Source organism: Procambarus clarkii, chromosome 76, assembly GCF_040958095.1.
Source record: "Procambarus clarkii isolate CNS0578487 chromosome 76, FALCON_Pclarkii_2.0, whole genome shotgun sequence".
NCBI lineage: Eukaryota > Metazoa > Arthropoda > Malacostraca > Decapoda > Cambaridae > Procambarus > Procambarus clarkii.
This window is the reverse complement of record NC_091225.1, coordinates 5,785,167-5,929,345: the sequence shown is the minus strand read 5'-3', so window position 1 is coordinate 5,929,345 and position 144,179 is coordinate 5,785,167.

The window sequence follows — 144,179 nt, the reverse complement described above, 5'->3', positions numbered from 1 at the left end:
TTGATGTGTTTAAGTAAGATTGTGCAACTGTTTTAAGTTTAGGGGGGACTAAGTATTTTGCTTGAATGTGAAAGCGCCATATTTATTTGTGTAAGTTAAAATTGAGTTTTTGCATGTGTATAAGAGTTCTTTGTGAGTGTTTAAGTTTGTGCAAGCTAGTAACCTTGATGAGGATGGGAAGCTGGTGGCTTGTTATGAGGTCTCTCTCTATTTTTCCTTGATGTATTCAAGTAAAGTTTGTGTGAGTTTAAGTAAGATTGTGAAACTGTTTTAGGTTTGGGGAGGAACTAAGTATTTTGCATGAATGTGCAAACCCCATGTTTATCTGTGTAATTTAAAACAAAAACTTGAGTTTGATTGTGTATGAGAGTTTTTTGGGAAAGTATGTGAAAGCTAATGGCCTTGGTGAGGATTGGAAGCTGTGGCTTGTTTTGAGGCCTCTCTCTATTTTGCTTTGATGTGTTTAAGTAAGTTTGTGTGAGTTTAAGTAACATTGCGAAACTGTTTTAAGTTTAGGGGGACTAAGTGTTTTGCGCGAATGTGAAAGCCCTATGTTTATTTGTTTACGATAAAACAAAAAAATGAGTTTGTTTGTGTATGAGTTTTTGTGAGCGTGTTTGTTTAAGCACGTGCTGTCATTAAAACTTCCAGAGTAATGACAGGATTGCCAAAAATGAATTCATCTTCTCACTTTTTAAAAGGTGGAGGTCTAACATTTTCTAAAACCTTTTGCGCTTGACATAAGTCAAGTGCAATGGGTTTTAGCCTTGCATCAAAGGTGACTGATGGATTTGACTTTCAAGTTTTTAGGTATGACACCAAAATGCATGGTATGGCAACAGAAGTCGCTTTACAAGAGTTATTCGGGCCCCACCACATTAGCTTTGATCTAATGACATGTTTCAAATATACATTTTAATACAGAATATGCACAAATTCGTAATATGCGTTAAATCTTTGAGATCAAAAGCACTCAACTAGTTTGCCTTTATAGTGTATTTAAAATTTTTAAATTTAAGTACAGGGTGTCAGACCCAACACAACATAGCTAAACCCCTGATATTTAGCAATGTTTTTTGTATTCTATAAAATATCGCAGCTAATGTTTATTTTTTTTTTTAATTTTTATTACAAAAGATAGACATATATTTGATGCTATTTTCCATATTAAAAACTAATTTGAGGCCCCAACAAATATATATATAAGATCTATAAATATCTTGAACCATAAAAAAGCAAGCATGCCTTTTTCACCAGTACTCATCGGAATTTCAGAGAAAATGGAATCTTTACTTTGGCTACAGAAAATGGCGCAAAGCCGATGGGGGGTAACTGGAATAAACAGTTGCAACCTGACTCGCCCATCATATAAACATATCTTTTTTTACCTCATTTTTTTTTAATGTAAAGCGTACAGCAAGCTCATTTCTCTGGCAAATGCACTAAGGTACTAATTTTTTATGCTAGAACATAAGCCGAGGCCCTCATTTGCAATATATGCTCGAAAATTATTGATTGAACTCATTCCCTCATCAAAACACACTGAATCTTTGAAGATATTTAGACAAGTTTTAAACCCCTAATAAGATCTCCCTCATATGCAGACCCTGTTCCATGATTTGCCCGCCATGGACAAGAATACAACAGCGTCATGCAAATTCAAGAAAATATTTACTACACAGAAATATAAAAACTTGTTCTTTGTAAGCCTCCTTTGTCCCACCCCTACCCCATGTATGCTCGACCCCACTGGGTAACTCATAGGTAGGAGGGCCCCTATTGATGACGTTAGATCACATGACACCCCTCGACAAATAAGGAAAATTTCACCTGATTGGCCCATGACCCCGTGACGACGCAAAGATAATTTTTCTACTCGGCTCCTGATTGGTCAAAAACCGCGCCTCGATCTCTCAGCTCATCTCTGACCATTGCAGAAAATGGAGTTGTGTCAAGGGCCACCTATACTATTCAGTCATTGCATCATTAAAATACTCCAAAAACTTCTATATTCACTTTCATCTGTGTTTTTCTTGTTTTATTCTATTGAACATTCACGCTCTGAACCATTAAAAAGTAGGGATCCCCATATTGATGTCTTAGTACTCTTGTAACATCCCAGGCCAAATCAGAAATTTTTGCTCATGCTATTAAATACTCCAAAAACATTTATATTCCTTCACCAGTGTTTTTTTTTTGGTTTTAATCTATTGAACATTCAACCTCTGAACCATTCATAAGTAGGGAAATCCTATTGATACTCAGAACTCATTCTACATCTATGGGCCAAGTTGTAAAAAAAAAAAACAGTTAGTATTGGCACGATTCGCTCAGGCTCACCCTGGGTGGTAGGTAGGCGGACCCTTGGTTGGGGAACATAACAGCACTCCACCCCACCATATAGCCAGGTGCGCGCTGAGCGCGCCCTGACCCAACCACATTTGCTTGATTTGGCATCAGTAGTTGAGTCAGCATGGCAGTGCCCAATCGGATCTAAAAATCAATTCAAGATTTGTCTCGTTATTCACTACTCACAGTAATCCTTAACAACACCATCACAGTAACCCGTAACAACACCACCAGAGTAACCTTTAACAACACCACAGTAACCCTTAACAACACCACAGAAACCCTTAACAACAACACCACAGTATCCTTTAACAACACCAGCACAGTAACCCTTAACAACACCACCACAGTAACTCTTAACAACACCACCACAGTAACCTTTAACAACACCACAGTAAACCTTAACAACACCACAGTAACATTTAACAACACCACCATAGTAACCCTTAACAACACCACAGTAACCCTTAACAACACCACAGTAACCTTTAACACCACCAAAACAGTAATCTTTAACAACACCACCTCAGTAACCCTTAACAACACCACAGTTACCCTTAACAACACCACCACCAAAGTAACCCTTAACAACACAGCCACACTAACCCTTAACAACATCACAACAGTAACCCTTAACACCACCACAGTAACCCTTAACAACAACACCACAGTAATCCATAACAACACCACCGCAGTAACCCTTAACAACACGACCACGGTAACCCTTAACAATACCGCCCAAGTAACCTTTAACAACACCACCACAGTATCCCTTAACAAAAACACCACAGTAACCCTTAACAACACCACCACAGTAACCCTTAACAACACCACCACAGTAACCCTTAACAATACCATCAGAGTAACCTTTAAGAACACCACAGTAACCCTTAACAACAACAACACAGTAACCCTTAACAACAACACCACAGTAACCCTTAACAACACCACCACAGTAACCCTTAACAACACCACCACAGTAACCCTTAACAACACCACAGTAACCCTAAACAACAACAACACTGTAACCCTTAACAACATCGCCACAGTAACCCTAAACAACAACACCATAGTAACCCTTAACAACAACACCACAGTAACCCTTAACAACACCACAGTAACCCTTAACAACACCACAGTAACCCTTAACAACGCAACAACAGTAACCCTAAACAACACCACCACAGCAACCCTTAACATCACCACCACAGTAACCCTTAACACCACCACAGTAACCCTTAACAACACCACCACAGTAACCCTTAACAACACCACCACAGTAACCCTTAACAACACCACCACAGTAACCCTTAACAACACCACCACAGTAACCCTTAACAACACCACCACAGTAACCCTTAACAACACCACAGTAACCCTTAACAACACCACCACAGTAACCCTTAACAACACCACCACAGTAACCCTTAACATCACCACAGTAACCCTTAACAACACCACCACAGTAACCCTTAACAACACCACCACAGTAACCCTTAACAACACCACCACAGTAACCCTTCACAACACCACCACAGTAACCCTTAACAACACCACCACAGTAACCCTTAACAACACCACCACAGTAACCCTTAACAACACCACCACAGTAACCCTTAACAACACCATCACAGTAACCCTTAACAACACCACAGTGACCCTTAACAACACCACCACAGTAACCCTTAACAACACCACCACAGTAACCCTTAACAACACCACCACAGTAACCCTTAACAACACCACAGTAACCCTTAACAACACCACCACAGTAACCCTTAACAACACCACCACAGTAACCCTTAACATCACCACAGTAACCCTTAACAACACCACCACAGTAACCCTTAACAACACCACCACAGTAACCCTTAACAACACCACCACAGTAACCCTTAACAACAACACCACAGTAACCCTTAACAACACCACCAAAGTAACCCATAACCACACCACCAAAGTAACCCTTAACAACACCACAGTAACCCTTAACAACACCACCACAGTAATCTTTAACAACACCACTGCAGTAACCCTTAACAACACCACCACAGTAACCCTTAACAACAACACCACAGTAACCCTTAACAACACCACCACAGTAACCCTTAACAACACCACCACAGTAACCCTTAACATCACCACAGTAACCCTTAACAACACCACCACAGTAACCCTTAACAACACCACCACAGTAACCCTTAACAACACCACCACAGTAACCCTTAACAACACCACCAAAGTAACCCATAACCACACCACCAAAGTAACCCTTAACAACACCACAGTAACCCTTAACAACACCACCACAGTAACCCTTAACAACACCACAATAAACCTTAACAACACCACCACAGTAACCCTTAACAACACCACCACAGTAATTTTTAACAACAACACCACAGTAACCCTTAACATCACCACCACAGTAATCTTTAACAACACCACCACAGTAACCCTTAACAACACCACCACAGTAACCCTTAACAACACCACCACAGTAACCCTTAACAACACCATCACAGTAACCCTTAACAACACCACAATAAACCTTAACAACACCACCACAGTAACCCTTAACAACACCACCACAGTAATCTTTAACAATACCACCAAAGTAACCCTTAACAACAACACCACAATAACCCTTAACAACACCACCAAAGTAACCCTTAACAACACCACAATAACCCTTAACAACACCGCCACAATAACCCTTAACAACACCACAACAGTAACCCTTAACAACACCACCACAGTATCCCTTAACAACACCACCACAGTAACCCTTAACATCACCACAGTAACCCTTAACAACACAACCACAGTAATCTTTAACAACCCAACAACAGTAACCTTCAACAACAACACCACAGTAACCCTTAACAACACCACCACAGTAACCCTTAACAACACCACCAGAGTAACCTTTAACAACACCACAGTAACCCTTAACACCACCACAGTAACCCTTAACAACACCACCACAGTAATCTTTAACAACCTCACAACAGTAACCCTTAACAAAAACACCACAGTAACCCTTAACAACATCACCACAGTAACCCTTAACAACACCACCATAGTAACCCTTAACAAAAACACCACAGTAACCTTTAACAACAACACCACAGTAACTCTTAACAACACCATCACAGTAACTCTTAACAACACCATCACAGTAACTCTTAACAACACCACAGTAACCCTTAACAACAACACCACAGTAACCCTTAACAACAACACCACAGTAACCCTTAACAACATCACCACAGTAACCCTTAACAAAAACACCACAGTAACCTTTAACAACAACACCACAGTATCCCTTAAACAACACCACAGTAAGCCTTAACAACACCACCACAGTAACTCTTAACAACACCACAGTAACCCTTAACAACAACACCACAGTAACCCTTAACAATACCACCAAAGTAACCCTTAGCAACAACACCACAGTATCCTTTAACAACACCACCACAGTAACCTTTAACAACACCATCACAGTAACTCTTAACAACACCACCACAGTAACCTTTAACAACACCACCACAGTATCCCTTAAACAACACCACAGTAACCCTTAACAACACCACAGTAACCCTTAACAACACCGCAGTAACCCTTAACAACACCACAGTAACCCTTAACCCCACCACCACAGTAACCCTTAACAACACCACCACAGTATCCCTTAAACAACACCACAGTAAGCCTTAACAACACCACCACAGTAATCTTTAACAACACCACAGTAAGCCTTAACAACACCACCACAGTAATCTTTAGCAACACCACCACAGTAACCTTTAACAACAACACCACATTAACCCTTAACAACACCACCACATTAACTCTTAACAACACCACCACATTAACTCTTAACAACACCACAGTAACCTTTAACAACACCATAGTAACCTTTAACAACACCACAGTAACCCTTGACAACATCACCACAGTAACCTTTAACAACATCACAGTAACCCTTGACAACAACACCACAGTAACCTTTAACAACACCACAGGAAGCTTTAACAACACCACCACAGTAACCCTTAACAACACCACAGTAACCCTTAACAACACCACAGTAACCCTTAACAACACCGCAGTAACCCTTAACAACACCACAGTAACCCTTAACCCCACCACCACAGTAACCCTTAACAACACCACCACAGTAACCTTTAACAACACCACAGTATCCCTCAACAACACCACCAAAGTAACCCTTAACAACACCACCACAGTAACCTTTAACAACACCATCACAGTAACCTTTAACAACATCACAGTAACCCCTAACAACACCACAGTAACCATTAACAACACCACCACAGTAACCCTTAACAACACCACCACAGTAACCTTTAACAACACCATCACAGTAACCTTTAGCAACATCACAGTAACCTTTACAAAACCACAGTAACCTTTAACAACACCACCACAGTAACCCTTAACAACACCACAGTAACCCCTAACAACACCACAGTAACCATTAACAACACCACAGTAACCTTTAACAGCACCACCAAAGTAATTCTTAACACCACAGTAAAGCTTAACAACACCACAGTAACCTTTAACAACACCAACACAGTAACCCTTAACAACACCACAGTAACCCTTAACAACACCACAGTAACCTTTAACAACACCACCACAGTAACCTTTAACAACACCACCACAGTAACCCTTAACAACACCATAGTAACGTTTAACAACACCTCCTCAGTAACCCTTAACAACACCACAGTAACCCTTAACAACACTCCAGTATCCCTTAACACCACCACCAAAGTAACCCTTAACAAAACAACCACACTAACCCTTAACAACACCACCACAGTAACATAAAACAACACCACCACAGTAACCCTTAACAACACCACCACAGTAACCCTTAACAACAACACTACAGTAACCTTAACAACATCACCACAGTAACCCTTAACAACACCACCAAAGTAACCCTTAACAACATCACCACAGTAACACTTAACAACAACACCACAGTAACCCTTAGCAATATCACCACAGTAACCCTTAACAACAACACCACAGTAACCCTTAACAACACCACCACAGTAACCTTTAACAACACCATCACAGTAACCCTTAACAACACCACCACAATAACCCTTAACAACACCACAGTAACCCTTAACAACACCACCACAATAACCCTTAACAACACCACAGTAACCCTTAACAACAACACCACAGTAACCCTTTTGAACACCGCCCCAGTAACCTTTAACAACACCACCACAGTATCCCTTAACAACACCACCACAGTAACCCTTAACAACACCACAGTAAGCCTTAACAACACCACCACAGTAATCTTTAACAACACCACCACAGTAACCTTTAACAACAACACCACAGTAACCCTTAACAACACCACCACATTAACTCTTAACAACACCATCACAGTAACCCTTAACAACACCACCACAGTAACCCTTAACAACACCACAGTAAGCCTTAACAACACCACAGTAATCTTTAACAACACCACCACAGTAACCTTTAACAACAACACCACAGTAACCTTTAACAACACCATCACAGTAACCCTTAACAACACTAGCACAGTAACCTTTAACAACATCACAGTAAACCTTAACAACAACACCACAGTAACCTTTAACAACACCACAGTAACCTTTAGCAACACCACTATAACCCTTAACAACATCACAGTAACCTTTAACACCACCACAGTATCCCTTAACAACACCAAGACAGTAACCCTTAACAACACCACAGTAAGCCTTAACAACACCACCACAGTAATCTTTAACAACACCACCACAGTAACCTTTAACAACACTGTTACGGACCCGAGACCAGCGTCCGAGCATGGAGCAGTGACGAGCGCGCCATCTGTGGTTCAGCTTCCGAAACCCCCTCCAAATGGACGACGCCATCTAGTGAGGACGAGATATACTGGCCACAAGGGCTAGTTTCCCGTCCTGATCAGCTCATAACACAGTCGCTGCTGACCTCTGGTGAGGTGACGCTTGGACAGCAACGCCATCTATGGATTGGATAGGTGGGCGTTTGTGTCTAAGCCTGTAAGTGAGGTGCCCTAGAGTGTAACCGGTACTGATGACGTGTCTGATTACAGAGTCGACCTGGGACTGCTGTAATGAACGTTGAGTCAGTCTACCCAAGGCAGCCGTAGAACCTCCATGCTTTTGCTGCTGAAGCTGTGAGTCACTCCCCGGATGAACACTGTGGTGTTAGCCTGCCTGTGACGTGGCAGTTGAGGAATTGTCGTACCCGGGACTGACTGTTGGAGAAGACTAACCACTGGGGTGTTGTGGTGAGGAGAGTGATCTGTGAAATCACACGAGGCTCCTGCCTAGGGCTCACAACCCTAGTATCGGTCGTGGAGTGGCCTAACCTGCGGAACTGATTGGAACCTGCCAGCTACAGGCTGGATTTGTGGTTGAAGGCCTCCACGACGGTGGCCTAACCTGCGGAACTGATTGGAACCTGCCAGCTACAGGCTGGATTTGTGGTTGACGGCCTCCACGACTGCGCACCCAGTGGGACTGTGATTTGGCTGGCCTGTGGCCGGGGTAGACTCGCCGAGGGATTCAAAAGATTCATCGTGAGGCCACAATAGAACCAGGACCACTCGTCTTGAGCACCGTGAACATCTTGAGTCTTCGGAGGAAGACTAGTGATTGTAAATAAGTGTAGTAATAATAAGTGTGAGACTGTTTATATATTTATTTATAATGGTGGTTCTAATATATACTTAATAGAGAGCAGTTTTATCCCTTCCCCTTTAATTTACTTGCATTATGGAGCACACCCCTTGAAAGTCACTACTAGCTTGGGGCCGGATACCCAAGCTCTACTAACATCGGAGAAAGAACCCAGTTGCAACCCAAGAGGGCCGTAACAAACACCATCACAGTAACACTTAACAACACCACCACAGTATCCTTTAACACCACCACAGTAAATCTTAACAACACCACCACAGTAACCTTTAACAACACCACCACAGTAACCTTTAACAACACCAAAGTAACCCTTAACAACACCACAGTAACCTTTAACAGCACCACCAAAGTAACCCTTATCACCACAGTAACCCTTAACAACACCACAGTAACCTTTAACAACACCACCACAGTAACCCTTAACAATAACATCACAGTAACCTTTAACAACACCTCAGTAACCTTTAACAACTCCACTACAGTAACCCCTAACAACATCACAGTAACCATTAACAACACCACAGTAACCCTTAACAACACCAGAGTAATCTTTAACAACACCACCACAGTAACCCTTATCAACACCACCACAGTAACCTTTAACAACACCACCACTGTAACCCTTAAAAACACCACCACAGTAACTCTTAACAACACCACCAGAGTAACCTTTAATAACACCACAGTAACCCTTAACAACACCACAGTAACCTTTAACAACACCACCACAGTAACCCTTAACAACACCACAGTAACCCTTAACAACACCACAGTAACCTTTAACACCACCACCTCAGTAACCCTTAACAACACCACCACAGTAACCCTTAACAACACCAACACAGTAACCCTTAACAACACCACAGTAACCCTTAACAACACCACCACAGTAACCCTTATCAACACCACCACAGTGACCTTTTTCAACACCACCACAGTAACCCTTATCAACACCACCACAGTAACCTTTAACAACACCACCACAGTAACCTTTAACAACACCACCACAGTAACCCTTATCAACACCACCACAGTACCCTTTAACAACACCACCACAGTAACCCTTAACAACACCACAATAACCCTTAACACCACCACAGTAACAATTAACACCACCACCACAGTAACTCTTAACAACACAACCACAGTAACCCTTAACAACCCCACTACAGTATCCCTTAACAACACCACCGCAGTAACCCTTAACAACACCACCACTGTAACCTTTTACAACACCACCACAGTAACTTTTAACAACAACACCACAGTAACCCTAAACAACACCACCACAATAACCCTTAACAACACCACCACAGTATCCCTTAACAAAAATACAACAGTAACCCGTAATAACACCACCACATTAACTCTTAATAACACCACAGTAACTCTTGACAACCCCACCCAATAATGTTGGTGTCATCAAAATGTATTAGCACGTAGGTTCTCATATAAATGTAAATATTTGTATGTTTGGAGTTTGCATCAGTAGTGAAGTTGAGGACTACAGCGACGCGCAGCACCTGCCAGGTGGCACTCACGTGAGTGGCACCTGGCTGGTGGCACGCGTCGCTCTAGTCCTCAAGGGTTTTGGGGGGGGGGGAATTTCCCGGATGTTATGACATGTGTCGGAGGAAAGTGGTGCGCGTCGCTCTAGTCCTCGGGGTTTTGGGGTGGTTTTCTGTGTGTTGGGGTCAGGAAAGAGGGAAGCCATGTTGTTGTCGGGATGAAGGAGAGTATGTGGTAGGTGGCACCTGGCAGGTGGCGCGCATCGTCGTAGTCCTCAAGGGTTTTGGTGGGGAATTTCCCGGAAGTTTGGCGCGTGTCGGAGGTAATTGGAGCGCGCGGTTCTAGTCCTCTGGGTTTTGGGGAGCTTTTTCTGTGTGTTCTGGTCATGAAAGAGGGAAGCCATGTTGTTGGGATGTGTGAGAGTATGTGTTAGCGTAAGAAATAGAAGGATAAGAGTGGAATAAGAGGAAAGAGTAGTTAAATTACCTGGCAGGTGGCGCGCGTCGCTCTAGTCCTCGGGTTTTTGGGGAGCTTTTTCTGTGTGTTCAGGTCATGAAAGAGGGAAGCCACCCTCGTCGTGAGACTGCTCTGGGTCATTTTGCGGATAGACAAACCATTAACTCCCCATACAGGAAGCCCTAAGTGTGAGAGGATGAGAGAGTAGAGTCCAGCAGGAGGGATGTGTACCATTACCCTTAAGCGTTTTCCAATGTCCGTGGAGGGGTGTGCTTACTGGTCACGGGTCCGAGGGTAACTGAAAGACTTTTCCAAGTAGATGGGTTATATCTCCCACTCCCGGAGGGTAGGCAATGACGGCCATTACTTCCTCTGACACGGCGGAAGTGGTTGGGCATCCAGTACCCACTGCGTTTCGCTACGGCCCGCGACTCTCTCTCTCTCTCTCTCTCTCTCTCTCTCTCTCTCTCTCTCTCTCTCTCTCTCTCTCTCTCTCTCTCTCTCTCTCTCTCTCTCTGTCTCTCTCTCTCTCTCTCTCTCTCTCTCTCTCTCTCTCTCTCTCTCTCTCTCTCTCTCTCTCTCTCTCTCTCTCTCTCTCTCTCTCTCTCTCTCTCTCTCTCTCTCTCTCTCTCTCTCTCTCTCTCTCTCTCTCTCTCTCTCTCTCTCTCTCTCTCTCTCTCTCTCTCTCTCTCTGTCTCTCTGTCTCTCTGCCTCTCTCTCTCTCTCTCTCTCTCTCTCTCTCTCTCTCTCTCTCTCTCTCTCTCTCTCTCTCTCTCTCTCTCTCTCTCTCTCTCTCTCTCTCTCTCTCTCTCTCTCTCTCTCTCTCTCTCTCTCTCACCCTCTCTAAAGTCCACCACACGGCACTTCACTTAGTAAACTCAGTCAAAGTCAGTAGGTTAGCATTTACTAAAAGAGAGAAACATTTCACATCATCACGGAGACGCGATCTCTACCAACAAATTGTTCTTGTTAACTGTGATCACATCATCTGCTGGCTCAAATAAATATCATTGAAATGTATGCATGTTTACTCAATCTCCATCACCTCTTCGTCCTACATCCATTACTGCTGTGCAGAGGTTGTATCACACAACGGGCGTTATCATAGCAAGACTCCTGAATGAATGACCCGGCCGTACCCTCTCCCCTACCACCCCCTCCATGGCCGAACCATCACTGCTCCCTTCCAAGACCGGATGTTCTGTTCTAAGCCTTAGTATCACCATTCTTTGCTCAAATAGCATTTTTTTTAAGAATATCCAGTCATAAGCTGGTCTTCAATCTTATTATTATAACAAATCTTAATTTGATGTAAACACAACTGCGTGGGATATACATAACCTTGTAAGGTAACACGACCAACATGATGACATCGTTCTTTGCTCAAATATCATTAATGTAACGTGGACAATATACTAACTTCGTTCTTTGCCCAAATAACATTTTAAGAGTAACGAGCAACTTTCTGCCGATGTCTGAATAATGAAATGTAAAACCATGTTTAGCCATTACATCCAAACACAATAAAATATTTTTGTTCCACACATACAAATTCCAAGCAAAGTAAGCATATATACGATAATATGGAAAAACACAATCTTGTTACTATTATTAAATTGACTTGTTCATTATCCCGAGTTCAACACTCTCTCTCTCTTAAGACCTACATTATCCAATGTAAACAGTCTGGATGAGCTGATAGCTCTGGGTTAAGTCTGTTTTTCAGTTCTTATAACATTTGAAAATGTAAGCGTGGTTACTCATTCCGTCTCGTCGCATCTCGTTAGGGACTGACCTTGAGTCTTTCCATAGCGCGAGTTTTCACTCATCATCATCAACCATTAGCAATCGTTCGATCCAACAGAAAAAAACAGAGACTAGTGTTAGCATAATAGGTGAAAAAATAGTCGATCTTTCTCTTATTACGTTTTATTCAATAACTGGTAGACATAACTCGCATATTTATCTTGGTAAAACAAAACATAATAATTGTCAGACAGACAGACAGACTTACAGACGTAACACTCAGCATAATGCTGACATATGGTGTTAGCATAATAGGTGAAAAAATAGTTGATTTCAATAACTGGTAGACATAACTCGCATATTTATCTTGGTAAAACAAAACATAATAACTGTCAGACAGACAGACAGACTTACAGACATAACACTCAGCATAATGCTGACATATGGTGTCAGTATAATAGGTGAAAAAATAGTTGATTTCAATTCTTAGCTTGTTCTTCACATGTTCAGTGTTCATTCTTGTATTCCCTATGTTCCTTATCATGTCTTCATATTCTCTATAAGTTCATATTCCCTGCATGTTCACTCTATTCATCAACTTTTTCTTACATGTTTTCTGTGTTCACCGTATGTTCACTGTGTTCATTCCCCTACTTAACCTCAATTTTTTTTATGTTCTTTGTTTCTTTAAACCAATTTGTTTCTTCCATTCACTAACTAGTTCTTTGTCAAATAATATTATACTGCAATACAGTTCCCTCAACAATTTTAGTCACCAAGTTTTATTTACAAAACTATGTCAAAGTAATTCTCGTCGTCAACTTAATAGTTCTACCAACCCCGTTCTTAAACAAATCTACACTTTATTCAGTTCCAAATTTACAAAGACAAACCTTTCTTGTAACTTCTTAACTAAAAATCTTTCGCCAATCAACTAAAACATAGTCACTTTCCTCATTTCTCAACTAAACTTATTATCCAATCAACCAAAAAATAGTCAAAGGAATCTTTCCAACGCTGTTCATAACTAAACTTATTCCCTAGTCATCAGAAAAATAACCGTGTTCTTCATGTTTCATTGTCATTTCATAACTAAAATTATCCATCAATCAACAGAAAAAGTCATATTCATCATCATTGTTCCTAACTAAAATTATGTTTTGTCAAGTAAGAAAAAATAACCAAAGATATCTTTCATCGCTGTTCTTAACTGACATTATACTTTGGGGAGCACAAAAATAGTCTCCCTCGTCATGTTTTGTCTTTTTCCTTAACTACAAGTATTCATCAGTCAAATAAAAAATAGTTACTTCATCATGTTTCCCTGTCATTTCTTAACTGAAATATCACTTCTCTCATCTGAAATAGTCATGTGTAGCCTCTTTCCAACACTGTTCTTAACTAAAGTAGCCTTTCACTTTGCTAAAATAGTCATATTCATCATTGTTCCTAACTAAAATTATATGTCGTTAAGTAAGAAATATAGTCAAAGACACTCTTCGAGACATCAAGGACTTACTCAAAGACATCAAAGTTGCACTCAAAGACATCCTTTGAGACATCAAAGACATCCTTTAAGACTTCAAGGGGAACTCTTCGAGATATCAAAAGACACTCTCAAACACTCAAAAATTTACTCGCATCCTTAAAGTTATTCTCAGAGTCATCAAAAAGTTAATCTCAGTCATCAAAATGTTATTCTCTAAGTAACCTTTCGTTCATCAGAGAAACTTTCTAAGACATCTTCGTTCATTAAAGTTATTCTCGGAGCTATCAAAATTAATCTCTAAAACAACAAAAGTTAATCTCGGTCATCAAAGTTGATCTGCAAGATATCTTCGAGACATCAAAGTTACTCTTCATTACATCAAAGACTCATTCAAATACTACTCATGTTCTCAGAAGTCATTCTCAAAGTCATCACCGATTTTCTCAGAGTCACCAAAGTTATTCTCTGAGTTAACAAAATACTACTCATGTTCTCAAAAGACATTCTCAAAGTCATCAAAGTTATTCAAAGAGCTAACAAAAGTTATTCTCGGAGTCACCTTCGTTCTTCAGAGAAACTTTCCAAAACATCTTTGTTCATCAAAGTTATTCTCGGAGTCAACAAAAGGTATTCTCTAACTCACTTTTGGTCATTAAAGTTAATTTCTATGTTATAAAAGTTTGTCTCAGAGACATCTAAAGTTAATCTTAGAGTTATCAAATGTAATCTCTAACTCACTTTTGTTCATCAAAGTTGATCTCAGAGTTAACAAAGGTAATCTCTAACTCACTCTCGTTCATCAAAGTTGTTTCAAAGACATCAAAGTTAATCTCAGAGTTATCCAAAGATATTCTCATGTCCGCAAAAGTTATTCCAAGAGACGTCAAAGTTAATCTCAGACATCTTCGTTCATAAAAGTTATTCTCAGAGACATCTAAAGTTATTCTCTAAGACATCAAAGTTATTCTAAGAGCTATCAAAAGTTATTCTCAGTCATGATATGTTATTCTCTAAGTAACCTTCCGTTCATCAAAGACATTCTCTAAGCCCTCAAAGTTATTCTCTAAGACAACAAAGTCATTCTCAGAGTCATCAAAAAGTTATTCTCAGACTCACCTTCATTATTCAAAGAAGCCTTCTGAGACATCCTCGTTCAACAAAACTGTCCTCAGAGCCATCAAAAAAGTTAAATACAGTCATCAAAGTTGTTCTCTAAGACATCAATGTTGTTCTCTAAGACATCAATGTTGTTCTCTAAATCATAAAAGTTAATCTCTAAGTCACCTTCGTTTACTAGAGAAACTTTCCAATCCATCTTCGTTGATCAAAGTTATTCTCAGAATCATCAAAGAGATCTCTAATTCACCTTCGTTCACCAAAAAGTTGTTCTCTAAGACACCTTCGTTCATCAAAGAAACTCTCCTTCCATCATGTTATTCTTTAAGACATCTTCAGTCATAAAATTTCTCTCTAAAATGTAACTAGTTCAGCTTTTCATACCAAACCTGCACTTCTGTTAAAATATATTTTCTTAGTCACTTTACCCTAAAACTGTTCTCAGAACTACACTGCCCAAATCCTACGTAACCTATCCTCTCCACCCAATGTTACTTAGTTAACGTAACGTTCCTAAACCTAACTTTACCTATCCTAACTTAACTTACCTTACCTATCGTACCTTACCTAAAGAATGGTGATACTAAGGCTTAGAACAGAACATCCGGTCTGGGAAGGGAGCAGTGATGGTTCGGCCATGGAGGGGGTGGTAGGGGAGAGGGTACGGCCGGGTCATTCATTCAGGAGTCTTGCTATGATAATGCCCGTTGTGTGATACAACCTCTGCACAGCAGTAATGGATGTAGGACGAAGAGGTGATGGAGATTGAGTAAACATGCATACATTTCAATAATATTTATTTGAGCCAGCAGATGATGTGATCACAGTTAACAAGAACAATTTGTAGATAGAGATCGCGTCTCCGTGACGATGTGAAATGTTTCTCTCTTTTAGTAAATGCTAACCTACTGACTTTGACTGAGTTTACTAAGTGAAGTGCCGTGTGGTGGACTTTAGAGAGGGTGAGAGAGAGAGAGAGAGAGAGAGAGAGAGAGAGAGAGAGAGAGAGAGAGAGAGAGAGAGAGAGAGAGAGAGAGAGAGAGAGAGAGAGAGAGAGAGGCAGAGAGACAGAGAGACAGAGAGACAGAGAGACAGAGAGAGAGAGAGAGAGAGAGAGACAGAGAGAGAGAGAGAGAGAGAGAGAGAGTGAGAGAGAGAGAGAGAGAGAGAGAGAGAGAGAGAGAGAGAGAGAGAGAGAGAGAGAGAGAGAGAGAGAGAGAGAGAGAGAGAGAGAGAGAGAGAGAGAGAGAGAGAGAGAGAGAGTCGCGGGCCGTAGCGAAACGTAGTGGGTACTGGATGCCCAACCACAACCTCCGGCTTGTCGGAGGAAGTAATGGCCGTCAATGCCTACCCTCCGGGAGGGGGAGATATAACCCATCTACTTGGAAAAGTCTTTCAGTTACCCTCGGACCCGTGACCAGTAAGCACACCCCTCCACGGACATTGGAAAACGCTTAAGGGTAATGGTACACATCCCTCCTGCTGGACTCTACTCTCTCATCCTCTCACACTTAGGGCTTCCTGTATGGGGAGTTAATGGTTTGTCTAACCGCAAAATGACCCTGAGCAGTCTCACGACGAGGGTGGCTTCCCTCTTTCATGACCCGAACACACAGAAAAAGCTCCCCAAAACCCCGAGGACTAGAGCGACGCGCGCCACCTGCCAGGTAATTTAACTACTCTTTCCTCTTATTCCACTCTTATCCTTCTATTTCTTACGCTAATACATACTCTCACACATCCCAAACAACATGGCTTCCCTCTTTCATGACCAGAACACACAGAAAAAGCTCCCCAAAACCCCGAGGACTAGAACCGCGCGCTCCAATTTCCTCCGACACGCGCCAAACTTCCGGGAAATTCCCCCCCAAAACCCTTGAGGACTACGACGACGCGCGCCACCTGCCAGGTGCCACCTACCACATACTCTCCTACATCCCAACAACAACATGGCTTCCCTCTTTCCTGAACCCAACACACAGAAAACCACCCCAAAACTCCGAGGACTAGAGCGACGCGCACCACTTTCCTCAGACACATGTCATAACATCCGGGAAATTCCCCCCCCCCCAAAAACCCTTGAGGACTAGAGCGACGCGTGCCACCTGCCAGGTGCCACTCACGTGAGTGCCACCTGGCAGGTGGTGCGCGTCGCTGTAGTTCTCAACTTCACTACTTGCATCAACCCTTCTGAACACCGCCTCACTAAACCATTTGTGATGATGGCACAACAAACCTGCTCCAAAGTTCAATGCTATTTAGGCCCAACACAGATTCATTTTGATGTAGAGAATCCTGAGAGAAGAACTCTGTATTGCATTCTCGAGCTTTGCAGGACTTTCACGACCAATATGATTAAGGAGAAAGGTGAAGTTTATTGATGAAAATTTCCCCAAAGCTAGGCCCTTAATCGATATAGTGCACCCTCTTCACGGATGCTTTACTTGTACGGTATTACTGAGTCTGAGTCCGTGGTTGCATTGGTTAAGCCGTCTGCAATTGAAAAATGGTGATTTTGCAAACAATTGCAACACAGAGTAAAAATCCACAGGAAAGTTGTGTAAGTAAATGTTGGAGATATAAGTGCATGGAAATGAATAATTTCTACATTTACACTTAAGTTTGTTAAAAGTTATTGCAATCTGTTGTAAGACAATGCAAGCGTGTCTTACTCATTGTCTCTCTACCTGTCTGTTTATTTGTCTCTATGTCTCACAGTCCAACAGTTTGTATGTGTGTCTGACCATCTTTGACTGTGTTCTGATGATAGTGGGAAAATGTATTAGTTAACTAGGAAATACAGTACTTGTATGTATAGTGAGCTAAAATTACGTTCATTACTTGAGATTAATATGAAAAACAAGTTTACTCTTAAGGATGTGGATGTTGTGAAATATGAAGGAGCGATGTAGGTGAGATGTTTAGCTCAAACGTGGTTTCTGTGATAAGAAATTAATACAGGTGTGAGTGGTTATTACATGCCAGCTGCTGAATATAGAGGCTTCCCTGATTAAATATTGGTAAAATAAAGAGGAAAATGGAATGGTAAACCTAACTGCAGTGTGGTATTGGAGTTAATTTCCTTGTGGGCTGATTTATACCGGTGCCAGATGTACGATTCCTGCCTTTGACAATGCGTTCCAGCGTCATTTGTTTTCTACACTTAACAAAAATATTTGCCCATACCTACTCTGTTAGTTTCTAATAACAAAAATATTATTATGAGGCTATTATATTGTTCTAAAATATGAGAGACGTTGATGGTTGAAAGGGAAAGTGGTGGCCCTGACGAGAGGGAAGACAGGAGCGGGTGAGTAAAGAGAAGGAACAGATTATACTGAGAATTTTATGGGAGGGGTCTGACGATAAGGGAAGGCATTTGGTGGTGAATGACGGATACACTGGTTAGAGATGTGATGGGGGCAGTATGTAGAGGAGTGATGGGGCAGTGGGTAGAGGGTAGGCTGCAAGGGTGGTAGAGGTTTCTTTGGGTGGAAGGGTGAGGCTGTAAATGGGAGAGGTGACATATTGGTGGAAGGGGTAGTTGCAAGGGGGCTGTGTATGGAGGAGACTGGAGGTGGAGGTGTAAAGGGGCTATGGGTGGAGGAGACTGGAGGTATAAGGGGAGGCTGTGGGTGGAGGTAAGAGTATGACATACACACGTGTGTTGTCTCACCTCTACAGAAAGGTTAGGTCAGTCAGATGAGCAGAAAGCTCACTGACTCACCGTAATTGAAACAGTTGCAGAATAAGTGCCATTTTCCCTTACATGATGCTTGTAAGCGTCATATAGGGAAAACACATGGGCGTCTGGTAACGAAACTAAAAACGAGAACCGAGGCCCGAGACTTGGAAGAGAGTTAAAGACCTTATGTTGGAAAGTTCCAACACTGATACATCCCTATTGTATCATTATACATCACTATTGTATATTAAGCATAGTATCTATTAACCCTACTAACTGTAGAACTAACATAAATTAATATTTTTCTATCTGCGCGTCATTTACTAAAATTCTCACCACATCGAGAGGTAGTATTGCATCACATAATATCCAGCAAGACATAATTATTGTCAACACGCTAGAGAATTGAATAATATTCTCAACTTTTATCAGTATTCTTTACAAGAATTAATATCTGATAATATAACAACTAGTGATTCAATAACCACGATTTATCAACTAAAACATCACTATATAACAAGTTTATCTGTTATATTCAAACGTCATGGATGAAATAGAAATTCTCTCCATTTCTCATTTAATAAGAACACTGTTCATAATTATTATCATCCAGCGAGAATATAAACAATATTTAATTCCCTACAATTGTGACCCTATTCTCACTAACGTATTAAGTAGAGTAATTACAAGGAAAAGAATTTTCTGTTTCTACTAAAATATGTTGCGAATGCGTCAGAGAGGGGTTGAGGGAGACGGAGGCGTAGCGACGCCATCAGTAGTGACGCGACTGGCAAGAGAGTCGGACACGAGACAACGTGGCGTCCATTAGACCAGGGAGAGGCGAAGTTTCCAACAATTCTACGACAGGCCCTTGCTATTAATAATCGGCCTTGGAGTGTGCAACTACTCCATTACCGATCCAAGGATTGCATCGGTGGGCAACCAGCAGGTTAAGTGTTCTAGTATCGTTAATGGAGCTCACTATAATTTTTACTGTACACTTGTCCATCGTTACCCCGTAATACCTCCCCAAACACCAAGTACGTCTGCAAGGAATTTGATTTACCCTTCCATTGAATAGTAATGACACAATTTAATTTATGTAGACAAATTTTACATTCCATTGGATTTTCAACGTGTGTCGGAGCTACCGTGATCACAACATTTTCCCACACTACGCTAGTGGATCACGTGTTTAAGCAAGTTTCAGATGACGCCATCTCGACACCGCATCTCCGTTCACTGTCACAGCTAAGCAGCTGAACTTGTTTTAATTTTTTTCCAATTTACTAATGAACGTAATTGACTCACCTATTTACTAATGAACGGTTGAAATGTAATAATAATTTGAGAATATATTTCACTTACGTGATTTAGAAAATCAAGTATAATTCGATAGCCTCATGTACTTTAGATGAGAATAATTTTCTTGTTTAACCATTATCCAATATATTCTTGCTACTAACCAAATTATCAAATGTCTCTTTTATTTATATCTTAGTAAGAGTTACTAATTTTATTCGAGGAAGAACCAGCCTCGATGAAGTGTACTGGGAGTACTTTACTTCTGATATTAACCTCCCATTTGTGAAGGAGGGAAAGTTTATTCCTTGAATAGTAATTTAATTTACAGTCCATTAATATTCAAGGAGTAACTCTTAATAGTTAGATTATCCACAGGCACTGGTATTTCAGTCCTTTTCTATTGTTCATTTATCTGTTTTCCTTTCCAGTAAAAAAAGGGTGGTCCTTCGATTAATTTAAATCAGTTATTTAAATAATAATATATTGAGAGTAACCGTTCTCTCACGACACCTTACCCCTATCATTAGGGTCCATCTCAAGTGAAAAAGGTTCAAATTTCATAAGTACAGGATGAATGGTTATGAAACGAGACAGGTCTACGACTAATGGTGGTTCCAGAAACTAACGCCCGACCCCGAAGAAATCATATTTGCAAACAGTAGAGCAGGACAAAAACTGTCTCTAAATCCTGTGTACTCAGTTGCACTCAAATACCCTGAACCCATTGAAAGATATTGGCCAAAAACAATGTTTGTCCCTCAATCCAGAAGAGGATCACTTTTGCACCAGACCCGAAGTAACTCTGAACCCAGATGAGGACCATTTTGGTGTATTTAGATACAGGCTAATGATGTATTGAGGTTTTAGGTACAGGCCAATGATTTACAGTGATATTTCGATACAGACCCAGGATGAACAGCACTCTTTGGATACAGAGCAAATGTGATACTGCGGTATTTGGATACATTCACCTGAAATACTGCAGTATTTGAATTCAGTCCAATAAGATACTGCAGTATTTTACCGCAGAAAGTAGAGCGATAGTGAATGGGATGATGAGTTGACTTAGTAAGAATGGAGGAACAGTAGAGTTGCCACCATCCATAGATATAATTTAAGACAAGAAATGGAACTGACTCTGCTTCGGGTTATCTCTACTTGATGATAACATTAAGTCACAGCAAGATCTTACTCTTTAATAGTTTATTCAACAAGGAGTACCCTTCACTCTATCTTTTTAAATGGCATGACTTAAGAAATAAATCCAAGATATTAGGATAACCTATTTAAAGACAATTAAAAATTACTTAAGATATTATTAATATATTATTATATATGTTCATCATAGTTCAATAATATGAATGGACAATTATTGACCCATGAGTTAATCTTATCAACACGAGTAAAGAATCAGTCACTGACCAAGAATTTGAAACCAATACTGTGCCTGATAATTTCCCAGTATATAATTTAGGAACACAAAATACATCGTCTCATACGCAAACTCACTAGAGGCCTCTTGAGTATAAATTGGTTAGAGTAGGGAAGGATATGAGTAGCCTGTTTCAGGGCTTCTACTGGAACGCCTTCAAGATACAACAGACTTCCTGAATAAGATAGCTAGCATCAGAGGTCCAGTTCCAAGCAGAGCCTGGCTTTTTTCATTGGATGTGATATCGCTCTACCTGAGTATACCACAGAGAGAGGAAGCCAAAGTAGTAGCAACTTTTTTTCATGAAAACAAACATAAAATTACACAACTACGAGAAGCAGGAGTATGGAGGACGTCTCACAGACAGTTATTGGAGGAAGCAATACCCCATGTTATGTTGGATATCCTCATTCAATTTGATGGTAAGGCATATAGACAGACGAAGGACAATGCCATAGGAGCGTCCAGTAGCGTAACTATTGCTGACATCTTTATGCAAGTAGTTTTTAAAAGGGAGAGATCCCACAGAGTAGACGCCCCGTCAGTGTACTTCAGATATATAGACGATATCTTTTGAGACATGATAGGCGGACTCCCACGTTTAGAGGTTTCTTTGCTTGGGCAAACACAGTCTACGGAAATATACAATTTACCCTAGAACATGACGAAACCACAATAAATTTCCTGGACACAACAGTGTACGTGGACGAAACTACCCGACACCTGAACACGAAAGCTTATTACAAACCTTCACACATACTTGAAGTTGGACTCATGCCATCCGCTAGCCCCAAGGAAATCATTACCCTTCTCTCTAGGATTATGCCTTAAAAGAATAAACAGTAAGAACGAGACCCTCTACCCTCAGCTAGACGACCTATGGGAGATATTTAGGCACAGAGGTTAACCTGAGGAAACGCTGAACCACGCCCAAGAGAAACTATGTGGATAGACCAGAGAACAATTTCTCGGGGCCCCCGGCCCCACGGTTGGAGGATTGGAGATGGATCCTCCCTTCCCTGTTCTTTCCTGGTTTTGCTGGGAAATTCAAACAGAAATTCTCAGACGTATGGACCTGGATGAGGGGAGTCATACAGTGACCACCCTTCATGGGAGAATTTCCCGCAAAATCCACCAATGATTGAGTGGAGGCGAGGTAAGGCTATCAAGAAACACCTCGTGCGAGCAGGTCTACAACCTGGCACCCATGACACGACAAGGAAGTAGGACAACCGTACCGAAGGAACCCGTCAAAACCCATCAGCGCAGACCTAACCTGACACAGGAGCCTGCCCAACACACCAAGGTAACTGAGGTATGTGGAGTGGTTAGGAGGGGCTTACATGCAAACAATTATTGACCCATTAGTAAATCATATCAACACTAATAAAGAATCAGTCACTGACAAAGAATTTGAAACTAATACAGTGCCTATTAATTTCCCAGTATATAATTTAGGAACACAACATATATCGTCTCATTCACAAACTCACTGAGAACTCTTGAGTATAAATTGGTTAGAGTAAGGGGAGATACAAGTAGCCTGTTATGGGGCGTAAGTAGCATGTAGCCTCCTGAGCTACAATTCACAAAGTTGAGTGAGGATCCTCTATCTTCTTGTCCATATTCAAACGCTCACCTTATAAAGGAAATCCAATAGCTAAACGCCACCTTACAGAGTAGGACACTGGTTGTGTTTCTATCACACCAGACTGCGGGATGTTTGACGGATAGAACACAGCCACCATCTACAATTATCATCTTAACACAGGGCAAGGTCACCTGACACGACCTGACCTCGCCCAACCTGTGAACATTAACGCCCTTGAGATATTACTTTTTCCTGTGTGAAATCACCACTCTATTTGTATTAGTGAATAAATCATTTGAGGAATTACATGCCCATGAGATAATGTGGTATTTGGATGTTGACCCCATGATGTTCTGAACCAATTGGATTGAGCCTACTGAGATAACACAGTATTTGGAAACAGACTGACTAGTACTAGGGTGTTTAGAAACAGACCCACAAGAACTAGAGTGTTCAGATACAGACCTACAAGTACAAGGGTATTTGGATACAGACCCATGAGATACTGTAGTATTCGGATTCAGATCCACGAGACACTAGTGTGAAGGTACAGTTTAAAACACTTTAGCTGCCTGCGGACCTAAATATCCGTCTGATATTGTTCTCTTGAGTTCGCACGAGTGACATAAATTTACGTCCGATTAAATAATATTTGTATAAAACCGAATTCTTATCCGATCGACTTGGGGATAGTATGTACATGTTTGCCATGAAATTTTCGTTTTCTCTAATAGCCACATGGCCTATTTGGGAGAACGGCATTGTATTGTATCTTCGTGGTAAGACTATTGTATTGTTGACACGACGATTGTAATCGACGTAGCTTTTTTATTTGGTGCCTGTTTAACACATCCTTGTGTGACATTTTATATATATGTTCTTCAAGAACATTCTATTGCAAACACATTGCTACAAAAATTAAATATGTACATCGAAAATTAAGGTCAGGACAGCGACAAGAATATACACTTTTCAATACTGGTTTCGATGATGTGTGGTAACGGGTAACACTTCACCACTTCACACACTCTTGAGGGTGGGCCGCGATCATGATTCTACATTTATATGCATATGTCCGTGTAGGGAATTTTATTGCGATCTCAGTGATACCAAATTTAACGCTGTAGGACATGTGTGGAGTTGACAACCCTGAAAAGAATAGAAACATTTCGTCGCTGTTTGGAGCTCACGGCTCGTGATCGATGTAGTTCTTTATTTGGTGGTGATTTAACTCATGCTTTGGTGACAGTTTATACATATGTTCTTATAGAACAGCATAGCTATTACGAACACATTGGTACAAAAATGAAATATGTATATCGAAAATTAAGGTCAGGACAGTGAAAAGAGTATGCACTTTTCAGTGTTGCCGGTCGATCTCTTGAAATGCCGCTCGCACTTGGGGCAAGTTTTTTTTTTTTACTGTGGGGAGTGCGAAAGTGATATATAACCTATCATGTCCATTGTTTTTTCTCCTGAGTCATAGCTTTGGACAGGACTCGCGTCCACTACAAAAATGTTTATATAAAATTCATTTTTTATGCAATCGACTTCGGGATAGATTCAAATTAAGCGCCTTTAGAATGCACACAATTTGATACCAAAATTAATGATGTAATATGAAACTTGATGTCCGAACACATATGATTATAAATATATTATAACTATAATAAAATGAATACAAAAAATGATTATATATATAATATGATTATAAATTATTTCACACAGATAGATATATTAGACGGAGAGGGGGAGTAGCAATGTATGTTAGGGAAAGTTTTAAATGTAGTCCTCAAAGAGGGAATCGAAACTGAGCCAAACACAGAAAGTATCTGGCTAAAATTAAACGAAAAAGCTAAAAATCTTGTAATAGGAGTTATATACAGGGCACCAAACTTAGAATGGAAGCATAGCATCTATGGGATGAAATATCTAGAGCACCTAAGTCAAACAGTATTTGTGTCATGGGTGACTTTAATTTTAGTGGAACAAACTGAATTAACAGAACTAGGTATAACGAAGCAGAAGATTTTCTAGAATTAATTAACGATTGCTTTCTTAAGCAACACATTAAGGACCCAACAAGGGTAAATAATATTTTAGACTTAGTGTTAACAAACAGGGAAACACAAATTAATGAAATCGAAATAGTGAATGAGCTAGGGAACAGTGATCACAAAGAAATCAGATTTAGCATAGAATGGAATAGATTTGTAGGGGAAAATTCTGTTAAAGTGCCAAATTTTCGAAAAGCTGATTTTAATGGCATAAGAAATTTTCTGGGTGAAATAGAAAGTTGTGGGAATGGGGGATAGGTCTGTCTTGGAGCAAAACGAGAACCCAGCAATGTGTGATGCAAAAGGGGATTTTGATGTGGATTCAAAATATAACTTGTTAAAAATATTCTAAGCAAAGCACAGGAACGTAGTATATCAAACAAATTAAATACATCGAATAATAATGACCCGAAATGGATAACAAAGAATTTGAAAAACCTTATAGGTAGAAAGAGAGCTTGGTTCAAACGGATTAAGAATAGCGGAATCAGTTTAAAACAAGAATTCGTCCAAATGGTTAGAAATGCTAAAAACTATATAAGGATGGCAAAAAGAAACTATGAAGTTCGCATAGCAAGGTGTTACGAACCCGGACCCAACGTCCGAGCCCGGAGCAGTGACGACCGCGCCATCTGTGGGTCAGCTCCCGAAACCCCCTCCAAACGGACGACGACACCTGGTGAGGACGGCGTGTACTGGCCTCGAGGGCCAGTTTCCAGTCCGGTTCAGCGCTCAACACAGCCGCTGCTGACCTCTGGTGAGGTGGTGCTCAGACTACAACGCCATCTAGGGAGTGGATACGTCGGGCGTTTGTGTCTGAGCCTGTAAGTGAGGTGCCTTAGTGTGTCCCAGTTATTGATGACGTGTCTGCTTACAGAGTCGACCTGGGACTGCTGTGATGGAGGGTGAATCAGTCTACCCGAGGCAGCCGTCTCCATACCTTGTACTTTGCTGCAGCAGTTGTGAAGTCGTCCCCCCCGGAAGAACACTGTGGTGTGTTACCCTGCCAGTGGAGTGGTAGTAGAAGGATTACCCGGGACCGACTGTTGGAAACGATCATCCACTGGGGTATTGAGGACAGGAGAGTGATTTGTGGTGTCACACGAGGCTCCTGTCTAGGGCGTTCCCCTTATATCGTTCGTGGAGTGGCCTGACCAGCCTTGCTGATCCGGAACCTGCCAGCAGACCAGCTGGACGTGTGGTTGACGGCCTCCACGGCGGTGCCCCCAGTGGACCTGTGTTTTGGCTGACCTGTGGCCAGGGTAGGCTCAGCTTCCTAGAGGATTCGTTGTGAGGCCACGAAGAAGCACCGAGGATTTAGCACCGAGAGCGAGGATCCATAGTCTTCAGCAGAAGACTACAGTGTATTTCCCCTGTAAATAAGTGTTTATACCCCTCCCCCTGTGCACTCTTTTATATCTTATTTATTTATTTGGTAATGGTGAATTATAATCTTAAGTTCTTAACTTTCTTTCCCTTCCCCCTTTAAGTTACTTGCGTCACGGATCACATCCCTTGATAGCCACTACTGGCTTGGGAACGGATATATATCTTCCTCTAACAACATCAGAGTAAGAACCCCGTTGCGTCCCGAGAGGGCCGTAACACAAGGCAAGCAAAGAGAAATCCTAAAGGGTTTTTCTGGTTATATCAAACAGAGATTATGGAAAGTATAGGTCCATTAAAAACTGAGTCAAGTCAGATAACTATTAATGACGCAGAGATGAGTAGTATTTTTAATAAATATTTTATCTCTGTATTTACTAAAGTGGAACTTGCATTATTCCTTCATCCGAAGAATTCTATGTGGGTGGGGAAAAGGGCAGGCTGACTAGTTTAGCAGTTACCAGGGAGGATGTTATTAGAGGGACAGAGGGACAAATAGTGAAACTCAAGCCAAACAAATCCCCAGGGCCAGACGAAGTGTGTGCCAGGGTGCTTATGGAATGCAAAGAGGAGCTTTGCGAGCCATTGTCTACCATATTTAATTAATTATTAGAGTCAGGCAGAGTACCAGAGTCGTGGAAGGTTGCTAATGTGGTACCAATTTTCAAGAAAGGAGATGGATCATTTGCGTCAAACTATCGGCAATTAGTTAACGTCTATTGTGAGAAAGTTACATGAATCGATAATTTGCAAATGCCATTCGTCATCATCTTGAAAAACACAAATTAATAAAGGATTCACAACATGGTTTTACAAATGGCCGTTCATGTTTAACAAATTTGCTATCATTTTATTCCAGTACTAGCAGTACTGGAATAAAAGTACTGGAATAAAAGTACTGAGCCACGCATTGCTGTGGCTCAGCAATGTATGTGCGTAGCTGAGCAACAGCAACCTTCCCTGTCCCCCAGTCCTCCCCCACCATTCTCTCCTTACCCATATCCTTGACCTCCCTACCATTCTCGACTCCCACATCTCGTCCTCCCCACTCCACCATCCCCTCTTCCTTCCCACTATGCCCCACACCCCTATCCCTTTCTCCTCCCCACCCAACCCTTCCTCTTAAAAATAACGTCACTTTTGGCTCGTATGTGCACTATGGCCAAATTTGGACGTAATTTGAAATGAAATCGACTCACAAAAGGGACGTACTGTTCCGTTTTCTGTTTGAGTCGTCCAGCCCTCCTTGGACAGCTTAGAAGAGGAACTTTCAATTAACGTTTTGCATAACGTTTCGAAACATTATGAGAATCTCCTGCCCACCTAACCTATAAGAGGACCATTAACTTACTGTTGTTGAAAAAAAAATCCCAAATTTATTTTCAATTTATTTTCACTTTCAAATTACGTCCATATTCGGCCATACGGGCAAACGGCCAAAAGCGACATTCTTTTTAAGAGGACAGGTTGCCCCACCATTCTCCATTCCACCATCCCCTCTTCCCCAACATCACAAACTTCCCCCACCCCCTTGTCTTTCCCAGCTATTACCCCCCTCCCTTGTCCCCTTGTCCTCCCTACCACCTCTCACTTCCGTCCCCTCGTCGTCCCCATCATTCCCTACTCTCTCGTCCGATGCCTTCCCAAATGGTCTGATGTTCCTATCAGAAAATTGGGAACATCGAGTGATCTGATGTTCCCATCACTGAAATATAAGAAAAAAAGTTAAAAAATTAAATGAAAATATGAAAAAAAACTATACTCACGAAATGAACAATATGGTAAACAACACAGCTCAATTCCAATGCAATTCACGTAAAATAATTAAACCAAAATGAAAATAAATCAAAATCTATGAAAATTCAATTTATCAATGCAATCAGAAACATTGAAATAGAATTGTAACATATTTATTAAAGAATGTGTGTTGCTCTTACGTGCAACAGATGGCGCTGTTTGTCAAGAAAAGCATAGTTTTACCTGTCACAGGTATGGCATCTATACTTATAGTTACGAAATGAATGGTATGGGAAACAACACCGCTAAATTCCAACACATTGTCACACAAAATAATTAAAAAAAAATTAAATTAATCGAAATGTATGAAAATATAATTTATCAAAGCAATCGGAAACACTGAAATGGAATTCGTGACAAATTTAGTATAACGTGAATGTTGCTATTATGTGCAACAGATGGCAATGATTTTCAAAAACGCATGTTTTTGATTGTCACAAGGGGAGACATCCATATAGTAGCTATATAAAAAGTCACATCTATTCGAATGCAATGTAGTGTCAAAATTTCAACGCATTCGTTGAAGAACTTTCAGAGATTACAGCGTGTGTTGCTCTCATGTCCAACAGATGGCTTTTTGTTTTTCAAAAAAAACATGTTTTTTCTGTCACAGGTGAGGCATGTATATAGTAGATATATAAAAAGACGAGCCTATTCGAATGCAACGTTGTGTCAGAAATTCAAAGCAATCGGTAAAGAGGGTTCGAAGATTTCCCCCACATGAAAAGCACAGTTTTTCAGAAAAAGCATGTTTTTTTACCGTCATAGACGTGACATGTATATATTATGTATATATAAACCTGGCCGGATGCGATTGAAACATTATGTGAAAATTTCAAAGCAATCGGTGAAGAACTTTCGGAGATTAGGGATTTTGAACAAGCGAACATTTCCATTTATATTTATATAGATAGTTGAGGCAGTTGATTGTGGAAAAGTTCGTAATGTTGTGTACCTTAATTTTAGGAAAGCTATTGACACATGAAAGACTGATTAAAAAGTTAGAGGCTCACGGAATTGGGGGTACTATATTAAGTTGGATTAGGGCATGGGTATACCAAAGGAAACAAAGAGTGTGTATAAATGGGGTTAAATCAGAGTGGGAAAATGTTGTAAGTGGAGTGCCTCATGGCTCTGACCTGGAACCTCTGTTATTCATATATATAAATTATTTAGATATAGATTTGAGTTGTCGGAAAATCCGACTCCATTTAATAATATTAATGCAGGCAGATAATACTGCTGCCATTGTATACACAAGTTACCCATAGAAAATGTAACTTGTAGTGGAATTTTCCGTCTATAGAAAACGGGATATCATTGCCATATACTATTATAAATTCACCAGCTATTCTGCTGGGAATTATTCTTAAATACATTAGTCTTTTGGACTTTACCATCATAAAAACATCTCATATAAATTAACTTAATTATCAATATTAAAATAGAGTAAATGTGACCATTCAATCAGTTACTGACACCTCTACAAAGTGAGGGTAGCGTCAGTTGTGAGGGAGTGGTCAGCCATTGTTATTCTTTAAGACCAGAGTCGTTGGAGCTAGTAACTGCTCCTATATATTCTCTTGGACGAAGTGTGACGAAGATCAGAGTAGTGGTCTTTCATCATCAACACGCTGTCAGCAAATACAAGGGAGGTGTCTTTCCGAAACCTGTTTATCTTTCATTTATGGTCATTTATGTCAGGTGCATAAGGGCTAGCCGGCTAGATCACAAATGATCGACTCAAACAAGGTAATTAAGCCTTGGTCTTTATGGTTCAATGTACAGTGTTTTCTCTGATATAGCTGTCATATATTAGGATTCTGGCTTCATAGCTAGCGCCCTTTTGACAGGTTAAGACGAGGAAGCATGCTTGGTGCATCAGTTACCAGGGTGATGGAAGCTACCTCACACGAGGAAAAGTTGGTGTCTACATCCTGGTTTTACCTGGTGGACTAAGGCCTGCTGTACAAATAAGATAAGGAACCTCTTCAATGTATGTAGTCTAATACTGTAGTTTGATTGGCTGCATATATATAAATTCAATATAAACCCCCCCTAATGTGCAGTGGATCGATTTGTGAGATTATTGCAGAAATACAGTCCACTTATCATCATAGCAATTGCTATCGAAGTATACAAATCAACGTAAATATAAATTCTATATAAATTCATATAATTAAATATAAATCTCACAGGTTGGTTCCCACATGAGTAGCAATATTGTGAAATTTGCAGATGACACAAAAATTGAGAGATAAATAAACATTGAAAACTACTCTCTATCACTTCAAGACGATCTAAATAGTGTTTTGAAATGGTCAAAATAATGGCAGATATAGTTTAATGCTGACAAATGTTAGGTTTTGAGGCTAGGTAATGATGATATACCTACATGATACGAGCTAGATAGTGTTGAGATTGCGAAAGGGATATCGAAGTTATGATTTGAAAGAATTTAAAAACAAAAAATTAATGCATAAATGTTTGTAATAAGGCAAATAACACACTGGGATTTATTAATCAAAGCATTACTAATAAGACACCTTGTGTTGTTCTTCATCTAAATCTTGCTCTGGTTAGGCCCCCCTTTAAATTATGCACTTCAGTTTTTGTCACCGTACTATAAAATGGATATAAATTCACTAGAACTCGTCCAGTGTAGGATAGCAAAGTTAATCCTGCAAATTAGAAACCTGTCATATGAAGCAAGATTGACAAAGCTTAAATTACATTTTTTGTAAAACAAATAGTTAGGGGTGACATTATAGAGGTGTACAAGTGGATGAACGTACATAACCAAGGGGGATATTAACAAAGTATCAACACAGGACAGAACACGAAACAGTTGGTATAATTTGGATAACTTTAGATTTAAGAAACACCTGGGAAATACGGGATCGGTAACAAGGTAGATGATTTGTGGAACCAATTACCATGTAACGTGGTGAAGGTGGGTTCTCTTGATTGTTTCAAGCATGAGTTGGACATGTATATTAGTGGGATTGGGTGGTTATAAAAAAGGAGCTGCCTCGTATGAGCCTATAGACCTTCTGCAAATACCTTTATTCGTATATTCTTATGCTTCCATTGCTCTCTCTTCCCTCATCATGTTACTTGGGAGGAATACTTTCTTGTATCCTTTCACATTTAGCAGGTGGCTCTCCCTTGCAAGAATTTCGTCCATCTTGATGTAAACACTATCTTTTACAGGCGATCTCTGTCCTTGTTGTACTAGCCTAGCGTGAAAACCTTCGTTATGCTTCTCTAACCTAGATGTAATAGGACTCACAGAAATAAAATTTTCTGGCATCATAACAAATGCAATGTTTCTGCACGACTACTGTAAAGTAAGGAAAGAGCGGGAAGGGAGAGGAAGTGGTGCTGATAAGGAAGGACTGGAGTTTTGAAGAGATGCAAATTCCGGGCTGTGAAGGATTCAGCGACTTTATAACAGGAAATATGACAAGGGTGGACCTAAGATAATAGTTGCAGTCATTTACAACCCTTCATTAATTAACAGAAAACCCAGATTAGTGTTCGATAGGAACAACATAGCAACCCTTAATACAATAGAGAGAGCAGCTTCGGTTGCCTGCAGGAATTGATCCAGACACTTAATCATGGGCTGCTTCAACCACGGAAAGATAGAACTGGGATTCTAACCACATGGAGCTGCAGATACACGGAGACCTGAACTCTTGAACTTGTCAACAAGTAACTTTCTGAGCCAACATGTCAAGGGACCTACAAGAATGAGAGGCAATGACGAACCAGCTAGACTCGACCTGATATTCACCATGAATGAGTCAGAAATAAGGGAAATCAAATTTGAAGCCCCCCTCCCCCTGGGAATGAGCGACCACAGCTTATTGACAGTTGAGTATCTGGTGGAGTTAGGGATAACATATCCAAGGAAGGAATCTGAAAGGAAAAGGCTAAAATACCGAAGATGAAAATATGACGAGATGAAGAACTTCCTAATGGGAACACCATGGTACACAGAACTCAAGAGTAAGACTGTACAGGATATGATGGTCTACGTCACCCAGAAGAACCAGGAAACTGGTGACAGGTTTATCCAGGCTCAAAAAGAGAAAAATGAAAAGCAACAAAAGAATCTATGGTTCAATCAGAAATGTAAGGTAGGGAAGCAATTGAAAACAACAACATGAAGAAACTCTAGGAATAACAGAACACCAGAGAGCAGAGAGAGTTACCAGAGGTCCAGGAATGAGTACATCAGAGCAAGGAGAGAAGCAGAGAAATGGTATGAAAATGACATTGCGAGTAAAACCGTGACCCAACCAAAACTGCTCTACAGCCAAATTTGTTGGAAAACAGCTATGAAGGAATTAGTGATGAAACTGAGAAAAGGAGAGAACTGAAGACAAAAATGTTCATCTGAAAATGACAAGGAGGTGTGTGAAGAACTCAACAAGAGATTCGAGGAGGTGTTCAAAATAGAGCAAGGAGAAGCCCATGTGCTAAGAGAGGAGGTGGCAAACAAAGCAACCTTGAAGAAATTTGAGATCACCAGTAGTTACGAGGTTATAAGGAATCTATTGAAGGTAAATATGACAAAAGCTGTTGGGCCTGACAGAATCTCACCATGGAAACTAAAAGGGAGTACAGAAGCAGTAAGTGCCACACTCTCTGGTGTATAACGGGTCACTGAAAACAGGAGACCTACCAGAAAGTTGGAAGACAGCTAATGTATACAAAATATACAAAAAGCAAAAAAGGTTACTGGCACGAGGCACTGAACTACAGGCCAATTTCCCTAGCTAGTATACTATGCAAGGTGATGGAGAAGATCGCGGGGAAAAGGCTCGTAGAACACATGGAGGAAAGGAACTTTATAACACCACCAGTATGAGCTCAGGGACGGTAAATCGTTCCTCATAGGCTTAATAGAATTCTGTGTCCAGGCGACAAACATTTGGCACCTTTGACACGGTACTCCATAAAATGCTGTTAAAAAGTTGCAGAAAACAGGCAGGAGTAGAAGGTAATGTGCTCCCGAGGATGAGGAAGTATCTAAGCAACAGGAGACAGCGAGTATCTGTGAAAGGGGAGACATCAGTGTGGAGAAATGTCACCAGCGGAGTCTCACAGGTCTCTGTTCGTAGACCCATCCTGTTTCTGATGTATACAGACTATCTTCAAGAGGGTATGTAGACTCATTCATTCAATGTTTGCTGATGATGCAAAAATTGTAAGAAGAATCAAGAAAGATGAAAATAGACAGAGACCACAGGACGACCTGGATAAACTGGAGGTTTTGTCCAGAAAATGGGTACTAAAGGCTAATTCAGGAAAGTGTAAAATAATGAAATTAGACGAAAGGAGCAGGAGGCTGAACACAAGGTACCATCCGGTAGGTGAAATCCTGCAAAAGACAAATAGAGAGAAAGATCTGTGGATTGTTGTCACACCACACTGTTCCCAGAAGCCCCACACATCAAAAGAATATCATCAGCAGTATATGCTAGATTCGCCTACACAAGAAGTGTCTTTAGAATCTTGTGTAAGAAATCGTTCAAGACCTTCTATTCTACTTATGTCAGACCAATCCTGAAGTATTAAGCTCTATCCTGGAGTCCATATCTAGTTAAACACAAGACAAAGTTCGAGAAGTTTCAGAGGTATGCCACCCGACTAGTCCCAGAACTGAGTGGTATGAACTATGAGGAAAGACAATAGGAGCTAAATCTCACGTCCTTGGAACACAGAGAAGTAAAGGGAGACATGATACCCACTTTCAAAATTCTCAGGGAGTTGACAAGGGTGGAAAAAAACAAACTATTTAGCATGGGTGGAACACAAACAAGGGGACACATGTGGAAACTTACTTCCCAAATGAGCCACAGAGATATTAGAATGAATTTTTCAGTGTTAGAGTAGTTAGCAAATGGAATGCATTAAGCAGTAATGTGATAGAGGCAGAGTTCATACACAGTTTCAAAAGTAGAATTGATTGAGCCCAATAGGCTTCAGAATCTGTATACCTGTTGATTGACAATTGAGATGAGAAACGAAAGAGCCAAAGCTCAACCCACCGCAAGCAGAACTAGCTGAGTACACACACGCACACGCACACACACACCAGAGGGTAATGGTAAGGGAGCCAGAGGTTAATGGTAAGGGGCGAGAAGTCGGACTGGCGAACAGTAACGAGTGGAGTCCCTCAAGGATCAGTGCTAGGCCCAATCCTCTTTCTAATTTACGTAAATGATATGCTTGCAGGAGTGGAATCATACATGTCATTGTTTGCGGATGCGCAAAATTAATGAGAATTGTGGCAGATGAAGATTGTTGGATTCTCCAAGAGGACTTAAATAGGTTGCAGAGATCGTCAGGGAAATGGCTACTGGAGTTCAGCACCAGTAAATGTAAAGTTATGGAAATGGGATCAGGTGATAGACGACCAAAGGGACAGTACATAATGAAGGGGAACTGCCTACCTGTAACGATTCGAGAAAGAGACCTAGGAGTGGATGTGACACCTAATCTAACTCCTGAGGCACATATAAATAGGATATGGCGGAAAATGGCGAAAATTAGAACTTCATTCAGAAACCTAAGTGAGGAGGCTTTTAGGGCGCTTTACACTGCCTACGTGAGACCAGTCTTAGAGTATGCCGCGCTATCATGGAGCCCCCACCTGAAGAAACACATAAGGAAACTGGAGAAGGTTCAGAGGTTTGCGACGAGGCTTGTCCCAGAGTTACGAAGGATGGGATATGAAGAGCATCTGAGGGAACTGAACCTTACGACACTAGAGAAAAGAAAGGAGAGAGGAGATATGATAGGAACATATAAAATACTCAGAGCAATTGACAAAGTGGAAATAGATGAAATGTTCACACGTAATAATAACAGAACGAGGGGACATGGTGGAAAAACTGGAAACTCACATGAGTCACAGAGATATTAGGAAGTTTTCTTTTAGTGTGAGAGTAGTGTAAAAATGGAATGCACTTGGGGAACAGGTTGTGGAAGCAAACTCTATTCATACTTATAAAACTAGGTATGATAGGGAAATGGGACAGGAGTTATTGCTGTAAACAACCGATGGATAGAAAGGGGGATCCAAGAGTCAATGCTCGATCCTGCAAGCACAAATAGGTGAGTACACACACACACACACACACACACACACACACACACCTTACGACATTGGAAGACAGAAGAGTAAGGGGATACATGATCACTACCTACAAAATCCTCAGGGGTATTGACAGGGTAGACAAGGATAAACTATTCAACAATGGTGGTATGCAAACAAGGGGACACAGGTGGAAACTAAGTACCCAAATGAGCCACGGGAACGTTAGAAAGCACTTTTTCAGTGTCAGAGTAGTTAACAGGTGGAATCCATTGGGCAGTGATGTGGTGGAGGCTGACTCCATACACAGTTTTAAACGTAGATATGATAGAGCCCAATAGGCTCAGGAATCTGTACCCCAGTTGATTGACGGTTGAGAGGAGGGAACAAAGAACCAAAGTTCAACCCCCGCAAGCACAATTAGGTGAGTACACACACACACACACACACACACACACACACACACACACACACACACACACACACACACACAGGGGGCTTTGTGACTGTGGACAGCTCTCGGGGGGGGGGGGGACCATAGTCCTAGGGGCTGGATTCGATTCCCGGCTGAAGCAGAATTAAATTTGCAGTTTCTTTCACCATAATGCTTCTTTTCACCTAGCAATAAATTGGTACCTAGGAGTTAGACAGCTGCTGCGGCCTGCTTTCTGGAGATATGTGTGTGTGTGTGTGTGTGTGTGTTATAGAGAAATATATGTAGTAGACTTAATAGAGGAAAAATAAATTGCTTATAAAGGTAGGGTCCAAGAGCTAATAGCTCGATTCTGCAGGCACAAATAGTAAATACACAAACATGCACACACACACACACAGCGCTAGATATGATAGACACAGGATAGACAGGAGGCACTGATATACAGGCCAGTGTCCCTAACCTGCATACCATACAAGCAGATGGAGAAGATTGTATGAAGAAAGCTAGTTGAACATCTGGAGCGAAGAAACTTTGTAACTCAGCATCAACATGGGTTCAGGGATGGCATGTCCTGCCTCATAGGGTTATTTTAATTCTAGGACCAGGCAACACAAATCAGGCAAGAAAGAGAAGGGAGGGCAGACTGCATATTTTTGGATTGCCAGAAAGCCTTTGATACAGTACCACACAAGAGGCTAGTGAAAAACCTGGAGATGCAGGCTGGAGTGAAAGGGAAGGTACTCCATTGGATAAAGGAGTACCTAAGCAACAGAAGACAACAAGTCAATGTGAGGGGTGAGGTCTCAGATTGGTGAGACGTTACAAGTGGAGTCCCGCAGTGGTCAGTCTTTGGAACTATACTGTTTCTGATATATGTAAATGATCTTCCAGAGGGTACAGACTCGTTCCTCTCAATGTTTGCTGATGATGCAAAAATTATGAGGAGGATTGAAACAGAGGATGATAGTAGGAGACCACAAGGTGACCTTGACAGACTAAATGAATGGTCCAACAAATAGCTTCTAAACTTTAATCCGTGTAAATGCAAAGTTATGAAACTAGGCAGTGGAAACAGGAGGCCAGACACAGGATAAAGAACAGGAGATGAAGTACTTAATGAAACGGACAGAGAGAGAAAGATCTAGGAGTTGATATCACACCAAACCTGTATCCTGAAGCCCACATAAAAAGAATTACGTTTGCAGCATATGCGAGGCTGGCTAACATCAGAACAGTCTTCAGGAACCTGTGTAAGGAATCGTTCAGAATCTTGTATACCACATATGTAAGACCAATCCTGGAGTATGCGGCCCCAGCATGGAGCCCGTACCTTGTCAAGCACAAGACGAAGCTGGAAACAGTTCAAAGATATGCCACTAGACTAGTCCCAGAACTAAGAGGCATGAGTTACGAGGAAAGGCTGCGGGAAATACACCTGACAACACTGAAAGACGGAAGAGTAAGGGGAGACATGATCACTACCTACAAAATCCTCAAGGGAATCGACTGGGTAGACAAGGATAAACTATTCAACACTGGTGGTACGCGAACAAGGGGAAACAGGTGGAAACTGAGTACCCACATCATCCACAGGGACGTTAGAAAGTACTTTTTCAGTGTCAGAGTAGTTAACAGATGGAATGCATTAGGTGTCAGGGGACATATTTTCCCTGCTCTCTCGTGCACTGAATTGAGTACGAAATTGCACAGTGCACCAGTGATGTGCACCGTGATTCAACTTTCTGTATATAACTTTTCCACAGTCGTGTTGGGTGTCGTTGGACAGCCCGGGACATTTGCTAGCCATTGGTGTCATTCTGATCGCTGTATCAGGTCTGTGAAGGAAATTACAGGAGGGAGTTGATTTCAGAGAAATTTTTGTACAAGTGTCGAGAGGGAGGTATGGGGGGTTAACGGCCGTAGACCACCTCCCCTATCACGTGTCCACCTCGTGTGTGAGTGGGGATGGCGTCATGGAGCAGGTGCGCGATTGGCTGAGGGCCTGGGCCTCAGAAAATGCTGAACCGTGATTGGCCAAGACGCTGAGGGGTACTGCATGGTACCCCAGGCATGGTATTGGCGGGAAACGACATTCTTACCTTGGACGTTGCACCCTGTCGACGTATTTCCCGTGCTAGGCCAAGCATCGGGAAATATCCGCCTACAACGTTCCTAAAGTCACGCCAACATCTTGCTATATTTCCGTGTACCGTGCGTAAGAATCCGGTAGAGCGGAAAGGGGCCTGTATCGAGCCGTGTGAACTTGTCATCTAGCCACGTAATTGTGGGACGCCATCTTAGAGGAGCTGGACTGAGTGAGGCGTTAATTATCGGGCTATAAAAGTGACATCCGCCGTCGATCGTATCTGTGCTTGAAGATACTGCTGTGAGACGTGCTAGAAAGGGTTTCAGTGAGAGAGAGAAACCTTAAATGTTATAATTCTGAGGAACAGTGAAGGACTCCATCTCGTGTACCGTCGTAACACCGGGTACCGTCGTATCCTGGGGTACCGTGTCAAGAGGGAGGGCGTGGTACCGCATCCCTGCTGTTGTGTGCAACCCTGACTCGCCTGAGCCGGTGTATCTGCGCCATCCTGGTCTCTGTGTGTGTGTAGAGCTAACACCCCGTGGTCTGGGACCCTGTGCTCCACCTTGACCACGTGTAGGAAGTGAGGACGCCTACGTCATCATCCAGCAGCAGCAGTGGGAGTGTGATTGACGTGTATGTGTGAGTGAAAGAGGGGCCCCACACCATTAATGTAAGTACACTGTTTCCGTTTGGGTAATAAAACTCTGAAGCTGGGTTCGCCCCCAGTGTTCCGTCTGTCCTCTGTCCCTGGGACCATCTGGGGAGGTGAATGGGAATTGGAGACATGTGAGTCTACCCTGTTTGTCATCAAGTTGAGGATTGGGCCCAACTGTGATTTATGACGTGTGTGAAGACACCTAGTGACACATTCAGAGGTAGAGTAACGTGAGTTATTTACTTCCATGTTAATTTTCTATGTGTCGTGTATGTATTCGCTGTAATTTGATTACCTTTTTCAGCAGTGAAAAGTGGTAACAGGGAGATTTCCCTTGGTTATATATTTTACTGTTGTGTTGTGGTAAAGTGTGAATTATTGGGGGATAATTTACTGGGGGAAGTCATTTACAAGTTTTGCCGTGAGTGGCAAGGGTGTACTGTGTTGTACTGTGATGTACTGTGTTGTACCGTGTGTAAACCGTAGACAAGTTTGACCTTGGTGGAAGGCGTTGTGTACTGTGAAGGATTCCGTGAGAATTAAAGTCAGTTAACGTCACCGGGGGTCACGATTTACTTAACGAGGTCACTTGTTCGTTGAACATTGTTGTGATTAACGTAGGGACGTGTAAAGGCAACAGTCACAGTGAAGTTCACGCAGTGGAGGAATTGTCAAGTGAAGACTAACGTAGTGTTAACGAGTTAACGAGCTGTCGTTAATTGAGTAATTAACGTAAGGAGTTGACGGTCTGCTATGATCGGAGTCAATTGCGCTGTAATTAAGCTGTTGTAATTCGTTGGACTGATCAGATCTGTCGGCGGACAGGGTGATTAAGCACTCGTAGCTAATTAAAGATAATTAGTAATTGCCACTTAGTGAATTCACCAGGTGTTGATGTTGTTGTTTACACGGAGTATTGGAACATTGTGTGTGGTACAGTAGTCTACCCTCGTTAAGGTAATCTTGTCGTAAGACCGGAAGAGAACTGTCAGTTGAGAGACAGTAGGCTTTGTCAATACTCGTCTAAATTAATAGGCTGTTGTATTCAGTAATTAATTGGGAATTACTCACCGAATGCTTGACTTTCAAGTTGATGTAATTAATTGATTTACGAGTTATTGATGCCATTTAAGTGTCGTTGTGACACGTGTGTGTTAACGTAATTGTTTAAATTCAATTAGAGTAACTTTGTTTGTCCTGAGAGACAAGTGTTAACGTAAGATTTTTTTTATAAGGGGTTATCATTCTTGGATTAACCGCCTTGTTACTTGGTATCTCGTTGTGGGCAGCGAGCGCCAGTCAAGTTTTTGTGATTATAGTATTGGTCACCGTGAAGCCGTGACAATATTGATTGCAAGCTTGCGTCACCAGTGGGCACCACTTTGTTCATTTAGTGTCATTGTTCAGTCAGCGCCGACGGGATAAGGAGACCGTGGGTCCATCAGGCTGTTGATTAGCTGTACTTTAATGTGCCACTGGAGTGACAGTAAAGTAACGTAAATTCACTGTGTAGTAGTTTTAGTTCTTGTTTTGTGAATAAATTGTTTTGTTATAGAAACGGTCGTTTACGTCAAACCTTCCAATATTACTGCCCCACATTTCATGTTCTGCAACGCTTTGCCTGCTTATGTTCATATTAAGTCTGTATCTAAAGCTCGAGTCCATTGCACAGCACCACACTTCTATAAATAAGAAGTGAGAATCCGTCGGCTACCCTTTATTAGTTTGTTAACTAGAAGGAGCCAGCGACCTAAGTGACAGGTGTTACCCGTGTGGTTTCGCCTGGCGGTTTGCTCCCGCAGTCCTATGATCTTAGGCTTTAAGATTAAATATCTGCCACTGGCAAAGATTAAATATCTGCCACTGGCAGCTCTTGCTGTTTAAGGTCTGCCTCTCTTGCGAGGTAGTTGCGATTAACGTAACATCCATAGGACTCAATTTCTTTGATAACCTGTCAAGAAAATAAAAATCTCACATTAGGCAGTGATGTGGTGGTAGCTGACTCCCTACACTGTTTCAAATGTAGATATGACAGAGCCCAGTAGGCTCAGGAATCTGTACACAAGTTGATTGACAGTTGAGAGGCGGGACCAAGGAGCCAAAACTCAACCCCTGCAAGCACAAATAGGTGAGTACAAATAGGTGAGTACACACACAGGAGAAGGGATGGGAATGGGGGGAGCCACAAATCTAAGCTCAGTGCCTTCAATAACCTCAGCCAGGAGTGGGAAATTCTCACCAGCAGGTCAGCATTCCCAGAGGAATGATATAGAAGTCACCCACCGTCCATGGGAAACAGGCCCTTCCAGCACAACCTTCTCAAACCGCCCCCAGCCCCAACATCCCAGACCCTCCCCGCCCAACATCCCAGACCCTACCAATCCCACAATCCAATGCACTCCCACCTCAGGCCCTCCCAGCCCTATCTCCTCAGATTCCCTCAGCCTCACCATCCCACACACTCCAAGCCCCCTCCTCCAATCCCAAATAATCTAGTCACTCATCATAGACCCTACACGCACCCCATCCCAGACCATCCCTCCCCTTCAATCCGAGAACCTTCCTCTTCTCCTATTTTAGGGGCATCAAATGAAACTGAGACTGTACAGAAGTCCACCAAATGTCAGCTTCAAACTTATGTACTCAAAGAATGGGATCCAAAGGAAAGGAACTTAGGGAAAGAGAACAAGAGTAAAACCCGGATGTAATAAGATTCATGGTAACAAAACTGTAAGGAAGCATAACGAAGGCAGTGTTTCCCAGGACTACACTGTAATAAGGAAAGAGAGAGAAGGAAGGGGAGAAAGAGTGGCTCTACTGATGAGAAAGGAATGAAGTTTTGAGTAGATAGTTATCCCAGGCTGCAAGGGGTTCAGAGACTACATAACCGCACCATGAAGATGGGAGGACCAAATGTAGTAGTAGCAGTGATATATAACCCTCCATCAAATGCCAGAAGACCCGGGCAAGAATATGAAAGAAACATCATGGAAGTTAATACCATAATTGAGAGAACAGCCTTTAAATCGCATGTAGCAATCGATCCCGTCTGCTGATCATGGATTAATTGAATTCCATGACCAGGCGACAAAACTTAGGCAAGAAACAGAAGGGTGGGCAAAATACATATTTTTGGATTTCCAGAATGCCTTTGACAGAGTACCCCATTGGAGACTAGTGCATAAGCTGGAGATGCAGGTAGCAATAAAAAAGAAGGTGCTCCAATATATATATATAAAGGAACACTTAAGCAACAGAAGACAGCGAGTCACTGTGAGAGGTGAGGTCTCAGAGTGGCGAAAGGTCTCCAGTGCAGTCCCACACGGTTCAGCTCTTGGACCTTTCCGGTTTCTAATATATGTAAATGATCTCATAGAGATAACAGACTCGTTCCTCTTAATGCTTGCTGATGAAATCAATGATCCAACAAATGATGTTGGAGCATGGATTACTACAACGAATAATGTTGGAGCATGGATTACTCCAACATCATGGAGTACCCAGGATGTTTTGAGATACTTGAAAATAAACCCATTCTGTTCTAAAGTACTTGGATGCCAACCCAATATGTCCTGCGGTGATGGGATACTGATCCACGATGCTCTACACCACTTGGTTACATACCCCTGATGTTTTGTGATACTTTAAATAGAGATCGTTGATGTTCTTCGGTAGTACGATGCGGCCCCACGGTGTTCTGCCCACTTGGATACGGACCTTTATGTTCTACAGACTTGGTTATAGACCTTTATGTTCTACAGACTTGGTTACAGACTTTTATGTTCTGCAGACTTGATTACAGAACCCTGATGTTATACAGTATTTGGTTACAAAACCTTGATGTTCTGCAGACTTCGTTACAGAACCTTGATGTTCTGCAGTACTTGGTTACAGAACCTTGATGTTCTGCAGTACTTGGTTACAGAACCTTGATGTTCTGCAGTACTTGGTTGCAGAACCTTAGTGTTCTGCAGTAATTGGTTACAGAACCTTGATGCTCTGCGATTCTTGGATGGAGATCAATGATTTTCCATTCCATTCACCTGGGCTTTAGGAGACTCGAATCGGGGACCCCACGCGTGTGAGGCCGAAGCTCTATCATCCAAGCTTGAGTAGTCAATTGCTACTCCATTAAGGTTGCTATAACGTAGGCGCGGATCACTAATTTATCTGACCTTTAGTTGTAGTTAAGGAAAGTCGAAAATTCCAGTTTAGAATTGTAATGTAAACCCTCCTTTTAAGACTACTCAATAGCTCGGTCGATAGAGCTTTGGCCTCGCACGTGTGGGATCCACAGTTCGAGTCTCTTAGAGCTCAGGTAAATGGAATATTTATTTCCACAGAAGTGTGTATTACAATTTACGTGACCCGTGATGTTCTGTGATAAATTGATACAGACCCATTATGTTTTTCGGTAATTGTTTACAGACCAATAATGTTCTGTGGAACTTGGACACAGATCCACGATGTTCTGGGGAACTTCGTTCATGATGTTAAGCAGTTTTAAAGAGACGTCCCACAAACGGACCATGGCCGTAAATGGGTGCTCTGCTGTACTTAGATACAGACCCATTATATACTGTGGCACTAGGAGCCAGACCAATGTTGTCCTGCGATTTTAGGTACAGCAACCGTTTGAAAGATGCATCAGATATTTTATACAGTTAGGACAGTGTGAAATGTTTGGTACTTTATCGAAGCATCTATGTGCCCCATCAATAATAATTGTTTAACATTCATTAATTAGATAGTTCTCAATTTACTCTGGACAAATCGCTGCACATTCTTAATTATTCACCTTACCGCTGCAACTACAAGCTTATTGAACATTTGCCTTGAAATTATTTTTAACACTGTATATACTATATTGTCTATGTATAAAACAAAAAAAAGTAAATAAAAAAAATGAATATTAATAATTATTTATTATTTATTTTCTCTGTTTCATTTCAGTATTCAGCACAGAAAGGCATTTATATAACAGACATTTTATTTATACGATATTTGATTGTTGGTGAAGAAATTCGCACAATTTAAAAACTAAATTAACATGCAACGAAGTAATTTGCAGGTGATAATGCAGCTGTATGAGGAGAATCAGTCCCTAATAATTTTTGTTTTCAACCAATTACCCATTAAATATCAATTCTACTAATGATGTTTCCAGCTTCAGCAGTAATCTTTCAAAACTTTATGGGCCACAAGATAAAAGTAGTAATAGCACCGGTTGTTTCTCCGTACCTTGACTACAAGCGGGCCAGCGAAATTCCTGGACCGGCCGTTGTGTTGACAGACTGTGTTGACGCCCGGCTCATCCACACCTTCGCTGCCAAACTCAACTTCACGTAATGTTCCATTTCCTCCATAAGTTTGTAGTAATTAATAAATTATTACTCACCTAGTATTCATTCACACACACACATACAAACAAATGCACATACACTAACACATCGCAGTGGGACAGCCAAGAAACGGCACTAGTAACGATTATTGAGCTACTTATTGCGCCCCCCCCCCCCCCGCCAAGTTCATGGCTGGACATGTGTTTGACTTCTCCGGTCCATTGTTGGCCTGAAGTTTACAATTGGCGGTGTAGCACTGCTGGCCAAATGGGGTCGTCCTCGCCCGCGCTGACTAGTTTGAAGTTCTTGTACAAGGTGGGTTTAGGAACGTTTAGTGCTACGATTTTCGACGTTTTGAGAGAAAACAGTGAGGACCTGGTCGGGTTTAAAGTATTTCGTGAAGACCGTGCTGTGATGAAATTCACGTCTGATACGACCTTCCTGGAGATTATGGTGCATTACAAGAGACAAGTGATGCAACTGCAGAATGGCCATGACATTGTGTGTGAGGTTGACATGAGTCAGAATTTTTCGTTCATATCAATGGAACGTGCGCCTTTTGAAGTACCGGATGCCCTCATCCTAAGTGATCTGGGTATGATACAGTGGTATCATTCTTCAGAATGCTTGTTCAAAAGATATTCTTCTGAACAAGCATTCCTCTGGTAGAGCAAAGGGTCTACTGAATGGCACCTGGACCGTCAAGATGCTTTTCCAAATGCATACCACTTCTGTGATGCTTGTGAAGAGGGAACAACAGCAGAGGACGTAGTACCTTGTACAAGGTGCGAGGTGGATCTTGCATGTGTTAAGGCGTGCCATGGAGTAGGAGTGCTAAGTCCCGATTCTCCAGGAGGTAGTGGTTTCACAGATAGCAAGTGGTGGTAGATGTAGAGGTCCCACTTCCTGCGGGTGGGGTGGTAGATGGTTGCCCTTACCGAGCCTTTGTGGCGGAGTTGGAGTCGTCGTCGTCGTCGAGCATTCATAGTGGTCGTCGGCTCCAAGACAAAGGACCTGCTGAATAGAATAAAAGGAGTGAAGAAGCACGAAGAATGAAGAATGACGTTGACAGCTGAGGTAATGACGTCATAGAGGACGCGTTCGACGCAGTTCCGATCGGGCATGATATGGAATTGGTGACATGATTAGGGATGGAGGTGTGGCACTGTGATATTGAAGGTATTCAATATGCTTTCACAGAGGACGTTTGGTGCTATATAGCCTTCCCGGCTTGGTACCTTCTAATGAGACTTACTTACTTCCACTGAGGACGTTGAAGGTGTGATGGAGTTTGATGGTGCCCCAGTGTCAGATGATAAGGTGGGTAATCCAGTGGGCTGGTCGATGGATGTGATTCAAAACACAACTCGTGTGGTACGTGGGAGTATTGAGTGTCGCAGCTTTCCACCGCAGAGTACTCACCTAATTGTGCTTGCGGGGGTTGAGCTTTGGCTCTTTGGTCCCGCCTCTCAACTGGGGGGGGGGAGCCTCCCAGAGTGGGGGGCTTTTGGGTGAGGAGGCCTCGGGGCAGTGGAAAGTGGTAGAGAGAGAGGGAGACTGGCAGTGTCGAGCCTGGGCGCTGAAGAGGACGTTCTGGGGTGTTGAGTTTTCAATTGCATACTGGCTTGGGGACCATTCAAGCTTGTTCGCATTTGTGTTGCTCACGTGGCCCCGCAAAGTGAAGTGATTCGATGAAATATCTATGTTTAAGCATACCACCAAGTGCTGTCGGGACGTTTGGGAAGTAGCCTCGGCTACTAATGTCTTTTGTACAGTCACGGTTGGTCGAGTGGTTAAAGAACCAGGTACGCCATGGTGCATAGTGCTCCTGGCTGGCTGGGTTCGAATCCTTCTGGGGTGTGGAGTTTTCAGTTGAATATTGGTTTGGGGACCATTTAAGCTGGTTCACATTTGTGTTGCTCACATGGCCCCACAAAATGAAGTGATTCGATGAAATATCTATGCCCAAGCTTACCACCAAATGCTGTTGGGAAGTTGGGGAAATTGCCTCGACTACTAATGTCTTTTGTACAGTCATGGTTGGTCGAGTGGTTAGAGAACCGGGTATGCCATGGTGCATAGTGCTCCTAGCTGTCTGGGTTTGAAATCTTCCTGGGTGTGCAGTTTTCAGTTGCATATTGGGTTGTTGGAAAAAAACAACAGTTTCATACACCTCTTGTATTTTAATACAACATTTGTATTAACCACAAGTAGTTACTAAAATTACTAACTTGTAGAATTAATCATCAACATGATTTATAATTCCATATTGCCAGATTCTTCCTAGTCAGAGCGACGATGTGATGAACGACAGGCTGAAACATGAATTCTTTCCACATGTAGTTGGATTTATAACAGAGTCCAATTTAACATTTCCTTTACTAAGGATAATTACTTACTAATAAGTTTATGTTCGTAGCATACTACTGCTTACTGGAACTCCCTTATTTAGTTGATATTAAACATTCCAGTAGAAATTATTTAAATGTAAAAATAATTCCACTTTATCCTCATTTATTTACGTAGCTTTAATAAATCGACTTATGCTATGAGAAGTTATATTATAACATGAAAGATTTAAACGTGAAATAAATACTCGTCACGTTCTCTCCCTTCCTTAGTTAATTCCGATATATATATAAATCCATTTACGCTCGAGATGCCTATCCAGAGTAGCGCATGCGCAATCGGGTCGAGGAAGAAGACACCACTTGGTGTGGGCGACGCCATACTTACCAACGTGCTTGCAGAGAGAGACGCCATAACAAAGTATTTGCTCAGTTTCTATTCGTTCTTACATTTATAAGAACGTTGCTACGTTAAATTGGCAATCAACAGCCGTGTCCCAGAACTAGTATAACTGCAATTTAATAGTCAACGCCTTTCACGCAGCAGCTGGAGGAAAATGATTGTACAGTTCTCTCCATCAACGGACACGCGGCCCGGCAACTGTTAAACCTATATTATTTAGGCTAGTTGTTATTAGGCTGTGTAATTACCATCAAAATCTCGTACGTTTCTCCTCTTTAAATTTTTTTATAACTTAGGAGATTATATTCATTATTTCTGTAGAAGAAATTTACAGTGCTTGATATACATATAAATTAATTATACAGTGCGGAAGAACTCTTTAAACTAGGATGTAACTGTAGTTCATTACGTAGACGATTTCGACAATGTAATTGTGTTCCAGCTACCGAATGCACGTCAACAGCGGTGTTAGGCTTCCCCACCTACACGTGCAGTAATTTACCTGATGCAACACGTCGTCGGTGGAGCGTGGCAACCGATTATACCTCACTAGATTTACAGCTAAGCTGTTCATGTTTATCCCTAGAAATAACTCTGTAGTTATATTAATGATTTCCCAACGAGATCAACTATACTAACCCATTGATTTACCATATACTATTCAATATTATAGTAGTATATTAAGGTACATTTACCTCTAATTATTATTTTATAATCAACCTTTTTTTCTTTCATATTATGAGTACTCTGGCACAGAACTAGCACCAGAATAATGCTAGGGATGCACTAATCTTTTAGCATGTAACCCCCCAATTTGGATGAGTGAATTTTACTCATAATACAGTCCCTTTAATATTCTATGTAATATTTATTTAAACATCCATAGGACACTAGTTCATAGAGTAAAATATTTAATCACTTGCTCTACCCTTGTTTTCAACTTTTTCTCAAAAAGTGGTGGTCCTTCGTAGCTATCGAAACAGTATCAATTTAAATGATTTACACGAGTCAAGTTTTCCCACATGGGTAACCATTCAAGCTTGTTCGCATTTGTGATGCTCACGTGGCTTCACCAAGTGAGGTGATTTGATCAAATATCTAAATCCAAGCTTACCACCATGTGCTGTCTTCGATTGCATTGACATATTAAATTTTCATATATTTCGATTTAATTTGATTTAATTATTTTGTGTGACATTGCATTGAAACTGAGCTATATTGTTTACTGTTCAAAAAACATTGGTAGCTGAGGCTATTTCCCTAACATTCCGAAACAATCACCTCACAAAGTTAGGTGATTCGATGAAATATCAATGCCCAAGCTAACCACTAAATGCTGTATGGATGTTGAGGAAATTGCCTCAGAAACATATGTCTTTTGAACATCATGTTTTTACCTGTCATTGTTTGGCATCGATGCTTATACTTATGAAATGAACAGTATGGTAAAGAAAATAGCTCAGTTTCAATGCAATGTCACACAAAAGAATTAAATCAAAATCAAATTAAATCGAAATGTATGAAAATTTAATTTTTCAATGCAGTCGAAGACATTGAAATGGAATCGTAACATATTTCGTATAGTGTTTGTGGCTCTTACGTGCAACAGATGGTGCTATTTATTAAAAAACAAAATTCCTGTCACAGGTGTGGCATTTATACTTATGAAATGAACGGTATGGTAAACAACAGAGCTCAATTCCAACACAATGTCACACAAAATAATTCAATAAAAATTTAAATAAATCGAAATCTATGAAAATTTAATTTATCAATGCAATCGGAAACATTGAATTGGAAATCGTAACATATTTAGTATTGCGTGTGTGCTGCCATTACTTGCAACAGACGGCGTTGTTTTGGGGAAAAAAAACATGTTTTTATCTGTCACAGGTGTGGCATCAATACAGTAGCTATTTAAAAACATTTGCAGATTGGAATGAAACGTTGTGTCAGAATTTCAAAACAATTGGTGAAGAACTTTGGCAAATTACAGCATTTTTTGCTCTTACATCCAACAGATGGCGCTGTTATAAAAAAAAAACATATTTTATCCTTTCACAGGTAAGGCATTTATATAGTAGGTATATAAAAACACGCGCCAATTCGAATGCAACATCATGTTAAAATTTCAAAGCAATCGGTAAAGAGGTTTCGAAGATTTCTCTCACATGAAAAACACAGTTTTTCAAAAGAAGCAAGTTTTTTTCCATAACAGACGTGACATCAATATAGTATGAATATAAAAACATGCTCGGATGTGAATGGAACATTGTGTGAAAATGTCAAAGCAATCAGTGTATAACTTTTGGAGATTAGCGATTTTGAACAAACGAACATATATATATATATATATATATATATATATATATATATATATATATATATATATATATATATATATATATATATATATATGTCGTACCTAGTAGCCAGAACGCACTTCTCAACGTACTATGCAAGGCCAGATTTGCCTAATAAGCCAAGTTTTCCTGAATTAATATATTTTCTCGAATTTTTTTCTTATGAAATGATAAAGCTACCCATTTCATTATGTACGAGGTCAATTTTTTTTTATTGGAGTTAAAATTAACGTAGATATATGACCGAACCTAACCAACCCTACCTAACCTAACCTAACCTATCTTTACAGGTTAGGTTAGGTTAGGTAGCCGAAAAAGTTAGGTTAGGTTAGGTAGGTTAGGTCGTCGAAAAACAATTAATTCATGAAAACTTGGCTTATTAGGCAAATCGGGCCTTGCATAGTAGGCTGAGAAGTGAGTTCTGGCTACTAGGTACGACATATATATATATATATATTTATGAGTAGTTATAAATATAGTAGTAGTACTACTAATATTTATAGTAGTTATAAATTTCATCTTGTAGTTTAATGGATTTTAAATTAGTTTTAATATATGTGACAGTTAATAAGTTTTATTTGTATTGATCACTTTAAGTGCGCTTAAGTGTTTTGTTTTTTAAGCTTTTTCCTTTCTTTGATAGGCAATTATATTCAGTATGAGTTCTTTGTTTACCAGCTATTTGATTGTGATTTCTGTTTTTTCTTTTAGATCTGATGATGAATACGAGAAGTATTCGAAACGTTATGTTTTTTAAAGTAAAGATTCTGATACAAGATGTTCAGTATATCCCTGGTTTTCCTATTCATCTTAAATATATATATATATATATATATATATATATATATATATATATATATATATATATATATATATATATATATATATATATATATATATATATATGTCGTACCTAGTAGCCAGAACGCACTTCTCGGCCTACTATGCAAGGCCCGATTTGCCTAACAGGCCGAGTGATTTTCTTTATTTTCAATATATTGTTTCCAATTGGTTAATTTGAAATATTATTATTATATTATATTAAGTACATAAATTATTGATTTATTTATGTTAGTTTAGGTTAGGTTAAGATAGGTTAGGTTAGGTTAGGTAAGGTTGATTAGGTTCGGTCATATACCTAAGTTAGTTTTAACTAAAATTTAAAAAAAAATTAGCTGATTGTTATGATCCCAGGCAGCCGAAAAACGAGTCTCCCCTTTGAGAATTAATCTATCAAGCCTGACCTCACTAGGAGGCCTGAAATACAGACATGAAGATTCATATGTAAAAATAATTGGGTAAATTTTACGCGGAGTTTAAGATTATGGGCAGTGAATAAGAAAATAGATAAATGACTGGTTAGGAGATGTAGATAATTTGCTGGAGGTGTGAGGCTAGCTTCTGGAGGGCTTTGAGCTCACTTGAGTGCCAGACATTGCAGGGGGAAGCCGTGCTCTGTTTGAGCTCCCGTCAGAAAGGAACCCCTAGTGATATATCTCCAAGAGAAGAGAAGTGTGCAGACGTGCCAGCTGTGGAATCGAGCTGGGAGCGTTGTGGTCTCAAGTCCTGGACGGCGAGGAGAGTTTATTAAGCCGCCCAGAGACATTATCGTGGGCTGTCGGAGCGCCCTGGCCAGACGCCGTCAGAGGGATAGCGCCCTCGACTATACAATCTGTGGTAAGCACGATTTAAGCCAGCTCATAGTGATTGCTTGTAGTTGGTCGTGTGCCCAGCGACAGTAGCAATGTTTATTCATAAGTTAGACATGTTTTGATAAGGCAGAAGGCCTAAAATAAGAGAGTGGAGAGGGAGGAACACGAAGCGACGTCCGTCCCCACTGAGCGCAGGCATGTGACTGAGGCGGAGGACCCTCCAAGAGTGAGTGAGGAACGCCGGGCAAGGTGGAGCATGGACCAGCCCAAAACGGGGGAGTCCACTCTCACAGTATGTAGAGAGCACATAGATGTTGGAGGCAAACATACTATGTAGTTATTTTTGTTTGTGTTTAAGGGGAAACATTTTTATTGGAGTGTCAATGGGTTGCAGGTTTGTCTTTGGGGAAGAAGTTGCTGAGAACTTCGAAGCCAGCACAGAGGGAGTAGTTTATGAGACTCCAAGGTAGTGGAGGAGAGGACCTCGAGCTGTGAGGAGAAGCAGTGAAGAGGAGTTTCACGTGCTTCTGTAGAGGTGGTGAAGCACCATAGTTGCTCAAGGAAGACTTCATGGTGTAGCAGCCAAGAAGTGCTGAAGAGGATCCTGGTAGTTAAGCCCGGAAGAATCTGAAGATATCAGGGTAGTGAACTTCCAGATGTGGAAGGGGAGTTCTAAATGATTACTTGTAGGGAAGTGATAGAGTGTTTGTCATTAGCATGCAAGACGCAGTGAGAGGTGAGTGATTGTTTGCCATTTTTGTACCAAGGAGTGTTTATACTGAAGCATGGAGTTACAGTCGTAGGCTGGATTACCTACAGATGTATGTGTTCTAGGATTGATAGGGTGATCGATTGATCATTGTTGTGTATCAAGGAACATTTATACTTATATATATGCTATTGCATTCATACGTTGATTTTCCTTGTACATGTTTATAGATATATATTCTCTTGCTGATAATGCAACATTTATTATTTATTTATTTATTTATTTATTTATATATATACAAGAAGGTACATTGGGTTTGTGAGAATACATTGAATAGTACAGTATTTACAATCTTGTAAAGCCACTAGTACGCGCAGCGTTTCGGGCTGGTCCTTAATCTAACAGATAATTTTAAGTAGGTATTTTCTATCAGAATTGATAAATGATAACAAATACATTGCAAGAGAAAAATGAGATGAGAGAGCTTAGTAAGTATATTAAAGCACATTGTTATATTAAAGCTCTGATTGATTACATTGACAGCTTGATTGGTAATTTAAACAAGATTAATAGACACCATACAGCAGATTGACAGCACATATAAGACAGCAATGATCACAATGGTAAAGATGCTCAGATTGGGTGCATAAAGATTGGGAGACTGGGTAGCAATAGATACAGATAAACAAGATTAATAAACACCATACAGCAGATTGGCAGCACATATAAGAAGACAGCAATGATCACAATGGTAAAGATGTTAAACAATAATAAACACCATACAGCAGATTGGCAGCACATATAAGAAGACAGCAATGATCACAATGGTAAAGATGTTTAAATTGGGAACATAAAGGTTAGGAGATTGGGTAGCAATAGATACAGTGCAATTTTAAGGCAAAAGGTGAAAAACTATGAAGATGAAATTAAGTACTTTTTAGTATTGATTTTGAATGATGAAAAAGTTGGACAGCTTTTCAATTCAATAGGGAGTGAGTTCCATAAACTGGGTCCCTTTATTTGCATAGAGTGTTTACACAGATTAAATTTAACTCTGGGGATATCAAAGAGATATTTGTTTCTGGTGTGGTGATAATGGGTCCTATTACATCTGTCCAGGAAGAGTTTCAGAGCAGGATTTGCATTTAAGAATAGGGTTTTGTAAATGTAGTTAACACAAGAAAATTTATGGAGTTAGATTATGTTTAGCATATTTAGGGAGTTAAACAAGGGGGCTGAGTGTTGTCTGAAAGCATAATTTGATATTATTCTGATAGCAGATTTTTGCTGGGTGATGATGGACTTGAGGTGGTTTGCAGTGGTTGAACCCCCATGCACAGATACCATAGTTGAGATAGGGATAGATTAGTGCATAATATAGAGAGATGAGAGCAGAGTTAGGTACATTGTATTATAAGACTTGACGTACTTGAGGAGGTTGCTAATATTAGGTGGTAAATAAGGAGATGGAATACCACTTGATAAGCAGATGATGGAGTTCTGATGGTGTTGGAGTGCAACCTGACTGAAATTTTATAGAGGGTAGGATTCCTTATTATTATTATTATATGTGCATGTATTGTATATGTGCTTTGTCCAGTAAATGTATTAAAAATTGTTGGTGTTTGCCCTTGTCCTAGTGAGGCTTCCCAGGAAATAGTAAAGAAAGAGAGAGAGAGAAAGAACCAAGAACCACCGCTGTGGACAGGGTAGGACAGAGAACTAGTAAGTCAAAGGGGATTGAGGCGATCATATCCCATAAGGAGAGCGTGGGGAGTCACAGCAGCTCGAGTGGGTGTGTGCACGTGACAACAAGGCTGAGTGTTGGAGCCGCATCCCCTAAACGTGTGACGTTGAGCCCCTCTCCAAGAGCCAGAAGCGCCCAGGGTGATCTCCTAGTGAAGTATAAGCACTCTACCGAGTTGTGGGTTGGGTTATCGGTAAAGAAGGATCAACAACACGACGACAACACCACCAACCCACACTATAAGACTGATACATATTGAAATTAATAGCTTTATCATTTCACAAAAAAGGAGAAAAATATTGAAATCCTGGAAAACTTGGCTTATTATGCAAATCGGGCCTTGCATAGTAGGCCAAGAACTGCGTTCTGGCTATTAGGTACAACATATATATGTAGAGAGGGAGAGAGAGAGAGATAGGGCACCCAGCAGTACCTGGATGTCTGTTTCTGTCTGTCTCTCTCTTTCTCTCTCTCTCTCTCTCTGTCTCTGTCTCTGTCTCTCTCTCTCTCTCTCTCTCTCTCTCTCTCTCTCTCTCTCTCTCTCTCTCTCTCTCTCTCTCTCTCTCTCTCTCTCTCTCTCTCTCTCTCTCTCTCTCTCTCTCTCTCTCTCTCTCTCTCATTCTTTCTTTCTTTATGATTCAAGAATGCAATCTGGGTAGAGTGTGATTTCATTATGTATTTGAAAGGTTTGCAAGGTTGATGAACTCCTTTACCTACACCAGAGTGCATGGAACTGATCTTCAAATTACTTCAATAGGGGCCTGCAGAGGACAGGTGGAATCACCGCAATAATTGAATAACGTTTAACTTATCGTGTTATAGAGCTAAGGTGCGCTACTAGGGGTACTCCAGATCACTGGTTCGATTCACCACATTGCTCCAATTGATTTCCTCATAAATATTACTTTAGTGCGATTTCTTTGTATATTATTTGGTATTCTTACTCTAATGTAACGTTTAACAACATAACTATGGTAAAAAAATACCATGTATTTAAGTTTTGAGAGTAAGATATATTATGAGCGGCTAAAATCTTAAAAAAACACTCTTAAGGAACCATTCGTTTCCTTTTGAATATTTGTTAAATTTCAATCAAACTTTATTGGCAAGTTGTATGTGAAAAGTGATCTTACTGATGCGAGTTTAATTATCGCAGCCTGAATTGAGATCGAGAAAAAACAAAAACCTATTTATCAAAGAATTGGCACCAATTTCAAACAGTAACATCAAACACAAGTGTAAACTTAAACCATTTATATTACACTCAGCTATTACAATAGCATCTAACAAAGGATTTATTTTCTTAATTTTATCCAAAATAGGTTTTGTTTTACTAATACAAATATTTTTGTTACCTGAAAATTTTTACAACAAAAATCATGTTTAAATAATTATTTATGAATAAATAAATAGAATTATGAAATAAATGTTGAAAACATGTTGTAGAGGTAGAAAAACTTTATGTAAGATGTACGTTTCATGAAAACTGATTAATAAATGAAAGAGTACATACAACTTTTAGCTGTAACTTACATGACCAACATGATGTCAAAGTTTCTGCCACTGTGGCTGAGGTTGACTTCGACTGATTGCCTTCACATTTGGCACCCTTACAGATTATCATACATTTAGTAAGATGTATAGGTTTCATGCAAATTGCCCGATAAAAAATATTGAGAAAAAATAAGGAAAAAATTATATTTGGATGAAACTAAGAGGTTTAGTTCTTTATTAGGTGCTATTGTGATACTTGAGTGTCATAGACCTGATTTCAGTTGACACTTGTGTTTGATAATAATTTTTGAACATTTTCGACTAGCAGAGAGGCTCGCCGGACCAGATACAGAACTTAAAATCCTGTACGTTGGCAACGGCCTAGACCCATCATCGCCCCTGAAGCCAGTCTCACTGCCTCTCCTACTACCACGGGAACTATCACAAGGACGACCTCAGCCCAGACTCCAGCACTCAGGCTGCACAAACAGAAACATTTTCCAATTCATCCCAGCGCCTCTACCATCACCATCTCCGCCGATGCACTCGCCGACGAACTGTCTACACCTGCTATCAATATCTCGTGTGATAACTGCAACTAGCAATCCACTACACTAGAGCCCATTGCAGGCTTTGCGACCGAAGACAATACCACCAGTTTCAGACGACGCTTCGGAATCATTAGACAAGGAAATCTCAGTAGGAGCACCATTACCACACAACCAGTTCAAAACCAACTCTGTACACAACTTCCTCATGGAGGCCTCCTCACCAAACTGCAACAGCACGGCCATGGTAACTCAAAGCAAGTCTCAGTCGAAGAAAAAACAAAAGATCCATAAGTGCCACAAGACTTAAAAAAGACATGGGAACATCCGCACGCAGCTGAAGAACGAAACATGAAGAGAAGTCAGATGAAGAACGAAGACTGAGGCGTCTCCACCCAAAGCCTACACACTGTGCTATTAATCACCTCACCTGAAGCTCTGGCACAGACACTTCAAACCCATCCACCCTATCACGCCGCCTCCCGGCCCCCAAGGACATGTCGGAACAACACAACCAAGAGCAATAACCAAAAAACTCCCGACGCTATCCCACGGTGGATAGGCCACCGAACTTTTTAGCCTCCATGTTCTTTATACACATCAAATTAAAGAATTTCAACTCCCCATCCTTCCAACTTCAACCTCCTTCCCCCCAGCTTCTCCAAGGTCTTTGGACATTAAAGTAAAGTAACTCGGAATACAACCAAGACAATTCCTTAAGTTTCTCGCTCCTGCTTTGAAATTTTGCCTTAAAAAATTAAAACTGAACCTTTTGAAAAAAGGATGAGAAAACGAAACATCCCAATGTAACGAAAAGGCAAACCAGAGAGGATTGATGACAACTAGATTGACAGCCGTAAACAGAATGAACAAATAGGTCATGTTCAAATTGAACATGATTTCAAGACACCACAGGTGGAAACTATTGACACAGATAAACAAAACAGATATCAGGAAGAACTTATTTATCATTAAAGTTGGCATCATTTGTAGCTTATTGCGAGAAGAGATTGTAAAACGAAAAGTAGGTGTAGTACACACTCAAAATTTATTATTTGCAGAAAAAGATGTAAGATAAATTCACCATAAAAACACCAACATTTCTAGTTAAAACATTGAGGTAATGTTTTGTTTCCTCATACTGAGCATTCTTAACTTAACCGTTTTGACCCACAGTTTTGATGTCCACGAGGCCCCTGACCACTCCTGGGGAGTGGAAACGAATGGTACCTTCACGGGGATGACTGGTTTGCTCCAGCGTGAGGAAATGGACATGAGCACTCTTTCAGTACCGACGGCAAAGCGCCTCAGAGTTGTAGAATTTGTTGCTGCTTATCCTTCCGACGCATTTACAATAGTCTCTCTGAAGCCAACTCTGCTCCCTAAATACTTATCTATCATACATCCATTTGAAGGTATAATTAACTGTAATTTATTTTAAATTAAACGTTTTGTGGCGTCATTGGAGTACGTGAAGAGTGTGATCAAAACTCTAAACAGTATGTTATTAATATCCTGACTACATATGAAACTTCTAGCAAATTTTTCTTTACTACATATAATTTTCCACAAGTAAAATGAGGTAAGAGAGAAATGTTTGATAAGCTGATGCGTGGTAACAGCTCTTAACTTGCAGTGTCATCATGGATATCAGGTTGTTCCAAATGCACCTGCCTTAGATTGTAATAATAACATAGATAGAGACAGAGAGGGAGGTGGGGAGAATGGAGAAAGAGGTGGTTAGAGATGTTATGAAATTGTTAGCTTGGAGCTAACGACAGTATTAATTAAAGAAATAGAAAGACAGTATTAAGAAAGACAGTATTAATTAAATAATATATATTTGACTAGCTGCTTTCCATAAGACGAGAAGAGGGAAATAATTACAATCGGTAACAATTCGTTAAAGAATTGTTACTATTTGTTAAAGAATTATAAAAGAAAATGTTTTAAATTCTTTAATAAATCATATTAATTAAAACATAATAATTATTATATTTTAAAATTCTTTTATTCTTAACTTTATTCTCGGTTAACTTTTTAACTCAGTTAAAGAATTATAAAAAAAAGTTGAATTTAGTTTTATTCTAATATGGCAGCCCAAATCTCATTTTCAATCTGAAAGAACGAATGTGTAATGATGTACCAGAAGCTTCATATATAAGTCAACATTCCCCACTAATCATGTAGCTTGGGCATATAATTAGTTTACAGGTGGCACTCTTATATTTTACTTATACTCGTCAAATAATATTCTAGGTATTTTAGACATTGTTACTGCATCAGATGAAAACACCCACTAGTAGTGAAGTTGAGGACTAGAACCGCGCGCGCCATCTGCCCAGGTGGCTATATAGAGCCAGATGGGCAGGTGGCACGCAGGTGTCTAGTCACAAAGGGTTTGGGGGGATTTTCCCGGAAGTTTGGCGAGTGTCGGACGCGTGTGAGCGTCGGGTGTTTGGGTATGTGGTCAGGAAAGATGGGAGGTCATGTTGTTGGGAGTGTAGGAGAGTATGTGGGCTATGTGGTAGAGTAAGAAATACAAGGATAAGAGTGGAATATATGGAAAGAGTAGTTAAATATGTATGTGTGTTTGCCGTAGACTTAATCCTGTGTGTAGATAATAGTTTTGATGATAGTAAGTAAGCTATGTAGAGGCCGTGTGTAGGTGTGAGGGGATCCAACATAGACGGATATGTTGTTTGGCGTGGGGGAGGGGGTGAGGGAGGGGTGTTGGAAGAGTGAGGGGAGCTTCCCCTCGGCGTGAGAGTGGTTAGGCCCATTTGTGGTTTTGACATCCATTATTTTCTTGGAGCTATGCTCACAGCCGGAAGTGGGAGAGGAGGGTAGGAGAGAGCAGAGTCCAGGAGGAGGGATGTGGTTCATTTGCCTTAATGGCTTTTCGATGTCTTCAGAGTAGTCTTGGAGATGTTCACCCCAGCATGGCTCTACTCCCACTAGCAGGGCCCTCACCAGCAGGCCCTCACCTGTCATCGTCAATCACTCCCACCCCTCATCCCCCTCCTCTCCCATACCATCAGGGGTCCCCTCTCCATCCCCGCCATTACCTTCTAGAGTGGGGCACCCCTCTCCCCCTTACCTTCTAGAGTGGTACGGACCAGGATCACATACCGTCACATCGACCTGAGAAGTGTCACCACATGGCACATCACTCAGTAAACTCAGTTAAAGTCAGTAGGTTAGCGTTTACTAAAAGAGGGAAACATTTCACATCGTCACGGAGACGCGATCTCTACCTACAAATTGTTCTTGTTAACTGTGATCATTGAAATGTATGCATGTTTACTCAATCTCCATCACCTCTTCTTCCTACACCCATTACTGCTGTGCAGAGCTTGTATCACACAACGGCGTTATCATAGCAAGACAATGTCACAGAATGTTCATGACTCCTGAATGAATGAAACGGCAATCCGTCTCGTTAAGGTCTAACCTTCGCGGCGGTTTGAAACGTTGTGAGATGGACGAGGTAGTGGGATGGCCTGACCGTCCCCCCATCCACCCCCACCAAACCCCTATCCCCCTCCCACCCCCTTCCAAGCCCAAACCACCAAGCATCACTACACCCTTCCCAGACCGGATGTTCTGAGCAAAGCCTTTAGTATTATTTCTGATCATATGTGTAACCTTGTATCGCAATGTGACCAACATGGTATCATCATTCTTTTCTCAAATAGCATTTTTTAAGATTATCCAGTCATAAGCTAATCTTCAATCTTATTATTATAACAAATCATAATTTGTTGTAAACACAACTGCATGGGATATACATAGCAGTCAGTGGTTTCTCTCTCTCTCTCTCTCCAGATCATTTAATAGTTGGGGAAAGTAACATCAATTCCTTTCTCCTGCCGCCGCTGTTCACGTATCTTTTTTCATTTCATTTAGACTGACAGCGCACCAGAGGATGGATGACTAATGTCAATTTTCGAGCCCCCATCACCCTCACCCTTATAACCTTGTAAGGTAACACGACCAACATGATGACATCGTTCTTTGCCCAAATATCATTAATGTAACGTGACCAATATGGTAACTTCGTTCTTTGCCCAAATATCATTTTAAGAGTAACGAGCAACTTTCTGTCCGATGTCTGAATAATGAAATGTAAACCATTTTTAGCCATTACATCCAAACACAATAAAAGATTACCACAAGGTTGTTTAGTTCTTGTATCACATAACGTAACGTAACGTTTATTCAACAACTGGTAGACATAACATGATGTAGCTTCATATACACTGTGCTAAAACAAACAAACATGCACATCACGGTCAGTCCTCGCTATACCTCAAACGCGCCGTTCATTCTCACTCCCTTAGGTGAGAAATGTTCCCCACATACAAATTCCAAGCAAAGTAAACATATATAAGACAATGCGGAAAAACATAGTTTTGAGACTATTATTAAATTGACTTGTTCATTATCCTCGAGTTCAACACTCACACACTCTCTCTCTCTCTCTCTCTCTTTCCCTTAGACGAGCAATCCCGCCAAACACACACCGAAACTACGACGTTGGTACAACGTTCGAACAAGTTTTAACACCTCCTAACCAGTTATAACAACCAATATAGCAAGTTGTAACAAAGTTCTAATACGTCATAAACACGTTAAGCCAAGATGTAACAACTTTATTACAAGTTGTAAGAAGCGGAAAATAGAGACAGTTTCGGTTTGTGTTTCCAGGGATGTTCCCCACATACAAAGTAAACATATATAAGACAATGCGGAAAAACATACTTTTGAGACTATTATTAAATTGACTTGTTCATTATCCTCGAGTTCAACACTCACACACTCTCTCTCTCTCTCTCTCTCTCTCTCTCTCTATCCCTTAGACGAGCAATGTTCCCCACATACAAAGTAAACATATATAAGACAATGCGGAAAAACATAGTTTTGATACTATTATTAAATTGACTTGTTCATTATCCTCGAGTTCAACACACACTCTCTTTCTCTCTAAGACCTACATTATCTAATGTAAACAGACCGGATGAGACGATAGTGAAATAGCTCTGGGTTATGTCTGTTTTCAGTTCTTATAACATTTGAAAATGTATGCGTGGTTACTCATTCCGTCTCGTTAGGGTCTGACCTTGTGTCTTTCCATAGCGCGAGTTTTCACTCACCATCAGCCATTAGTGATCGTTCGATCCAGCAGAAAAAAAAACAGAGACTGCTGACTGTGTGACAGTTTTAGACCTCTGTAACACATTGTAACGAAACGCAAATCAAATTTCTACAGACCAAAATAATATTTTTAAATGAAAGTGAGACTTAGTCCATCTCCATTACATCTCCTACCATATAAATATTACTGTGTGACAGTTTTAGCCCTCTGTAACATATTGTAACGTGACGCATATCAACTTTCGGCAGTCTAAAATGTCATTTTGAAACGAAAAGTGAGGCTTAGTACATCTCCATTACATCTCTTACCATATAAATATTGGTGTCTACCAGTTTTAGACCCTGTAACACATTGTAACGTAACGTGGAAAATCATCTTTGTCTGATGACCAAATAACATTATTGAAAATGTCAACCATGTTTAGCCATTACATCCAAACACAAAGAAAAATATTACCGCTTTTCTTTGAGAAACTTATATGTGGTGATCATATTTCCAGAGTCCACACAATAAGCCACACATCAAACTCCTTTTAGTCATCAAAACAAGCAGAAGTGCCGCATAAACCACTAAAGATTTGATGTATGCAAGGTACATCATTTTGACAATTCTGTCACCGACCTACCTTAGCGAGATGACTGCGCGCAACAGTACCCTAGCACTCTTAATAATTTTATTCAAGCACTGTTAACATAGCATAATGTAAGATTTTTTCACATTTCATATCGCGTGTGTAGATTTAGTTTTAACAAAAGTGAAACACGAGAGCATGAACTAATAGGGTTGAGATAAGGGGAAAGGCTTTGTGGAAGATAAAAGAACCGAGGAGACATGTTCCCTACCTACATTACTATTATTTCTTGCAGACCTGTCCAGAAAAGCAGTCAGTCACTCAGTCAAACATTTTTATAGTTAAAAGTTTTTCAACTTAAAAAACAGGGACTACTAGTCTTCATTTTTTTCTTCTATCAAATCAAATAGACACGAGGGCCACTACCAAATGTTGCTGTCTGTCTGTCTGTCTGTCTATCGCTTGACTTGGTTAAGGACCGCAATATCCCACACTATACATGCTACGGGCTCTCACTAGTCAATAAATACAATTTTGTATCATTTCTCTACTAAATAGCACTCCGAATCATCTTTGCACATTTTAATTTTACATTGTCACGTGCACAGCCATCAAAGGGGAATCTCACTACTGCATGGATGTGTGTGTGTGTGTTAAATAAAAGGTCCTTACATAGCTTATCATTTTCTTTGAGAAACTTATAAGTAGTGATCATATCTCCCGAGTCCACACAAATAACCCACTTCCATATTGAGAAAGAGAGAGAAGGCAAACATAGCTTGCAGCTAGTCAAAACTTAACATAACAGATATGATTTCACAGAGTTTTTTACCTTTGCCAGTTTTTCAATGTTTTCTCTTCACTTGTGCTAAGTGAGTCAGACAAAATGTGACATTTCATTATTAGCCAGGCAATACGCTATTAGCTAGATAGTCAAAACATATAACAAGCATTATTTCACAGGAATTTTTTCTAGCAAATATGCTTCCTTTAAGCAGTTCAACACATCAAACACCAGCAGTCCGCGAAATTCCCTTTAGTCAATAATCATCCTTTACAGTATTTCTTGGCTAAAATAGCACTCCAAAACATAAGTGGTCATTTTTATTCTCACTGACGCACTTATAGTCAATAATTTGTTTCGCAGAGTGACAAGTTATGCCTAGTGACGAGATTTCACGGTGAGCATAGTTTAAGAGAGTTCACACTGTATTAGTTACGGTCATGGATATGTTATGTTATGTTTATGAAGATCATTACTTCTTATTTTTAACATTTTTCATGCCTCCAGCTTTTCAGTCTTCTCATATTCTTTTTCAAATAAAGTTTGCTTACTGTTTTCCAGTACATTGGCTTCACATTACATATATTAATCAATTTTCAAATTCAGTTTAGTTTCTTTTCAATATCACAGCTTTGTTGTCTCCCTGCCAGTATCTAGTTCAAGACCTCTTATTATCAATGTCATTAATACTGCTATCATCAACCATGTATTGGATGTCTCAGACATTCAGTTAACAACTTAGTAAGTGTTTAATGAACGTGAGAATCACTTCATGTGCGCTCATTTTAGTTTAGTTTAAAGTTTTCCGTCTTGAATTAATACAACTATCACCAACTATGTATTGGATAGTCAGGCATTCAGTTAACAACTCAGTAAGTGAAAATCACTTCATGTGAACACATTTTTAGTTTAGGATAAGGTTTTTCCATCGTGAAATACTATTATCATTAACCAGGTGGCTCTACCATTCAGTTTACAACTCAGTAACTGTTTACTGAACATAGATATCCTTCCATGCGACCTCATTTTTTAGTTTAAAGTTTCTCCATCGTAAAAAAAAAAAATATTACTATCACAAACCATGTATTGGGTGGCTCAACCATTCAGTTTACAACTCAGTAACAGTTTACTGAACATAGATATCCCTCCATGTGACCTCATTTTTTAGTTTAAAGTTTCTCCATCGTAAATAATAAATAAAATATTACTATCACAAACCTTGTATTGGCCGGCTCCGGCATTCCGTTTACAACTCAGTAAGTGTTTACTGAATGTAAAATCGCTACATGTGTGGTCATTTAGTTTAAAGTTTCTCAATCTTAAAATATTTCTATCATCATCAACCATGCATTGGCTGACTGTCAGGACCTTGGGTCCCGACTCGGACCGCAGGTCCGGTTTGGAGTGGAGACGGGTTCAAGTAAAAAATGGGCACACAGGAAATGATATCGACGTTCAGTAAACACTTACCGAGTGGATAACTGAATGCCCGACAGCCCAATACGGGGTTGATGATAGTATTTAATTTAAGATTGTGAAACTTAAAACTAAACTAAATGCTCACACATGTGATAATTTCCACGTTCAGTTAACACTCACTGAACTGAAAGACTAAGCCAGCCAATGCATGGTTGATGATGATAGTAATATTTTAAGATTTAGAAACTTTAAACTAAATGACTACACATGTAGCGATTTTGCATTCAGTAAACACTTACTGAGTTGTAAACCGAATGCGGAGCCGGCCAATACAAGGTTTGTGATAGTAATATTTTATTTTTTATTTACGATGGAGAAACTTTAAACTAAAAAATGAGGTCACATGGAGGGATATCTATGTTCAGTAAACTGTTACTGAGTTGTAAACTGAATGGTTGAGCCACCCAATACATGGTTTTTTGATAGTAATATTTTATTTGTTTTACGATGGAGAAACTTTAAACTAAAAAATGAGGTCGCATGGAGGGATATCTATGTTCAGTAAACAGTTACTGAGTTGTAAACTGAATGGTTGAGCCATCCAATACATGGTTTGTGATAGTAATATTTTATTTTTTACGATGGAGAAACTTTAAACTAAAAAATGAGGTCGCATGGAGGGATAACAATGTTCAGTAAACAGTTACTGAGTTGTAAACTGAATGGTAGAGCCACCTGGTTAATGATAATAGTATTTCACGATGGAAAAACCTTATCCTAAACTAAAAATGAGTTCACATGAAGTGATTTTCACTTACTGAGTTGTTAACTGAATGTCTGAGACATCCAATACATGGTTGATGATAGCAGTATTAATGACATTTATAATAAGAGTTCTTGAACTAGATACTGGCAGGGAGACAACAAAGCTGTGATATTGAAAAGAAACTGAACTGAATTTGAAAATTGATTAATATATGTAATGTGAAGCCAATCTACTGGAAAACAGTAAGCAAACTTTATTTGAAAAAGAATATGAGAAGACTGAAAAGCTGGAGGCATGAAAAATGTTAAAAATAAGAAGTAATCATCTTCATAAACATAACATAACATATCCATGACCATAATTAATACAGTGTGAACTCTCTTAAACTATGCTCACCGTGAAATCTCGTCACTAGGCATAACTTGTCACTCTGCGAAACAAATTATTGACTATAAGTGCAACAGTGAGAATAAAAATGACCACTTATGTTTTGGAGTGCTATTTTAGCCAAGAAATACTGTAAAGGATGATTATTGACTAAAGGGAATTTCGCGGACTGCTGGTGTTTGATGTGTTGAACTGCTTAAAGGAAGCATATTTGCTAGAAAAAAATCCTGTGAAATAATGCTTGTTATATGTTTTGACTATCTAGCTAATAGCGTATTGCCTGGCTAATAATGAAATGTCACATTTTGTCTGACTCACTTAGCACAAGTGAAGAGAAAACATTGAAAAACTGGCAAAGGTAAAAAACTCTGTGAAATCATCTGTTATGTTAAGTTTTGACTAGCTGCAAGCTATGTTTGCCTTCTCTCTCTTTCTCAATATGGAAGTGGGTTATTTGTGTGGACTCGGGAGATATGATCACTACTTATAAGTTTCTCAAAGAAAATGATACGCTATGTAAGGACCTTTTATTTAACACACACACACACATCCATGCAGTAGTGAGATTCCCCTTTGATGGCTGTGCACGTGACAATGTAAATTTAAAATGTGCAAAGATGATTCGGAGTGCTATTTAGTAGAGAAATGATACAAAATTGTATTTATTGACTAGTGAGAGCCCGTAGCATGTATAGTGTGGGATATTGCGGTCCTTAACCTAGTCAAGCGATAGACAGACAGACAGACAGACAGCAACATTTGGTAGTGGCCCTCGTGTCTATTTGATTTGATAGAAGAAAAAAATGAAGACTAGTAGTCCCTGTTTTTTAAGTTGAAAAACTTTTAACTATAAAAATGTTTGACTGAGTGACTGACTGCTTTTCTGGACAGGTCTGCAAGAAATAATAGTAATGTAGGTAGGGAACATGTCTCCTCAGTTCTTTTATCTTCCACAAAGCCTTTCCCCTTATCTCAACCCTATTAGTTCATGCTCTCGTGTTTCACTTTTGTTAAAACTAAATCTACACACGCGATATGAAATGTGAAAAAATCTTACATTATGCTATGTTAACAGTGCTTGAATAAAATTATTAAGAGTGCTAGGGTACTGTTGCGCGCAGTCATCTCGCTAAGGCAGGTCGGTGACAGAATTGTCAAAATGATGTACCTTGCATACATCAAATCTTTAGTGGTTTATGCGCCACTTCTGCTTGTTTTGATGACTAAAAGGAGTTTGATGTGTGGCTTATTGTGTGGACTCTGGAGATATGATCACCACATATAAGTTTCTCAAAGAAAAGCGGTAATATTTTTCTTTGTGTTTGGATGTAATGGCTAAACATGGTTGACATTTTCAATAATGTTATTTGGTCATCAGACAAAGATGATTTTCCACGTTACGTTACAATGTGTTACAGGGTCTAAAACTGGTAGACACCAATATTTATATGGTAAGAGATGTAATGGAGATGTACTAAGCCTCACTTTTCGTTTCAAAATGACATTTTAGACAGCAGAAAGTTGATATGCGTTACGTTACAATATGTTACAGAGGGCTAAAACTGTCACACAGTAATATTTATATGGTAGGAGATGTAATGGAGATGGACTAAGTCTCACTTTCATTTAAAAATATTATTTTGGTCTGTAGAAATTTGATTTGCGTTTCGTTACAATGTGTTACAGAGGTCTAAAACTGTCACAGTCAGCAGTCTCTGTTTTTTTTTCTGCTGGATCGAACGATCACTAATGGCTGATGGTGAGTGAAAACTCGCGCTATGGAAAGACACAAGGTCAGACCCTAACGAGACGGAATGAGTAACCACGCATACATTTTCAAATGTTATAAGAACTGAAAACAGACATAACCCAGAGCTATTTCACTATCGTCTCATCCGGTCTGTTTACATTGGATAATGTAGGTCTTAGAGAGAAAGAGAGTGTGTGTTGAACTCGAGGATAGTGAACAAGTCAATTTAATAATAGTCTCAAAACTATGTTTTTCCGCATTGTCTTATATATGTTTACTTTGTATGTGGGGAACATTGCTCGTCTAAGGGATAGAGAGAGAGAGTGTGTGTGTTGAACTCGAGGATAATGAACAAGTCAATTTAATAATAGTCTCAAAACTATGTTTTTCCGCATTGTCTTATATATGTTTACTTTGCTTGGAATTTGTATGTGGGGAACATTTCTCACCTAAGGGAGAGAGAATGAACGGCGCGTTTGAGGTATAGCGAGGACTGACCGTGATGTGTATGTTTGTTTGTTTTAGCACAGTGTATATGACGCTACATCATGTTATGTCTATCAGTTGTTGAATAAACGTTACATTACGTTATGTGATACAAGAACTAAACAACCTTGTGGTAATCTTTTATTGTGTTTGGATGTAATGGCTAAACATGGTTTACATTTCATTATTCAGACATCGGACAGAAAGTTGCTCGTTACTCTTAAGGGGGCATATTACGGGTTTCGTAAAAATTGTTCAATTTGTTTATAAATTTATTTATGAAATGGTTATAGAAAGAGCTGCAACTGGTCCAAGTTTCAGCATCACACCCTAAACAGAAAAGGAGAAAAAAATACACAACGTATTATGCAACGAATTTTCAACATTTTCAAATAATTTCAGGGAACACATATGTCAACTAAAATCATTTCTTTAACACTCAGATATTAAACTAACACATAATAATAGATTGTATTGATCAGTTTTATCAAAGAAAGTGTTTAGTGCAATAATATAATTTTTCAAAGTTACCCTTCCAAAAATATGCAATATATGATGTTTATAAATTTTTATAAAATCAACAAATGGACTTTGGAATGAAATGTCTTTAAAATGTCTCAATAGGTTTGTAGAAGCACAAACTCTACATATAAGGTGTAATTTGCATGTAAATTGATTAATAAATGAAAGCTGAGAAACGACTTGAAATTGTAAATTACTTTCCAGAGTAAAATAAAGATCCAAGTTCGGCCACCTGTAGCTGAGCTTGACTTCGACAGATTTCGTTCATAATTGGCACCCTTGCAGATAGGCATCCATTGAGCAAGGTGTGCAAGTTTCATGCAAATCTCTTGATAACAAACGAGAAAAAAAATTGGCCAAAAAAAAAAAGAAAAAAAAAAAAAGAAAAAAAAAAAAAATTACATATAAATATATTGCACATACATATAACAATTATTACAAGAGTTTGTGCTTCTACAGCACATAGTAGACATTTTAGTTGACACATGTGTTTCCTGAGATTATTTGAGAATGTTGAACATTCGTTGCATTATACGTTGTGTATTTTTTTTCTCCTTTTCTGTTTAGGGTGTGATGGTGAAACTTGGACCAGTTGCAGCCCTTTCTATAACCATTTCATAAAAAAATTTATAAGCAAATTGAACAACTTTTAATTTAGTGTGATAAGCCCCCTTAAAATGATATTTGGGCAAAGAACGAAGTTACCATATTGGTCACGTTACATTAATGATATTTGGACAAAGAACGATGTCATCATGTTGGTCGTGTTACCTTACAAGGTTATAAGGGTGAGAGTGATGGGGGCTCGAAAATTGACATTAGTTGTCCATCCTCTGGTGCTCTGTCAGTCTAAAAGAAATGAAAAAAAGATACGTGAACAGCGGCGGCAGGAGAAAAGAATTGATGTTACTTTCCCCAACTATTAAATGATCAGGAGAGAGAGAGAAAAAAACCACTGACTGCTATGTATATTCCATGCAGTTGTGTTTACAACAAATTATGATTTGTTATAATAATAAGATTGAAGACCAGCTTATGACTGGATAATCTTAAAAAATGCTATTTGAGCAAAGAATGATGATACCATGTTGGTCACATTGCGATACAAGGTTACACATATGATCAGAAATAATACTAAAGGCTTTGCTCAGAACATCCGGTCTAGGAAGGGTGTAGTGATGCTTGATGGTTTGGGCTTGGAAGGGGGTGCGAGGGGGGTAGGGGTTTGGTGGGGGTGGATGGGGAGAGGATAAGGCCATCCCACTACCTCGTCCATCTCACAACGTCTCAAACCGCCGCGAAGGTTAGACCTTAACGAGACGGATTGCCGTTTCATTCATTCAGGAGTCATGAACATTCTGTGACATTGTCTTGCTATGATAACGCCGTTGTGTGATACAAGCTCTGCACAGCAGTAATGGGTGTAGGAAGAAGAGGTTATGGAGATTGAGTAAACATGCATACATTTCAATGATCACAGTTAACAAGAACAATTTGTAGGTAGAGATCGCATCTCTGTGACTATGAGAAATGTTTCCCTCTTTTAGTAAACGCTAACCTACTGACTTTGACTGAGTTTACTGAGTGATGTGCCATGTGGTGACACTTCTCAGGTCGATGTGACGGTATGTGATCCTGGTCCGTACCACTCTAGAAGGTAAGGGGGAGAGGGGTGCCCCACTCTAGAAGGTAATGGAGGGGATGGAGAGGGGGCCCCTGATGGTATGGGAGAGGAGGGGGATGAGGGGTGGGAGTGATTGACGATGACAGGTGAGGGCCTGCTGGTGAGGGCCCTGCTAGTGGGAGTAGAGCCATGCTGGGGTAAACATCTCCAAGACTACTCTGAAGACATCGAAAAGCCATTAAGGCAAATGGACCACATCCCTCCTCCTGGACTCTGCTCTCTCCTACCCTCCTCTCCCACTTCCGGCTGTGAGCATAGCTCCAAGAAAATAATGGATGTCAAAACCACAAATGGGTCTAACCACTCTCACGCCGAGGGGAAGCTCCCCTCACTCTTCCAACACCCCTCCCCAACCCCTCCCCCACCCCAAACAACATATCCGTTTATGTTGGATCCCCTCACACCTACACACGGCCTCTACATAGCTTACTTACTATCATCAAAACTATTATCTACACACAGGATTAAGTCTACGGCAAACACACATACATATTTAACTACTCTTTCCACATATTCCACTCTTATCCTTGTATTTCTTACTCTACCACATAGCCCACATACTCTCCTACACCCCCAACAACATGACCTCCCATCTTTCCTGACCACATACCCAAACACCCGACGCTCACACGCGTCCGACACTCGCCAAACTTCCGGGAAAATCCCCCCAAACCCTTTGTGACTAGACACCTGCACGCCACCTGCCCAGCTGGCTCTATAGAGCCACCTGGGCAGATGGCGCGCGCGGTTCTAGTCCTCAACTTCACTACTCCCACTTTACCTGACTATCTACTACATAGACATGCAACACAAATTAATACTTACATGCATAAATAACTGCATCAGCAGCTTAAAACCATATTAAGGGAAATTAATATGATCAATAATCCTGAAAGAAATCATATAAAAGTGATCAAAATTTATTAAAGAAACTATGGAGTTATTAAAATCATAGATGACTGAGACAATACATCACTTGAGAACACTTCTTGACTATTACAATTACTTAAAAGACCAATAAATACTTAAGTGCATAAATAGCTGGAACTGCAGCCCACATCCAGCCCTCACAAGATCCACGGCTCCACTCCACTAATAACTGATTCAGCAAAACAAGCCATTTACGTTCCTTAGTATAACGAAAGATGTAAGAAATATTAATATATAAGACCTTACATATAAAACTCGACACTTAACTGAAATGAAGGTTACAAAACTGTTCCTTAAAACTCACCCAGAAACCTGGTCATGCAGCACCAGCAGCTTGTGTTTGCAACAAAGTGTGTCTCATGGATTTCATCGATGACAGATATAGGTTTAAGAAAGGTGTAACACTTTAACCTAATTATTTACTATCCAACTCTTTCTTAAATACCATTACTTATATTTGCACATCACAACCCAACTCAAAAGGTTCTTAGAACTTATGCTAATGGAGAAACGTATTATATGCCAACTGATTTTTATAGGGAAAAGTGAAGCAGGCAGGAGAGAGGCAAACAAGATCGGGCAATGCCTGGAACAACTCTTGTACATGTACAAATTATAGACTAGTTATGCACAATCATTACAAAATCCATGAACATATATTTATAAATGTAAAACCTATATAGCAGATTAGAAAAGCTCTGAAATAACTCTAAAATTAATTAAATACAACTATTAGGGGAAAATTAAGTTAGAGGAAGACTTCTATTTATTTGCTTAAAATTTGCGTTGACAAGGTAGGTAACAAATAAGAACTGTTAAATGTATTATTAATTTTATTTTCTCAGTTAAATGTTCTTATAGATTTATCTAGACAAGCGTTCCTCTCGATGCAGACGGCGGGCAATTTTTATAAGAAGTGGTTTGAAGATTTAGCTGTAAGTGTTGGGTTATCACAAGAAAATCCTTAAAAAATATACAGATCATTGTTTTATACTTAAAAACATGTTTTTTATCCATTCCAGTCAGACCAAGTAAATTGATACAAAAAATATATGATATCTTCATATCATTTAATACCACATATTAAAATCATATCTTGATTTATTAATACGATGACGTTCATTGATGGAAAAAAATACAGGTTAATTCCTTCCTTCAGGACAGGTATGGATGGCGCTGGCAGTGAGTGTGTTGGTGTGGGGTGTAACCCTCTGGTGTCTTGAGAGAGCCTGGCAGTGCGTGACTGGAGGGCGTCAGGTGGAGCTCATCACCACCATTCTATACGCCTGGGGCGCGCTCCTGCAGAACATGCCCTCAAAACCCTCCATCAACTTATCAAGCAGGGTAGGCAGTTGTTGCTGCTATTCCATCAATAACATCAACATCTCCACAGTCCACCTATTCTTTTCCCCGCTCCCCATATCTCCCTTCTTCCCTCCAATTCTCCCATTTTCTTCCATCTTCCACCCCACCCTTTCATGATCCCATATAGCCTCGAGAAGTCAGGCATATCTCTTCTCTTCTCTTCTCCCATCTTCCCTTGGACCTCTCATCCCCATCCTACTGGTCCCCAACTTCAATCTTCCCTTCGTTGTCTCCAAACCCTTCCCCTACCACCCTTTATCTAAACTTATCCTCCTGCTTCCCCCCCCCCCCCATCTCCCACTTGCCCCACCCTAGTTAACATTGTCTCTCTCTTTTCCCATTCAATCTGTATGTATCTCTCAGCCTGGCTTTCTGTTCTCCTCTTCCTTTTCTCAGATTGCTGTTCTGCTCTTCCTTCCTCATCTCTCTCTCTTGACCCCCCTAGGTCCATCCCCTTCCCCCTTGTTTCACATATCTCCTCATTTTCATCCCATTGGTCCCTCCATTTTCCCCACATAAGAATCCTGAATTAGTGTCTATAAGATTGTTGTCTTCTTACTTTCAGAATGTGGAGAGAGAGCAAACTGCCAGTGTTAAACTATACATTTATCACACAACTTATTTTACACTTGACTTTACGAAAATGACCTAGGGGTGTTTATAATTGTTTGAATTTCTTAAAGTATCCCAGCAAATATTTCTAATTTTTAATACATTTTATTACGTTTTGCTTAACATTATATAAAAGATCTTTTGAGAATTTGTAAAAGCGTTAATAAAAAGTGAGGACTTTAACGTTTTAATAAAACTTTTTTTAATGTTAGTACATAATACTTTAGATCAGAAAGACAGATACAGACAGACAGACAGATAAACAGACAGACAGACAGACAGACAGAGATGGGGAGTTTGAGAAGGAGACAGGGAGATGGATGTTGCTTGTACTAACAAAAGATCAAACAATAAAAAACACAAAAACGAACAAACAAACACGCATACGAACACAAATACTCACACATACACACAAATTTACACAAACCAACAAGCACACACCCGCAAACACACTCACAAACACACATAAAAACGAACTAAATGCACAATTGCACACACAAACATACTCATACGCACACGCACACACACAAAAGGAAAAAGCCGAGAAGCAAAAGAAGAATTCGTGTTTTAATAGGGCATGTATGGAAGCCAAGGAACTGAACAAAAGGGCGTGGAGGAACTTCCGAAGTAACAGAACACCAGAAAGCAGAGAGATATACCAGAGAACCTGGCATGAGTATGATAGTGTGAGAAGAGAAGCAGAAAAAAAGTATGAAAATCATATAGCAAATAAAGCCAAGACCGAACTGAACCAAACACAGTCACATCAGGAAGAAAACAACAGTGAAAGAACAGGTGATGAAACTTAGAACGAGCGAGGACAGGTATACAGAGAATGACAAAGAGAGTAGTGTAAAGTACGACTAGAACCGCGCGCACCAGCTGCCAGCTGGTACTCCATGGAGTGCCAGCCGACAGGTGGAGCGCAGGTGTCTAGTCGCACAGGTTTTTGGGGGAATTTCCCGGAAGTTTTGGCGTGTTTCGGACGCGTGTGAGCGTGTTGTGTTTGGGTATGTGGTCATGAAAGAGGGGAGGTCATGTTGATGAGTGCCAGGTGGTGCGCGCGGTTCTAGTCGCACAGGTTTTGGGGGAATTTCCCGGAAGTTTGACGCGTGTCGGTCTTGAGTGGTGGGCGAGCAGGTGCGGTCCCCCACCCCGCGCGCGCGCGCGGGTCTAGTCCTCGGGGGTTAAGGTAAGTGGTCAGGAAAGATTGGAGATCTTGTTGTGTGAGAGTAAGTGGTGGAGTAAGAGGAAGGAGTGAAATGAATATGTGTGTGTTTAGCAAGTGATAGAGTAAGAAAATAGAAGGAAGATGGAGGAAGGAGTAAAAGAGTTGATCGTGAGTTAGTGTGTAGATGAGAGGAGAAGGCAGCACGGTCTGTTATGTTGTTTTGGGAGCTGGATGGAGTTTCCCCTTCGTCTGGAGAGAGTGCTCTGGGCCATTATGTGGTTAGACAAACCCACTGACTCCCCTACAGGAAGGTCTTAAGTGATGTTTGTAAGAAATGCATGGAAAAGACACGGGGCTGCACCTGGCTTTTTCTGTGTTCGGGTCAAGAAAGAGAGAAGTCACTCTCGTTGTGAGACTGCAGCGGGCCATTATGTGGTTAGACAAACCATTAACGTCCCCTACAGGAAGAGCTAAGTGTGTGTGAGGATGAGGGCAAAGTCTCCTGCAGGAGGGGAGTGTACCATTACCTAAAGCGTTTTTCAATGTCGCGACGGGGTAAGCGTACTGGTCGCAGGTTGGAGCCTGACTGGTCATCTTTCCAACTAGTCTGGGTATTTCTCCTACGTCACCGGAAGTGGTGGGACACCCATTACCATTGCGTTTCGCCAGGGTCTGCGACTCTCTCTCTATCTGTCTCTGTCTCCCTGTCTCTCTCTCTCTCTCTCTCTATCTGTCTCAGTCTCTCTGTCCCCATGTCTCTCTCTCTCTCTCTATCACTCGCTCTGTCTCTGTCTCTGTCTCTGTCTCTCTCTCTCTCTCTCTCTCTCTCTCTCTCTCTCTCTCTCTCTCTCTCTCTCTCTCTCTCTCTCTCTCTCTCTCTCTCTCTCTCTCTCTCTCTCTCTCTCTCTCTCTCTCTCTCTCTCTCTCTCTCTCTCTCTCTCTCTCTCTCTCTCTCTTCAGATCATTTAATAGTTGGGGAAAGTAACATCATTTTCCTTTCTCCTGCTGCCGCTGTTCACATATCTTTCTCCATTTCACTTAGACTGACAACGCATCAGAGGATGATCACCATGTCAATTTTCAAGCCCGCCTTCACTCTCACCCTTACATCCTTGTAAGGTAACACGACCAATATGCTAACTTCGTTCTTTACCCAATATCATTAATGTAACGTGGAGAATATACCAACTTCGTTCGTTCTTTGCCCAAATTTCATTTTAAGAGTAACGATCTGTCTCTCTGTCTGTCTCTGTCTCGGTCTCTCTCTCTCTCTCTCTCTCTCTCTCTCTCTCTCTCTCTCTCTCTCTCTCTGTCTCTGCGCCTCTCTCTCGGTCTCTGTCTCTCTCTCTCTCTCTCTCTCTCTCTGTCTCTCTCTCTCTCTCTCTCTATCTCTCACTCTGTCTCTGTCTCTGTCTCTGTCTCTCTCCCTCTCTAAAGTCCACCACACGACACTTCACTTAGTAAACTCAGTCAAAGTCAGTAGGTTAGCATTTACTAAAAGAGAGAAACATTTCACATCGTCACGGAGATGCGATCTCTACCTACAAATTGTTCTTGTTAACTGTGATCACAACATCTGCTGGCCAAATAAATATCATTGAAATGTATGCATGTTTACTCAATCTCCATCACCTCTCCGTCCTACATCCATAGCAAGACTCCTGAATGAATGAACCGGCAGCCCCTCTCGCTGCAGTCTCACCTTCGTGATGGTTTGAGGTGTATTGAGATGGAGGATGTAATGGCTCGACCTTACCCTCTCCCCGTCCACCCCCACTTACCCTTACCCCTACCACCCCCTCCATGGCCGAACCATCACTACCCCCTTCCCAGACCGGATGTTCAACTAAGCTTTAGTATCACCATTCTTTGCTGAAATAGCATTTTTTTAAGAATATCCAGTCATAAGCAGGTCTTCAATCTTATTATTATAACAAATCATAATTTGCTGTTCTCTCTCTCTGTCTCTCTGTCTCTCAGTCTCTCTCTCTCTCTCTCTCTCTCTCTCTCTCTCTCTCTCTCTCTCTCTCTCTCTCTCTCTCTCTCTCTCTCTCTCTCTCTCTCTCTCTCTCTCTCTCTCTCTCTCTCTCTCTCTCTCTCTCTCTGTCTCTGTCTCTCTATCTATCTGTCTCTCTATCTCTCTATCTCTCTGTCTCTCTGTCGCTCTGTCTCTCTGTCTCTCTGTCTCTCAATCTCTCAGTCTCGGTCTCTCAGTCTCTCAGTCTCTCTCTCTCTCCAGATCATTTAGTAGTTGGGGAAAGTAACATCAGTTCCTTTCTCCTGCTGCCGCTGTTCACGTATCTTTCTCCATCAAGGCTGTCTCTCTTAAGACCTACATCATCCAATGTAAAACACCAATCGACGAGAATAAGACCGGTGAGTCGATAGTGAAATAGCTCTGGGTTAAGTCTGTTTTTCAGTTCTTGTAACACAGTCAATGTAGCGTAATGGGAAACCAGTCTTTCTACTGCCTACATAAATAGCGTTTGAAAATGTATGCAAGTCTAGACAAACTCCTATAGCCCTTACATTCTAACACAAATAAAATATTAGCACATGATTGCATCGCATTATATCATCATTAAGTAACGTGGAGATCAACTTTCTGGCTGTTGTCCGAATATCATTATTGAAATGTGAACTCCATTTAGCCAAACACTATATCTCCATTACATCTCATAGCATATGAATATTACGGTATACCAGTTTTAACCCTCTATAACACAATGTAACATAACTTTCTACAGACCAAATATCGTTTTTAAATGAAAGTATGACTTAGTCCTTATTCATTACATCTCGCACCATATAAAATATTGGCGTCTACCCCTTTTAGCCCTCTGTAACACAGTGTAACGTAACGCAAATCAACTTTTTGCAGTCCAAAATGTCATTTTGAAACGGAAAGTGAGGGTTAGACCATCTCCATTACATCTCTTACCATATAAATAATTGATGGCCACCCCTTTTAGCCCTCTGTAACACAATGTAACACAACGTAACGTATCGCAAATCGACTTTTTGCAAACCAAAATGTCATTTTTAAATGAAAGTATGACTTAGTCCATCTTCATTACATCTCTCACCATATAAAATATTGGCGTCTACCCCTTTTAGCCCTCAGTAACACATTGTAACGCTACGTCGCGTAACGCAAATCAACTTTTTGCAGTCCAAAAGGTCATTTTGAAACGGAAAGTGAGGGTTAGCCCATCTCCATTACATCTCTACCATATAATTAATTGTTGACTACCCCTTTTAGCCCTCTGTAACACAATGTAACACACCGTAACGTATCGCAAATCAACTTTTTGCAGTCCAAAATGTCATTTTTTAAATGAAAGTATGACTTAGCACATCTCTTACCATATAATATTGTCCTCTACCAGTTTTAGCCCTCTAACACAATGTAACGTAACGCAATCAACTTTTACAGCCCAAAATGACATTTTTAAATAAAGTAGGACTTAGTCCATCTCCATTACATCTCCTTCCATAAGAATATTACGGTCTACCAGTTTTAGCCCTCTGTAACACAATGTAACGTAACGGGGAAAATCATCTTTGTCGGATGAGCAAATAACATTATTGAAAATGACATCCGTGTTTAGCCATTACATCCAAAACACAAGAAAAATATTACCGTTTTCTTGAGAAACTTATATGTGGAGATCATATCTCCAGAGTCCACACAATAAGCCACACATCACACATCTTCTGTTTTCAAATCGCAGCTCGCATCTAATTTAATGTTATTTTTTTTTTTTTTGCAGAAACTATGTTTTGAGATTAAGCTCAATGTCGGCAATTACTATTCGTATCATCAAACTCCTTTCAGTCAACAAAATTCACATTTCATATCGCGTGTGTAGATTAGAGAGAGAAGGCAAACATAGCGTGCAGCTAGTCAAAACTTATCATAACAGATATGATTTCACAGAGTTTTTCAACCTTTGCAAGTTTTTTTTCATTGTTATCTCTTCACTCGTGCTAAGTGAGTCAGACAAAATGTGACATTTCATTTCATTATTAGCCATGCAATATGCTATTAGCTAGGTAGTCAAAACATATAACAAGCGTTATTTCACAGGAATTTTTTCTAGCAAATATGCTTCCTTTAAGCAGTTCAACACATCAAACACCTCCAGTCTGCGAAATTCCCTTTAGTCAATAATCATCCTTTACAGCATTTCTTGACTAGAATACCACTCCAAAACATAAGTGGTCATTTTTATTCTCACTGTCGCACTATAGTCAATAATTTGTTTCGCAGAGTGAGAAGTTATGCTTAGTGACGAGATTTCACGGTGAGCATAGTTTAAGAGAGTTCACACTGTATTAATTACGGTCATGGATATCTTATGTTATGTTTATGAAGACCATCTCTTCTTATTTTTTTATCATTTTCACGCCCCACAGCTTTACAGTCTTCTCATATTCTTTTTCAAATAAAGTTTGTTTACTGTTTTCCAGTAGATCGGCCTCACATTACATATATCAATCAATTTTCAAATTCAGTTCAGTTTCTTTTCAATATCGCAGCTTTGTTGCCCCCCACAGCCCGTATCTAGTTCAAGACCTCTTATTATCAATGTCATTAATACGGTTATCATCAACCACGTATTGGATGTCTCTGTCATTCAGTCATCAACGTAGTATGTGTTTAATGAACGTGAGAATCACTTCATGTGCGCTCATTTTAGTTTAGTTTAAAGTTTTACATCTTGAATTAATACCGCTATTGGATAGCTCAGACATTCAGTTAACATCTCAGTAAGTGAAAATCTTTTCATGTGAGCTCATTTTTAGTTTAGGATAAGGTTTTTCCATCGTGAAATGCTATTATCAGTAACCAGGTATTGGATGAAACTACCATTCAGTTTACATCTCAGTAACTGTTTACTGAACATTGTTATCCATCCATGCAACCTCATTTTAGTTTTAAGTTTCTACATCGTAAAAATAAAATATTACTATCACCAGCCGTGTATCGGATAGCTCAACCATTCAGTTAACATCTCAGTAAGTGAAAATCTTTTCATGTGAGCTCATTTTTAGTTTAGGATAAGGTTTTCCATCGTGAAATGCTATTATCAGTAGCCAGGTATTGGGTGGGTGGACCATCCAGTTTACATCTCAGTAACAGTTTACTGAACATAGATATCCCTCCATGGGACCTCATTTTTAGTTTAAGTTTCTCCATCGTAAATAAAAATAAAATATTACTATCACAATCCTTGTATTGGCCCTGCTCCGGCATTCAGTTTACATCTCAGTAAGTGTTTACTGAATGCAAAATCGCTACATGTGTGGTCATAAGGTTTTCTCATCGTGAAATGCTATTATCAGTAACCAGGTATTGGATGACACTACCATTCAGTTTACATCTCAGTAACTGTTTACTGATCATTGTTATCCATCCATGCAACCTCATTTTTTTAGTTTTAAGCTTCTACATCGTAAAAAATAAAATATTACTATCACCAGCCATGTATCGGTAGCTCAACCATTCAGTTTACAGCTCAGTAACTGTTTACTGAACATAGACATCCCTCCATGCGAGCTCATTTTTTAGTTTAAAGTTTCTCCATCGTAAAAAATAAAAATATTACTATCACAAACCATGTATTGGGTGGGTCAACCATCCAGTTTACATCTCAGTAATAGTTTACTGAACATAGATATCCCTCCATGTGACCTCATTTTTAGTTTAAAGTTTCTCCATCCTAAATAAAAAATAAAATATTACTATCACAAACTTTGTATTGACCAGCTCCGGCATTCAGTTTACAACTCAGTAAGTGTTTACTGAATGCAAAATCGCTACATGTGTGGTCATTTAGTTTAAAGTTTCTCAATCTTAAAATATTACTATCAACATCAACCATGCATTGGCCGGCTTAGTCTTTCAGTTCACATCTCAGTAAGTGTTTACTGAATGCAAAATCGCTACATGTGTGGTCATTTAGTTTAAAGTTTCTCAATCTTTAAATATTACTATCATCAACCATGCATTGCCTGGCTAGTCTTTCAGTTTACATCTCAGTGAGTGTTAACTGAATGTGGAAATTATCACGTGTTAGCATTTAGTTTAGTTTCAAGTTTCAATTAAATACTAACATCATCCCCGTATTGGGCTGTCGGCATTCAGTTACCCACTCGGAGAGTGTTTACTGAACGTCGAAATCATTTCCTGTAGACACATTTTTTACTTGAACCCGTCTCCACTCCAAACCGGACCTCCGGTCCGAGTCAGGACCGCCGGTCCTGACTGGTTTGGAGTGGAGACATCCAATACATGGTTGATGATAGCAGTATTAATGACATTTATAATAAGAGGTCTTGAACTAGATACTGGCAGGGAGACAACAAAGCTGTGATATTGAAAAGAAACTGAACTGAATTTGAAAATTGATTAATATATGTAATGTGAAGCCAATCTACTGGAAAACAGTAAGCAAACTTTATTTGAAAAAGAATATGAGAAGACTGAAAAGCTGGAGGCATGAAAAATGTTAAAAATAAGAAGTAATCATCTTCATAAACATAACATAACATATCCATGACCATAATTAATACAGTGTGAACTCTCTTAAACTATGCTCACCGTGAAATCTCGTCACTAGGCATAACTTGTCACTCTGCGAAACAAATTATTGACTATAAGTGCAACAGTGAGAATAAAAATGACCACTTATGTTTTGGAGTGCTATTTTAGCCAAGAAATACTGTAAAGGATGATTATTGACTAAAGGGAATTTCGCGGACTGCTGGTGTTTGATGTGTTGAACTGCTTAAAGGAAGCATATTTGCTAGAAAAAAATCCTGTGAAATAATGCTTGTTATATGTTTTGACTATCTAGCTAATAGCGTATTGCCTGGCTAATAATGAAATGTCACATTTTGTCTGACTCACTTAGCACAAGTGAAGAGAAAACATTGAAAAACTGGCAAAGGTAAAAAACTCTGTGAAATCATCTGTTATGTTAAGTTTTGACTAGCTGCAAGCTATGTTTGCCTTCTCTCTCTTTCTCAATATGGAAGTGGGTTATTTGTGTGGACTCGGGAGATATGATCACTACTTATAAGTTTCTCAAAGAAAATGATACGCTATGTAAGGACCTTTTATTTAACACACACACACACATCCATGCAGTAGTGAGATTCCCCTTTGATGGCTGTGCACGTGACAATGTAAATTTAAAATGTGCAAAGATGATTCGGAGTGCTATTTAGTAGAGAAATGATACAAAATTGTATTTATTGACTAGTGAGAGCCCGTAGCATGTATAGTGTGGGATATTGCGGTCCTTAACCTAGTCAAGCGATAGACAGACAGACAGACAGACAGCAACATTTGGTAGTGGCCCTCGTGTCTATTTGATTTGATAGAAGAAAAAAATGAAGACTAGTAGTCCCTGTTTTTTAAGTTGAAAAACTTTTAACTATAAAAATGTTTGACTGAGTGACTGACTGCTTTTCTGGACAGGTCTGCAAGAAATAATAGTAATGTAGGTAGGGAACATGTCTCCTCAGTTCTTTTATCTTCCACAAAGCCTTTCCCCTTATCTCAACCCTATTAGTTCATGCTCTCGTGTTTCACTTTTGTTAAAACTAAATCTACACACGCGATATGAAATGTGAAAAAATCTTACATTATGCTATGTTAACAGTGCTTGAATAAAATTATTAAGAGTGCTAGGGTACTGTTGCGCGCAGTCATCTCGCTAAGGCAGGTCGGTGACAGAATTGTCAAAATGATGTACCTTGCATACATCAAATCTTTAGTGGTTTATGCGCCACTTCTGCTTGTTTTGATGACTAAAAGGAGTTTGATGTGTGGCTTATTGTGTGGACTCTGGAGATATGATCACCACATATAAGTTTCTCAAAGAAAAGCGGTAATATTTTTCTTTGTGTTTGGATGTAATGGCTAAACATGGTTGACATTTTCAATAATGTTATTTGGTCATCAGACAAAGATGATTTTCCACGTTACGTTACAATGTGTTACAGGGTCTAAAACTGGTAGACACCAATATTTATATGGTAAGAGATGTAATGGAGATGTACTAAGCCTCACTTTTCGTTTCAAAATGACATTTTAGACAGCAGAAAGTTGATATGCGTTACGTTACAATATGTTACAGAGGGCTAAAACTGTCACACAGTAATATTTATATGGTAGGAGATGTAATGGAGATGGACTAAGTCTCACTTTCATTTAAAAATATTATTTTGGTCTGTAGAAATTTGATTTGCGTTTCGTTACAATGTGTTACAGAGGTCTAAAACTGTCACAGTCAGCAGTCTCTGTTTTTTTTTCTGCTGGATCGAACGATCACTAATGGCTGATGGTGAGTGAAAACTCGCGCTATGGAAAGACACAAGGTCAGACCCTAACGAGACGGAATGAGTAACCACGCATACATTTTCAAATGTTATAAGAACTGAAAACAGACATAACCCAGAGCTATTTCACTATCGTCTCATCCGGTCTGTTTACATTGGATAATGTAGGTCTTAGAGAGAAAGAGAGTGTGTGTTGAACTCGAGGATAGTGAACAAGTCAATTTAATAATAGTCTCAAAACTATGTTTTTCCGCATTGTCTTATATATGTTTACTTTGTATGTGGGGAACATTGCTCGTCTAAGGGATAGAGAGAGAGAGTGTGTGTGTTGAACTCGAGGATAATGAACAAGTCAATTTAATAATAGTCTCAAAACTATGTTTTTCCGCATTGTCTTATATATGTTTACTTTGCTTGGAATTTGTATGTGGGGAACATTTCTCACCTAAGGGAGAGAGAATGAACGGCGCGTTTGAGGTATAGCGAGGACTGACCGTGATGTGTATGTTTGTTTGTTTTAGCACAGTGTATATGACGCTACATCATGTTATGTCTATCAGTTGTTGAATAAACGTTACATTACGTTATGTGATACAAGAACTAAACAACCTTGTGGTAATCTTTTATTGTGTTTGGATGTAATGGCTAAACATGGTTTACATTTCATTATTCAGACATCGGACAGAAAGTTGCTCGTTACTCTTAAGGGGGCATATTACGGGTTTCGTAAAAATTGTTCAATTTGTTTATAAATTTATTTATGAAATGGTTATAGAAAGAGCTGCAACTGGTCCAAGTTTCAGCATCACACCCTAAACAGAAAAGGAGAAAAAAATACACAACGTATTATGCAACGAATTTTCAACATTTTCAAATAATTTCAGGGAACACATATGTCAACTAAAATCATTTCTTTAACACTCAGATATTAAACTAACACATAATAATAGATTGTATTGATCAGTTTTATCAAAGAAAGTGTTTAGTGCAATAATATAATTTTTCAAAGTTACCCTTCCAAAAATATGCAATATATGATGTTTATAAATTTTTATAAAATCAACAAATGGACTTTGGAATGAAATGTCTTTAAAATGTCTCAATAGGTTTGTAGAAGCACAAACTCTACATATAAGGTGTAATTTGCATGTAAATTGATTAATAAATGAAAGCTGAGAAACGACTTGAAGTTGTAAATTACTTTCCAGAGTAAAATAAAGATCCAAGTTCGGCCACCTGTAGCTGAGCTTGACTTCGACAGATTTCGTTCATAATTGGCACCCTTGCAGATAGGCATCCATTGAGCAAGGTGTGGAAGTTTCATGCAAATCCCTTGATAACAAACGAGAAAAAAAATTGGCCAAAAAAAAAAGAAAAAAAAAAAAAGAAAAAAAAAAAAAATTACATATAAATATATTGCACATACATATAACAATTATTACAAGAGTTTGTGCTTCTACAGCACATAGTAGACATTTTAGTTGACACATGTGTTTCCTGAGATTATTTGAGAATGTTGAACATTCGTTGCATTATACGTTGTGTATTTTTTTTCTCCTTTTCTGTTTAGGGTGTGATGGTGAAACTTGGACCAGTTGCAGCCCTTTCTATAACCATTTCATAAAAAAATTTATAAGCAAATTGAACAACTTTTAATTTAGTGTGATAAGCCCCCTTAAAATGATATTTGGGCAAAGAACGAAGTTACCATATTGGTCACGTTACATTAATGATATTTGGACAAAGAACGATGTCATCATGTTGGTCGTGTTACCTTACAAGGTTATAAGGGTGAGAGTGATGGGGGCTCGAAAATTGACATTAGTTGTCCATCCTCTGGTGCTCTGTCAGTCTAAAAGAAATGAAAAAAAGATACGTGAACAGCGGCGGCAGGAGAAAAGAATTGATGTTACTTTCCCCAACTATTAAATGATCAGGAGAGAGAGAGAAAAAAACCACTGACTGCTATGTATATTCCATGCAGTTGTGTTTACAACAAATTATGATTTGTTATAATAATAAGATTGAAGACCAGCTTATGACTGGATAATCTTAAAAAATGCTATTTGAGCAAAGAATGATGATACCATGTTGGTCACATTGCGATACAAGGTTACACATATGATCAGAAATAATACTAAAGGCTTTGCTCAGAACATCCGGTCTAGGAAGGGTGTAGTGATGCTTGATGGTTTGGGCTTGGAAGGGGGTGCGAGGGGGGTAGGGGTTTGGTGGGGGTGGATGGGGAGAGGATAAGGCCATCCCACTACCTCGTCCATCTCACAACGTCTCAAACCGCCGCGAAGGTTAGACCTTAACGAGACGGATTGCCGTTTCATTCATTCAGGAGTCATGAACATTCTGTGACATTGTCTTGCTATGATAACGCCGTTGTGTGATACAAGCTCTGCACAGCAGTAATGGGTGTAGGAAGAAGAGGTTATGGAGATTGAGTAAACATGCATACATTTCAATGATCACAGTTAACAAGAACAATTTGTAGGTAGAGATCGCATCTCTGTGACTATGAGAAATGTTTCCCTCTTTTAGTAAACGCTAACCTACTGACTTTGACTGAGTTTACTGAGTGATGTGCCATGTGGTGACACTTCTCAGGTCGATGTGACGGTATGTGATCCTGGTCCGTACCACTCTAGAAGGTAAGGGGGAGAGGGGTGCCCCACTCTAGAAGGTAATGGAGGGGATGGAGAGGGGGCCCCTGATGGTATGGGAGAGGAGGGGGATGAGGGGTGGGAGTGATTGACGATGACAGGTGAGGGCCTGCTGGTGAGGGCCCTGCTAGTGGGAGTAGAGCCATGCTGGGGTAAACATCTCCAAGACTACTCTGAAGACATCGAAAAGCCATTAAGGCAAATGGACCACATCCCTCCTCCTGGACTCTGCTCTCTCCTACCCTCCTCTCCCACTTCCGGCTGTGAGCATAGCTCCAAGAAAATAATGGATGTCAAAACCACAAATGGGTCTAACCACTCTCACGCCGAGGGGAAGCTCCCCTCACTCTTCCAACACCCCTCCCCAACCCCTCCCCCACCCCAAACAACATATCCGTTTATGTTGGATCCCCTCACACCTACACACGGCCTCTACATAGCTTACTTACTATCATCAAAACTATTATCTACACACAGGATTAAGTCTACGGCAAACACACATACATATTTAACTACTCTTTCCACATATTCCACTCTTATCCTTGTATTTCTTACTCTACCACATAGCCCACATACTCTCCTACACCCCCAACAACATGACCTCCCATCTTTCCTGACCACATACCCAAACACCCGACGCTCACACGCGTCCGACACTCGCCAAACTTCCGGGAAAATCCCCCCAAACCCTTTGTGACTAGACACCTGCACGCCACCTGCCCAGCTGGCTCTATAGAGCCACCTGGGCAGATGGCGCGCGCGGTTCTAGTCCTCAACTTCACTACTCCCACTTTACCTGACTATCTACTACATAGACATGCAACACAAATTAATACTTACATGCATAAATAACTGCATCAGCAGCTTAAAACCATATTAAGGGAAATTAATATGATCAATAATCCTGAAAGAAATCATATAAAAGTGATCAAAATTTATTAAAGAAACTATGGAGTTATTAAAATCATAGATGACTGAGACAATACATCACTTGAGAACACTTCTTGACTATTACAATTACTTAAAAGACCAATAAATACTTAAGTGCATAAATAGCTGGAACTGCAGCCCACATCCAGCCCTCACAAGATCCACGGCTCCACTCCACTAATAACTGATTCAGCAAAACAAGCCATTTACGTTCCTTAGTATAACGAAAGATGTAAGAAATATTAATATATAAGACCTTACATATAAAACTCGACACTTAACTGAAATGAAGGTTACAAAACTGTTCCTTAAAACTCACCCAGAAACCTGGTCATGCAGCACCAGCAGCTTGTGTTTGCAACAAAGTGTGTCTCATGGATTTCATCGATGACAGATATAGGTTTAAGAAAGGTGTAACACTTTAACCTAATTATTTACTATCCAACTCTTTCTTAAATACCATTACTTATATTTGCACATCACAACCCAACTCAAAAGGTTCTTAGAACTTATGCTAATGGAGAAACGTATTATATGCCAACTGATTTTTATAGGGAAAAGTGAAGCAGGCAGGAGAGAGGCAAACAAGATCGGGCAATGCCTGGAACAACTCTTGTACATGTACAAATTATAGACTAGTTATGCACAATCATTACAAAATCCATGAACATATATTTATAAATGTAAAACCTATATAGCAGATTAGAAAAGCTCTGAAATAACTCTAAAATTAATTAAATACAACTATTAGGGGAAAATTAAGTTAGAGGAAGACTTCTATTTATTTGCTTAAAATTTGCGTTGACAAGGTAGGTAACAAATAAGAACTGTTAAATGTATTATTAATTTTATTTTCTCAGTTAAATGTTCTTATAGATTTATCTAGACAAGCGTTCCTCTCGATGCAGACGGCGGGCAATTTTTATAAGAAGTGGTTTGAAGATTTAGCTGTAAGTGTTGGGTTATCACAAGAAAATCCTTAAAAAATATACAGATCATTGTTTTATACTTAAAACATGTTTTTTATCCATTCCAGTCAGACCAAGTAAATTGATACAAAAAATATATGATATCTTCATATCATTTAATACCACATATTAAAATCATATCTTGATTTATTAATACGATGACGTTCATTGATGGAAAAAAATACAGGTTAATTCCTTCCTTCAGGACAGGTATGGATGGCGCTGGCAGTGAGTGTGTTGGTGTGGGGTGTTACCCTCTGGTGTCTTGAGAGAGCCTGGCAGTGCGTGACTGGAGGGCGTCAGGTGGAGCTCATCACCACCATTCTATACGCCTGGGGCGCGCTCCTGCAGAACATGCCCTCAAAACCCTCCATCAACTTATCAAGCAGGGTAGGCAGTTGTTGCTGCTATTCCATCAATAACATCAACATCTCCACAGTCCACCTATTCTTTTCCCCGCTCCCCATATCTCCCTTCTTCCCTCCAATTCTCCCATTTTCTTCCATCTTCCACCCCACCCTTTCATGATCCCATATAGCCTCGAGAAGTCAGGCATATCTCTTCTCTTCTCTTCTCCCATCTTCCCTTGGACCTCTCATCCCCATCCTACTGGTCCCCAACTTCAATCTTCCCTTCGTTGTCTCCAAACCCTTCCCCTACCACCCTTTATCTAAACTTATCCTCCTGCTTCCCCCCCCCCCCCATCTCCCACTTGCCCCACCCTAGTTAACATTGTCTCTCTCTTTTCCCATTCAATCTGTATGTATCTCTCAGCCTGGCTTTCTGTTCTCCTCTTCCTTTTCTCAGATTGCTGTTCTGCTCTTCCTTCCTCATCTCTCTCTCTTGACCCCCCTAGGTCCATCCCCTTCCCCCTTGTTTCACATATCTCCTCATTTTCATCCCATTGGTCCCTCCATTTTCCCCACATAAGAATCCTGAATTAGTGTCTATAAGATTGTTGTCTTCTTACTTTCAGAATGTGGAGAGAGAGCAAACTGCCAGTGTTAAACTATACATTTATCACACAACTTATTTTACACTTGACTTTACGAAAATGACCTAGGGGTGTTTATAATTGTTTGAATTTCTTAAAGTATCCCAGCAAATATTTCTAATTTTTAATACATTTTATTACGTTTTGCTTAACATTATATAAAAGATCTTTTGAGAATTTGTAAAAGCGTTAATAAAAAGTGAGGACTTTAACGTTTTAATAAAACTTTTTTTAATGTTAGTACATAATACTTTAGATCAGAAAGACAGATACAGACAGACAGACAGATAAACAGACAGACAGACAGACAGACAGAGATGGGGAGTTTGAGAAGGAGACAGGGAGATGGATGTTGCTTGTACTAACAAAAGATCAAACAATAAAAAACACAAAAACGAACAAACAAACACGCATACGAACACAAATACTCACACATACACACAAATTTACACAAACCAACAAGCACACACCCGCAAACACACTCACAAACACACATAAAAACGAACTAAATGCACAATTGCACACACAAACATACTCATACGCACACGCACACACACAAAAGGAAAAAGCCGAGAAGCAAAAGAAGAATTCGTGTTTTAATAGGGCATGTATGGAAGCCAAGGAACTGAACAAAAGGGCGTGGAGGAACTTCCGAAGTAACAGAACACCAGAAAGCAGAGAGATATACCAGAGAACCTGGCATGAGTATGATAGTGTGAGAAGAGAAGCAGAAAAAAAGTATGAAAATCATATAGCAAATAAAGCCAAGACCGAACTGAACCAAACACAGTCACATCAGGAAGAAAACAACAGTGAAAGAACAGGTGATGAAACTTAGAACGAGCGAGGACAGGTATACAGAGAATGACAAAGAGAGTAGTGTAAAGTACGACTAGAACCGCGCGCACCAGCTGCCAGCTGGTACTCCATGGAGTGCCAGCCGACAGGTGGAGCGCAGGTGTCTAGTCGCACAGGTTTTTGGGGGAATTTCCCGGAAGTTTTGGCGTGTTTCGGACGCGTGTGAGCGTGTTGTGTTTGGGTATGTGGTCATGAAAGAGGGGAGGTCATGTTGATGAGTGCCAGGTGGTGCGCGCGGTTCTAGTCGCACAGGTTTTGGGGGAATTTCCCGGAAGTTTGACGCGTGTCGGTCTTGAGTGGTGGGCGAGCAGGTGCGGTCCCCCACCCCGCGCGCGCGCGCGGGTCTAGTCCTCGGGGGTTAAGGTAAGTGGTCAGGAAAGATTGGAGATCTTGTTGTGTGAGAGTAAGTGGTGGAGTAAGAGGAAGGAGTGAAATGAATATGTGTGTGTTTAGCAAGTGATAGAGTAAGAAAATAGAAGGAAGATGGAGGAAGGAGTAAAGAGTTGATCGTGAGTTAGTGTGTAGATGAGAGGAGAAGGCAGCACGGTCTGTTATGTTGTTTTGGGATGGAGCTGGATGGAGTTTCCCCTTCGTCTGGAGAGAGTGCTCTGGGCCATTATGTGGTTAGACAAACCCACTGACTCCCCTACAGGAAGGTCTTAAGTGATGTTTGTAAGAAATGCATGGAAAAGACACGGGGCTGCACCTGGCTTTTTCTGTGTTCGGGTCAAGAAAGAGAGAAGTCACTCTCGTTGTGAGACTGCAGCGGGCCATTATGTGGTTAGACAAACCATTAACGTCCCCTACAGGAAGAGCTAAGTGTGTGTGAGGATGAGGGCAAAGTCTCCTGCAGGAGGGGAGTGTACCATTACCTAAAGCGTTTTTCAATGTCGCGACGGGGTAAGCGTACTGGTCGCAGGTTGGAGCCTGACTGGTCATCTTTCCAACTAGTCTGGGTATTTCTCCTACGTCACCGGAAGTGGTGGGACACCCATTACCATTGCGTTTTCGCCAGGGTCTGCGACTCTCTCTCTATCTGTCTCTGTCTCCCTGTCTCTCTCTCTCTCTCTCTCTATCTGTCTCAGTCTCTCTGTCCCCATGTCTCTCTCTCTCTCTCTATCACTCGCTCTGTCTCTGTCTCTGTCTCTGTCTCTCTCTCTCTCTCTCTCTCTCTCTCTCTCTCTCTCTCTCTCTCTCTCTCTCTCTCTCTCTCTCTCTCTCTCTCTCTCTCTCTCTCTCTCTCTCTCTCTCTCTCTCTCTCTCTCTCTCTCTCTCTCTCTCTCTCTCTCTCTCTCTTCAGATCATTTAATAGTTGGGGAAAGTAACATCATTTTCCTTCTCCTGCTGCCGCTGTTCACATATCTTTCTCCATTTCACTTAGACTGACAACGCATCAGAGGATGATCACCATGTCAATTTTCAAGCCCGCCTTCACTCTCACCCTTACATCCTTGTAAGGTAACACGACCAATATGCTAACTTCGTTCTTTACCCAATATCATTAATGTAACGTGGAGAATATACCAACTTCGTTCGTTCTTTGCCCAAATTTCATTTTAAGAGTAACGATCTGTCTCTCTGTCTGTCTCTGTCTCGGTCTCTCTCTCTCTCTCTCTCTCTCTCTCTCTCTCTCTCTCTCTCTCTCTCTCTCTCTCTGTCTCTGCGCCTCTCTCTCGGTCTCTGTCTCTCTCTCTCTCTCTCTCTCTCTCTGTCTCTCTCTCTCTCTCTCTCTATCTCTCACTCTGTCTCTGTCTCTGTCTCTGTCTCTCTCCCTCTCTAAAGTCCACCACACGACACTTCACTTAGTAAACTCAGTCAAAGTCAGTAGGTTAGCATTTACTAAAAGAGAGAAACATTTCACATCGTCACGGAGATGCGATCTCTACCTACAATTGTTCTTGTTAACTGTGATCACAACATCTGCTGGCCAAATAAATATCATTGAAATGTATGCATGTTTACTCAATCTCCATCACCTCTCCGTCCTACATCCATAGCAAGACTCCTGAATGAATGAACCGGCAGCCCCTCTCGCTGCAGTCTCACCTTCGTGATGGTTTGAGGTGTATTGAGATGGAGGATGTAATGGCTCGACCTTACCCTCTCCCCGTCCACCCCCACTTACCCTTACCCCTACCACCCCCTCCATGGCCGAACCATCACTACCCCCTTCCCAGACCGGATGTTCAACTAAGCTTTAGTATCACCATTCTTTGCTGAAATAGCATTTTTTTAAGAATATCCAGTCATAAGCAGGTCTTCAATCTTATTATTATAACAAATCATAATTTGCTGTTCTCTCTCTCTGTCTCTCTGTCTCTCAGTCTCTCTCTCTCATCTCTCTCTCTCTCTCTCTCTCTCTCTCTCTCTCTCTCTCTCTCTCTCTCCTCTCTCTCTCTCTCTCTCTCTCTCTCTCTCTCTCTCTCTCTCTCTCTCTCTCTCTCTCTCTCTCTCTGTCTCTGTCTCTCTATCTATCTGTCTCTCTATCTCTCTATCTCTCTGTCTCTCTGTCGCTCTGTCTCTCTGTCTCTCTGTCCTCTCAATCTCTCAGTCTCGGTCTCTCAGTCTCTCAGTCTCTCTCTCTCTCCAGATCATTTAGTAGTTGGGGAAAGTAACATCAGTTCCTTTCTCCTGCTGCCGCTGTTCACGTATCTTTCTCCATCAAGGCTGTCTCTCTTAAGACCTACATCATCCAATGTAAAACACCAATCGACGAGAATAAGACCGGTGAGTCGATAGTGAAATAGCTCTGGGTTAAGTCTGTTTTTCAGTTCTTGTAACACAGTCAATGTAGCGTAATGGGAACCAGTCTTTCTACTGCCTACATAAATAGCGTTTGAAAATGTATGCAAGTCTAGACAAACTCCTATAGCCCTTACATTCTAACACAAATAAAATATTAGCACATGATTGCATCGCATTATATCATCATTAAGTAACGTGGAGATCAACTTTCTGGCTGTTGTCCGAATATCATTATTGAAATGTGAACTCCATTTAGCCAAACACTATATCTCCATTACATTCTCATAGCATATGAATATTACGGTATACCAGTTTTAACCCTCTATAACACAATGTAACATAACTTTCTACAGACCAAATATCGTTTTTAAATGAAAGTATGACTTAGTCCTTATTCATTACATCTCGCACCATATAAATATTGGCGTCTACCCCTTTTAGCCCTCTGTAACACAGTGTAACGTAACGCAAATCAACTTTTTGCAGTCCAAAATGTCATTTTGAAACGGAAAGTGAGGGTTAGACCATCTCCATTACATCTCTTACCATATAAATAATTGATGGCCACCCCTTTTAGCCCTCTGTAACACAATGTAACACAACGTAACGTATCGCAAATCGACTTTTTGCAAACCAAAATGTCATTTTTAAATGAAAGTATGACTTAGTCCATCTTCATTACATCTCTCACCATATAAAATATTGGCGTCTACCCCTTTTAGCCCTCAGTAACACATTGTAACGCTACGTCGCGTAACGCAAATCAACTTTTTGCAGTCCAAAAGGTCATTTTGAAACGGAAAGTGAGGGTTAGCCCATCTCCATTACATCTCTACCATATAATTAATTGTTGACTACCCCTTTTAGCCCTCTGTAACACAATGTAACACACCGTAACGTATCGCAAATCAACTTTTTGCAGTCCAAAATGTCATTTTTTAAATGAAAGTATGACTTAGCACATCTCTTACCATATAATATTGTCCTCTACCAGTTTTAGCCCTCTAACACAATGTAACGTAACGCAATCAACTTTTACAGCCCAAAATGACATTTTTAAATAAAGTAGGACTTAGTCCATCTCCATTACATCTCCTTCCATAAGAATATTACGGTCTACCAGTTTTAGCCCTCTGTAACACAATGTAACGTAACGGGGAAAATCATCTTTGTCGGATGAGCAAATAACATTATTGAAAATGACATCCGTGTTTAGCCATTACATCCAAAACACAAGAAAAATATTACCGTTTTCTTGAGAAACTTATATGTGGAGATCATATCTCCAGAGTCCACACAATAAGCCACACATCACACATCTTCTGTTTTCAAATCGCAGCTCGCATCTAATTTAATGTTATTTTTTTTTTTTGCAGAAACTATGTTTTGAGATTAAGCTCAATGTCGGCAATTACTATTCGTATCATCAAACTCCTTTCAGTCAACAAAATTCACATTTCATATCGCGTGTGTAGATTAGAGAGAGAAGGCAAACATAGTGTGCAGCTAGTCAAAACTTATCATAACAGATATGATTTCACAGAGTTTTTCAACCTTTGCAAGTTTTTTTTCATTGTTATCTCTTCACTCGTGCTAAGTGAGTCAGACAAAATGTGACATTTCATTTCATTATTAGCCATGCAATATGCTATTAGCTAGGTAGTCAAAACATATAACAAGCGTTATTTCACAGGAATTTTTTCTAGCAAATATGCTTCCTTTAAGCAGTTCAACACATCAAACACCTCCAGTCTGCGAAATTCCCTTTAGTCAATAATCATCCTTTACAGCATTTCTTGACTAGAATACCACTCCAAAACATAAGTGGTCATTTTTATTCTCACTGTCGCACTATAGTCAATAATTTGTTTCGCAGAGTGAGAAGTTATGCTTAGTGACGAGATTTCACGGTGAGCATAGTTTAAGAGAGTTCACACTGTATTAATTACGGTCATGGATATCTTATGTTATGTTTATGAAGACCATCTCTTCTTATTTTTTTATCATTTTCACGCCCCACAGCTTTACAGTCTTCTCATATTCTTTTTCAAATAAAGTTTGTTTACTGTTTTCCAGTAGATCGGCCTCACATTACATATATCAATCAATTTTCAAATTCAGTTCAGTTTCTTTTCAATATCGCAGCTTTGTTGCCCCCACAGCCCGTATCTAGTTCAAGACCTCTTATTATCAATGTCATTAATACGGTTATCATCAACCACGTATTGGATGTCTCTGTCATTCAGTCATCAACGTAGTATGTGTTTAATGAACGTGAGAATCACTTCATGTGCACTCATTTTAGTTTAGTTTAAAGTTTTACATCTTGAATTAATACCGCTATTGGATAGCTCAGACATTCAGTTAACATCTCAGTAAGTGAAAATCTTTTCATGTGAGCTCATTTTTAGTTTAGGATAAGGTTTTTCCATCGTGAAATGCTATTATCAGTAACCAGGTATTGGATGAAACTACCATTCAGTTTACATCTCAGTAACTGTTTACTGAACATTGTTATCCATCCATGCAACCTCATTTTTAGTTTTAAGTTTCTACATCGTAAAAATAAAATATTACTATCACCAGCCGTGTATCGGATAGCTCAACCATTCAGTTAACATCTCAGTAAGTGAAAATCTTTTCATGTGAGCTCATTTTTAGTTTAGGATAAGGTTTTCCATCGTGAAATGCTATTATCAGTAGCCAGGTATTGGGTGGGTGGACCATCCAGTTTACATCTCAGTAACAGTTTACTGAACATAGATATCCCTCCATGGGACCTCATTTTTAGTTTAAGTTTCTCCATCGTAAATAAAAATAAAATATTACTATCACAATCCTTGTATTGGCCCTGCTCCGGCATTCAGTTTACATCTCAGTAAGTGTTTACTGAATGCAAAATCGCTACATGTGTGGTCATAAGGTTTTCTCATCGTGAAATGCTATTATCAGTAACCAGGTATTGGATGACACTACCATTCAGTTTACATCTCAGTAACTGTTTACTGATCATTGTTATCCATCCATGCAACCTCATTTTTTTAGTTTTAAGCTTCTACATCGTAAAAAATAAAATATTACTATCACCAGCCATGTATCGGTAGCTCAACCATTCAGTTTACAGCTCAGTAACTGTTTACTGAACATAGACATCCCTCCATGCGAGCTCATTTTTTAGTTTAAAGTTTCTCCATCGTAAAAAATAAAAATATTACTATCACAAACCATGTATTGGGTGGGTCAACCATCCAGTTTACATCTCAGTAATAGTTTACTGAACATAGATATCCCTCCATGTGACCTCATTTTTAGTTTAAAGTTTCTCCATCCTAATAAAAAATAAAATATTACTATCACAAACTTTGTATTGACCAGCTCCGGCATTCAGTTTACAACTCAGTAAGTGTTTACTGAATGCAAAATCGCTACATGTGTGGTCATTTAGTTTAAAGTTTCTCAATCTTAAAATATTACTATCAACATCAACCATGCATTGGCCGGCTTAGTCTTTCAGTTCACATCTCAGTAAGTGTTTACTGAATGCAAAATCGCTACATGTGTGGTCATTTAGTTTAAAGTTTCTCAATCTTTAAATATTACTATCATCAACCATGCATTGCCTGGCTAGTCTTTCAGTTTACATCTCAGTGAGTGTTAACTGAATGTGGAAATTATCACGTGTTAGCATTTAGTTTAGTTTCAAGTTTCAATTAAATACTAACATCATCCCCGTATTGGGCTGTCGGCATTCAGTTACCCACTCGGAGAGTGTTTACTGAACGTCGAAATCATTTCCTGTAGACACATTTTTTACTTGAACCCGTCTCCACTCCAAACCGGACCTCCGGTCCGAGTCAGGACCGCCGGTCCTGACTGGTTTGGAGTGGAGACATCCAATACATGGTTGATGATAGCAGTATTAATGACATTTATAATAAGAGGTCTTGAACTAGATACTGGCAGGGAGACAACAAAGCTGTGATATTGAAAAGAAACTGAACTGAATTTGAAAATTGATTAATATATGTAATGTGAAGCCAATCTACTGGAAAACAGTAAGCAAACTTTATTTGAAAAAGAATATGAGAAGACTGAAAAGCTGGAGGCATGAAAAATGTTAAAAATAAGAAGTAATCATCTTCATAAACATAACATAACATATCCATGACCATAATTAATACAGTGTGAACTCTCTTAAACTATGCTCACCGTGAAATCTCGTCACTAGGCATAACTTGTCACTCTGCGAAACAAATTATTGACTATAAGTGCAACAGTGAGAATAAAAATGACCACTTATGTTTTGGAGTGCTATTTTAGCCAAGAAATACTGTAAAGGATGATTATTGACTAAAGGGAATTTCGCGGACTGCTGGTGTTTGATGTGTTGAACTGCTTAAAGGAAGCATATTTGCTAGAAAAAAATCCTGTGAAATAATGCTTGTTATATGTTTTGACTATCTAGCTAATAGCGTATTGCCTGGCTAATAATGAAATGTCACATTTTGTCTGACTCACTTAGCACAAGTGAAGAGAAAACATTGAAAAACTGGCAAAGGTAAAAAACTCTGTGAAATCATCTGTTATGTTAAGTTTTGACTAGCTGCAAGCTATGTTTGCCTTCTCTCTCTTTCTCAATATGGAAGTGGGTTATTTGTGTGGACTCGGGAGATATGATCACTACTTATAAGTTTCTCAAAGAAAATGATACGCTATGTAAGGACCTTTTATTTAACACACACACACACATCCATGCAGTAGTGAGATTCCCCTTTGATGGCTGTGCACGTGACAATGTAAATTTAAAATGTGCAAAGATGATTCGGAGTGCTATTTAGTAGAGAAATGATACAAAATTGTATTTATTGACTAGTGAGAGCCCGTAGCATGTATAGTGTGGGATATTGCGGTCCTTAACCTAGTCAAGCGATAGACAGACAGACAGACAGACAGCAACATTTGGTAGTGGCCCTCGTGTCTATTTGATTTGATAGAAGAAAAAAATGAAGACTAGTAGTCCCTGTTTTTTAAGTTGAAAAACTTTTAACTATAAAAATGTTTGACTGAGTGACTGACTGCTTTTCTGGACAGGTCTGCAAGAAATAATAGTAATGTAGGTAGGGAACATGTCTCCTCAGTTCTTTTATCTTCCACAAAGCCTTTCCCCTTATCTCAACCCTATTAGTTCATGCTCTCGTGTTTCACTTTTGTTAAAACTAAATCTACACACGCGATATGAAATGTGAAAAAATCTTACATTATGCTATGTTAACAGTGCTTGAATAAAATTATTAAGAGTGCTAGGGTACTGTTGCGCGCAGTCATCTCGCTAAGGCAGGTCGGTGACAGAATTGTCAAAATGATGTACCTTGCATACATCAAATCTTTAGTGGTTTATGCGCCACTTCTGCTTGTTTTGATGACTAAAAGGAGTTTGATGTGTGGCTTATTGTGTGGACTCTGGAGATATGATCACCACATATAAGTTTCTCAAAGAAAAGCGGTAATATTTTTCTTTGTGTTTGGATGTAATGGCTAAACATGGTTGACATTTTCAATAATGTTATTTGGTCATCAGACAAAGATGATTTTCCACGTTACGTTACAATGTGTTACAGGGTCTAAAACTGGTAGACACCAATATTTATATGGTAAGAGATGTAATGGAGATGTACTAAGCCTCACTTTTCGTTTCAAAATGACATTTTAGACAGCAGAAAGTTGATATGCGTTACGTTACAATATGTTACAGAGGGCTAAAACTGTCACACAGTAATATTTATATGGTAGGAGATGTAATGGAGATGGACTAAGTCTCACTTTCATTTAAAAATATTATTTTGGTCTGTAGAAATTTGATTTGCGTTTCGTTACAATGTGTTACAGAGGTCTAAAACTGTCACAGTCAGCAGTCTCTGTTTTTTTTTCTGCTGGATCGAACGATCACTAATGGCTGATGGTGAGTGAAAACTCGCGCTATGGAAAGACACAAGGTCAGACCCTAACGAGACGGAATGAGTAACCACGCATACATTTTCAAATGTTATAAGAACTGAAAACAGACATAACCCAGAGCTATTTCACTATCGTCTCATCCGGTCTGTTTACATTGGATAATGTAGGTCTTAGAGAGAAAGAGAGTGTGTGTTGAACTCGAGGATAGTGAACAAGTCAATTTAATAATAGTCTCAAAACTATGTTTTTCCGCATTGTCTTATATATGTTTACTTTGTATGTGGGGAACATTGCTCGTCTAAGGGATAGAGAGAGAGAGTGTGTGTGTTGAACTCGAGGATAATGAACAAGTCAATTTAATAATAGTCTCAAAACTATGTTTTTTCCGCATTGTCTTATATATGTTTACTTTGCTTGGAATTTGTATGTGGGGAACATTTCTCACCTAAGGGAGAGAGAATGAACGGCGCGTTTGAGGTATAGCGAGGACTGACCGTGATGTGTATGTTTGTTTGTTTTAGCACAGTGTATATGACGCTACATCATGTTATGTCTATCAGTTGTTGAATAAACGTTACATTACGTTATGTGATACAAGAACTAAACAACCTTGTGGTAATCTTTTATTGTGTTTGGATGTAATGGCTAAACATGGTTTACATTTCATTATTCAGACATCGGACAGAAAGTTGCTCGTTACTCTTAAGGGGGCATATTACGGGTTTCGTAAAAATTGTTCAATTTGTTTATAAATTTATTTATGAAATGGTTATAGAAAGAGCTGCAACTGGTCCAAGTTTCAGCATCACACCCTAAACAGAAAAGGAGAAAAAAATACACAACGTATTATGCAACGAATTTTCAACATTTTCAAATAATTTCAGGGAACACATATGTCAACTAAAATCATTTCTTTAACACTCAGATATTAAACTAACACATAATAATAGATTGTATTGATCAGTTTTATCAAAGAAAGTGTTTAGTGCAATAATATAATTTTTCAAAGTTACCCTTCCAAAAATATGCAATATATGATGTTTATAAATTTTTATAAAATCAACAAATGGACTTTGGAATGAAATGTCTTTAAAATGTCTCAATAGGTTTGTAGAAGCACAAACTCTACATATAAGGTGTAATTTGCATGTAAATTGATTAATAAATGAAAGCTGAGAAACGACTTGAAGTTGTAAATTACTTTCCAGAGTAAAATAAAGATCCAAGTTCGGCCACCTGTAGCTGAGCTTGACTTCGACAGATTTCGTTCATAATTGGCACCCTTGCAGATAGGCATCCATTGAGCAAGGTGTGGAAGTTTCATGCAAATCCCTTGATAACAAACGAGAAAAAAAATTGGCCAAAAAAAAAAAGAAAAAAAAAAAAAAGAAAAAAAAAAAAAAATTACATATAAATATATTGCACATACATATAACAATTATTACAAGAGTTTGTGCTTCTACAGCACATAGTAGACATTTTAGTTGACACATGTGTTTCCTGAGATTATTTGAGAATGTTGAACATTCGTTGCATTATACGTTGTGTATTTTTTTTCTCCTTTTCTGTTTAGGGTGTGATGGTGAAACTTGGACCAGTTGCAGCCCTTTCTATAACCATTTCATAAAAAAATTTATAAGCAAATTGAACAACTTTTAATTTAGTGTGATAAGCCCCCTTAAAATGATATTTGGGCAAAGAACGAAGTTACCATATTGGTCACGTTACATTAATGATATTTGGACAAAGAACGATGTCATCATGTTGGTCGTGTTACCTTACAAGGTTATAAGGGTGAGAGTGATGGGGGCTCGAAAATTGACATTAGTTGTCCATCCTCTGGTGCTCTGTCAGTCTAAAAGAAATGAAAAAAAGATACGTGAACAGCGGCGGCAGGAGAAAAGAATTGATGTTACTTTCCCCAACTATTAAATGATCAGGAGAGAGAGAGAAAAAAACCACTGACTGCTATGTATATTCCATGCAGTTGTGTTTACAACAAATTATGATTTGTTATAATAATAAGATTGAAGACCAGCTTATGACTGGATAATCTTAAAAAATGCTATTTGAGCAAAGAATGATGATACCATGTTGGTCACATTGCGATACAAGGTTACACATATGATCAGAAATAATACTAAAGGCTTTGCTCAGAACATCCGGTCTAGGAAGGGTGTAGTGATGCTTGATGGTTTGGGCTTGGAAGGGGGTGCGAGGGGGGTAGGGGTTTGGTGGGGGTGGATGGGGAGAGGATAAGGCCATCCCACTACCTCGTCCATCTCACAACGTCTCAAACCGCCGCGAAGGTTAGACCTTAACGAGACGGATTGCCGTTTCATTCATTCAGGAGTCATGAACATTCTGTGACATTGTCTTGCTATGATAACGCCGTTGTGTGATACAAGCTCTGCACAGCAGTAATGGGTGTAGGAAGAAGAGGTTATGGAGATTGAGTAAACATGCATACATTTCAATGATCACAGTTAACAAGAACAATTTGTAGGTAGAGATCGCATCTCTGTGACTATGAGAAATGTTTCCCTCTTTTAGTAAACGCTAACCTACTGACTTTGACTGAGTTTACTGAGTGATGTGCCATGTGGTGACACTTCTCAGGTCGATGTGACGGTATGTGATCCTGGTCCGTACCACTCTAGAAGGTAAGGGGGAGAGGGGTGCCCCACTCTAGAAGGTAATGGAGGGGATGGAGAGGGGGCCCCTGATGGTATGGGAGAGGAGGGGGATGAGGGGTGGGAGTGATTGACGATGACAGGTGAGGGCCTGCTGGTGAGGGCCCTGCTAGTGGGAGTAGAGCCATGCTGGGGTAAACATCTCCAAGACTACTCTGAAGACATCGAAAAGCCATTAAGGCAAATGGACCACATCCCTCCTCCTGGACTCTGCTCTCTCCTACCCTCCTCTCCCACTTCCGGCTGTGAGCATAGCTCCAAGAAAATAATGGATGTCAAAACCACAAATGGGTCTAACCACTCTCACGCCGAGGGGAAGCTCCCCTCACTCTTCCAACACCCCTCCCCAACCCCTCCCCCACCCCAAACAACATATCCGTTTATGTTGGATCCCCTCACACCTACACACGGCCTCTACATAGCTTACTTACTATCATCAAAACTATTATCTACACACAGGATTAAGTCTACGGCAAACACACATACATATTTAACTACTCTTTCCACATATTCCACTCTTATCCTTGTATTTCTTACTCTACCACATAGCCCACATACTCTCCTACACCCCCAACAACATGACCTCCCATCTTTCCTGACCACATACCCAAACACCCGACGCTCACACGCGTCCGACACTCGCCAAACTTCCGGGAAAATCCCCCCAAACCCTTTGTGACTAGACACCTGCACGCCACCTGCCCAGCTGGCTCTATAGAGCCACCTGGGCAGATGGCGCGCGCGGTTCTAGTCCTCAACTTCACTACTCCCACTTTACCTGACTATCTACTACATAGACATGCAACACAAATTAATACTTACATGCATAAATAACTGCATCAGCAGCTTAAAACCATATTAAGGGAAATTAATATGATCAATAATCCTGAAAGAAATCATATAAAAGTGATCAAAATTTATTAAAGAAACTATGGAGTTATTAAAATCATAGATGACTGAGACAATACATCACTTGAGAACACTTCTTGACTATTACAATTACTTAAAAGACCAATAAATACTTAAGTGCATAAATAGCTGGAACTGCAGCCCACATCCAGCCCTCACAAGATCCACGGCTCCACTCCACTAATAACTGATTCAGCAAAACAAGCCATTTACGTTCCTTAGTATAACGAAAGATGTAAGAAATATTAATATATAAGACCTTACATATAAAACTCGACACTTAACTGAAATGAAGGTTACAAAACTGTTCCTTAAAACTCACCCAGAAACCTGGTCATGCAGCACCAGCAGCTTGTGTTTGCAACAAAGTGTGTCTCATGGATTTCATCGATGACAGATATAGGTTTAAGAAAGGTGTAACACTTTAACCTAATTATTTACTATCCAACTCTTTCTTAAATACCATTACTTATATTTGCACATCACAACCCAACTCAAAAGGTTCTTAGAACTTATGCTAATGGAGAAACGTATTATATGCCAACTGATTTTTATAGGGAAAAGTGAAGCAGGCAGGAGAGAGGCAAACAAGATCGGGCAATGCCTGGAACAACTCTTGTACATGTACAAATTATAGACTAGTTATGCACAATCATTACAAAATCCATGAACATATATTTATAAATGTAAAACCTATATAGCAGATTAGAAAAGCTCTGAAATAACTCTAAAATTAATTAAATACAACTATTAGGGGAAAATTAAGTTAGAGGAAGACTTCTATTTATTTGCTTAAAATTTGCGTTGACAAGGTAGGTAACAAATAAGAACTGTTAAATGTATTATTAATTTTATTTTCTCAGTTAAATGTTCTTATAGATTTATCTAGACAAGCGTTCCTCTCGATGCAGACGGCGGGCAATTTTTATAAGAAGTGGTTTGAAGATTTAGCTGTAAGTGTTGGGTTATCACAAGAAAATCCTTAAAAAATATACAGATCATTGTTTTATACTTAAAAACATGTTTTTTATCCATTCCAGTCAGACCAAGTAAATTGATACAAAAAATATATGATATCTTCATATCATTTAATACCACATATTAAAATCATATCTTGATTTATTAATACGATGACGTTCATTGATGGAAAAAAATACAGGTTAATTCCTTCCTTCAGGACAGGTATGGATGGCGCTGGCAGTGAGTGTGTTGGTGTGGGGTGTTACCCTCTGGTGTCTTGAGAGAGCCTGGCAGTGCGTGACTGGAGGGCGTCAGGTGGAGCTCATCACCACCATTCTATACGCCTGGGGCGCGCTCCTGCAGAACATGCCCTCAAAACCCTCCATCAACTTATCAAGCAGGGTAGGCAGTTGTTGCTGCTATTCCATCAATAACATCAACATCTCCACAGTCCACCTATTCTTTTCCCCGCTCCCCATATCTCCCTTCTTCCCTCCAATTCTCCCATTTTCTTCCATCTTCCACCCCACCCTTTCATGATCCCATATAGCCTCGAGAAGTCAGGCATATCTCTTCTCTTCTCTTCTCCCATCTTCCCTTGGACCTCTCATCCCCATCCTACTGGTCCCCAACTTCAATCTTCCCTTCGTTGTCTCCAAACCCTTCCCCTACCACCCTTTATCTAAACTTATCCTCCTGCTTCCCCCCCCCCCCCCCATCTCCCACTTGCCCCACCCTAGTTAACATTGTCTCTCTCTTTTCCCATTCAATCTGTATGTATCTCTCAGCCTGGCTTTCTGTTCTCCTCTTCCTTTTCTCAGATTGCTGTTCTGCTCTTCCTTCCTCATCTCTCTCTCTTGACCCCCCTAGGTCCATCCCCTTCCCCCTTGTTTCACATATCTCCTCATTTTCATCCCATTGGTCCCTCCATTTTCCCCACATAAGAATCCTGAATTAGTGTCTATAAGATTGTTGTCTTCTTACTTTCAGAATGTGGAGAGAGAGCAAACTGCCAGTGTTAAACTATACATTTATCACACAACTTATTTTACACTTGACTTTACGAAAATGACCTAGGGGTGTTTATAATTGTTTGAATTTCTTAAAGTATCCCAGCAAATATTTCTAATTTTTAATACATTTTATTACGTTTTGCTTAACATTATATAAAAGATCTTTTGAGAATTTGTAAAAGCGTTAATAAAAAGTGAGGACTTTAACGTTTTAATAAAACTTTTTTTAATGTTAGTACATAATACTTTAGATCAGAAAGACAGATACAGACAGACAGACAGATAAACAGACAGACAGACAGACAGACAGAGATGGGGAGTTTGAGAAGGAGACAGGGAGATGGATGTTGCTTGTACTAACAAAAGATCAAACAATAAAAAACACAAAAACGAACAAACAAACACGCATACGAACACAAATACTCACACATACACACAAATTTACACAAACCAACAAGCACACACCCGCAAACACACTCACAAACACACATAAAAACGAACTAAATGCACAATTGCACACACAAACATACTCATACGCACACGCACACACACAAAAGGAAAAAGCCGAGAAGCAAAAGAAGAATTCGTGTTTTAATAGGGCATGTATGGAAGCCAAGGAACTGAACAAAAGGGCGTGGAGGAACTTCCGAAGTAACAGAACACCAGAAAGCAGAGAGATATACCAGAGAACCTGGCATGAGTATGATAGTGTGAGAAGAGAAGCAGAAAAAAAGTATGAAAATCATATAGCAAATAAAGCCAAGACCGAACTGAACCAAACACAGTCACATCAGGAAGAAAACAACAGTGAAAGAACAGGTGATGAAACTTAGAACGAGCGAGGACAGGTATACAGAGAATGACAAAGAGAGTAGTGTAAAGTACGACTAGAACCGCGCGCACCAGCTGCCAGCTGGTACTCCATGGAGTGCCAGCCGACAGGTGGAGCGCAGGTGTCTAGTCGCACAGGTTTTTGGGGGAATTTCCCGGAAGTTTTGGCGTGTTTCGGACGCGTGTGAGCGTGTTGTGTTTGGGTATGTGGTCATGAAAGAGGGGAGGTCATGTTGATGAGTGCCAGGTGGTGCGCGCGGTTCTAGTCGCACAGGTTTTGGGGGAATTTCCCGGAAGTTTGACGCGTGTCGGTCTTGAGTGGTGGGCGAGCAGGTGCGGTCCCCCACCCCGCGCGCGCGCGCGGGTCTAGTCCTCGGGGGTTAAGGTAAGTGGTCAGGAAAGATTGGAGATCTTGTTGTGTGAGAGTAAGTGGTGGAGTAAGAGGAAGGAGTGAAATGAATATGTGTGTGTTTAGCAAGTGATAGAGTAAGAAAATAGAAGGAAGATGGAGGAAGGAGTAAAAGAGTTGATCGTGAGTTAGTGTGTAGATGAGAGGAGAAGGCAGCACGGTCTGTTATGTTGTTTTGGGATGGGAGCTGGATGGAGTTTCCCCTTCGTCTGGAGAGAGTGCTCTGGGCCATTATGTGGTTAGACAAACCCACTGACTCCCCTACAGGAAGGTCTTAAGTGATGTTTGTAAGAAATGCATGGAAAAGACACGGGGCTGCACCTGGCTTTTTCTGTGTTCGGGTCAAGAAAGAGAGAAGTCACTCTCGTTGTGAGACTGCAGCGGGCCATTATGTGGTTAGACAAACCATTAACGTCCCCTACAGGAAGAGCTAAGTGTGTGTGAGGATGAGGGCAAAGTCTCCTGCAGGAGGGGAGTGTACCATTACCTAAAGCGTTTTTCAATGTCGCGACGGGGTAAGCGTACTGGTCGCAGGTTGGAGCCTGACTGGTCATCTTTCCAACTAGTCTGGGTATTTCTCCTACGTCACCGGAAGTGGTGGGACACCCATTACCATTGCGTTTCGCCAGGGTCTGCGACTCTCTCTCTATCTGTCTCTGTCTCCCTGTCTCTCTCTCTCTCTCTCTCTATCTGTCTCAGTCTCTCTGTCCCCATGTCTCTCTCTCTCTCTCTATCACTCGCTCTGTCTCTGTCTCTGTCTCTGTCTCTCTCTCTCTCTCTCTCTCTCTCTCTCTCTCTCTCTCTCTCTCTCTCTCTCTCTCTCTCTCTCTCTCTCTCTCTCTCTCTCTCTCTCTCTCTCTCTCTCTCTCTCTCTCTCTCTCTCTCTCTCTCTCTCTCTCTCTCTCTCTCTTCAGATCATTTAATAGTTGGGGAAAGTAACATCATTTTCCTTTCTCCTGCTGCCGCTGTTCACATATCTTTCTCCATTTCACTTAGACTGACAACGCATCAGAGGATGATCACCATGTCAATTTTCAAGCCCGCCTTCACTCTCACCCTTACATCCTTGTAAGGTAACACGACCAATATGCTAACTTCGTTCTTTACCCAATATCATTAATGTAACGTGGAGAATATACCAACTTCGTTCGTTCTTTGCCCAAATTTCATTTTAAGAGTAACGATCTGTCTCTCTGTCTGTCTCTGTCTCGGTCTCTCTCTCTCTCTCTCTCTCTCTCTCTCTCTCTCTCTCTCTCTCTCTCTCTCTCTCTCTCTCTCTCTCTCTGTCTCTGCGCCTCTCTCTCGGTCTCTGTCTCTCTCTCTCTCTCTCTCTCTCTCTGTCTCTCTCTCTCTCTCTCTCTATCTCTCACTCTGTCTCTGTCTCTGTCTCTGTCTCTCTCCCTCTCTAAAGTCCACCACACGACACTTCACTTAGTAAACTCAGTCAAAGTCAGTAGGTTAGCATTTACTAAAAGAGAGAAACATTTCACATCGTCACGGAGATGCGATCTCTACCTACAAATTGTTCTTGTTAACTGTGATCACAACATCTGCTGGCCAAATAAATATCATTGAAATGTATGCATGTTTACTCAATCTCCATCACCTCTCCGTCCTACATCCATAGCAAGACTCCTGAATGAATGAACCGGCAGCCCCTCTCGCTGCAGTCTCACCTTCGTGATGGTTTGAGGTGTATTGAGATGGAGGATGTAATGGCTCGACCTTACCCTCTCCCCGTCCACCCCCACTTACCCTTACCCCTACCACCCCCTCCATGGCCGAACCATCACTACCCCCTTCCCAGACCGGATGTTCAACTAAGCTTTAGTATCACCATTCTTTGCTGAAATAGCATTTTTTTAAGAATATCCAGTCATAAGCAGGTCTTCAATCTTATTATTATAACAAATCATAATTTGCTGTTCTCTCTCTCTGTCTCTCTGTCTCTCAGTCTCTCTCTCTCTCTCTCTCTCTCTCTCTCTCTCTCTCTCTCTCTCTCTCTCTCTCTCTCTCTCTCTCTCTCTCTCTCTCTCTCTCTCTCTCTCTCTCTCTCTCTGTCTCTGTCTCTCTATCTATCTGTCTCTCTATCTCTCTATCTCTCTGTCTCTCTGTCGCTCTGTCTCTCTGTCTCTCTGTCTCTCAATCTCTCAGTCTCGGTCTCTCAGTCTCTCAGTCTCTCTCTCTCTCCAGATCATTTAGTAGTTGGGGAAAGTAACATCAGTTCCTTTCTCCTGCTGCCGCTGTTCACGTATCTTTCTCCATCAAGGCTGTCTCTCTTAAGACCTACATCATCCAATGTAAAACACCAATCGACGAGAATAAGACCGGTGAGTCGATAGTGAAATAGCTCTGGGTTAAGTCTGTTTTTCAGTTCTTGTAACACAGTCAATGTAGCGTAATGGGAAACCAGTCTTTCTACTGCCTACATAAATAGCGTTTGAAAATGTATGCAAGTCTAGACAAACTCCTATAGCCCTTACATTCTAACACAAATAAAATATTAGCACATGATTGCATCGCATTATATCATCATTAAGTAACGTGGAGATCAACTTTCTGGCTGTTGTCCGAATATCATTATTGAAATGTGAACTCCATTTAGCCAAACACTATATCTCCATTACATCTCATAGCATATGAATATTACGGTATACCAGTTTTAACCCTCTATAACACAATGTAACATAACTTTCTACAGACCAAATATCGTTTTTAAATGAAAGTATGACTTAGTCCTTATTCATTACATCTCGCACCATATAAAATATTGGCGTCTACCCCTTTTAGCCCTCTGTAACACAGTGTAACGTAACGCAAATCAACTTTTTGCAGTCCAAAATGTCATTTTGAAACGGAAAGTGAGGGTTAGACCATCTCCATTACATCTCTTACCATATAAATAATTGATGGCCACCCCTTTTAGCCCTCTGTAACACAATGTAACACAACGTAACGTATCGCAAATCGACTTTTTGCAAACCAAAATGTCATTTTTAAATGAAAGTATGACTTAGTCCATCTTCATTACATCTCTCACCATATAAAATATTGGCGTCTACCCCTTTTAGCCCTCAGTAACACATTGTAACGCTACGTCGCGTAACGCAAATCAACTTTTTGCAGTCCAAAAGGTCATTTTGAAACGGAAAGTGAGGGTTAGCCCATCTCCATTACATCTCTACCATATAATTAATTGTTGACTACCCCTTTTAGCCCTCTGTAACACAATGTAACACACCGTAACGTATCGCAAATCAACTTTTTGCAGTCCAAAATGTCATTTTTTAAATGAAAGTATGACTTAGCACATCTCTTACCATATAATATTGTCCTCTACCAGTTTTAGCCCTCTAACACAATGTAACGTAACGCAATCAACTTTTACAGCCCAAAATGACATTTTTAAATAAAGTAGGACTTAGTCCATCTCCATTACATCTCCTTCCATAAGAATATTACGGTCTACCAGTTTTAGCCCTCTGTAACACAATGTAACGTAACGGGGAAAATCATCTTTGTCGGATGAGCAAATAACATTATTGAAAATGACATCCGTGTTTAGCCATTACATCCAAAACACAAGAAAAATATTACCGTTTTCTTGAGAAACTTATATGTGGAGATCATATCTCCAGAGTCCACACAATAAGCCACACATCACACATCTTCTGTTTTCAAATCGCAGCTCGCATCTAATTTAATGTTATTTTTTTTTTTTTGCAGAAACTATGTTTTGAGATTAAGCTCAATGTCGGCAATTACTATTCGTATCATCAAACTCCTTTCAGTCAACAAAATTCACATTTCATATCGCGTGTGTAGATTAGAGAGAGAAGGCAAACATAGCGTGCAGCTAGTCAAAACTTATCATAACAGATATGATTTCACAGAGTTTTTCAACCTTTGCAAGTTTTTTTTCATTGTTATCTCTTCACTCGTGCTAAGTGAGTCAGACAAAATGTGACATTTCATTTCATTATTAGCCATGCAATATGCTATTAGCTAGGTAGTCAAAACATATAACAAGCGTTATTTCACAGGAATTTTTTCTAGCAAATATGCTTCCTTTAAGCAGTTCAACACATCAAACACCTCCAGTCTGCGAAATTCCCTTTAGTCAATAATCATCCTTTACAGCATTTCTTGACTAGAATACCACTCCAAAACATAAGTGGTCATTTTTATTCTCACTGTCGCACTATAGTCAATAATTTGTTTCGCAGAGTGAGAAGTTATGCTTAGTGACGAGATTTCACGGTGAGCATAGTTTAAGAGAGTTCACACTGTATTAATTACGGTCATGGATATCTTATGTTATGTTTATGAAGACCATCTCTTCTTATTTTTTTATCATTTTCACGCCCCACAGCTTTACAGTCTTCTCATATTCTTTTTCAAATAAAGTTTGTTTACTGTTTTCCAGTAGATCGGCCTCACATTACATATATCAATCAATTTTCAAATTCAGTTCAGTTTCTTTTCAATATCGCAGCTTTGTTGCCCCCCACAGCCCGTATCTAGTTCAAGACCTCTTATTATCAATGTCATTAATACGGTTATCATCAACCACGTATTGGATGTCTCTGTCATTCAGTCATCAACGTAGTATGTGTTTAATGAACGTGAGAATCACTTCATGTGCGCTCATTTTAGTTTAGTTTAAAGTTTTACATCTTGAATTAATACCGCTATTGGATAGCTCAGACATTCAGTTAACATCTCAGTAAGTGAAAATCTTTTCATGTGAGCTCATTTTTAGTTTAGGATAAGGTTTTTCCATCGTGAAATGCTATTATCAGTAACCAGGTATTGGATGAAACTACCATTCAGTTTACATCTCAGTAACTGTTTACTGAACATTGTTATCCATCCATGCAACCTCATTTTTAGTTTTAAGTTTCTACATCGTAAAAATAAAATATTACTATCACCAGCCGTGTATCGGATAGCTCAACCATTCAGTTAACATCTCAGTAAGTGAAAATCTTTTCATGTGAGCTCATTTTTAGTTTAGGATAAGGTTTTCCATCGTGAAATGCTATTATCAGTAGCCAGGTATTGGGTGGGTGGACCATCCAGTTTACATCTCAGTAACAGTTTACTGAACATAGATATCCCTCCATGGGACCTCATTTTTAGTTTAAGTTTCTCCATCGTAAATAAAAATAAAATATTACTATCACAATCCTTGTATTGGCCCTGCTCCGGCATTCAGTTTACATCTCAGTAAGTGTTTACTGAATGCAAAATCGCTACATGTGTGGTCATAAGGTTTTCTCATCGTGAAATGCTATTATCAGTAACCAGGTATTGGATGACACTACCATTCAGTTTACATCTCAGTAACTGTTTACTGATCATTGTTATCCATCCATGCAACCTCATTTTTTTAGTTTTAAGCTTCTACATCGTAAAAAATAAAATATTACTATCACCAGCCATGTATCGGTAGCTCAACCATTCAGTTTACAGCTCAGTAACTGTTTACTGAACATAGACATCCCTCCATGCGAGCTCATTTTTTAGTTTAAAGTTTCTCCATCGTAAAAAATAAAAATATTACTATCACAAACCATGTATTGGGTGGGTCAACCATCCAGTTTACATCTCAGTAATAGTTTACTGAACATAGATATCCCTCCATGTGACCTCATTTTTAGTTTAAAGTTTCTCCATCCTAAATAAAAAATAAAATATTACTATCACAAACTTTGTATTGACCAGCTCCGGCATTCAGTTTACAACTCAGTAAGTGTTTACTGAATGCAAAATCGCTACATGTGTGGTCATTTAGTTTAAAGTTTCTCAATCTTAAAATATTACTATCAACATCAACCATGCATTGGCCGGCTTAGTCTTTCAGTTCACATCTCAGTAAGTGTTTACTGAATGCAAAATCGCTACATGTGTGGTCATTTAGTTTAAAGTTTCTCAATCTTTAAATATTACTATCATCAACCATGCATTGCCTGGCTAGTCTTTCAGTTTACATCTCAGTGAGTGTTAACTGAATGTGGAAATTATCACGTGTTAGCATTTAGTTTAGTTTCAAGTTTCAATTAAATACTAACATCATCCCCGTATTGGGCTGTCGGCATTCAGTTACCCACTCGGAGAGTGTTTACTGAACGTCGAAATCATTTCCTGTAGACACATTTTTTACTTGAACCCGTCTCCACTCCAAACCGGACCTCCGGTCCGAGTCAGGACCGCCGGTCCTGACTGGTTTGGAGTGGAGACGGGTTCAAGTAAAAAATGTGTCTACAGGAAATGATTTCGACGTTCAGTAAACACTCTCCGAGTGGGTAACTGAATGCCGACAGCCCAATACGGGGATGATGTTAGTATTTAATTGAAACTTGAAACTAAACTAAATGCTAACACGTGATAATTTCCACATTCAGTTAACACTCACTGAGATGTAAACTGAAAGACTAGCCAGGCAATGCATGGTTGATGATAGTAATATTTAAAGATTGAGAAACTTTAAACTAAATGACCACACATGTAGCGATTTTGCATTCAGTAAACACTTACTGAGATGTGAACTGAAAGACTAAGCCGGCCAATGCATGGTTGATGTTGATAGTAATATTTTAAGATTGAGAAACTTTAAACTAAATGACCACACATGTAGCGATTTTGCATTCAGTAAACACTTACTGAGTTGTAAACTGAATGCCGGAGCTGGTCAATACAAAGTTTGTGATAGTAATATTTTATTTTTTATTTAGGATGGAGAAACTTTAAACTAAAAATGAGGTCACATGGAGGGATATCTATGTTCAGTAAACTATTACTGAGATGTAAACTGGATGGTTGACCCACCCAATACATGGTTTGTGATAGTAATATTTTTATTTTTTACGATGGAGAAACTTTAAACTAAAAAATGAGCTCGCATGGAGGGATGTCTATGTTCAGTAAACAGTTACTGAGCTGTAAACTGAATGGTTGAGCTACCGATACATGGCTGGTGATAGTAATATTTTATTTTTTACGATGTAGAAGCTTAAAACTAAAAAAATGAGGTTGCATGGATGGATAACAATGATCAGTAAACAGTTACTGAGATGTAAACTGAATGGTAGTGTCATCCAATACCTGGTTACTGATAATAGCATTTCACGATGAGAAAACCTTATGACCACACATGTAGCGATTTTGCATTCAGTAAACACTTACTGAGATGTAAACTGAATGCCGGAGCAGGGCCAATACAAGGATTGTGATAGTAATATTTTATTTTTATTTACGATGGAGAAACTTAAACTAAAAATGAGGTCCCATGGAGGGATATCTATGTTCAGTAAACTGTTACTGAGATGTAAACTGGATGGTCCACCCACCCAATACCTGGCTACTGATAATAGCATTTCACGATGGAAAACCTTATCCTAAACTAAAAATGAGCTCACATGAAAAGATTTTCACTTACTGAGATGTTAACTGAATGGTTGAGCTATCCGATACACGGCTGGTGATAGTAATATTTTATTTTTACGATGTAGAAACTTAAAACTAAAAATGAGGTTGCATGGATGGATAACAATGTTCAGTAAACAGTTACTGAGATGTAAACTGAATGGTAGTTTCATCCAATACCTGGTTACTGATAATAGCATTTCACGATGGAAAAACCTTATCCTAAACTAAAAATGAGCTCACATGAAAAGATTTTCACTTACTGAGATGTTAACTGAATGTCTGAGCTATCCAATAGCGGTATTAATTCAAGATGTAAAACTTTAAACTAAACTAAAATGAGTGCACATGAAGTGATTCTCACGTTCATTAAACACATACTACGTTGATGACTGAATGACAGAGACATCCAATACGTGGTTGATGATAACCGTATTAATGACATTGATAATAAGAGGTCTTGAACTAGATACGGGCTGTGGGGGCAACAAAGCTGCGATATTGAAAAGAAACTGAACTGAATTTGAAAATTGATTGATATATGTAATGTGAGGCCGATCTACTGGAAAACAGTAAACAAACTTTATTTGAAAAAGAATATGAGAAGACTGTAAAGCTGTGGGGCGTGAAAATGATAAAAAAATAAGAAGAGATGGTCTTCATAAACATAACATAAGATATCCATGACCGTAATTAATACAGTGTGAACTCTCTTAAACTATGCTCACCGTGAAATCTCGTCACTAAGCATAACTTCTCACTCTGCGAAACAAATTATTGACTATAGTGCGACAGTGAGAATAAAAATGACCACTTATGTTTTGGAGTGGTATTCTAGTCAAGAAATGCTGTAAAGGATGATTATTGACTAAAGGGAATTTCGCAGACTGGAGGTGTTTGATGTGTTGAACTGCTTAAAGGAAGCATATTTGCTAGAAAAAATTCCTGTGAAATAACGCTTGTTATATGTTTTGACTACCTAGCTAATAGCATATTGCATGGCTAATAATGAAATGAAATGTCACATTTTGTCTGACTCACTTAGCACGAGTGAAGAGATAACAATGAAAAAAAACTTGCAAAGGTTGAAAAACTCTGTGAAATCATATCTGTTATGATAAGTTTTGACTAGCTGCACACTATGTTTGCCTTCTCTCTCTAATCTACACACGCGATATGAAATGTGAATTTTGTTGACTGAAAGGAGTTTGATGATACGAATAGTAATTGCCGACATTGAGCTTAATCTCAAAACATAGTTTCTGCAAAAAAAAAAAATAACATTAAATTAGATGCGAGCTGCGATTTGAAAACAGAAGATGTGTGATGTGTGGCTTATTGTGTGGACTCTGGAGATATGATCTCCACATATAAGTTTCTCAAGAAAACGGTAATATTTTTCTTGTGTTTTGGATGTAATGGCTAAACACGGATGTCATTTTCAATAATGTTATTTGCTCATCCGACAAAGATGATTTTCCCCGTTACGTTACATTGTGTTACAGAGGGCTAAAACTGGTAGACCGTAATATTCTTATGGAAGGAGATGTAATGGAGATGGACTAAGTCCTACTTTATTTAAAAATGTCATTTTGGGCTGTAAAAGTTGATTGCGTTACGTTACATTGTGTTAGAGGGCTAAAACTGGTAGAGGTCAATATTATATGGTAAGAGATGTGCTAAGTCATACTTTCATTTAAAAAATGACATTTTGGACTGCAAAAAGTTGATTTGCGATACGTTACGGTGTGTTACATTGTGTTACAGAGGGCTAAAAGGGGTAGTCAACAATTAATTATATGGTAGAGATGTAATGGAGATGGGCTAACCCTCACTTTCCGTTTCAAAATGACCTTTTGGACTGCAAAAAGTTGATTTGCGTTACGCGACGTAGCGTTACAATGTGTTACTGAGGGCTAAAAGGGGTAGACGCCAATATTTTATATGGTGAGAGATGTAATGAAGATGGACTAAGTCATACTTTCATTTAAAAATGACATTTTGGTTTGCAAAAAGTCGATTTGCGATACGTTACGTTGTGTTACATTGTGTTACAGAGGGCTAAAAGGGGTGGCCATCAATTATTTATATGGTAAGAGATGTAATGGAGATGGTCTAACCCTCACTTTCCGTTTCAAAATGACATTTTGGACTGCAAAAAGTTGATTTGCGTTACGTTACACTGTGTTACAGAGGGCTAAAAGGGGTAGACGCCAATATTTTATATGGTGCGAGATGTAATGAATAAGGACTAAGTCATACTTTCATTTAAAAACGATATTTGGTCTGTAGAAAGTTATGTTACATTGTGTTATAGAGGGTTAAAACTGGTATACCGTAATATTCATATGCTATGAGATGTAATGGAGATATAGTGTTTGGCTAAATGGAGTTCACATTTCAATAATGATATTCGGACAACAGCCAGAAAGTTGATCTCCACGTTACTTAATGATGATATAATGCGATGCAATCATGTGCTAATATTTTATTTGTGTTAGAATGTAAGGGCTATAGGAGTTTGTCTAGACTTGCATACATTTTCAAACGCTATTTATGTAGGCAGTAGAAAGACTGGTTTCCCATTACGCTACATTGACTGTGTTACAAGAACTGAAAAACAGACTTAACCCAGAGCTATTTCACTATCGACTCACCGGTCTTATTCTCGTCGATTGGTGTTTTACATTGGATGATGTAGGTCTTAAGAGAGACAGCCTTGATGGAGAAAGATACGTGAACAGCGGCAGCAGGAGAAAGGAACTGATGTTACTTTCCCCAACTACTAAATGATCTGGAGAGAGAGAGAGACTGAGAGACTGAGAGACCGAGACTGAGAGATTGAGAGACAGAGAGACAGAGAGACAGAGCGACAGAGAGACAGAGAGATAGAGAGATAGAGAGACAGATAGATAGAGAGACAGAGAGAGAGAGAGAGAGAGAGAGAGAGAGAGAGAGAGAGAGAGAGAGAGAGAGAGAGAGAGAGAGAGAGAGAGAGAGAGAGAGAGAGAGAGAGAGAGAGAGAGAGAGAGAGAGAGAGACTGAGAGACAGAGAGACAGAGAGAGAGAACAGCAAATTATGATTTGTTATAATAATAAGATTGAAGACCTGCTTATGACTGGATATTCTTAAAAAAATGCTATTTCAGCAAAGAATGGTGATACTAAAGCTTAGTTGAACATCCGGTCTGGGAAGGGGGCAGTGATGGTTCGGCCATGGAGGGGGTGGTAGGGGTAAGGGTAAGTGGGGGTGGACGGGGAGAGGGTAAGGTCGAGCCATTACATCCTCCATCTCAATACACCTCAAACCATCACGAAGGTGAGACTGCAGCGAGAGGGGCTGCCGGTTCATTCATTCAGGAGTCTTGCTATGGATGTAGGACGGAGAGGTGATGGAGATTGAGTAAACATGCATACATTTCAATGATATTTATTTGGCCAGCAGATGTTGTGATCACAGTTAACAAGAACAATTTGTAGGTAGAGATCGCATCTCCGTGACGATGTGAAATGTTTCTCTCTTTTAGTAAATGCTAACCTACTGACTTTGACTGAGTTTACTAAGTGAAGTGTCGTGTGGTGGACTTTAGAGAGGGAGAGAGACAGAGACAGAGACAGAGACAGAGTGAGAGATAGAGAGAGAGAGAGAGAGAGACAGAGAGAGAGAGAGAGAGAGAGAGAGACAGAGACCGAGAGAGAGGCGCAGAGACAGAGAGAGAGAGAGAGAGAGAGAGAGAGAGAGAGAGAGAGAGAGAGAGAGAGAGAGAGACCGAGACAGAGACAGACAGAGAGACAGATCGTTACTCTTAAAATGAAATTTGGGCAAAGAACGAACGAAGTTGGTATATTCTCCACGTTACATTAATGATATTGGGTAAAGAACGAAGTTAGCATATTGGTCGTGTTACCTTACAAGGATGTAAGGGTGAGAGTGAAGGCGGGCTTGAAAATTGACATGGTGATCATCCTCTGATGCGTTGTCAGTCTAAGTGAAATGGAGAAAGATATGTGAACAGCGGCAGCAGGAGAAAGGAAAATGATGTTACTTTCCCCAACTATTAAATGATCTGAAGAGAGAGAGAGAGAGAGAGAGAGAGAGAGAGAGAGAGAGAGAGAGAGAGAGAGAGAGAGAGAGAGAGAGAGAGAGAGAGAGAGAGAGAGAGAGAGAGAGAGAGAGAGAGAGAGAGAGAGAGAGAGAGAGAGAGAGAGAGAGAGAGAGAGAGAGAGAGAGAGAGAGAGAGAGAGAGAGAGAGAGAGAGACAGAGACAGAGACAGAGCGAGTGATAGAGAGAGAGAGAGAGACATGGGGACAGAGAGACTGAGACAGATAGAGAGAGAGAGAGAGAGAGAGAGACAGGGAGACAGAGACAGATAGAGAGAGAGTCGCAGACCCTGGCGAAACGCAATGGTAATGGGTGTCCCACCACTTCCGGTGACGTAGGAGAAATACCCAGACTAGTTGGAAAGATGACCAGTCAGGCTCCAACCTGCGACCAGTACGCTTACCCCGTCGCGACATTGAAAAACGCTTTAGGTAATGGTACACTCCCCTCCTGCAGGAGACTTTGCCCTCATCCTCACACACACTTAGCTCTTCCTGTAGGGGACGTTAATGGTTTGTCTAACCACATAATGGCCCGCTGCAGTCTCACAACGAGAGTGACTTCTCTCTTTCTTGACCCGAACACAGAAAAAGCCAGGTGCAGCCCCGTGTCTTTTCCATGCATTTCTTACAAACATCACTTAAGACCTTCCTGTAGGGGAGTCAGTGGGTTTGTCTAACCACATAATGGCCCAGAGCACTCTCTCCAGACGAAGGGGAAACTCCATCCAGCTCCCAAAACAACATAACAGACCGTGCTGCCTTCTCCTCTCATCTACACACTAACTCACGATCAACTCTTTTACTCCTTCCTCCATCTTCCTTCTATTTTCTTACTCTATCACTTGCTAAACACACACATATTCATTTCACTCCTTCCTCTTACTCCACCACTTACTCTCACACAACAAGATCTCCAATCTTTCCTGACCACTTACCTTAACCCCCGAGGACTAGACCCGCGCGCGCGCGGGGTGGGGGACCGCACCTGCTCGCCCACCACTCAAGACCGACACGCGTCAAACTTCCGGGAAATTCCCCCAAAACCTGTGCGACTAGAACCGCGCGCACCACCTGGCACTCATCAACATGACCTCCCCTCTTTCATGACCACATACCCAAACACAACACGCTCACACGCGTCCGAAACACGCCAAAACTTCCGGGAAATTCCCCCAAAAACCTGTGCGACTAGACACCTGCGCTCCACCTGTCGGCTGGCACTCCATGGAGTACCAGCTGGCAGCTGGTGCGCGTGGTTCTAGTCGTACTTTACACTACTAAAGAGGTGTGTGAAGAACTCAATGAAAGGTTCCTGGAGGTCTCTGCTCTAGGAGAGGTGGCAGTAAACCAGGCGGTTTACTGCCTGGTTTAGAAGGGCTCAAAATTACAAGAGATGAGGTCAGGAGGCATCTGTTGGATCTGGACATGAGAAAAGCTGTTGGTCTGGATGGAATCTCACTATGGGTATGGAAAGAGTGTGCAGAAGTACTTTGTTTGCCACTCTCCATAGTGTATAGTAGGTCACTGGAGACGGGAGACTACCAAAAATATGGAAGACAGCTAATGAAGTCCCAATATACAAATAGGGTGACAGACAAGAGGCACTGAACTACAGGTCAGTGTCCTTAACTTGTATAAAATCCAAGGCGAAGGAGAAGATCGTGATAAAAAACCTAGTAACACATCTGGAGAGAAAGTACTTTGTTACAAACTGCCAACATGGGTTCAGGGAGGGTAAATCTTGCCTCACTGGCTTAATAGAATTCTACGATCAGGTGACAAAGATTAAGTAAGAAAGAGAAGGATGGGCGGACTGCATTTTCTTCGACTGTCGGAAATTCTTTGACACAGTACCCCATAAGAGGCTGATGCATATGCTGGAGAAATAGGCAGGAGAAACTGGTAGGGAGCTCCAGTGAATAAGGGAGTTCCTAAGCAATAGGAAGCCGAGAGTTACAGTGGGGGGTGAGACTTCAGACTGGCATGAAGTCACCAGTGGTCCCCAAGTCACAGGGCTCTGTACTCGGACCTATCCTCTTTCTGATATACGTAAACGATCTCCCAGAGGGTATAGACTTATTTCTCTCAATGTTTGCTGACGATGCCAAAATTATGAGAAGGATTAAAACAGAGGAAGACAGCGTGAAGCTTCAAGAAGACCTGTTCAAACTGAAAAAATGGTCCATCAAATGATTGTTAGAGTTTAACCCAAGCAAATATAATGTAATGAAGACAGGTGTATGGAGCAGGAGGCCAGATACAAGGTATCGTTTAGGAGATGAAATTCTTTAGGAATCAGAGAGGGAGAAGGACCTAGGGGTGGTATTATGCCAGACCTGTTCCCTGAAGCCCATGTCATGATGATAACATCAGCGGAATGTGCCAGGACGTCCTTATGTGTACAACATAAGGACGTCCTTTAGAAACTAATGTAAGGAATCCTTCAGAACTTTGTATACCACTTATGTCAGACCAATCCTGGAGTATGTAGTACCAGCATGGAGTCCATATCTAGTCAAGCATAAGACTAAACTGGAAAATGTTCTGAGGTTTGCCACCAGACTAGTACCCGAACTGAGGGGTATGAGCTACGAGGAGAGAATAAGGGAATTAAACCTCAGGTCGTTGGAAGACAGAAGAGTTAGAGAGGAACTGATCCCAACATTCTAGATTCTCAAATCTCAATCACAGATTGATGGGGTAAATAAAGACTGACTTTTTAAAACAAGGGGCACACGCACTAGGGGACACAGGAAGAACTTGAGTGCCCAAATGAACCATATAGACATTAGAATTAATTTTTTTAGTATCAGAATTGTTGACAAATGGAATGCATTAGGAAGTGATGTGGTGGAGGCAGACTCCCTGCACAGTTTCAAGTGTAGATATGATAGAGCCCAATAGGTTCAGGAACCTGTACATCAATTGATCTATAGTTGAGAGGCGGGATCAAAGAGCCAGAGCTCCACCCCCGCAAGTACAACTAGGTGAGTACACACACACACACGCACACACATTAATTAATTGTACCTAATTTAAAATACAAGTATTGAACTACACATAGAAATCACAATAGCGTGATGCATCAAATGAACAAATCCACTAGGACCGTGATGAGGGTTCGAACCCATGTCTGAGAGGATCCCAGACGCTGCCTTAATCGATTAGGCCACGACATGGTCAAAAGAATTGCAACCGGGAGTTCCACTGGCCTCACACGGATCCTGCAGTCTCTCCGAGACACACACCAGGGTTTTACACATTTCCCTCATGTACTCGGGCTCTGTCAATAAGCTGTTCTACCTCCTCGTTTTTACTTCATTACACACAGAAATAACAATAGTGTGATGCATCAAATGAACAAATCCACAAGGGCCTTGCCGAGGGTTCGAACTTACGTCTGAGAGGAACCCAGACACTGACCGTGTCAGACGTTCGAACCTACGTCTGAGAGGATTCCAGTCTCTTCTTTTGACCATGTCGTAGCCTAGTCGATTAAGGCATCGTCTGGGAACCTCTCAGACATAGGTTCGAACCCTCATCTGGTATTGGTCATTAGGTCATCTGCAGCTTCAATTGGTTCACAGGAAAGAGGAAAGGAATTCCTATATGATTCTTTAATTTTTGCAAATCTTATTCTGAAAATTATGGTGTGTATTTTCGATATTCTTGTCTTGCAGTGTATGCAAGAGCACACATGTGCTCTGATATACAGTACTGATGCATTATGGAGTGGGAAGGAAAATTCCATACTGAAAACACATACTATGGTATTTGAATTAACAAAAATAAATCTAAAATAATTTGGAATAGTTTTATTGAGGTAAGTACATTTTATATCATTATGACTGATATAAAATATATTACACTACATATAAAAAAATACAAGTTCAATATAAAATACATTTTATATCATTTTAGCTGTTAACCAGCAGAATTGAACGGGAAAGTCTATCAATTAGAAATTGCTTTATGATTCTGTTAAAATTGAAAAAGTATACAAATTATTTTGCTAGAATTTAAAAAGTATCTCATATTATGATCATAGCTTTAACAAATACTCGATATACGCCCATTGTATTTTAGGCAGTTTGTATGATCCACCAAGTGCACAACCCGAAATTCAAATTTTTAATAATCGATATCGGATATAAAACTATTTAAAAAAAAAAGCCAGATTCAATTAGGGCTATCTCCTAAGTTTTCTAATTATGTGATAAAACCGTAACCATCTAATTTTATCAAATGTACACTATAAGAAAAAATGTCTGTATGGCTGTCCAATGAAGGTGGCCAGACGATTGAAAACTATACGAACCATTAGATTTTTCTTTGTCCGTTTCGAAGAGGTCTTATTTTCCCATTCGGCACCCTATGTCTGGTCTCCTGTTTCCATCACCTAGTTTCATTACCTTACATTTAATTGGGTTGAGCCTAGACAGACAAGTAGCCATTTGTTGGAATGGTCCCTAAAATGACTACAAGTTTGCCTAGGTCATCTTGTTGCCTCTAGCTATCTTCCTCGGTCATAATTCCTCATACTTTTTTCATCAGCAGCAAACATTGAGAGGAATGAGTCTATTCCCTCTGAGAGATCATTTACATATATCAGAAACAAGATAGGTCCAAGGATTGAACCATGAACTTTACTGGTGACGTCTCGTCACTCTGAGACCTCACCCCCTCACAGTGACTCGTTTCTTCTGTTGCTTTCGTACTCCCTTATCCACTGGTGTACCTTCCATTTTACTAATGCCTGCATCTCCAGTTTGTGCACTAGCCTTCTATGGGGTAATGTGCCAAAGGTTTTCTGGTATTAAAAAAAGATGCACTCTGCCCACCTTTCTCTTTCTTGCCTAAATTGTGTCGCCTGGTCATAGAATTCAATTAATTACGCGCAGAAAGATTTGTCAACCATCAATCCATGCTGGTGGCGTGTTACAAAGTGCTTTCGCTCCAGATGTTTATATTGACAATCTTCTCCATCACCTTGCATAATAAGCAAGTTAGGGACACTGACTTTTAGTTCAATGCCTCCTGTTTGTCACCCCTTCTTTCATATCAGGACTACATTAGCCGTCTTCTCAATTTTTGGCAGGTCTCCTGTCAGCAGTGACTTTTTATACAGCATTGAAATTGGTAGGCAAAGCATTTCTGCTCCTTTTAGTATCCATGGTGAGATTCCTTCTTGGTCTTTAGCCTTTTTTCATATCCAATTCAAGCAAATTCTTCCTTACCTCCCCACTGGCATTCTCAAACTCCTGACGTGTTGCTTGGGTAGATATTCCCTCTTTATCTCAGGAATTTCTCCTTGTTCTTATTGAAGATCTTCTGGCATATCATATTGAGTTCCTAGCACACTTACTTGTCATTTGTTGTGAACCTATCTGTCCCTAGGCATTTATATTACCTGTTATTCACTGTTTTCCTTCTTATGCGGCTGTACAGCAATTTAGGTTGAGTCTGCCTTACTTGTTATGTCATTTTTGTTCTGCCTTTCTGCCTATCTTCTCACCCTGAGGTACTCATCCTTGTCCCGTTGGCATTTTTCTATGCTCTCTGGCGTTCTGATATTTCTAGAGGTTCTGCATGCCCTTTTACCTAAATGCTTTGCCACTTTTCATCCATGATTAAACCATGGCGTCCTCATTTGCATTTTGTTTTTCCTTTTGAACTGGACAAAATTTTCTGGAGCCTCCTTACTACTCTGGGTGATGCAGTCCATCATGTCTTAGTAAGTCTTTCCTCTGAGCTATTGCCCATGATATATCTGTTAGTAATTTTCTTATTTCCTCGTAGTTTTCCTTTTGAAATGCCAGCCTTTTGTTTTCTGATTCCTTTCTTGAGTACATTAACCCCTTCATCCAGATACTCAAACATTAGTACACTGTGATCGCATATTGCCACGAAGCTTCGACTTTTATTTCCCTTATGTCGGAGTCGTTCAAAATAAATACTAGGTCAATAATAGGTGCTTTGTCGTTACCTCTCATTCCTGTTGTTCCCCTGACATGCTGCTTTAAGAAAAATCATGGTGCCACATCCAGTACACTCCATGTTTCCTTACCTTCATGCGTTCTTTGTTCTTCCAGTTATCTTTCCCTGGTGGAAATCTCCTATGATGAGCAGGCGGGATCAATTTCTACAGTCCACAGAGGCTGCCCTTTTAATTATAATATTAACTATCATGTTGTTTCTTTCATGCTTTTGTCCTGGGTCTTGTCATTTGGTGAAGGGTTATGTGTCACTGCTACTATTATTCTTGGTCCTCTGACTGTTATAGTACTTGCTATGCCGTCTCTGAACCCATCCCAGCCTGGGACAACCATCTCCTCGAAACTCCATTCTTTTCTCATCAGAAGGGCCACTCCCCCTCCTCCCTTCTCTTCTATTTATTTTCATTTTACAGTGAAGTCCTCGATAAACACCTCCTTTCGTATGATTCCGGACAGTTTTGTTTCTGTGAGTCCTATTACATCCAGATATTCCTTTTGTGCTCTTTCACTAAGTTCACTTGCTTTGTTTGTAGTTACGTCATTGTTTGAGAACACTACTTTCATGCTGACTCCTTTCTGTTCAGTCTCAGTTTCCTTCAATTCCAATGGAATATGGAGACCGCAAGGGTCTGGGATTGGAGAGCATGAATTTTTTAGGATGGGGAGGACTAGGAAGTTCTGGGGGTGGGGGGAGTGGGGGGTGGGGGTTGGTCTTGGAGGATTTTGCATAGGGGAGCAAGGATAATCTAAAATTGTGGGCTGGGTTGGTCTGGGATTAGGGGCAATAAGGGCATGGGGTGGGAGAGCAGAGAGGGAAGAGAATCGGGAATGAAGTGGAGCATTGGTTTGGGGGGGAGGCAGGAAAGGGCATTTGGTGTGTGAACTGGAAGGACATGGGGGGGCATGGAGGGCATTGTGTGGGGGAACATGGGGGGGGGGCATGGGGGCGGGGTAACAGGCCATGCATAGTCTGGAGAGAGCCTCTAATAGTTTAAGAGGTGTAGGTGGTATTTGGAGGACGAGGAGATGTGGGGTGGGGTGATGGGTGGCTTCTGTTACACTTCTTTTTAGGGATGCCGGCCTGCTGGTGGAGGGTTTACCACTCTCCTCTGAGGTTATTAAGGATACTGAGCTGAGGTCTGTGGATCGCCCATTTGCTTTCCTCTCCTTGTCTCTCTTTCTTGCTAGAGAAATTGCTCTCTTCCCTCATCAAGTCTCTCTGCAGAAAAAGATCCTTGTATTCCTTTATCTGCAGATGCTTTCTCTTCCGTCACAGGCTTTCCTCTCTTGTTGCCTCATTTGTTTGTGTTGAGTGCATATAAGTGAGTGTTCATGATTGTGTGTGCATGTGTGAGTGCGTTTGAGTGCATGGGTGAGTGTGTATTTTTTATTGCGTGTCTATGTGTGAGTGCATGAGCCTGAGTGCATGTGTGTGCGTAAGCATGTGTAAGTGCATGTTATTATATGAGTGTGTATGTTCACGTGAGCGTGTGTTGCTTGTATTCACCTAGTTGCGCTTGCAGGGGTTCAGTTCTGCTTTTTCGGCTCGCCTCTCAACTGTTAATCAATCAACTGTTACAACTACTAACTAATTTTTTATTCACACGTGCACGCACGAACGCGCGCGCGCGCGTGCACACACACACACACACACACACACACACACACACACACACACACACACACACACACACAGGGGGCCTCGTAGCCTGGTGGATAGCGCGCAGGACTCGTAATTCTGTGGCACGGGTTCGATTCCCGCACGAGGCAGAAACAAATGGGCAAAGTTTCTTTCACCCTAAGTGCCCCTGTTACCTTGCAGTAAATAGGTACCTGGGAGTTAGTCAGCTGTCACGGGCTGCTTCCTGGGGTGTGTGTGTGTGTGTGTGGTGTGGGAAAAAAAATAGTTAGTAAACAGTTGATTGACAGTTGAGAGGCGGACCGAAAGAGCAAAGCTCAACCCCCGCAAAAACACAACTAGTAAACACAACTAGTAAACACACACACACACACACACACACACACACACACACACGTGCACACACACACACACACACACACACGTGCACACACACACACACACACACACACACACACACACGTGCATACACACACACACATGTGCGCACGCACACACACACACACACACACACACACACACACACACACACACACACAAGAGGCATTAAATATGCCAAAACTGGAAGACAGAAGAAAGAGAGGTGATATGAGCACCACATACAAAATAGTAACAGGAATTGATAAAATCGATAGGGGAGATTTTCTGAGACCTGGAACTTTAAGAACAAGAGGTCATAGATATAAACTAGCTAAACACAGATGCCGAAGAAATATAAGAAAATTCACTTTCGCAAACAGAGTGGTAGACTGTTGGAACAAATTAGGTGAGAAGGTGGTGGAGGCCAAGACCATCAGTAGTTTCAAAGCGTTATATGACAAAGAGTGCTGGGAAGACGGGACACCACGAGCGTAGCTCTCATCCTGTAACTACAATTAGGTAATTACACTTAGGTAATTACTACGTGTGGACGGAATCTCACCATGGGTATTGAAAGAGTGTGCAGGAGCACTTTGCTTGCCACTCTCCATAGTGTATAGTAGAGCACTGGAAACGGGAGACCTACCAGAAATATGGAAGACTGCTAATGTAGTACCAATATACAAAAAGGGGTGACAGACAAGAGGCATCGAACTACAGGCCAGTGTCCTTAACTTGTATACCATGCAAGGTGATGAAGAAAAGTGTGAGAAAAAACCTAGTAACTCATCTGGAGAGAAGAGACTTCGTGACAACCCATCAACATGGGTTCAGAGAAACTAAATCTTGCCATACAGTCTTAATAGAATTCTACGATCAGGTGACAAAGATTAAGCAAGAAAGAGAAGGGTGGGCGGACTGCATTTTTTTGGACTGTCGGAAAGCGTTTGACACAGTACACCATAAAAAGTTGATGCATAAGCTGGAGAAACAGGCAGGAGTAACTGGTAGGGCGCTCCAGTGGATAAGGGAGTACCTAAACAATAGGAAGTAGAGAGTTACAGTGAGGGGTAAGACCTCAGAATGGCGTGAAGTCACCAGTGGAGTCCCAAAGGGCTCTGTGCTTGGACCTATTCTGTTTCTGATATACGTAAATGATCTCCCAGAAAGTATAGACTCATTCCTCTCAATGTTTGCTGACGACGCAAAAATTATGAGAAGGATTAAGACAGAGGAGGACGGCTTGAAGTTTCAAGAAGACCTGGACAAGCTGCAGGAATGGTCGAACAGATGGCTGTTAGAGTTTAACCCAAGCAAATGTAATGTAATGAAGATAGGGGTAGGAAGCAGGAGACCAGATACAAGGTATCATTTGGGAGATGAAATACTTCAAGAGTCAGAGAGAGGAAAGACATGGGGGTTGATATCACGCCAGACCTGTCCCCTGAAGCTCATATCAAGAGGATAACATCAGCAGCATATGCCAGGTTGGCTAACATAAGAACGGTTTTTAGAAACTTGTGTAAAGAATCTTTTAGAACATTATATACCACATGTGTCAGACCAATCCTGGAGTATGCGGCTCCAGCATGGAGTCCATATCTAGTCAAGCATAAGACTAAACTGGGAAAGGTTCAAAGGTTTGCCACTAGACTAGTACCCGAGCTGAGAGGTATGAGCTACGAGGAGAGACTACAGGAATTAAACCTCAGTTCGTTGGAAGTCAGAAGAGTTAAGGGGACATGATCACCACATTCAAGATTCTCAAGGGAATCGACAGGGTTGATAAATACAGGCTATTTAACACAAGGGGCACACGCATGTTATGAAGATGGTGGGCTTACTATGGGGAACTGGTACTATTAAGGGGTAAGGGTAGTTAGAATACAGAGTTATCAACTATGGGAGAACTAAAAGGCCCGGCCCCCAAATAAACTATAAGCAGTGCTGAATACTTGGCTACACACAAGGTCAGTCTAGAGGTTGATTTAAAATCTCCGACACAGGAAGAACTGATACTGTCTTACTTCACTTACTTATTTATTAACCCCTTAACAACCGCCCATATACATTCACACCAATAACAAAAATAATAATTACTTTACCACACTATCTTACGTTAAAAGCCTTGGTCCACATAGACAGGATGCAAGGTTTTACACTGAACACAAGCTTGGGTAAAGTTCTACTGGATAAGTACTGAAGCTGGATGCAGCTTAGGGTAGTGAGACCATGTGGTACCCTAATACAAAAACACAACACTTAGGGGTACCCAAAACACTGGCAAATACTACCCCCAGGTCTCACCAATCGTTACTACCAGAGTAGGCACACTTAAAACACACCGTACTTAACTTAATGGTACAGGAACTTAAGGTAAGGGAAAGAAAAGGAGAAGGGAGAAGTGGAGAGGTGCAGCCATAGGGTAGGGGTGCAGCCACAGAGTAGCTCTCGACACCACGAACGCCAGCCAGAGAAGATCGAGTCTCAGTGTCCTTCCCCCTAGTTGGCTCGCTGCCGGCAGACTGCTCAACTAATCGTACCGCAGCCCTATACCAAATTTTCTCAGGTTTACTTTACAAATGATTAGAAAGTATTAGTAAACATAGTTGGTGCCTATGTTATTATTTAATAATCAACCCCAAGCTCAGTCTTTAAATGCTCTTTGAGAAACAAGAATAATCTTACATCTGGCAGGGAAGATACAAACAATTTCAGCTCGTGATGCATCCAACTATACTATAGGAAAGTTTAATAGCTCAATTTTGACCTCTGGTTTCCACTGAGGAACCCAGGGTCGTAACACTCCTCCCCCCTTCAGAGAAAAAAAAATGTGACTACTAGAATAGTAGTCATATTTTTTTTGTAAGAGTATACATAGAATAAAAAGGAAAATCTATGACAAAAAAAATAAATAAAAAACAACAATTTCTCTGCAAGAAAAGTACAAAGGAATTCTCCGAAAAAAAAACACATACACAAAAAGAAAACATAGGGAAGTAAATAAATTGGACACGGAATATGTAATGTCACAGGAGAACCTAAAAAAAAAAATGACTAAAGCATGACAGTTGGTAAATGGCTTCCTGTGGCCCAGATGAATGTTATTCAGGCAACCGGGACAGAGCGTCGGCTATCACGTTGAGCCAGCCCGGTAGGTGGGTAATGGAAAGATTGAAGTCCTGTAGGTACAATGCCCACCTGAGGATGCGTTTATTCTTACCCTTCATCTGATTCAGGAAGACTAGTGGGTTATGGTCCGTGTACACTTCCACTATATTACCTGTGAGGTAAACTTCGAGCTTTTTACATGTTAACACTAGCGCCACGCCTCTTTTTCTACCACTGAATAATTGCGTTGCGCCTTGTCAAATTTCACAGAGTAATAATATACTGGGTGTTCCACCTGATCATCCCCAGTTTGCAACAACACTGCACCAACACCAGAGTCAGACGCGTCAACATGAATTTTAAACGGTCGGTCGAACCTTGAACTAGCAAGCACTGGGGCGGACGCTAAGATCAATTTCAAATTTTTAAATGTTTCTGCACAGTCTGATGACCACTTAAATTTAACGGCCTTCCGTAACAAGTCTGTGAGAGGAGTGGCAACACTGGAAAAGTTCTGACAAAAACGTCGATAGTACGCACACATACCGATAAATCTTTGAACGTCCTTTTTTGACTTTAGCACCGGATACTCCAGAATGGCACTGATTTTATCTTGCCGAGGTAACACTTTTCCTTGGCCCACTTCATAACTGAGGCATGTCACTGTGCCTTGGCCAAAATGACACTTTTTTGCATTTAAGGTTAGATTCGCGTTCTTTAAAATTGTGAACAACTGCCGTAACCTAGCTATGTGGTCAGCCCAATTACTGTCAGAGAGCACGATATCATCTAAATACGCCCGACAATTTGGCACATTAGCGAGCAAAGAGTTCATTAGCCTCTGGAACGTGGCAGGGGCATTACGCAAGCCGAACGGTAACACTTGATACTCAAAAGCACCCTCGGGTGTCACGAACGCAGTTAGTTGTTTAGCACGTTCAGTGAGCGTGATTTGATAGTATCCCCTTGAGAGATCGAATTTCGAGACATACGTGGCGTTCCCGATTTCGTCGATGCAGTCCTCGAGACGGGGCAACGGATAGGCATCCACAATGGTCACCTTGTTTAGCTGCCGGTAGTCGGTGCATAATCGCCAGGAGCCGTCTGGTTTGGGGACCAAAAGGCAAGGCGAGCACCAAGAGCCCTGGCTCGGCCGGATGAGGCCGTGCTGGAGCAAGAAGGCGACCTCCTTCCGTACGATGGCCTTCTTTTCTGGACTCATCCAATAGGGTTGAAGGCGAATGGGGGTGTAGTCCGTCAACTTGACATCATGGCAAATGGCATCAGTCTGGGTCGAGACCTTCCCAAACAGACTGGAGAATTCATCAACCAACAACTGCACTTCTTCACGTTGGGCCATCTGCAAATGGGACAGTCCCTCCTCCACAGCATTCACAGAACTAGAATTATTGAGAATGAGATTAGTTGGGTACCCAGAACAATCATCCCCTCCCTCACTGGAAATGGAAACATTGGTTAGTGCAATGGGCCTGGGGCCCTGGAACTTCTTCAGCCGATTTACATGTACGAGCATTACCTGGTTACGCTTGTCAGAGGTCCTCACTTTGTACGTGAGGTCCCCAGTCTTTTCTGTCACAATGTAGGGGTCTTCGTACTTGTGGGACATAGTGTTCCCTAGTCGAGGCTTTAATACCAGGACAGGGTCGCCAGGCTGAAATACTCACAACTTAGATTTAGCATCGTTTCGTTCTTTCATCTTTTCTTGGGCCTTCCCAAGATACTTTAGTGCTGCCGCCTTGCAGTCCTTGAGTCTCTGGTGGTGTTGCGCAAAGAAAGCCGAACCTTCGGTTAACGTTACGTTCCCTAACAGATTCTCCTGTAACATTTGCAAGGGTCCACGAACTTTATGGTCAAAGACTAACTCAAAAGGAGAACAACCCAGTGAACTTTGTAATCCCTCTCTAGCTGCAAACAAAACATACGGTAAATTCTCATCCCAGAAGGTGTGGGAACTCTCGCACGATGTCTTCAACATCTGCTTCAGAGTTAGATGGAAACGTTCAATTACCCCCAGACTCTGTGGAGCGTATGGGCTGGAAACCTTATGAGTTATTCCATGGTCCTTACAAAATTGTTAAAAAATATCAGACTTAAAGTTAGTACCATTGTCAGTTTGCATGACCCGAGGCAGTCCAAAAGTGGAAAAAAATTGCAACATACGAGTAACAACAGTTTTTGCTCGGATGTTCCTTACAGCAAAAGCCTCTGGGTAACGAGTAGTGATGCACATCATAGTGATTAGGTAAATATCACCAGACTTAGTTCTAGGTAATGGACCAACACAGTCCATTACCACATGAGAAAATGGTTCCTCTGGCATGACAATAGGCCTTAGAGGAGCTTTAGGTGGAGTCTGGTTTGGTTTCCCAACAAGTTGACAAGCAATACACAGATTACAAAATTTTGCCACATCGCTTTTCAGCTTGGGCCAGAAAAAATACTTTAAAATTTTGTGATACGTAATATTAATACCTTGATGTCCCCCCAGAGGATCATCATGAGCAGCTGCCAAAACTCTTTCTCTATAGCAGGTCGGCAACATAACCTGGTGGACTACCTCCCACTCATTAGACAAGGGAGCACTCTGTGGTCTCCATTTTCTCATCAAAATCCGATCATTGTAGTAGTACCCAGTTGCTGCGTCTACAATTTCCTCCATAGAGACGGCTGTCTCATGACAATCTGCAAGAGTGGGGTCAGCTTTCTGTAACTCACTCAAGGAGACATCTAGGCCTTGGTCAGATGCCATTGGCCGAGGCTCAACAGTGTTCTCCTCCACCTCCCCACTACTCTTGATAGATAGCGGTGGCAGGCTCTCCACAATGTCCTCGGCCACGTCATCGAATCGGGCCATCAATGTGTCCACGAGGTCCACTTGGTTTTCACCACTCGGAAAGTTCCTCGTGTCCTCGGGATTTACCACCTTTTCAAGCACAGGGCTGCCCTTACAGTTAAGTCCCATAGACCTGGTCACTGTGCACGCAGGGTACACAACATTATCCTCTGCGGCGGGTGGATCCAGGCAAACCTTAGGGGAAGGCAACATAATAGGCAGTCTGGAGTCCCCTACCTTATCCCCTGCTAAATCATTACCAACTATTACATCAACATTAGGGAAAGGTAAGTATGAAGTGACTCTGACTGTACAAACACCCTTGTGGAAATCAGATTCCAGGGTAACCTTATGGAGGGGTACTGCTCGAGTATCACTAGTGACACCCTCGACCAGTACCACCTCTCCAGTGTCGAGAGTGTCGGCACCTTGTAAAGTACTCTCTAAAATTAAAGTCTGGATGGCACCGGTGTCTCTGAAGATAACCACGTCCTTCCAGGAAGAACCCTCAGACAAAAGTAGTCTCCCTTTCGATAAGAATGGGGTAAGCAAGTCCAACCACTGTGGGTTGGAGGTCTTACTCCCTAACCCTTCCGAAGGCCTCAAGCCCTGCGTCACAACTGGAGCATTGGGTCTTTTTTTCCGGGTACAGTTGCCAACAACGGCTAATAGTGTGGTTTGGACGTTTACAGTGACCACAGATACGTCGGGGAGAAGAGACATTACTAACAGAATTACCCTTCGGTTCACTCTTAGGTGTCGTGGGGTTAGACAATTTAACAGGGTTAGTTATGTCTGAAACAGAAGGTGCATTAGGTAAAGGATTAGAATGAGCTGGTCTGGACTGGCTGTGGGTATAAGTTTTGCTACTCTGTGGGGTATAATTATTTTTATTGGGCCTTTTGCCCGCCAATTGGTAGTTTTCTGCCATCTTGGCCAAATCCCCTATCCTACTGAGGTATTTACCTCAATCCTACTTTTAATGTAATGTGAAACATTCTCTGGCATAATATCTATAAAATGCTCCATTAAAACTACGTTCCTGAGAGCCTCGTATGTTTCGGCTTTCGCCGAGCGAATCCATTTATCAAACAATCTAATTTGATCATTAACAAATTCAGTGAGCGGTTGGTTGTGAGTAGGCCTAAGGTTGCGATAAGCTTGGCGGTGAGCTTCAGGCGTAATTTCATGTGCCCGCAAAATACGTTCCCTGACTTCATCATATTCAAAACACTCGTCGTCAGGCATGTTTATAAAAATATCTTGGGCCTTACCCCTAAGTCTTCCTTGTAGGATTTTCACCCACTCTTCCTTTGGCCAGTTCAAGGACATGGCCAATCTCTGAAAATGGTTGAAAAACCTTTCAGGGTCCGACTCTGAAAATTCAGGCAAGTTATGCTTTTTCTCATAATGCCTGGGGTTTGAATCCCCGGCAAGTGGAGGTCCAGTGGCATTCGCTCTAATTCTAGCCTCCTCGGTTTTGAGTCTTTGCTCCTCTAATTTTATTCTTGCTAACTCTAGAGCTAACTCTCTGTCCCTATGAGCTGCACTTTCCGCTTGGCTAGGCTGGCATAAAGGTGTATCACTTGCCAATAGTTCTTGATCAATACAATGTTGTAATATTTCATTCACCAAAGTCCACTTTTTATCCGCGTCATTTAATTCTAGGCCAAATTCCTTGCCTAACAATACTAAATTAGACTTGGTAAGTTTCTTTATCTCTACCACTGAAGGATCCTTTGCCAGTTCCTGCATTTCAGATGCCATCACTAATTAATTTAGCTCCTAGCCAAATAAAAAATAAAAAATTAAAATTGGAAAAAACAAAAATTTGCACGGCCCCTAACACAAGGCCACACTTACCTCAATTGTGAAGAGATCCAGCCATGTGTCCAGTCAGTAAAAATGAATCCTTTGCTAGATGAGCTGGACCCTAGGCTAACACAACCGTTCTGCGGAAAACAAGAATTTTTAGTTTTGGCACTCAAAAATTAAATTTTTTCAATTTACTGTTCCTCCCGGTCAGGCCAACCACTTGTTAAGTAAATGGGTGGGCTTGCTATGGGGAAACTGGTACTATTAAGGGGTAAGGGTAGTTAGAATACAGAGTTATCAACTATGGGAGAACTAAAAGGCCCGGCCCCCAAATAAACTATAAGCAGTGCTGAATACTTGGCTACACACAAGGTCAGTCTAGAGGTTGATTTAAAATCTCCTACACAGGAAGAACTGATACTCTCTTACTTCACTTACCTATTTATTAACCCCTTAATAACCCCCCCATATACATTCACACCAATAACAAAAATAATAATTACTTTACCACACTATCATACGTTAAAAGCCACATCCTGTCCACATAGACAGGATGGAAGGTTTTACACTGAACACAAGCTTGGGTAAAGTTCTACTGGATAAGTACTGAAGCTGGATGCAGCTTAGGGTAGTGAGACCATGTGGTACCCTAATACAAAAACACAACACTTAGGGGTACCGAAAACACTGGCAAATACTACCCCCAGGTCTCACCAATCGTTACTACCAGAGTAGGCACACTTAAAACACACCGTACTTAACTTAATGGTACAGGAACTTAAGGTAAGGGAAAGAAGAGGAGAAGGGAGAAGTGGAGAGGTGCAGCCACAGGGTAGGGGTGCAGCCACAGAGTAGCTCTCGACACCACGAACGCCAGCCAGAGAAGATCAGTCTCAGTTTCCTTCCCCCTAGTTGGCTCGCTGCCGGCAGACTGCTCAACTAATCGCACCGCAGCCCTATACCAAATTTACTCAGGTTTACTTTACAAATGATTAGAAAGTATTAGTAAACATAGTTGGTGCCTATGTTATTATTTAATAATCAACCCCAAGTTCAGTCTTTAAATGCTCTTTGAGAAACAAGAATAGTCTTACGTCTGGCACGGAAGATACAAACAATTTCAGCTCGTGATGCGTCCAACTATACCATAGGAAAGTTTAATAGCTCAATTTTGACCTCTGGTTTCCACTGAGGAACCCAGGGTCGTAACAACGCACTAGGGGACACAGGTGGAAACTGAGTGCCCAAATGAGCCACAGAGATATTAGAAAAAACTTTTTTAGCATCAGAGTGGTTGACAATTGTAATGCATTAGGAAGTGATGTGGTGGAGGCAGACTCCTTGCACAGTTTCAAGTGTAGATATGATAGAGCCCAATAGGCTCAGGAACCTGTACACCTGTTGATTGACGGTTGAGAGGCGGGACCAAAGAGCCAGAGCTCAACCCCCACAAGTACAACTAGGTGAGTACGCATACACACACACACATACACACACACACACACACACTAGGAAACTAGAAAACTGCAGTGGAAACAAGAGGCCAGACACAGGATACAGAATGGGAGATGAAGTCCTTAATGAAACTCGCTGAGAGAAGGATCTAGGAGTTGAAATCACACCAAACCTGTCTCCAGAAGCCCACATCAAAAGTATAACATCTGCGGCGTATGCGAGGCTAGCTAACATCAGAACTGCTTTCACAAACCTGTGTATGGAATCATTCAGAACCTTGTATACCACATATGTAAGACCAATCCTGGAGTATGCGGCCCCAGCATGGAGCCCGTACCTTGTCAAGCACAAGACGAAGCCTGAAAAAGTTCAGAGATGTGCCACTAGGCTAGTCAAAGAACTAAGAGGCATGAGTTACGAAGAAAGGCTGCAAGAAATGCACCTCACGACACTAGAAAACAGAAGAGTAAGGGGAGATATGATTACTACCTACAAAATTCCCAGAGGAATTGATACGGTAGATAAAGATAAACTGTTTAACACGGGAGGTACGCGAACAAGGGGACACAGGTAGAAACTTAGTACCCAAATGAGCCACAGGGACGTTAGAAAGAACTTTTTCAGTGTCAGAGTAGTTAACAGATGGAATGCATTAGGCAGTGATGTGGTGGAGGCTGACTCCATACACAGTTTCAATTGTAGACATGATAGAGCCCAGTAGGCTCAGGAATCTGTGCATCAGTTGATTGACAGTTGAGAGGCGGGACCAAAGAGACAGAGCTCAACCCCCGCAAGCCCAATTAGGTGAGTACATACACACACACACACACACACACACACACACACACACACACACACACACACACACACACACACACACACACACACACACACACACACACACACACACACACACTCACACACACACACACACACACACACACACACACACACACACACACACACACACACACACACACACACACACACACACACACACACACACACACACACACACACACACACACACACACACACACACACACACACACACACACACACACACACACACACACACACACACACACACACACACACACACACACACACACACACACACACACACACACACACACACACACACACACATACACACACACACACACACACACACACACACACACACACACACACACACACACTCACACTAGTGAGTGTGTGTGTGTATGAATTTGGAGTATGAAATACATCTAGGGCCGCGACCATTGTGTCTTAGTCTTTGACTACATGATGGAATTCTAACTTGTGACCATGGGACAAGAGGTCTGGGAAAGGAGAGTTGACTACAGGAAAGGGGACTATGGGAGGATAAGAGACTATCTGGGTGAAGTGCAGTGGGAGGAAATAATTAGTGGAAAACAGTCCAAGATATGATGGACCTAGTCATACAGAAATGCCAGGAGGCCGAAGAGAGATTTATACTAACATTAAAGGGCAAAAAATAAGAGGAAATATAATAACCCATGGTTTAATAGACAGTGTCAGGAGGCAAAAATGGCCAGCAGGCGGGAGTGGAGGAAGTACAGAAGACAAAGAACAGAGGACAACAGGATCAGATGCAACAAAGCTAGGAACGATTACAGTAACATAACACGAACATCGGAAAGGGACTATGAGAACGATATTGCGATCCAATAACAACCTAAGTTACTACACAGCCATATAAGAAGAAAAATGTCGGTGAACGACCAAGTAACAAGACTAAGGAAAACAGAGGGGGCATATGTAAGTAAGTGACATGGAAATCTGCGAGGCACTGAATGCCAGTTTCCATGAAGTGTTCACTACCGAACCTGAGCAGCTCCCATTGTTAGCAGGGATTACCCTAGATGAAAGACTATCAGGTATAGAGGTGACAGCAAGGGAGGTAATGAAACAGTTGACAACTAAAGCAGTTGGACCAGACAATGTATCACCATGGATACTAAAAAAACATCGCAGGCCCTCAGCGTGTCTCTGGCAATGATCTTTAATGAGTCACTTATGTCGGGAGAACTGCCCAGTTGCTGGAAGAAGGCAAATGTCGTACTGATCTTCAAGAAAGGCGATAGGGAGGAGCCACTTAACTATAGGCCTGTATCACTAACAAGCATCCCCTGTAAAATACTGGAAAGAATAATTAGGCTACGAATGGTTGCACACCTGGAGAACGTTAGGTTTGTAAACAAACATCAACATGGGTTCTGGAAAGGGAAATCGTGCCTAACTAACTTTTTGGGATTCTATAATAAAATAACGAGGATAAGACAGGACAGAGATGGTTGGGCAGACTTCATATTTCTGGACTACCAAAAAGCCTTTGATACAGTACTGCACATGAGACTGCTGTTCTAACTCGAGAGGCAGGAGGGGGTGGGAGGAAAGGTCCTAGCATGGATAAGGAACTACCTAACAGGAAGGAGCCAAAGAGTTACGGTAAGGGGCGAGAAGTCGACTGGCGAACAGTAACGAGTGGAGTACAACAAGGATCGGTGCTGAGACCAATTTTATTTCTAGTATATGTTTATGTACATGTTTATAGGAGTAGAGTCCTACATGTCGATGTTTGCGGATGACGCAAAGTTGATGAGAAGAGTTGTGACAGATGAGGATTGCAGGATCCTCCAAGAGGACCTGAACAGTTGCAGAGATGGTCAGAGAAATGACTACTGGAGTTCAACACGAGCAAATGTAATGTTATGGAAATAGGACTAGGTGATAGGAGACCAAATGGACTTTACACAATGAAGGGGAACTGCCAACCTGTGACGACGCGAGAAAGAAACCTGGGCGTGGACGTAACACCTAATCAATCTTCTGAAGTACATATAAATAGGATAACGACAGCAGTGTACTCTGCACTGGCAAACGTTAGAACATCATTCAGAAGCTTAAGTAAGGAAGCATTTAGGGTGCTTTACACTGCCTATGTGAGGCCAGTCTTAGAGTATGCCGCCTCATCATGGAGTCCCCATCTGAAGAAGCATATAAGGAAACTGGAAAAGGTTTAGAGGTTTGCAACGAGACTCGTCCCAGAGATTTACAAGGGATGGGATATGAGGAGCGCTTGAGGGAACTGTGCCTTTCGACACTAGAAAGAAGAAGGGAGAGGGGGGGACATGATAGGAACATATAAAATACTCAGGGGGATTGACAGAGTGGACATAGACGAAATATTCACACGTAATAGTAACAGAACGAGGGGGAAATTGGTGGAAGCTGGAAACTCAGATGAGTCACAGGGATGTTAGGAAGTTTTCTTTTAGCATGCGAGTAGTGGGAAAATAGAATGTACTTAAGGAACAGGTTGTGGAAGCAAATACTATTCATAATTTTAAAACTAGGTATGGTAGGGAAATAGGACCATAGTGATTGCTGTAAACAACCGATGTTCGAAAGGCGGGATCCAACAGTCAATGCTTGATCCTGTAGACACAAATAGGTGAGTACAAATAGGTGAGTACACACACACAGGAAACTATTCTAGGGGATAGTTTTTGTTGAAACTATTTTAGGGGAGCCGGTGGCCGAGCGGACAGCATGCTGGGCACGTGATCCTGTGGTCCCGGGTTCGCTCCCGGGTGCTGGCAAGAAACGATGGGCAGAGTTTCTTTCACCCTATTCCCATGTTACCTAGCAGTAAATAGGTACCTGGGAGTTAGTCAGCTGTCACAGGCTGCTACCTGGAGTGTGTGTGTGTGTGTGGTGGAAAAAAAATAGTAGTAGTAGAAACAGTTGATTGACAGTTGAGAGGGTGGCCAAAAGAGCAGAGCTCAACCCCTGCAAGCACAACTAGGTGAATACACACAGGAAGCAGCCGGTAACAGATGTTCAACTACCAGGTACCTATTTACTGCTAGGTAACTGGCGCATCAGGGTGAAAGAAACTCTGCCCATTTTTGTTTCTCCTCGGCGTCAGGTGACGGCATGGCACTGGGTATACTCACCTAGTTATGCTTGCGAGGGTTTAGCTCTGCCTCTTTGGTCCCGCCTCTAAACTGTCAATCAACTGGTGTACAGATTCCTTAGCCTATTAGGCTTTATCAAATCTACATTTGAAACTGTGTAAGGAGTCAGCCTCCACCACATCACTACTCAATGCTTTCAATTTGTTAACTACTCTGACACTGAACAAATTCTTTCTAGTGTCTCTGTGGCTCATCTGGGTACTAGGTTTCCACCTGTGTTCCCTTGTTCGTGTTCCACCCGTGCTAAAGAGTTTGTCTTCTCCACCCTGTCAATTTCCCTGAGAATTTTGTAGGTGGTTATCATGTCTCCTCTTACTCGTCTGTTTTCAAGGGATGTGAGGTTCAGCTCCCTTAGCCTTTCCTCGTAGCTTATACCTCTAAGTTACGGGACCAGTCTGGTGGTATACCTCTGAATTTTCTCTAACATTGTTTTTTGTGTTTAACTAGGTATGGACTCGAGGCTGGAGCTGCATACTCCAGGATTGGTCATATATAGGTGGTATACAAGGTCCTGAAAGATTCCTTACACAAATTTCTTAAGGCAGTTCTTATGTTGGCCAGTCTAGAATATGCTGCTGATGATATCCTTTTGATGTGGGCCTCTGGGGACAGGTTCGGTGTGATATGAACCCCCAGATCTATCTCTCTACTTGAGCCTTGCTGGATATTACCTCCCAGATGGTACATTGTATTCAGCCTTCTGCTCCCTTCGCCTAATTTCATTGCTTTACACTTTCCTGAGTTAAACTTTAGTAGCCATTTTCTAGACCATTCCACCAGTTTGTCCTGGTCGTCCTGTAGTCTCTGTCTATCTTCATCTGTTTTGATTCTTCTCATAATTTTTGCATCATCAGCAAAAATAGAGAGGAATGAGTCTATACCCTCTGGAAGGTCGTTTTCATGTTGTTATGATCTCAAGCTTCAGGAGAAACGAGTCTTCCCTTGAGAGTTATTCTGCAAGCCCTGAACAAACTAAGAGGTCAAGGAGATATAGACCTGAATATATATATGTTAAACACTCGATTGAATTCGACAAATAGTTTGCAAATATGGGCAGTGAATAAGAATATAAATAAACGACTGGTCATTAGATGTGGAGAATTTGCTGGGGGTGTGAGGCTCGTTTCTGAGGATGTTGACCTCACTTGAGCGCTCCATTGAGCTCCTGTTAGAGAAGAACCCCCTGGTTGATATACCTTCTAGAGGAAGGAAGTGTTCTGACGTTTCAGCTGTGGAATCAAGCTTGGAACGTGTGGACTCAAGTCCTGGAAGGCAGGAAGAGTTGTGAAGCCGCATGGAAACATTTTCGTGGGCAGCGTCAAGTGCCCTGGTCAAGCGTCAGCGAGTGTGTCCTCACAGGAAACAATTTTGTCAATTTTGTGGTAAGCACATTTTAACCGGGAAACTGTGATTGCCTGTAGTTGGTAATGTGCCTAGCGGCCATAGAAAGTGTTTATTAATATGTTAGGCAAAATATTACTAAAGCAGTGAGCTCAAATAAGGGAATGAAGAGGACCCGACCTACTGGAGGAGACGGTGACATCCGTCCGGAAGGGACAATCCATCGACTTACAACATCTTAATAATATATTATAAACAGGACGGGCCTGTTTCAGTGCCCCTTGTCTATCTCCCTTTTTGTATGTGTGTGAGTCTCAGTCTAGTTACGTGTGTGCATGTGTGATTGAATGTTTGTATATTAGAGCGCATAAGTGCGAACTCACCTAGTTGTGGTTGCGGGGGTTGAGCTTTGGTTCTTTGGTCCCGCCTCTCAGCCGTCAATCAACTGATGTCGGATTCCTGAGCTTACTGGGCTCTGTCTTATCTACATTTGAAACTGTGTATGGAGTCTGCCTCCACCACATCACTTCCTAATGCATTCCATTTTATTAACTACTCAGACACTGAAAAAGTTCTTTCTAATGTCTCTGTGGCGCATTTGGGTACTCAGCTTCCACCTGTGTCCCCTTGTGTGTGTACCACCTGTGTTAAATAATCCATCCTTGCCCACTCAGTCAATCCCCCTGACAATTTTGTATGTGGTGATCATGCCTCCGCTAGCTCTTCTGTCTTCCAGCGACGTGAGATGCAGTTCACGTAGTCTGTCCTCATAACTCATGCCAATTAGTTCTGGGACTAGCCTAGTGGCATACCTCTGGACTTTTTCCAGCTTTGTCTTGTGCTTGACTAGATACGGGCTCCATGCTTGGGCTGTATACTCCAGGATTGGCCTTACATATGTGGTATACAAGGTTCTAAAGGATTCCTTACACAGGTTTCTGAAAGCAGTTCTGATGTTAGCCAGCCTCGCATAGGCCCAGATGTTGTTCTTTTGATTTGGGCTTCAGGAGAACGGTTTGGTGTGATGTTAACTCCTAGATCTTTCTCTCTGTTCGTTTTGTGAAGGACTTCATCTCCCATTCGGTATCCAGTGACTGGGCTCCAAGTTCCTCCTCCTAGCTTCATTATCTATCACATACCTAGGTTGAACTTTAGTAGCCATTTGTCGAACCATTCCTTTAGTTTGCCTTGATCCTCCTCATAATTTTGCATCATCAGCAAACATCAAGAGGAATGAGTCAATTCCTTCTGGAAGATCATTTACGTATATCAGAAACAGTATAAATCCAAGGACTGATCCCTGTGGTACTCCACTGGTGACTCCCCTCCACTCCGAGACCTCACCCCACATGGTGACTCACTGTGTCCTGTTGCTTAGGTACTCTCTTATCCAGTGGAGTACCTTCCCTTTCACTCCTGCCTGCATCTCCAGTTTGTGCACTAGACTCATATGTGGTACTGTGTCAAAAGCTTCCTGGCAGTCCAGAAATATGCAGTCTGCCCAGCCCATTCTCTCTTGCCTGATTTTTGTTGCCTGGTCATAGAACTCAATTAAACCTGTTAGGAATGATTTGCCAAAAAGTACTTAAGGAAATTCCTGTTTCATTTATCATCCGTGGTCTGACATTGTCACATTCTTAATCACGTGTTTATTTTCGTGATATACACACACACACACACATATATATATATATATATATATATATATATATATATATATATATATATATATATATATATATATATATATATATATATATATATATATATATATATATATATATATATATATATATATATATATATATATATATATATTAGTATATTTTGGTAGCAGTCTTTCCTGTAGACATATATTATTAAATATGACCGAAAAAGTAAGATTAATAATTCTAACACGAATTTTCTCAATCTTTCGTACATTTCTTTTCACTGTTGGAGGTAAATCAAAAATCAATTCTCCAAAATTCATTTTTATTTCTAGCCTGACGCGACACGAGCGCGTTTCGTAAAACTTATTACATTTTCAAAGACTTTGGTTTACAAATACACAACTGAATAGAACTTACGCATCTCCGATTTTATATCTACATTTGAGAGAGGTGGATGGGGTGAGGTGGCATTAATAGGGTATTAATTTCATCAACACAAGACAGAACAAGAGGTGGCATTAATAGGGTATTAATTTCATCAACACAAGACAGAACACGAAACAATGGGTATTGAATAGAAGTGTTTGTAGAAAGCCTATTGGTCCATATTTCTTGATGCTTCTATATCTAACACAGAGGACTTATGAATAACGGACACAGCATTAAACCCTATTGACCCATGTAAGGAAGCTCCTATTATTGTCCATCCAAACTTATATACCAAACCAAAATAACCATATATATTCTACCCAAACACAACTATATTCTACCCACCTCAAGACTCCGCTCCAATATAGAAGCATCAAGAAATATGGACCAATAGGCTTTCTACAAACACTTCTATTCAATACCCATTGTTTCGTGTTCTGTCTTGTGTTGATGAAATTAATACCCTATTAATGCCACCTCACCCCATCCACCTCTCTCAAATGTAGAAATAAAATCGGAGATGCGTAAGTTCTATTCAGTTGTGTATTTGTAAACTAAAGTCTTTGAAAATGTAATAAGTTTTACGAAACGCGCTCGTGTCGCGTCAGACTAGAAATAAAAATGAATTTTGGAGAATTGATTTTTGATTTACCTCCAACAGTTAAAAGAAATGTACGAAAGATTGAGAAAATTCGTGTTAGAATTATTAATCTTACTTTTTCGGTCATATTTAATAATATGAAAAAGTAAGATTAATAATTCTAACACGAATTTTCTCTATGTTTCTTATATTTCTTTTCACTGTTTCACTCTTCACTGTTCACTGTTTTCATGGCGTTTCACCTTCCTTCTTATACATCATAAGAAGGAAGGTGAAACGCCATGCAACCTCTGAAGAGACAACTAACACAACACCTGTACACCCTATTAGACTATTTTACAGGAACTTCTTTTCCACAGCTCATAAAACGGAGGAAAGGGTCCTGAAAGATATTGTTAATAGAAACGTTATCCCTACAGACAAAAATCAGAAGATACAATTGACGATCTACTATAAAACCAAGAAAACGGCCAATCTACTCATGAGAAACTCTCCAAACACAAAGGAGAACGCTTTAAAAGAGACGAATGTCGTCTATGCCTTCAAATGCCCACTTGGGGACCGTAAGCTTCAAAGAATTCAGTACAACAACATCTCTTTCCAGGCGATTAACGATGCATAAGCAACAGGGCTCCATTAAGGAACATATAATCTCTTCCCACAACCAGATCATCACCAGAGAAGTCTTAACAAGAAACACGGAAATCATCGATGGATACAGCGATAGCAGGCGGCTTGATATCTGCGAGGCACTACACATTAAGAAGTCGACACCAGCAATCAACAGGTCATTAATGTACAACTATATTCTACCCACTTCAAGACACCGCACCAATATAGAAGCATCGAGAAATATGGGCCAATAGGCCCTTTGCAGTTACTTCCATTCTTCCCTTTAACTTACAAAATATTATACGCATTGTTTCGTGTTCTGTCTTGTGTTGAAAGTTGGTTTTCACCTCATCCAAAACTGTTGTAACATATCACCTCACCCAAATGCAGGTATAAAATCGAAGCTGTTTGAACTCTGTTTAGTTATAGTTGTGTGTGTGTAAACTAAAGTCTTTGAAAATGTAATGTTTTGCAAAACGCGTTCAAGTGTCGCGTCAGACTAGAAATAAAAATATATTTTAAAGAATTGATTTTTCAGTTACCATCAACAGTGAAAAGAAATATAAGAAACATAGAGAAAATTCGTGTTAGAATTATTAATCTTACTTTTCGGTCATATTTAATAATATATATATATATATATATATATATATATATATATATATATATATATATATATATATATATATATATATATATATATATATGTCGTACCTAGTAGCCAGAACGCACTTTTCGGCCTACTATGCAAGGCCCGATTTGCCTAATAAGCCAAGTTTTACTGAAATAATATATTTTCTCTAATTTTTTTCTTATGAAATGATAAAGCTACCCATTTCATTATGTATGAGGTCAATTTTTTTTTACTGGAGTTAAAATTAACGTAGATATACGATCGAACCTAACCAACCCTACCTAACCTAACCTAACCTATCCTTAAAGGTTAGGTTAGGTTTGGTAGCCGAAAAAGTTAGGTTAGGTTAGGTTAGGTAGGTTAGGTAGTCGAAAAAACATTAATTCATGAAAACTTGGCTTATTAGGCAAATCGGGCCTTGCATAGTAGGCTGAGAAGTGCGTTCTGGCTACTAGGTACGACATATATATATATATATATATATATATATATATATATATATATAAAACATAAAACTGGCCGCATTGCAAAATATATATATATATATATATATATATATATATATATATATATATATATATATATATATATATATATATGTCGTACCTAATAGCCAGAACGCACTTCTCAGCCTACTATTCAAGGCCCGATTTGCCTAATAAGCCAAGTTTTCATGAATTAATGTTTTTTCGTCTACCTAACCTACCTAACCTAACCTATCCTCGCTTTTTTTGGCTACCTAACCTAACCTTACCTATAAATATAGGTTAGATTAGGTTAGGTAGGGTTGGTTAGGTTCGGTCATATATCTACGTTAATTTTAACTCCAATAAAAAAACATTGACCTCATACATAGGGAAAAGGGTTGCTTTATCATTTCATAAGAAAAAAATTATAGTAAATATATTAATTCAGGAAAACTTGGCTTATTAGGCAAATCGGGCCTTGAATAGTAGGCTGAAAAGTGAGTTCTGGCTACTAGGTACGACATATATATATATATATATATATATATATATATATATATATATATATATATATATATATATATATATATATATATACATATATATATATATATATATGTCGTACCTAGTAGCCAGAACTCACTTCTCAGCCTACTATTCAAGGCCCGATTTGCCTAATAAGCCAAGTTTTCCTGAATTAATATATTTACTATATTTTTTTTCTTATGAAATGATAAAGCTACCCTTTTCTCTATGTATGAGGTCAATTTTTTTTTATTGAAGTTAAAATTAACGTAGATATATGACCGAACTTAACCAACCCTACCTAACCTAACCTATATATATATATATATATATATATATATATATATATATATATATACATATATATATATATATATATGTCGTACCTAGTAGCCAGAACTCACTTCTCAGCCTACTATTCAAGGCCCGATTTGCCTAATAAGCCAAGTTTTCCTGAATTAATATATTTACTATATTTTTTTTCTTATGAAATGATAAAGCTACCCTTTTCTCTATGTATGAGGTCAATTTTTTTTTATTGAAGTTAAAATTAACGTAGATATATGACCGAACTTAACCAACCCTACCTAACCTAACCTAACCTATATTTATAGGTAAGGTTAGGTTAGGTAGCCAAAAAAAGCTAGGTTAGGTTAGGTTAGGTAGGTTAGGTAGACGAAAATACATTAATTCATGAAAACTTGGCTTATTAGGCAAATCGGGCCTTGAATAGTAGGCTGAGAAGTGCGTTCTGGCTATTAGGTACGACATATATATATATACATATATATTTATATATGTTGTACCTAGTAGCCAGAACGTCGTACTCGGCCTGCTATGCAAGGCCCGATTTGCCTAATAAGCCAAGTTTTCCTGAATTAATATATTTTCTCTAATTTTTTTCTTATGAAATGATAAAGTTACCCATTTCATTATGTATGAGGTCAAATTTTTTTTATTGGAGTTAAAATTAACGTAGATATATGATCGAACCTAACCAACCCTACCTAACCTAACCTAACCTATCTTTATAGGTTAGGGTAGGTTAGGTATCCGAAAAAGTTAGGTTAGGTTAGGTTAGGTAGGTTAGGTAGTCGAAAAACAATTAATTCATGAAAACTCCTGCTTATTAGGCAAATCGGACCTTGCATAGTAGGCTGAGAAGTGCGTTCTGGCTACTAGGTACGACACATATATATATATATATATATATATATATATATATATATATATATATATATATATATATATATATATATATATATATATATATATATATACAGTATATATATGTCGTACCTAGTAGCCAGTATATATATATATATATATATATATATATATATATATATATATATATATATATATATATATATATAATATATATATATATATAATATATATATATATATATTTGCAAGGCGACACAGTTAGCATTGCCAGCAGTTTTATCCTCGACCAGTGCAACAGGTGAATTAGTTAAGGAAATACTACCGGAACACCTAAGAGACTCCATTGGGATTCATGATCCCAAATTCGCGGAAGGAGCCGGTCAGTGGGACACTCTCGTCAACTCTCATCCTCGACCGACTTTTCCAAATGACTGCAAACAGTCCAAATGGGATAGCCCCATAGTGGAGAACATCGCCACATCATTGCTGGAAGCAGCTTCCAGGAAAGACAAAGC